At 45.9% G+C, this 143,225-nt stretch overlaps 1 protein-coding gene across 1 annotated transcript; it reads left to right on the forward strand.

Moving 5' to 3' along the window:
* Positions 1 to 268: 268 nt before the first annotated feature.
* On the forward strand, positions 269 to 101,735 carry SKI (SKI proto-oncogene). Its single transcript, XM_032131610.1, has 8 exons — positions 269 to 1,373; positions 1,481 to 2,402; positions 89,904 to 90,029; positions 90,499 to 90,614; positions 92,149 to 92,429; positions 92,827 to 93,128; positions 95,181 to 95,411; positions 97,429 to 101,735. Exons 2-8 carry the CDS (start codon positions 1,491 to 1,493, stop codon positions 97,615 to 97,617), a joined length of 2,157 nt encoding a protein of 718 aa, XP_031987501.1. The 5' UTR covers positions 269 to 1,373; positions 1,481 to 1,490; the 3' UTR covers positions 97,618 to 101,735.
* Positions 101,736 to 143,225: the final 41,490 nt, after the last annotated feature.

The raw sequence follows: 143,225 nt of genomic DNA on the forward strand, positions 1-143,225 counted from the left end.
GTTGACGCCGGGCAGGGCGCTGTGAGTGCTCACACACGCTCCGTGCCCGTGCGAGCGCGACCAGCGCCGCTCCGTGAGCCTGCTCCATTTCACCGCTGCCAGAAATCCAGCGGCGAGAGGGAAAAAGCCCTCGCCCTACCGCCCCTCCTTGGCGGCGCGGCGGTCCGTGAACCCAGCAGTTTATCCTCCCCCCCCGCTCCCTCCCTCCCTCGCCGGCGCTGCCGCCGGGGCCGCGCCGCGCGCCCGCCCGTGCAGCAGTTCGGCTCGGCTCGGCTCGGCTCGGTTCGGCTGAGCTCGGCACGGCTCGGTTTGGCTCGGCATCATCAGCACAGCTCGGCTCGGCTTGGTTCGACTCGGTTCGGTTCTGTTCGGCACAGCTCGGTTCGGCTCGGCACGGTTCTGTTCGGCTGGACACGGCACATCCCAGCTCGGTTCGGCTGGACTCAGCTGGGCTCGGATCAGCTCGGTTGTGCTCAGCTCGGCCGGGCTCGGCTCGGCTCGGCCGATCCCGGCACATCCCGGCCGGTCTGGGCGCAGCGCGAGGGGGGAGGCGGGCGCTGTTCCTGGAAGAGCCCGGCCCGGGGAGTTGGTCACATTCTTGGCCGGGATTCAATGACTGAGGCAGACACCAACAAACAGAGGGGGGGAGGCGGAGGGCGGGAGGCTGAGCCCGCCTGCATTAGCTCAGCTCTCAGGCACTCTCAGTCACTGCTGGAAAGAGGAGCTGGGAGGATGTGTGCGCTCTCACCGCGGCTCCCCACGGCACAACGAGAGCACCGGCAGAAATAAGGGAAGGAAGGCGAACCGAGAGCCGAGGAGCCCTCCCAGGCCGAGCAGAGGGACCACGAGGGGCAGCGGAGCCGCTCTTCGCCCGTGCGGAGCCCCCGCGCCGCTTCGGCAGTGCCGGAGATTTGGGCCTTTTCTCCTGCGTTGTTCCTTCCACAGACCGAGCGTTCTGCCTCCTCCTGCTTTTTACTTTCCTCCCCCGCGCCTTCCCTCGGTGGATATGGACAGAAGGGAGATCACTGCAGAGAAGCAGCAGCCGCCAGAACATATTTGAGCCCCGGGTGCTCGGAGCGTGGCACAGACTTTTTGTGTTTCTGTGGGTGGTGTGTGTGTGTGTGAGTGAGTGTGTGTTGGAGGTGTGGGAGGAGGGATTGGTTTGCCTGGGGGTTGGCTGAGGGGGTGAGTGCTCGGATGAAGACCTCTTTTTGCCGTGATTCTCTGCTCCATCGGGGCAGCTTGGAGACTTGGAGGGTTTGAAATTGTAACGCGAACCAAGAGAAAAGAAAGAAGAGAGAGACACGCATACAAAAGGATTTATTTCCTCTCCGTTAGTGGATTGCTGAGTGAAAAGGAGGAAAAACACAAGGGTGGGTTGTTTTATTTTGTTCATATTTTTCCTTAAAAAAATCCCTTAAGTGGATTTGCACCAGGGTGGAAGATAATTGGGGATTTTTGCTGTTTGTTTTGGGAATAGAAACTAAAAAATGGAGACTGTAAGTAGAAGCAGCTTCCAGCCTCATCCAGGACTGCAGAAGACCTTGGAACAGTTTCATCTGAGCTCTATGAGCTCCCTGGGTGGCCCTGCTGCTTTCTCAGCACGATGGGCACAGGAGATGTATAAGAAAGACAATGGCAAAGACCCAGCGGAACCTGTACTGCATCTGCCCCCGATCCAGCCTCCTCCGGTCATGCCTGGTCCCTTCTTCATGCCCTCGGACAGATCCACAGAGAGGTGCGAGACCATCCTGGAAGGGGAAACCATCTCCTGCTTCGTGGTGGGCGGAGAGAAGCGGCTTTGCTTGCCCCAGATCCTGAACTCGGTGCTCAGGGACTTCTCCCTGCAGCAGATTAATTCGGTGTGTGATGAGCTACATATTTACTGCTCCAGATGCACTGCTGACCAGCTGGAAATCCTCAAAGTCATGGGCATCCTGCCCTTCTCCGCTCCTTCCTGCGGGCTCATCACGAAAACTGATGCTGAGAGGCTTTGTAACGCTTTGCTTTATGGTGGCACCTATCCTCCCCACTGCAAGAAGGAATTCTCTAGCACAATTGAGCTGGAGCTCACGGAGAAGAGCTTCAAGGTGTATCATGAGTGCTTTGGGAAGTGTAAGGGACTCCTGGTGCCAGAGCTTTACAGTAACCCCAGCGCAGCCTGCATCCAGTGCTTGGACTGCAGGCTCATGTACCCACCTCACAAATTTGTGGTTCACTCTCACAAATCGCTGGAAAACAGGACTTGCCACTGGGGCTTTGACTCTGCAAACTGGAGATCCTATATCCTCCTCAGCCAGGATTATACTGGGAAAGAGGAGAAAGCTAGACTGGGCCAGCTCTTAGATGAAATGAAAGAAAAATTTGACTATAACAACAAATACAAGAGGAAAGCCCCCCGGGTAAGTGGCGCCTGTAATTTTAAAGGGGACGGGGGGGATTTCGGTAACATTTATCGATATACCCAAATTGTTGCCAGCTGCTTTTCCTTGGAGTCATTTAGCAATTTTAATCGTGTTCTCCATTCTCCCCGTGTGTGTGTTGCTGTGAAGCAGCAGCGCTTGTGATGGCACATTTATTTCTCTGGTTGTGTTCTGAGCACGGTGTTTGGAGTTTGTTTAAATTACGTATGTGTATTTGTATATTTTACTATACGTGGACCCTGGTCTTTGAAGCCCATCACCCTGCCCCAGACTTTATCTGGAAGTGCGTGAGTTCGGCTCTTAAGGGCTTCTTCACTCAGGGGTCAAGACAAGGGAGAAGCCAGAAAAAAGGAGCAGGTACTGATGGCTCCAGACACAAGTCCGTGCACTCTTCTGGTCGATTGAGTGTCGCCAGGGATGGAGGTGGGGGTTAATGCTCTAAATGGTTGTATGGAAATAAAATGTGCCTGTTAAGAAAAAAATCGTGCCGGTAGTGCAGGTTACTGGTTTTCAGATGAAGAGTGCGGAACGTGAATGGAGAAGTCCCTGCTTTTAGAGTATCCCTGTGGAGCCTGAATTTCCCCAGCAGACAGGCTTTTGTATATTGGATTATGTATACATCCAGCAAATGACTCTGTCTAGGGCCAGCTGCAGCAGCTCCTTAAGGTATTCCATGCCGTGCTGTGCTGAGCCAGACAGCTAAAGCACATTTTTTTTTTTAGGTGTCGCTTGTTTTTCTTTCAGTCTGAGCTGCCTTTAGATCCCAGAATCCCTGGTGTGTGGGTGGGAGGCTGCCTTGGCATCTGGCACCGGTCCTGCTCCATGGGCAGCAGTGCCACAAGGCCTTGAGGACTCCCAGACAGCGGGATGTCTGTCTGGCTCCTGGCGATGGTGCAACTGGCTGGGGATGAGCAATTCTGCTTCCTGCTCCTTCCCCCCGGTGCAAGGGGAAAGCAAACTCCTGCCTCCCGAGTTTTCCCCTGCAGGTTTGTTGCTTGGGCTCTGCCTCATTGTCAGAGATTTCCAAACTTTGGGTTTTTATGTCCGGAGTGGAAGGGCAGTACACAAGCCTGGAAAAGAGAAGCGATATTTAAAGCCCACGGTGAAAAATCTCAATTAACTTACCAAATACCTGTTTAAAGGGTCAGCCACGCACTCTGACTAAGGTAGAGCTTTTATTTCTAAAAAAGTGCAACAAAAATACCCAACCAAAACCCAGATTTTTTTTTAAAATATGCTGTGCAAACAGTACAGTAATTCCACAACCAGCCTAGGAGGCCTAGTGAGCCCATCTGACTGGGCTCCATGCTTCTGGATTAGGGAGCAGAGTCTCACTTTTCCAGTTCCAGTTTCTCTCCTGGCCCCCGGCTCAGTCCTTGTCTTCACCCCTCCTTTTCCTCCCCGGAGTGTCAGGACGCTGTGACAAAGCTGGGCTGTAATGAGGCACATTATCCCCGTGGTTGGAGGTGGATGTGTTTTTAATGGCTTGTCTATTCTCCGTCAGTCATGTGCTGAGATGGAATGGTGGGATAGATCTACATGGATGTGAGAGGAGAATATGGCTCTCAAACTGGAAACATTTTTCATGCTGGGAAAGGAATTTCCTAGGGCATGCTTCGTTTGGGAAGTAAAATTAAAAAACCTCCACATTCTTGTTGTAGAAAGGTCTTGTGCCCCTGACTTGGTCATTTCCAGAGTTTAATTAAAATGAATGTTAGTAGAGGAGTACTTTCCTTTTCTTGCAAGGCTTTTTCAGTGTTCTCTTCAGCTGCATCATTTATCCAACACCCCAGGCGAGGCTGCAGGACAAGAACAAGAAAAGGTTACTAAACCTTGGCTGTGCCTCAGTTTTTTTGGGGAACCTTTCATAGGTCCTAGTTCAGAATATGAGAAGCACTCTTCCCTCACCCTCCAAAATCTGCCTGGAGCACAGCACTTCTTGCAAGAGTGAGTTAAAGTTATCTAATAGTGAATGCCAAAAATTCTGTGAGGAAATGGTGGCCATCTATTTTTTGGAAAATTTTGCCAGAAATCCATCATGGTGAAATGCTAAGTCTCCTGCATAAATTCATTTGAAAGGTGGCAAGGGGTAAGGTGGGGAAGAATAGAGTGGTGTCTGCTCAGACGATGGGGTAGAGAAAACAGAATGTTTTATCTCATATTAAGTTTCAAGGCTTTTGAGCTGCCTTCAGGATGCTTCTATTGAACCAGTGCAGTCCTGAGGAGACCCTGACAGTGCTGGCAGTGTTTTGTACGCTTATCCTTCCTTTTCCTGAAGTCTTTTTCCATTGGGCTTAGCCAACGGATATCATATGCTAAGGTCATTTGTGTTGTAGCAGTGTGTGTGGATAATTATGGAGAGATTTAATCAGGCTCTAAGATTGGTAGGCTGTGGCCAGGGGCAAGTAACATTGGAGTAAAGTTTAGATGCCTAGTGAGGAAATGACAGGATGGTCCCATTCCATGTGTGTTAAATCCTGTGTGGGTTTTGTGTGTCTGTGGGGCTCTGGCTGTCTCCGGGGATGAAAGGGTGAAGCACATGTGTCTTTGTGGTGGGCTTCCTTTTTGATGTAGATCTCAGCTTTGCTTTGTTCTGTTTCATACAGAGGTGTTCCTGTGCGTGGCGTGCCATAAGCTGCTGTGTCAGATATTGGGTTTTCTGCTTTCAGGAGTGGCCTTATTTTTTCAGTTTCTCAATTTATTTATTTCTCTCTGTGTGTACACGCACTGTGTTGTGTGGTGTGTTTGCCCTGGGGTTCTGGTAGTATGTTGGTAGCATGGGATGCATATGACCAATTTTATGGCTGTTTAAGCAGCAGTGAGTGTTTTGACCTTTTCATGTGTCTCCATGAGGTTTCTGTGATGAGGTCTGGAGATTTCTGCCAGCACAGCTCTGCCTTTTAAGGGTCTGACTTAAATGGAGGAGCTGGGTTGGCACAAGCCCCTGATGCAGATTCAGCGTAGTGGCAGAACTGCCTTTTTTTCCTCTCTTTTTTTTTGTTTCCCTTTTCCTTTTTTTTCCTTGGCGTGGTTTTAAAGCTTTGCTACAAGGTGTAGCTTTTCCTAGATATTTCATTCCCAGTGCATATTTCTCTGTACATCAAGTATCTGTAGTGCATATCCATCCGTCTGTACCAGGAGATGGATGTGTAGCTGCAGAGGTCTCATCTCTCGGTCAGCGGTGTTGGTTGAACAAGACTCCTGTTGCCTGGTCTTGCAACTTGCAGAAGAATCCTTTGTCTAGACGTGTGTGAAGCCAGCAAAGGGTCTTAACCAAAAGCTGGAGGGAGTTGTGACAGCTGGAGCCCCCCCACTAGAGCAGGGACCATAAAGGCCTCAGTCACTATCCTTTACCCTCTTTTAAAATTTTCGTTTTTATATCCTCCTTGTTCATGCTTGGATGAGTAATTGATTGTCCATAAGGTCTTTTCACCTTCCTGCCACTTCCCAATGCTCTTTCTTTTCTTGAGCCCTATAACTTCTCCGTTTTACTTATTTTGTATCCTTCACTGGGTGTTCCACCTTCCCATGCAGGGTTTGTTGTGCTTTGCTTTCTCTCTGCACCAGCACGGCTTTTACTTGTGTGGGTGTCCTGTTTCCCTACCTGTCTCATTTCATCCACCATTACTGGCATGCAGCACAACCATTACATTCTGGGGTATTTCTAGAAATTAAAAATGTGAATAACCTGATGGGGTTGCAAAACAGGGTCCTAGATATCCACCATCAGTGCCAAAGCCTTTTTCTTGGGCTCAGCCTCTGGTGCCTGGTGCGTGTTCTCCTGTGGGACTGATGTGGCTTCAGTGTGTCTGTGGCGCTGCTCTCCTCTCCCGTGTGACAGACAGCTCCCTGCTTGCCTCACATCAGGATGCTCCACTCGCACAGAATTAATTCAGACGCAGCCCTGAAGGCTTTGTTGGTTGCTATTTCCAGAAGAGGAGGGTGGGTTTGACTGTGTCTGTTTCTAACCTTTTTTCTCCAATGCTGAACCGAGCAACATTTCACAGCGCTTTGAGATTCCCCACCTGTGTGCCAGACATCTGTGCCCTGAGCAGGACTGGCTGTGAGCAGGGCCCAGGAGAGCCAGAGCTGTCCTTGCACGCGTGTGAGCACACCCACACACCCAGTGCTGCCGTGTTCCCACGGTTCAAGTCCCAGCAGCACTTCTATGAAGTAGCTGGAAGCCAGAAGCAGCATTCTGGGTACTGACACACAAATGAGCACATGAGGCCTCCCACTTTATTTCACAATGCCTCCCAACCCAGTGCTGCCACAACATGCAGCTCGCTCAGCTGGAGGAAGGTTTAGCCAGGTCAAGTGTGCAGCCGAATCAAAGAACCTAAATTGCTGCGAGTGGAGCGGCGCGGCGCTGGCGCGGCTGGAGGGAGGACGTGGGCTTTTAGGTGCTGCCCAGTGGTTGCTGTGCTGTGCTTTATGGCCACCTGAAAGGCTGCAGGAGTAGGGCTGGAATGTGTGTCTTATCCTAAAGTCCTGCCTCCTGGCAGTAGTAACCTTTATGTGTTAATAGGGTATATCCTATGGTGGGTGTAGCAGAGAGGTTCTGAGTTTATTCCCTGGCAGTGGTGTTCAGACTGCAGGATGGATTTATTCTTGATGCAAACTGACACAAGAAATACTGTTGGAAAATTTTTGCCTGGGAACTGAGGGTTCAGTTGTTTTCCCATAGAATATTGAAGTCCTGTTTTCTACTTGATGTCCAAGAATTGTTTTAGAGATGCTCCAGTAAAAATTTAGAAGTCCCTAAAACAAAAACACTGACGTCTTGGGGCAGTAGCTTGGTTAAGAAGCCTTTTACAGCTTAAAAGTTGGACTTCAAAAGTGACACCAGCCTGAATGAAATCCCATGTACCTGGGGAGATTGTCAGTGTTTAAGCAAACATCAGCAGTTTTTCTCAACCGTGCAAACAGTTTTACAGATGTTGTAGATCGAGAACAAAGCAGCAGGTACGTGCATGTGTGTTGGACAAAGAGTGTGCTGTGAATGATCTAATGGTGTTGAGTCAACCATGGCTCTCTCTTGCTGCAGAAGAGTTCCTAAGTTCGTCAAGTCAGTTCTCTTGAATTAGGGAGGGAATTATATGCAATCTCTGCTTTTGAAAATCGCTGCCTAAAATATTTAAACCTCTGCCTCTCCCTCCATTGTCTGGGCTGTCTCGCTTGCCTCTCCATTTCTGTGGTTTCAGGATTGGGCGTGTGTTCTGCCCAAACAGTAGTGTGCTTTGAAGATGCGTGTAAACACCGCTTATTTTTTGGATGTGCTGGGAGCCCGACACCTGGTCCCTGGCAGGCTGAGAGCCCAGTTATCGCTGGCTGGGGCTGGCTGACCCGGGAGGGTGTGTTTGCACTTGCTGAGAGGCGCCTTTGGATCGGTGTTGTAAAAGCATCTGGAGGCGTCTGCGCCAGGCTGCTCCAAGCGTGTCCGGGCAGCGCAGCAGCCCTGGGCTGGAGCCTCTCGTTCCTTATCTGCACCCCCAGCACCAGCACTGCCAGAGCAGGGGGGCTCCAGAGCCACAGGCATTGGGTGTCTACAGAGATGCAGTGTCCAGTCTCACTGAAAACTCACCTTAGGTTCATCTGCCGGCAGAGTAATTTCACCGAAGCGAAGGGTTTGAATGTCCCCAGTGCCGTAAGGAGTGGGCTGGCTCTTACTGGGGATCACTGGTGATTGAACTCACATTGCTGACTCAGCTGGCCAGACTGCTTTGCCATCACATGAGGAGCTGTGTCTCCATGTGTGAAGTATTAAGACAGAGGTTTTTTTCCTAAAAAATATTTGGCTTGGTTTGGTTGTTTTGGTTTTATTTTAAAGCACACTTTGGACTTGACACTGTAATTCTTACTTAAGAGGGAACTGTCGTGGAAGAGTTACAGCAAAACCAATAGGAGGATCTTGGAAAAAATAAGACAAAAATGACTTATACTGGATTGTGGAGAATCTACTGATAGAATCCCATCAATTACTAGGCTGATCTATTTTAGCTGAGTGGCCGTAGAGCACTTAATTCAAATTAATCTTCACATACAGGAAGCATTACTTTAAAATGTAGGAATATAGCATGTTTTTGTTTGAAGTCTGTCAATTAAAGCATGTGTGCTAATGACACATTTTATTAGATAATATCTACTTTGCATATGTTTTGTGTATCTGGGTAATGTGTATTATGAATTAATAAATCAGCACCAGTTTTTTAATGCCATTCCACTCTCTGTCTCTAATACAGGCAGTGTATATTCTTGGAAAATAATTTCAAAGAAGCAGGTTTGCTCTGAAAAGATGTGCTCTGGTCCCTTCCCTCCTCCTTTACACCTTGTGCAGTCTTGTATGCCTTACATTTCATTGTCAGCATAGAGATTCAGACTCAAATCGTTACTGAAATCACCTGCTCCGTATCTTCTGGAGCACCAGAGGTTAATCCGAAGGTTTGGGGCTTTGGAGCCGGTTCTACAGCTCCCACTCAAGCAATCAGCCCACAGTAATTGGAACCAGTTCACCCACAAACCACAGCAGACTCTGTGTAATAGACTCCTTCCTGTGTGTTGACTGGCAGTAGTGGCAGAGACCAGGGACAGACTCTGAACCAGAATGTCCCAGTGCTGAGGCAGAGTGGCTTCACCAAGTTAATGGCCTTAGCTGGTATTTACAGGACTGTGCTGACTCTGAGACCCTGTAGTTCTGCTACTTGAAGTATTTTCATTTTGCTCATTAATGAGGATTTGGTTTAGTAGACATTTGGTGCTCTGATCCTGGTGGACCTCACTGAATGGGGCAACTGAGAGCTGGCTTCAGACTGAAGGGGTTTTGTCTGTTGGTCACTACATGCAAGATTTGGTTTTAAGGTTGTGGTAGAGATCTACCACAGAGATCTTCTCTTCCTGTATTGTCCTTTTTTGTTTGTTTTTTTAACAATGATGAAATATGTCTAAGGTTGGGATAAGGATCAGCCTTTTTTGCTGATGCAAATTCAAGGACCGTAAGCTTGGCCTCAGAGTTAAATCTGACGCAGTTCATGGGGTGTGCAGCTTTCCTTGGCGTTGGGGACTCCTGCTGGCTGATAGAGACTGGCCCCTCTGCACTGAGATGACGATTTTACTTTGACTTTTGGTTAGATGAGGTGACGAAAACACTGATACTAATTCGAGCTCTGATCCTGTCAGTGTGTGATGGACAGAGCTCTTCTGGGAGCCAATGGGAATTCCCATGTGTGGAGCTCTTATCATCGCCTCCATCTATGGTTTGGTTGCTATCATGTAAGATTGGGCTTCTCCAAGCAGTGGATGCATATTAACACAGCCTGATAAGCTGCAGAGACATATGTGCTGTGAAATGAGGCAGGTCCTGCCGTCCTAACTCAGGCAGTCTTGTTCTAACAGTCCTGTTTAAAGAGTCAGGGAAAATGTACCCGAGGCTGGAGATTCTATGGGTATGTAAAAATTGCAGCATCATTCTGTATGCTGGAGGTAAACAGCAAAGTAGCTAATCAATAACGTAGGCTCTGGCTTTGTTGTTTATTGATTTCTGTACAGTTACCTTTGCACATGCCTTGTAGAAAATGGGACTTTTATGTTTGGTTTTCTGTAGATTTTTTTTCTTTTTTCTTGAAGAAAAAATGGAAGCTGTTTGTGTTTTGGTATGAGAATCAGTGCCACTGGAAGCACAAGGACTGCTCAGGCTTTAAGGATTAAAAGACAGCAGCAATATCAACAAGATAAGGTAGAGCCTGGTGCTTGTCTTTTCCTGGGGAAGACTTCAGTGATGGATTTGGGGGCCGTGGTACCCTGTGCTTTGTTCCTCGCCCGCTGTTCACTCAGTGGTATCGTTTTATAGAATAAGGTCATTGACTTGGATTGCTTCTTGGTTTCTCAACTCTTTTCACCAGCCAGTTTGTGTAATGTCTGTCTGAAACATTGAGTAAGGGCATTGAAATAGCAGACAGGATATCAAGTGTTCGGAAGTCTGGGTTAAGTATAACAGACAGTTCTGGCTGGTGAAAGGGGAGCAGCCCCTGGAGCTCTCTCACAGCTCAGTCTCTGTGGAAACAGCAGACTCGGGGCTCTGCATCCCTGTTCCAGCTCTTCCCCTCTGTTCCCTCCACACCCATATAATTAATCGTGTGTGGGTGCACCTCTTTTCTAGATATGTCTTCCTTGTTTCTTAGTGGCACAGAATTGTATGTAATAATGTCTCTTTCTAAGGATTACATAAGTTGAAGATGATTTCTCCACTGGGAGAATTATGCAAGTTTAAACTGAAATGTATTTAGAAAGCTTTTATGTGTGTGTTTTCTGACTTGCAATGCAGAGGGTGATTTATTTGCATCCTTAATTGAACAACATCTGTTGGGGTTGGAAGAAAAACCATTTCATATCTTTTCACTGTCATATCCTGCATTTTTATTAAGTCCTCTACCCCCTCCACTTCCCACATTACCTGTGTTACAGGTGGTGATTTTTGTCCAGGTAGATCAGCCAGGCACTCATGTGGGACATCCTTCTGGGCTCTGCAGCACTGTTGATGCATATCTGCTGTAGTGTTTCCTTTCAGTTGTTGGATTTCAGGGAATCATGCAATCATTGAGGCTGGAAAAGACCTCTGGGGTCCTGGAGTCGAGCCACTGATCGCCACCTTGTCTAGAGACACTTGAGTGCTGTGTAAGAAGTCGTTGCCTTTATTACCATTAAAAAGTCTGAAATGCCTCTGTAATGCTGCTCTTGGTATTCTTTGTCCATTTATTAAGGAAGTTCCTGCTGCCCTTGAGCAAAATCAAAGTTTGTGTCCCAGGAGAAGAAAGCACTGCAGTCAAGAGTGTTTATTGAACTTGAAGAGGGTGAAACAACTTCTTGTTTCAGTGTGAATTTCTGTGGGAGGCTCTTTGTGTGACTGAGTCCTGGCACCTGTACCCATTCCAGAGGGTGCACAGGTCTGGAGAGCTGTTCCTGCAGTTCCACTGGCATTGGGAGAGTCATTCTCTTTCCATCCCTGTGGAATGCTGGAGTGCTGCACTCATGGTGCTGGGAGCTGCTGTTTCCAGGATCGAGCTCATAAAATTAGTTCTGCTGAGTAGTAAAAAACACAGGTTGCACAGGCATCCTGCTGCTTACTGAGACAGAGGTTGCAGTAGTACCAGTTAGAAGCAGTTAATTACTTTCAATAATTAAAAAACTAACTATTAAATTTTTCTAGGTTCGATATTTTTTCACCCTACAAATTCCTCAAGATTGTTCAGGTTTACCTATTCATAGCAGTAAAATAAGTTTTATAGCTTTTATAAAGAGTAATGGACTAAAAAAGGCAGAAAATGCACAATATTAAGGCTAAAGTATGGTTTGATTTTGGTAACCTTCATTGATGTAGTGGATTTCAGACTTACACTTCTGTTATTTTGAATTATATGTCAAACAGGCTTTTCTGAAGCACCATCATTCCACAGTTGGAAAACTTATCTGAGTTGAAAGGATAACAGTCATCCAAAAAAAAAAAATTGCCATTCTTAACTCCCCACTGGCAGTTCCAGTTTATTCAGTGAATTATCTCACCCATGCTGGTATAATTTAGAAATATTCCTTTGAAATAACTGTGTTTAGAGTGGTGCAGAGCTGCTGAGAGAAGTAAATCAGCCTCAGAGGAGCACAGACTGCAGCATCAGGTCCATCATTGATATTTCTTTGTTCCCATTCAGTCACTAATAAGAAACAGGGCATGCAATGAGTCCTTGCACTAATATAGCCAAAGATTTACTTTCATTTGGCTTTTTGCCCTTTTCTTACCACAACAGTGGAGTTTTTTGTAAAACCAGGGGAGCCAAATAACCTTTGGACCATATTTAGTGACAGACAGGGATAAAAGTGGAGTAAAGTGCTCTCTTTTCCTATCAGTGAGTATGCAGAACTACTGCTCAAAGGTCTTGGCCCTCACAGCCTGCAAATTAGATACTCCTTTTCTAAAACCTTAATTTCTAAAAACATTTCTGTGACAATCTTTTTTTATAATGGATTCATTGATCTTTCTTTTGCCCTGTTGATTCTAGAGCAAAGGTATTGTATTGAAGACTACTGAGTTCTGAAGGAAAAAATTGAATTATATTTTTATTATTATATGGTTTTATACTTTTATTATATAAAATTGTGAATACAAAATAAAAGTAAATCAGTAATTTTGAGGGGAAAAAGGAGTAGGAGTTGGCAGTGCCTTAACTACTCTTTGCTTGTATTTGTTGTATGACTTTCTTGATTATTTGTAGCATTAACTTACTCATGTGTCTTTTAAGTAAATTTGGTCTTTTTGCAGTTTTTTGGCAATTAACCTAGCTGTGATGAGGCTTGAAAGAATATCATCTGCACACCTGTTTAATGTTAAAGATGAGGCATTCAGTGCTTTGTGGCTTTAGCTTGAAATTCAAGTTGCTTTGAGTCATCCCTTTAGTCTTTTGTTTGGGTGGAAAAAAGGAGTGGCAGCAAAGGGCCTGCAGCTAAGAAATGAAAGAGTTGAATTAGGTTTTAGAAATGTTAGTCTTGGCATTTGGGCCATTTGCATTTGTAGAGATCGTCACGCTTCGCTTTAGTTGGGGTTGAGCAGTTTGGAGCTGGGGATGGAGAATGTTCCACGTCTCTGTCCCAGTCACTCCGCAGAGGTACTGGGACAGTGGGGAGGAGCTGGAGTGGGAGCTGTGGGCTCACTTTCCACCGCATTCCCTCATGGGGATTATTGCCTCACCTGTATTTCCATGCTGTGGTGCCCAACTGACTCGTTTTTTTCCTGACAGCAGCTTCTAATTCTGTGACCCAGAGGACTCTCCACTCTTTAAATCACAAACTGAGTCCATGGGACACAAACTGCTACCAAAGAATCGCAGTGTTCTCTTTGTTTCCCTTGTTTTGGGTTGTTTTGTGAAGCTTCATGAGTTCCTGCAGCTCCAGGAGAAGTGACAGTGGCACAAGCAGAGGGGACAGCGTGTGGGGCGGTTCCCAGTAGGAACATCTTCCCTGGAATCATGGCTGAGAATTGTGTGAGCAGCCCAAGCTTGTGTGACATCACTGCACTGCTCAGTCCTGCACTTCCATTGGTGTACCCATGGTGAGCTTTAACTCCTGCCGTTAGAGAAAAGAGAGAATATTCTAAATGTCCCTGTGCTCCACACCTTGAGGGTCTTTACCCAGTTCATTGGCCTGGGATGCAGCCAGGATAATCCATGTGGCATCAATGCTGTCAGGGAAACCCTGCCAGGGTTCGATGCAGGGAAAGGGAAGAAGTTGGAGCTTCCCTGCCCCAGACCCTGCCATGGAACCTGGACTGCCTCGCTCCAGCCTCTGTGGTTTGACTCCAGTGAGGTCACTGGACTTGGTCCAAATTTATTAAAATGTATCTCAAAGTGGAAATCACTCCCAAATGTGGCCAGGTTTTCCTCACTGGCAATAATCTGAGGGTCACATTCTGCTGAGATGTTACAAGTGAAAATTTTAGTAATTGATGGGATTTCAGTGGAGGTTTTCCTTTCAGATGTCTATTTCAACATTTGAATTCTGCTCTTACAAATTTACATGCAAATTTATAATTTAGGTTTCTAAAAATTTTATCAAATTTGTCCTTGTTAGCTGGACTAATTTATTGGTGCAGTTTTCTCGTATTATAACTTGATTTGATTTCAGTGGAGTCACACAAAACTCCATATATTCCTTTGTTTCTAAGAGGGATGCTCATTCATATGCTTGTAAAGGAGCAGCTGGATCCCATCTTAGCAGATGTGAAACCCTTACATTGAAATTGCTGTACTTCTTGTATGTGGGTTTTGTCCTTGAAAAAATCTCTTATTAATTAGATCCCCCTCACTTTTGAACTTTTTTGCTCCCTCAGCCAAAATCTTAATTCCCTGTGACATCAGAATTAACTGCTGTAGACAATTATGATGTCACAAAGTCTCAGGGAAGAGAAATATGGAGACACACAGATCCTGCTCAAACCAATTTCTTAACTAAGAAAAGGTTGCTTGGGTTTTGTTTTCATTTTAAAACCAAAACCAGTTTTTGCCTCAGATTATCATGTCAAAGTAACAGTTGAGTTGGTCCAAATTCACCCTCAGCCGTCGTGTAAAGGCTTCTCCAATCTGTGATTCCTCCTTGGGCAGGGGAGAGCTGCAGCTTTGGGCGGTGTCACCGTAGGGCCAAAAGTGAATTGCAGCCCTGGAAAATTTGGTAAAGACCAGCAGGGCAGAGCCATGTCCCGAAGGAGAAGTCTGCAGAAGTAAATTCGTAATTACCAGCTCCGTTGCTCCTCTTCCTGCTGGTTTGGACACACTTGGTAGCGCTTCTTTTCCTTCTTTTTTTTGGAGGGGGTGTGTGGTGGTGTTTTTGTTGTTAGGTTTGTTGGTTTGGGTTTTTTTCTCCAAGCTCCTTCTCTAGGCTCTGTGCCCGAGTGCATCTCGGGATTTCCCTTTTGCTGAATGAGCTGCTTGTTTGAGAGGGAGGAAGTAAGGTCCCTTCTGGATTAGGAGGGAATGGGGGTGGAGGGTGGGGAAATGTCCTGTTTCATATGCAAAGCACACTGAACTGAAAAAACCCCACATGAAAACCTTTTAACAAAACCATCCATGTCACAGACTGGCAGAGCAGCTGCTGGCTTTGTTAGGGAGAATATTAATGTTTCAAAGACTTACAGAACCTTTTAAAATGAGATAAAGAATTGATTTTATTTTTTTTTTTAAGATACAAGATGAGGTAAAAAAATATCTCCTTATCAATATCTGTGAATGGAATGTGCAAATCAACTGATGTGACACCAACTTCTACACCAAAGTGGTGAGATGTTGTTATGATCTACACTCTTCTTTTGGAGACTGGAATGCCAGAATGGCCCTGATTCTCCAGGTGCTCATGTGTACATTGGTGTAAGAACTCTCACTTGAAAAGCAGATTATTGAGAGGAACTCCTAGAACCGGTTTTTACCATGTGGAGAGGTTGTGTTCCTGACTCTGAGTCTTTACCCACTTTAAAAAAACCTCATCTGGCCTCCTTGGAGCAGAGCTTCTGCCAGGCTGGATTCATCCTGCACACCTTGGGTCATTTGGGATGGGAATGGCAGATAGTTGTGCATTTTCCTTGACTGTAGTTGATCTTAAGAGTCAAAGTGTTTCTTTGCTGCTACAGGTCTGGAGGCTTGCTCAAACCTTCCTTAAATGCACACTAAGTTTAGTGGTAGAGAGGGACAGACACTGATACTTTTTATCCTATGGTTATTGAAATGAAGGTATGGGAGTTTTCCAAGTAGAAATGGATTCTCTTGGTTGTAAACCCATTTTTTAGAGTAACTGGGAGCTGCATGGATGAGCAGACAGTGATCATGGGTTAAATAGTAGGGAAATAAAACAGATATAAAACATTTGCTGTAGTTCTGAATATTACTATTGGAGTAGTAACTGATTGCAGAGAGTTCTGTTCTAATGTTCCTCACAAAACCATGTTGAAAATCTCTGCTGAAAATTTCTATTTCATTCAGAAACTGGGCATTGTTTTTGTCTTATAACTTAGTTTATGTTACTGAGCTGCCTTCCTGTACAAGGAAGTGCTTGTGTAATGCCCAAGCCATTCCCATTCCTCACTGAATGATATGCAAATCTAGTCAATTAAGCAGGGGGGATTTAATTAGCAGTTTAAGTTCATGTGTGAAGTGTCTTGCCTTAATTACTTAACAGTTTTGTTGCAAATTTGCTAAGGTTTTTTTTTTTTTTCCCACAGAACTATCAAAACTGTGATTATATTTATTTATTTATTTTATTTTTTTGGTAACATTTTCCAATCCTGAGCACTGTCCAGTGCCTCTAACCTCTGTGTGCGTGTCCCCCTCTTTCTGCAGCTCTTTTCAAAACTGGAGGGACAAAGCAGAGCTATGGTTATTGTCTCAGAGCAGAACAACACATAGAGGAAAGAAAAGAAGGAACTTTGGAGTGAAAAGCCATTTATTTGTTGTTTTTTTGCAGCTAGGTGACACCATTATAGTATCAGTAGCAGCCTGAAGGAGCCCTCAGGACCATGTCAGGGGTGGATGCTGTGGCTTTCTGGCCCAAGGGTTTGATTGCAGCCTGATCCAGGCTGTGGGATGGAGCCATCCTGAACTCTGATCCCTTGAAGAGCCTTTCTTGATGGACTGAAGGTGTCCATCTGTTTGTCTCTCATGGCAATGTGCTAGTTGTGATCCTTTTCCTGCTCCCTGGCTCCAGTTTTGGATCTGTGATGTGCATGCATGGAGGAGAGGCTGGTGAGGAACAAGAACATTTTCACATCCAAGGGCACTGCACCAGATTTACAGGTGTGATCCAGTGATTTTTTTAAAGGGTCTGTTCTTTAGGATTGACACAACTTTTTGATTTCCCTTCACTACCTTGTGAAATTTTGTCTTCCACAAAGCACGAACTGCCTTTAACTTCTCTGGGTAGTTGATGCTGTAGTGGTGACATCCTGGGTTTAGAACTTTCAGACTTGAAAATGGGGTTTCTGCTACACGGGAGTTTGAGACACATGGGTAGGAAAGTACTGCATTAGTTCTAGTGACTAATTCTCACATCTGGGCATCTTGTAGAGAACAGATTTTAAATAATTCAATGCACAGATTGAATTGTCTGCAGTAGGAGCGTTGTTAGAATCACTTCAGTCAGCAGACTTCCAGTCTGTGCAAAAGGCTGGGGTGCTCATGTTACCTTCAGGTCCTTGGGTTAAAGGATCCTGTTTAAAGATTTACTGTAGCACCCTGTGATGGGAAATTCACCCTTTTAATAATTCTCTTTATGAAGACAGGACTCCTCATTTCATGTAACTGCTCTTTATAAATTGCTTTTGTGAAACAAAGTGATCAAAAAAAAGAATAAAACCACTACACTTCTTACAGGCAGAGACTGAAATCTTGAGTTATCTCCACCACCCAACCCCCAATATTAGTGGAAATGCCAAAGAATACTGTAATACAAAGCACTTCTCCCTCTCCATGGCACGCAGCACATTTCATATCAGCCTGTTGAGGTCTTACTTCCTAAGTGCGATGTAAGGGGCTCAAGAAAGCAAAAGTTACCAAAGAGCATGGAGTGACCTGACCTGTTTGGTTTCCAGAGGTGTAAACGATGTGATTCAGAGTTTTCAATTTGCTTTTAAATTTCATACCACTTCTAAAAATAGAATAATAAAAAATACCCACTTTTAATTGGATGTGTTCATTCCTTCATTTTTTTCTTGTGCTTTCCCAAGCTACGTTCTGGAGGCATTTTCTGCAAATTTATTATTATTACTAATCTTATTAAGATCCTGCATTGGTACCAGGATATTTTTAAAGAGAATTTCTTTCCAGTTCAGCCAGGGCAACCCCTTTTGTTGAACCTTCTTTTGGATAGTGTTCCCATGTGCTGCAAAGGCGCTGACACATGACCTCGTTACACATAGAAAATCCTAAATGTCCTGCCCCTTGCCAAACCTATCACAAAACTACTCATCACCCCCTTTTCAGGATCCCAGATGGTAAATAGCAGCAGGAGGTGAAAGGGGAGCTTTGTCTCCATTCTGAGGCCTGTTTTAAGTATTCTGTGTCTGTCTGTATCCCTCTGCTTTTCCCACTCTGCCCATAAATTAGCAAGCCAGCTTTTCTGACGAGGGAAGACAAAATGTCCATAAGCTGCAGTAACATCACCTACTCAACAGAATGTTTTTGAACAGTTCCATTTATTTGCTTGTCATCTCTCTTCGTTTTGCTAGAACCTCTGCCTGCCCTGCCCACTGCAGCACTGAGGGAAAGGCGGCTTTCCCCAAATACCAGGCTGCAGTTTATAATCTCTGTGCCACATTGGAGTTTACCTACAAACGAAAAACCCGAACCCAAAAAAGAAAAACCCTACAACGATCTGCTTGTCTGGTTCCAGTGTTTTTATAAAGCCAAAGTGACAGGAGGAGCAGCAGTTCCTGGTGGATGGGGAGTGCTGGGAGCAGCTGGGAGCTGAGTTAGGAGGGGATTTCTCAGGCAGGCAGTGAGGGGAGCAGGGATATGGGCAGGGGATTCAGCAGCAAATCTGGGACCGTTTTGAGGAGCTGTGGGGATGCACCAAGCAGGATATTGTCTCTGCACACTTCCCATGGAGTTCCCCTTGCTGGCAACAATTTCCTGTCGCTTAGTGCAGGAAAGATGTTGTTGACTTTTGTGCAGGGGGGAATTGTGTGGTGTGAGCTGTGCTGCCCTCTGGACCAGCCCTGGCAGGGTCTGTATGGAGGCAATAGCTGGGTACTCGCTGTGGGTTTGGGCTGGCAGGGGTGAAGGACGTGTGGAATTCACACATGAGCATCTCTAAAAGCCAGATGTCAAACTGACCTAAACATGCAAGAATAGGAGACTTGGTGGTTTCTGTGCCCTGCTCTGTGCAGGTTTCACACAGTGGCTCCAGTAACACTGATTTGTGCTGCCCGAGTACATGTCCTTGTTTGTTGGCACAGGTTGTTTGTTTTTCCTTAATTAAGATACTGCATTCTCCTTATTCTCCCTTATAATTCCCCAACCACCCTGCATTCATCCTGAACCTGGAATCTGGCAGCTTTGTCAGTCTGGGATTAGTCTTTCCTCTGACCTGGGCTGTAGCTGAAGTAATGACTTTCCAGTTTCAGCTGACTGGAAATCAGAGACTGGTGAACTGAAATACTGAAGGCTTAATGAATTCCCTGGATTCCCTGGTGGTTTTTTGGTACATCTTTATTTTAAACTGTTGAATATTAATAAGGAAAGGGGAGTGGGAGTGCAAGGCCTGTTTACTGTCTAGTACTTGAAAGGGATATTCTTTTTTATTTGTTTGTTTCATTTTATGTTGCAAATATTGTTGTAGAAATCCTGTATGTTTGCCAAGTTCCTACCTAGCCTTTGGATGCCAAGTTGTTGTCAGCTGGGAAGCTGCTAGGAGGGATTTAAAGCAATATTACCTCTTTTGCAAATGTGGCTCTCAAACCAAGAGTGAGTCCACCTTTGACCATTTTTTAATGAGCCTTCATTTGTAAGTTATGAGGACAACGATGAAGAAGAGAGAGAAGAGCTCATGTGTCATTTGCTCCTTTTTTCTGGGTGAGATTACTCTGCTTTTCACATTGTAAATTAATTAGCAAAGGTTTTTTCCTCCTCTGAGATCTTCTGTGTTTCTCCTGACCTGTAATTCTATGTATAGTCATCAAGTAAACTAGATCTGATGGGCTCAGTTCTGACATGTTGTGTTTTGACAGCACATTTTGTTCATACTGACTCAATACTTTTGAAGCTGTAGTTGCTTGGTCACTTTAATTTGACATATACTTAGTTGCTGCCAAAACTCCTTTTGGCTTCTGCCCTAACACCAGCCTACTGTTCCTGTCACCTTCTTTGACTGTCACTGGTGCTTTTATGGCTGCACAATGTGCAACAATTCACCAGGGAATCAATCTGCCTGAAAATTAGTTGTTATATAAGGGAGAGTCACAAAAATTAACTGAACAAATGTGCTGTTGAGTGCCCAGCAAAAGCACTTTGGGGTCGGCTGGTTTGTTTGCTGGGGTTGTGTGTTACTGTTTGAGATTGCCAAAGGTGTTAGAGTTTCACTTAAAAGTAGGGTGTGTTCATGTTGATGGTTTATCCTTTATCCTAAACCCAAAACCCATAAATAACAGACCAACAATGGTGGGTGTGTGGGTTAGAATCAAACAGTACTTCTCTAAGTACATCTGTAATTTGTTAAACTTTTGTGTAGTAGATATGGCTGCTAAAGCTTAGGTCAATGTCTTAAACACCTTATTACGCTGTTGCTCTAAACCAGGAGCTTCTGGGAATGCATTTTTCAATTTTTTTAGAAAGGCTTTTGATGGATGAAGCTGTAAAATGAATAGAAATAGTGTCTCCCTCTTCCTTTTTCCTCCTACTCAACGCTCACACACAGTCAGCCCTGGGGTCTTTTCTTTCTGTGTGGTTGGCAGAACAGAGGAAAAGAGAGAGAGCAGGAGACTGTCTGGGCCCCTGGTGCTGTCAGGAGAAGAATAGCCGTGCTGTTACCGCTAAATCCAAAGGGACAGCCTGGGAGATGTGTGCTGCAGCAGCCAGCGGGCTGAATTAGTGCCATTTAGGCACTGCTAAGAGGCTAATTGAGTCACTGGTACTTGCTGATTAAACCAGCAAATCCAATAATGTATGGATGTGCATGTTTGGGTTTGGTTCTGTGCTCCCTAGAAAATAAGCACGCTGGGTTTTCTGTAACCCCTTCCACTTTGGTCAGGTTACTCAGTAGCTTAAGGAATATCAAAATGTCAAAATGAATGTTTTGGGAAGAGCTGCCTGTATTTCTGTATTTGATTCTCCTCCTCCTTTTTGCAGTAGGATTGGATGAGAAAACATTTAAGCAGTTCCATTTCCAATGGCTGAACTCCACCAGTTTTAAAAACACTGCCTTAAGTGAGCCCTTGGTTTAATGTGGGATAATCTGAACTGGGAGGTGACAGAAGGTAAAGAACTGAAGCCATCTCTGGTGGGTGATACATCCGTGCCACGTGGGGATGACAAAGCCTGTGTTGGAATTTTGGTTGGCAGCTATCTCCAGCCACCCCACCTTCTCAGAGGTGTGTTAGTAATGCACAGGTGGTGCTGGCACTGTGTAATAATGAGGATTAGAATGTGGGTAAAGAGAATTCCTGTTTTCAGTGGGTTATAAGGGGAGTTCGTTGAGAGTCTGTAAAGCTGACCTAAACTTTAATACACGCTTGCCGTGTATTTTCTACTCCATTGTCACTCCTGAAATGTGCCCACAGGCAGGCCCTGCTTCACTTTTGCTCACAGTGGTTGTTACAATGATTGTGGCTTGATTGACTTCAGCAGAATTATTCCTAATTTGCAGCACTCTGACTGGAGAGCAGAATTAGATTCTTGTGTTTTTCTTTGAAGTATGCAGAGCTCTCAGGGAGGCTGTTGTGCTGAGGGCATATTGCTTTCAGTGATTCTTTTTAATTTCGTTTTTAACATTTAAGAAGAATAAGACGCCTCTCAATCTAAAGCAGAAGGACTTGTATGAAAAAATAGTGAGACTCAGAGGCGAATGGTGGGTTCAGAACCTTGTGAGTCACTGCGGGGAGATTGACAGTTTGGGAACATGAACGCGGAGGAGTGAGGATGGGATGCTCAGGGGCTGATGAGATAAGGGAGTCTATGGAGTGGTAGCACAGGGGTCAGCAGCAGCGTGCATCTCATTCCAGAGTTAAACTCAGGCATTGGGAAATGGCATTCCTTGATGGCAAACACAATCTGACAGTTCTCAGCTAGCTACAGTATTCACCTCCTCCTCCTCCCCCCAACTGCGGAGCAGTGGGTGCTTGGGAGATCGTGTCTGTTCTTGCCTTCAAAGCAGCAACAAGAAAATATTTAAAGCCACAAGCACACCTTGGAGGCTGAGCAGGGTAAGTCAGGTTAGCGAGACATTTCTGCACTTTAAAACCCGTGTCCCTGTTGAGGCAGCTCTGTCCTTGGGGCAGTCAGTCTGGTTTAGCTCCTGCTCGGGGATTACGACGCTTTACTTGATATGGAGCACTTCACTTCTGTCTTTCTTCTTTGTCTTTCTTTCTTCTTTCTGTGTATGTGAAAGAATTTCCCTCTGTTTGTGGGCAGGCCTGAACTGGATCAGCCCCTGGAATTAACTACATAGGAGTTCATTCATCCCTCCTCTGGAATGACTTGGTGTTTGCTAGGTATAACTTGTTCATGGGTGGTGGTATTGTTATTACCAAAGGTGCAGGGAGGTAATGCTGCCTCAGTGGGTAGGGCAGAAGATTGAGGCAAGAGCAGGTTTTTATAGTCCCAGCTCCTGACACCACTTAACTGGGTGACCTTGGGCAAATTACTTCCCTGGCAAGTCACCTCACTTCTCTGTGAACAGGACTAACAATATTTACCTCCCTGCCCAAGACGGCTCTTAAGAGGAATTTGGTGAAGCATTTTACATATAGACAGGAGTATGTTACTGCTGAGAGTTGTTGTTTCTTTATGAATATGTATGAAAGGTGCCAAGACGTTACCTCACCTTGGCCTTCACACGTTACTCATTACAGGCTTGTGGTTGCTCTGAATTTAGGCAGTGGCAGAGACAGGGAGTGTTGTCCTCAGAAGCTGGTGACGTACTCAGAAGAGAAAGTGCCAAACAATTTCTCCTCTAATTAGCACTGTGTTAAAAGAAAAATGTATTTATTGTGAACGTGCAGTCCTTCTGGTGACATTTTAGGGATGGGGCCTCGGAAGGCTCCTGTCAAACTAAGCCTGTATTGTTTTTCTGTAGACCTTTTTCTGAGATCCTACAGTGCAACTCATACTGCTGAGGGAGGAGAAATAATGGTGAAACACGTTGTGCTATAGTTTTATTTTTGATTCCTGACAACTGAGCTTTGACAGGGAAATCAAGAGCGCAGCCCCATGAGGAGGTTGCACAAGTGCCGTCTCCAGGGTGTCACTCCTCTGGTGGCAAGGAAAACTTCCTCTTTTAATCAATTCCTCAGTGCAGCTGCTCTGAAAGGGTGCTCAGAGCTGGGAGGGTTTCCAGTTTGTAACAGAGAGACGTGATCCTCATCTCATTGGATCTTTTAAGCAGGGTGGGGAAAGGGCAGGAGTGCTGTAAAGGAGATCATCATGGATCTGGGATGTGGAGGGGGAATGTTCTTAGGCAGAAGCTAAGGAACACAGCCTTGTGTAGTGGCACTGGTGCCCATACAGCCAAACCCTGCTTATTTTATCATAAATGTATGTTCCCAGCTGCCACACGAAGAATTTGTAAATTCATTTTTAAGATTTTATGGATGTTATTCTTGAGCTCTGCCAGTATTTAATTCCGTTTCTGTTGTGCTGTCTATGAAAAAAAAAAAGGAAGGAAAATTTTTGATGGAGTTGCCATAGGACTTTATGTTTTGGTTGCAGCTGTTGAAAGGCAGACAGACCTGAGTACCAAGTGCTTTGTAATAACATCCCAGCCCTGCAGTCCAGAGGTCTTCTCAGGTGATGTGACTCAGTGGTATAATGACAGCTCTCAGATAACATCTGTCCCTGCTCAGAGCCAGCAATCTTAGATTCAGTCTGCTGTGTTGGCAAGGCAGGTTTGGGTCAGAGAGAAACCTGTCAAAGCTCTGATCTGAATAGAGAACTGGGCTTCGTTCTCTTCTGACACCTTTGGGTTTGTGCTTTTTGGCCAGGGCGTTAAAACTCGTCTCTAAAAGCTCATGGTGTTCATTCCACGTGGTGGATATGAGGAATTAAAAAGTGGATATGTGACATGAAGAAACATAAAAGGCTATAGAGCGGGTTAAGCGTTGCTGTTGTTCTTATCAGTCTGTAAGAAGTTTCTGGAGTGCTACAGTTCGCTCTTCCACAAGTCTTGTCAAGCTGAATGGTTCAAGAGATGCAGTGAATTTTCACACATTTTAGGGGAGGTCTGTGATGAATTAATTGGGGTTTATTCACTAGTAAAACATTTGGTGGTCAGTTTTCTCCCCAGTCCTTACGTGAGTGGATTTCTGTGCTGGCTGAGAGCGGGGCACACACAGTTCCTCAGCTCCCCATCCTTTTTCTGGGACTCGTTCTTCCAACTGCTTTTCACCTTCAGTTCATCTGGGACTTCCTGGAGGAGCTCTTTACTCAAGGTGTTTTAGTGCAGACTGTGATAAAGGCTGATGGAGGAGGACAAATTGCTTGCTTTGGTCACAGAAATACTTTTGTTTCTAACTTACCACAGGATCTGTAAAGTAGAAGTGCTTCATATGATCAGACAATGTCCAGTCTTTGAATGAACCCCCTGACACCTTCCCAGCCAGCTCCTTGTGCACTTGGTGTCTGAGGTCTCTTATTTCCTTGTGCCATATTGGCCTTAGCTGAAATCTTTGAAAGAAACAATGGTATTTTTCCTGTATCCATGTGAATTCTGGGCAGATCTGTACCTTCATTTGCATACTTAGAGATTTCACGTGGGGTTTCTCAGTTTTGTGGGTGTTCACATTTGCAGATGCAGCTTCTGTAAGTGTGTGTGTGTTCTTATGAAATTCTGTATCGGTGTGGTTAAACTGAAAATGCTTTACCTGGTAAATCAATGAACATGTAAGGTCAACCGTTTGTTAAGGTTAAAAAATTCTTAATATAAATCATTATTTACAATTTCGGCCCCATATTCAGGTTATTGTTTGGAGAAAGAAAAGTTACTTTCAGTGGTGGAAGATGGAATGAAACTCAAACTTTTTGTTAATTTTTGGTTTTTGTTAATTGAGGACAGAACATAGCATTTCCAGATTGCAAGCAAGGTGCTACATACAAAAGTCTGGTTGATTTTCACTAGAGGCAGGAATTGCTTGCTGGATTCTGTCCATTTTAAGGTTTGGGAGGTTTTGTTGTTTGTCATGTCTCTGTGGGCTCTTCTACCCCTGACACAGCCTTGATCCTGGAAGGGCTGTGTGAGCACAGTGGGGTGACCTCTATTAAACAGCCAGGTGTTGTGGCTGGTGGGGACTGTTGGAAGGTTACAAAATTTGGTGTGACCCGTTCCTTTGTCCTCGCCTTCCTCCTGACCCTGACTTGCTAATAGTTTAAAAATCATAGGTTTGAAAAATTTTATTTTATTCATTTTAGAATTGCATTATCAGTAGGCATCAGGTAGAGGATTGGTGTAGATCAGAACTTTCCACAGTAGTAAAAAAGGTTCACATAAAGAAACACTTCATTTCGTGGTTTGAAACACAAGTGCACTGATTGATACTTCCTCCCTGTATTTGTGGCTGACTTCATCTTGTGACATTCGGGGAGATCTGTGTCACTTAGCACCTGATTCTGCTGTGCAAAGGTCAAGCAGCTTTCACAGAGGATCTTTTTGGGATGTATCAGGGATACTTTCCGATATGCTTACACTCATACACACTTAAACTCATGGCACCTGTGCATTCCCTTCTACTCAGCTGACAAAGGGAGTTGAGTGTAAGTGAGAAATAGTTTGTACACTTACTAGGAGTAGCATTGCCTGGAAAGCACCACTGGAACAGTGCAGATGCTTATGGGAAAGGTCTCCAGGTTTGAGGTTGGAATTCTTACCTTTGAAAGCAGGAGAGGAATTTGAATACGGGCAATTACTCTATATTAAATGTGCTCTCTTAAAGTGCTTGAAGATGTACTGACATGAATGGCTCTGTAAAAGGGTGAGTCTATGGCAATAAAAAAGGAATTTTGCAGATCTCCGTTCTGTGTGAGGGCTGATTCGACTGGAATGGATTTGTTTAGTTGAAGTGGTTCTTGTTTGAGAAAATTAGAAGGGCTTCATTCCTGTCATAACAGAATTGGGTCACTGTCTTTAACTGGGTCATAGGAGTTTACAGCAAGAGTTGCCTCTTACCATGTTTGATGAGGGTAAAGTATGAAGCAGCCCAGTCCTGTTAACTCTTAGAAGGTGGTGTGTTTTCTGCCTGAAGTAGTTGAGAGAAAACCGCATGCCCTCCGAAATGCCAGGTACTGCACTACCCATGTTTTTGGTAACTGAACAGGGAGCCAGGTTTTGGCTTCTGTTGTGGCCCGAGGCTCTCCTGTATCTCACCGAAGGAGAGGGAAAATGCAAATATGTAAGGAGCTGTGACCTGCGTGCTGTGGGCTCATCTATTCCAAAGAATCCTGCTCTAAAATTACTGCGTTAGTGAAGCACTGGGTGAGTGTGGGAAGGCTTTAGGAGTTACGGAGCAAACCCCCTCTCATTAGGGAGAGAGGGAGAGTCTCCCCATTTGTCTGCGTGCTGTGAAAAGAGGCAGTGTCTGAAAACCCAAACAAAACCCCTGGAGCACAACAACTGGCCCGGCTCCATGAGGCAGCCCTGCTCCCAGGCTGTCCCCGCTCCAGGAGGCAGCCCTGCTTCCAGCCTGTCCGGCAGTACCAGGGGCACGGGCTGGCAGGCAGAGCCTGCTCTTGTGTGTCCATAAAACCCTGGGATTTGTCTTGGAGCCGGGAGGCTCCTCGAGTTCAGCTCGGCTGGAACACAATGTTCAAGACAATACTGTGGGATCCAGCTGGAGCTTCAGCGTTAGTGCAGCGTCAGCCAGATGGAAATGAGGTGGAGAGGGCTGCGCAGCGGTGGGGGATGGGGAATCCCTTCCCTTTACAGGGAGGGGAAAACAACAGTAACTCTGAAATCCATATTCACATGTATCTGCAGAGTTCAATGCGAGCTCTGATGGGCATGTTGGCAGTCAGCTCGTGCCAGCGAGATGTCACTTGTGCTTTGTGTGGGATTGAGGAAACAGGGCAGAGACGGCGCAGGGAGAGCCTGTGCCACTGCACTGGGGCTGGATGGACACCACAGAACCAGAGCAGGATTTGCTCTTTGCCTGTGTGTTTCAGCAGCCCCCGTGAGTTTGTGTGTGCAGCTGCTGTTGACCTGCTTTTCAAAAAGTACCAGATGTACACATTCTAAAATTGCCAATATTGAAAGGTACAAGCAACTCTTTCAAAACTTTAGAATCATTCCTCGATGCACCATGCAGCCGGTAAGCGGTGATAGCCCAAATTTGTCCTTTCTGACACCTTTTATTTCTGCTGATGAAAATGGATGTGCTAATGGATAGCTGAGAACAGAGCAAGGTCCATCAAGTTTTTCCTCCTCGATTTACAGCATTGCTTTGTTCTTTGCAATGTCTATGATGGGGTAAGGCATCATCTGTTTGGATAAAATGATGGTGAAACGAAGCTCCCATCTCCTATTTGTGCATGTTGATGCAGTTGAAGTTTTAGATCTCTCTTTGCACTTGATGCCAAAATTTGATATGATGAAAGTAATTTCACGTTAGTAGTTGCTTTGAAGAAAAATCTGTTCTGTTTCATCTCTCACTTTGCCATACAAGATTGAAAATTGTGAACTCTAGTGAGCTTCTGGAAAATCTGTGTGCCTATGGAGAAACTGGGAGTGTTGAGTTCATGTTTTCATGGAGAACACAAGGTAACTTTTTGCTACTTCGTTTCTCAGTCACACAGCCTTGTGCTGCTCTCCTGAGAGAAAGCATAAAATTCAGCAACCCATTGTCCTTCATATCTTGGTTTAAATGAACCAAAATCCACGGAGTTCACCTGAGGATGGTTGAAGGAGCTTGGTAGGTGGTTTTCCACTGGAGCCATGGAAGTTCTTCACATTGTTTGTCTCTCCATTTTCTGTTCATTTCCCATTTGAACTGAGCAAAAGCAAAACTACCTGAATGCAGATTGAAAGAGCCAGTTCTGTTTTTACAGAAATAGGGTTTTAACAAGAAGGAATCTCTCCCTCTTCTGTTGGTTCATTTTGCTCTTTCCTCTTTAAGACTAGAGGTCAGCAGGTTCTAGTGAACTTGAAAAGATTGAGAGATACCTCATGGTCCATTCCTGTAAGCAGGCTTGGTTCAGCAATGATTCTTAGAACATCTCTGAAAATGCTGTGGGGCTCTAAACCACGTTTCAGGGCCCTTTTGAGTAACATCAGGCATTAATTTAACATCACAGAGCCTGGATGGCTGCAGTTGGATGGGCAGTGGGGCAGCCAGAACATCTCTGGGGAGAAAACATTTCCTTCATGTAATAAAGGAAACACTTCTAAAGTAAGAAGAAGAACAAGGAGAGGAAGCACAGAGGTGTTGCACTTACTGGCCTCAGTAGGCAAGAGGAGGTGCATTCTCTCTCCTGGAATATTCTGAGGTCATTCTCCAAGGGGCTGAAGACTGGCAGTATCAGAGTTGGCTGCAGTCGTGTGTTGGATGCTGAACTGTTAATTAAATTATCCACAGCACAGGTCCCTGGCTAAAGCCTTTAAAAGTGTTCAGCACTCTTTGATCTGTGCTCGAGTATCTTCTGGGAGCAGCTCGCAATTACAGTCAGAACCTGATGAGAACTGTGGAGGCTCTCGAGCAGGGCAGTGTTAGTGGCAGTAAAAAGCCAGCAAACTCAATGATTTACTGGTGGCAGGTCAGTGCTGCAAAAGCCCCTGCCCCTTCTTTAAAAGTCGCTTTTAAAGTTCTCCCAAACCTGCAGTTCCCAGGCTCCCATTCACGACTCAGAGAATGAATATGTCTCTCTCCTCCTCTCCTGCATGTTCCTGTGGTCCTGCGATCATAAGTTGTGTTGCTGTGTTCCATTTTCCCCTGCCTGTGGCTTCTGGGCTTTTGCGTGACTTCTTTAGAATTTCACAAGTACATCACAAGATGCTATTTTGAGTCTCTACAGGATAAAGAGTGTTTAAGATCTTCAGGATGCCCTTTGCCACTCCCCATTAAGACTGTGGAGATACTCAGAAAACAAAATGAATAAACCAAAACTCTTGGTAAATCTTGGTTCAGCCTGTTCACTTTTACTTGCATAGATGAGTTCAAAAGGTGTTACTTCTTTTTTTTTTTTTCCCCCTGGGTTTATTTTGATCCTGGCACACAGTTTTCCAAATGCCTGAGTCAGAGGCATATGCTTAATCAGCCACAGAACTGGAGCATGTCCCTCAGCCCCTCTGACACTTCTTACACACTGTCCTTGGGCAAAGGAGCTGGGCCCAGCATGAATAAACACACTGCAGGTATTAATGTTCTGTCTGGGGGCTTCTTATCCCTCAGCTGAGGGATCCTGGGATGTGTCTGAACATCCACCAGGCTGTATTTTGTTCAGGTGTAACTCCTCAGCTCTCTCATGCAGAAGAGGCTTCACTTCTCCATCAAACTTGTCCCTTCTTACATTTGTGGTGCCACCTACTCTTGGGGATAGGGTGCCCTATGGGTCGTGAGTGTTGCTGTTGAAGGACAGAGTCCCTGCCCTGCACAGAACGTTGGAGAAGCACCTGCCTGGAATCAGCTGAAGGAACCCGCTGGCCCCAGCGCTTCCTCCCTCCTGTGCCGCATTCCTGGCGGTTCCCACTCCGAGCTTATGTAACTGTCTGTGAGGCAGGAGAGGGGTCACTCCAGGTGGCTGTTTTGATCCGGTAGTGTCTCCTCTCCTCTCTAATGCTGTCTGGAAGGATTTGTTCGAGTCTTTTTTCAGCAGGAGAGGCCGGCCGTGCACTTTGGCACATGCACGCGGAGCTGCTGCGCTGGGATTTAAGGGCAAATGGAAGCCAGGGCTGTGACGGGAGGCGTGATTAGGAACACAATCCTTTCACAGCGCTTTGCTTTTGCATTTAAAGAGACCTGTGTGTGCTCAGCGTTCAGATGGCTGCCCCAGTGACATCCCAGCCTGTCGGGACCCAGTTACAGCAACACCCCCAGCAGCGCTTTGCCTTCCCTGCTTAGTTTGCTGGAGACTGTTGGAACATTTACATATGTTAAACAACCATTGTGTGACTCCATGACAAAGAGTTTTATTTTATCCGCTCCTTCGAGGAGTAAACTGAGATAGAGAGCACCCCGTGGCTTGTCTGTGGCCACACAAGAAGTTTTCTGGTGGACCTGCAATTAGAACCCTCCGGTCCAGGCTCTGCTGTGTCCTGATGACCTGATGAGCTTTTCCTCCTGGCACACAGCCTTCGCCTCCAGTGTGATGTTCTGACCTCCCTGGATAAAAGCTGGGTGCCACAATTCCAGCCGTGAGTGCCTGGAGGAAGCCGTGTGGTCCATGGGGAGGATGCCCTGCCAGCTCCCAGGGATCCCGTGCAGCCTGGGATTAACTGAGGGGACATTGGTAGCTGCCCGTATGGAGAAAATCCGTGTGCTACCTTTGGCCTGGTGAGCTCTTAGAAACACTTATTGTTGCCCTTTGTACACAGAAAAAAACTAAGCAGGATCCTGTTTGGTAACATGGTGCCTCTTTGAAGAAGTAGAAAATCCAGAAACCAACCTCAGTGCTGGAAAGATGAAAGTTTGGATGAATGTCAAAACGCCCTGAGCTGAATTCAAAGTAGAGTTTCTGACGAGTGTAAATAACAGGGGGGGATTGCACAGCACCAGATTGACACATCTCGGTGTCCTTCCCATACAGCGCTGCCTTGTAAAATGGAAATCGTGTTCAGCTCTGGTTTTCCCCTAAACTGTATTCCACTTTTTTGTGGGAGAAGTATCTGGATGGCATTGCGTGTTAGGAGAGCTTTCTGCAGAAACACGCTGTCCAAACCAGCATTTATATTAGTGAAAGCTGCTGCTGGGATGTTACTCTCCAGAGAAGATGCTGAAGGAGATACTTAACTATTTACCCAAACCTCTTAATGATAACAACAATTGACTGTAAATAAGCTCAGACTTTACATATCTTGCTTTATAGTGAGCCTTGAATTCGTGTTCCTTTCCTCTGGCTCAGTTGTACATAGTTGGACTGGCTCATGTCCCTTCTGGGTTGGGCTGGTTTTGGGATGATTTGTCCCTTTGCTAAAGAAAAATAAGGGTTACATGGGTAAATTCCTAATTTTTTTAAGACAGTGAGTCCAGCTGTATTCAGGCGCCACTATAAAAGGTATTCACATTCCACATTCCCCTTTCTCAAAATGTTTCCCAGGCCTGTGTTAATTAATGAAAAAACCCCACTTTTTTCCCCCGGTGTTAACTCATTTATAGGCGAAGTGCATGTTAAATTCAGTAAATAACTTCCTGCATTTTTGTAAGTATTTTAAGAGTATCAGACTCTCTGGCAGTGTTGGAAGGATTCATGTGGTCTGTGTTTAGTGTTGGGATGTGAGTTACATGCATGCAGTAAAGAAGAGGGGTAGATCAGCCCTTCTGCTGACCAGATGTTGCATGAAAAGAAAAACAGAATACAAAATCCTAAACCAAAAACGGCAGAAAAAAAGGTGTGCAAAGAATTTACTTCTCAGTTCGGTGTAGGTTTTACAACAAATACCAAGAGAACTCAGTATGGCCAAAATAATGTATCCTTTGTCATAGGAGTGAGTAAGGAAAACTCCATCATGGGAACAGAATTGGAAACCCTTCCATTTTTTCTGGAAGTGGGAAAGAGGAAGAGCCAACAAAGACGAAGCTGAATTTCCCAAAGAAATTCTCCCTTCCAGCACAATATGTACTTGTAAAATAAGAGATTAAGTGAATTCATCCCCAAGTGGGACAATTGGGAAACTGCGTTCATATTTTTTGGTTCTGTTCATTATGGAATATTGGACTACATTGACCATTATATTAATTTCTTTTTGGGCCTCATTAGTGAGTTATTTATAGTTTTAATTCTGTTGTATCAAACCTACAGAAACGTGTTTGAAGCTGTCTGATGTGACATATACCGTGCACCTCTGTGGGTTTGGTTTTGTTCTGTGATGGGATCTCATGGGTTACCCGAGGATCCCTGCAAGCATTTGGGCTTGTTATTTAGCAGGAGTCAGATCAGGACCACAGGGAAAAGAAAAATAATAAGCATTGCAAAGTCTTCTTGGTCTGTGTCTTTTTAGAAAATTCTATCAGAGCAGGATGAATCCATACAAGAAAAATAACGCTTAAGTAGTGATTGAGCCTGAACAATCCACATGTAAATGAGAAATTCTCCCTAAAACAACCCGAAGTCCTCATTTTGCATGTGTGACTGTGGCTTCCTCCCAGCGCTGGTGATTCTGTGCTGCTGTGGTGAGATCTTGTTCTGACCCACACTGACTAAAGACAACACCTAAGGGAGAAGAGGGAGCAATAAAATCCAACTGAAGTATGTGAGAGGAGAATCAATCCCCTAATTAAATCTAGGTGATAAAAATTAAGATACCTTCTGAGTTCCTGCCTGTGCATATTCTAGTAAAGTTCAGCAGAAGTTAAAGTTGCGTGTAATTGAGAAGCACGGAGTTGAGGCTTTCTCTGGGTTTGAAAGGCTGAATTCTTTTCTTTTTCACTTTCTTTCTTTCTCCCCCTTCTCTGCTCATTAAAAAGGTGCTATTTGTGGTCATTAGGAGGCACCCAGAGCAATTAGGTCCGAGTGACCTTCGTGATAGCTATTCAAGACAGAAGCTGAAGCAGGATTGTATTGTAAACAACCCCAGAAAGGGGGTCACACTAAACTTTATGGCTTGTTGGTATGTCGGGGGGAGATTAGAGGATGATGCAGTCACCATCCCTGTAAATCTTATTTATCACTGCTGTGGGGGAGGATGCCATATCTGAGGGGAATCCTAGGACAGTGAGGTTGTGAACTTTGGGGTTTTATCAGTTAAAATGGCAGAGGGAGTAATGGGAGGAGGAGGGAATGAAAACAGAGTAAAGCCAAGTGACTCAGCTCTGAGTGTGAACTGCTTGAGGACTGGAGTTAGAAGGGAAAAAATGCCTTATCAGCTGTGATGTGTGAGGGTGACCATTCTGCTCATCCACCTACCCCAGTGCCCTGACTTGGAAAGTGGACAGCAGGGGACAAATGAAGGAAAGAGATTGGGCAGAGCATGCAGAGATGCTTTCCCCAATATATACCCCAGCCAAAGGTGGCTTAAGGGCTTCCTGAGTTGGGAAGTTTGTATTTAAGAGCCTTAAGGGACTTCCCTCCCTTAAGTTTGTCAGCTCTCCATTTCACCAGTGTTGTCTCCAAAGAAGAGCTAAATCTGATTGAGTACTGGAAAAGTGAAGCTATAGCCAAGCAGTCCCTGCCATTTGAACTGCCTCGTCCTCAGCTGGGTGGGATCAGCAGGTGGGTGTGCACACTCCCAGCCTGGGAGAAGTGGGTCTTAAAACATATTTGCTTGTGTGGCCCTCCTGGCATTTGCAGTGGGACAGCAGAGTGCCCACCTGCTGCAGTGCAGATTAACTGGGGACAGGAGTGCCTTTAGCTTCATAATCCTGTGGGAAGAACCGGTGGTGTCCAGGCTTTTCTAGCAATAAAGATTTTTGCCCCTGAGTATATTGAAGGAGGTTGGTTTACACCAGCCCTTGAAGCAGAAGCAGCATGTGACACTGCTGAGGTGAGGAAATGGCCAGAGGAACATGGTTAGGGTGTATCAATAACCAGATTCGTTAAAATGGAGTCGTGGGTGGATCTGCTGCCTCCCCAGTAGAAATTCCTGCTTCTTTGGAAAATGAATCCATGAGATTTTTTTGGGTTTTGGTGAGAGGTTTTCTAATTTCTTTGGTGTCTGCTTGAGAGAGATGAAAAGGATCTCTGTAGTGCGTTCACAAGTTGGGTGATTCTGGTGATGGGGTAGAGCACGAGGAAAACAGGATTCAGGGAAAAGGATCTGGACAGTTAAAGCCAAACAGGACAGTTGCCTGCAATTGAAGTAGAAATGGGAACTGTGTTCCCTCCCTGCTCTGGGCTCTGTGGTGTTGCTCAGTCTTAGCCAAAGCAGGGGGTGATGGAAGTCCAGAGCGTGTCCACGTGGGGAAACTGAAGGTGATCGGAAGAAAAATAAGAGTTCAGTCTCGCACAGCAACTCCCTGCCTGGGATTCTGCGGTGTAATAAAAGTTGACTGTACTCCGTAGCTCTGCTGTGGAAGCTCCCTGGGCACTATGGCATAAAATGCCTTTTATTTGGAGTAGTGTATCCACACACAGGAGCTGTTCTGGAATAAGTATTGGGATTTTTTTTGTGTCCACAAGCCAGTATCCTTAAAATTGCAGTTTTGCTTTCCTTGTATGATTATGTTCACTCATTGCACAGCAATCAAGAGAAACAGTTGTGAAATGCTCATCCCTAAGACCATCTCTACCTGTTGTGTGCAGGGCAGTACCGAGGTTTAAATCCCATTCTCAGGGTAAGGAGCTCATCTGGTGTCCACCTCCTGGGCTTGCTGTGTACTTTCGGTGTAGTGTAATGTTTTACGAATGGCTGACCTGCTGCTGGTTCTAAATCTGGGTGTGAATTCCTTACACAGAATTGGAAACAATGTCGGTACAAATGGGATCGGCTTCTTTAAGGTTTGGAGGTCTCGGCATCCTCGGTGGTGGGATGGGTAGGGAAAGGCTCGGCCCCTTCCAGTTTTATGTGGGGTCAGGCAGTCACAGGGATGAAGAAGGCTCTCAGTAGAGTCCACCATCTGGCAATCATAAAACAAGTAATCAACATTTTTCTGAGGAGGATGGTGAGGAAACAAGCTGCAGACGATTGTCGTGAGATCCCGGCCCTGCACAGACACCTTTATGGCTCTTCTCTGTTCTGGTTGGGTGTCTGTGCTGCAGGTCAAAAGTTCAGCCTGTCCTCTCCCCCTTCTTTTCTCTTCCAAAGATGGGAATTAGGCAGCGGGCTGGAATGCCGAGAGACTGTAAAATGGCTTGTCCTCGAGCCCCTCCTACCCCTTTCTCCGTGGTCTCCGTGCTGGGAGGAGGTTGGGCAGCGCAGGCTCACAGTGCTGGGGAAGGCAGGAATTAAACACGGCCTCAACTTTGTTAGGGAATGCAGGAATTAAACACGGCCTCAACTTTGTCAGGGAACACAGGAATTAAACACAGGCTCAATTTTGCCAGGCTATGCTCAGATGGAGCGGGCAGGCAGCTCCCAAACAATGAGCTGGCAAGGGCAGGCTGGCTGGTTACTATTTTTTTTTTTTTTTTTTTTTTCTCCCTGAACACAATTAGTAGCTTATAAAAGTTGTTCTGCTGCAGCAGCAGACCTTGGAGGAAACCACGAACATGAAGGTTTTGGAGTCTGCTGTTCAGAACAAGACATGAAATCTTTTTGAAAGGGATGAGGTGTTGTCACTGGAGCAGTTCTGGGCAATGCTGACAAAAGAGCACATGACATTAAGGGGGCAAACATGTCAATGATTCAGCAGATCTGATATTTCTTTGAATTACACCAAAAGAAAGTAAAACTTGGAATAACTATATAAGGCTTTCTCTTCTGCTGACTTGCACGTTGTGTGCAGTCGCAGCTCCTCCCACTGAGCTCCTTACCCAATGCCGTGGCCATCCCTCCCTTCCAGGGTGAAAGTTCCAGCTGCCCAGATGTGACAGGAGTAACATCTGACAGATGCACTTTGTGCATTGCCCGAATGCCATGATGGTTTCATGCTGAAAACAAAGAGCAGGAGGCACTGCTGAGCAGGCAGCTCCATCCATGGCAGGGCAGGAGGGGGCTCAAGGTGTTCAAACAACTACAACACAAGTCAAAGAGCAGTGTCTGAAACCAGCAGCAAGAATGAAATACAAGGGAGGTTCAGCTGTGAACATGGAATGTTTTTAAAGTGATGGATGGTAAAAGAACTGATCTCTTTTTTCCTAAAGAGGAGAACCTGATTAAGTTCTGTTTCTGAATAATAAAGAGCATTTTAAACCAGCCATACCTGGTTAATATGAATCATTCTAGAGACTGTTTTTTCCTCCCACACAGCACAGAACCTCCAGATTAACAAATATGCTGGAATGCAGAAGGCACATCTGGTCTGCATTACTGTGGACCCGGCTGTAATCACATGAGAAAGCTACCTTGGGTTTTTATGTAGAAATGTTTGTATTATACAAACCCCTGTTGCCAAGCAATTTTTATTAAAACAGCCAGTTTATGCTCAATATAGTGTCCTGCTGAGGAGCTTGGAATGCCATGAAAATCTACACACAGCTTCACTCCCAGTGCTCGAGTTCCAGGGGCTGAGCATCACCAGAGGAGGAGGTGATAGCTGAGGTGCCTGAGCTTTGTCTGCACCAACAGTTTCCCTTTGGAATCTCCAGTTGTTGCTGCCATCCCGACAGCCTTGCCTTGTCACAGTCACAGTGGATTGCTAAGGAAGCTGGAATTGTAGCCACCATTTTGCCTGGTTCTAATGACATGGAAATTAAAATATCACTACCTAGGCTAAGCTAGTGCTCCAGATGGGCCTGGATTCCAAAAGTGGGGAATTAAACCAAAGCTCATTGTAGCCAAGGGGAGCATGGCCGGGTTAGTTTTGAGGGCCGGAGGGTTTCTAATGATGCATGGAAGATTAGAAATGCTTACTTTGAAATCCCAATTCTCAGGACATAATTTTAGAAGTTGCTTAGGATAATTCTCTTAGGGACTTAAAATGATTAAGATTTACCATGTGCTTTAAAGATGCTTCACATTAGAATACTGATCTGACCTGACTAGCAGTGCTTCCCAGAACTTGAGTCTAAAAGTGCAACTGTAAATCCAGAAGTTTGGCTGAGTGAAATTTAGGTAACTAAGTATCTGTGAAACTTCTCACACTCAAGGCATGTTCATCTAGACATACTGGGGAGGTGCCTAGGATTAGAAAGTTGGAAATAAATACTACAAAATTATTCTCCTTTTATCCTGCAAGAGTCAGAACAGTTTGTACTTGTGGTAGATTAGGAAAACTCCCCCAGCATTTTTCAAGATTTGACTCTCCTGAGTTAAGAATGTTGTTTTTTTGCCTTTCCAACTCAGAGTGTGCTTCAGAAATTGTTACACACAGTAAACCTGAACAAGTGATACTAAAGGTCATGAGACAGGAAGGGGAAGGAGGAGGTTTTTTTGGTTGTGTCAGTCACAACTGTCTGCAGGAAACCACAGAAACCTGCCCCAGTCTGGGGGACGTCCAGTCACAACACACGTCGTTGGCCAAGTGGTTCCTTCCTGTCCAACAATTCTGCATGTCCTCAAACAAGGAACTTTCTTCTCTTCCCCAGCCTGTCCAGGGGGAGAGCTGGGAGCTCTCACAGAGTGTGTGCAAATTTATATCCTGCCCTGGTATAGATTGTCTTGCTTTAGTTTATTTTAAAATGCTGTTGCTGGACAAGCAAGGACTGAGGATAGAGGGACTGCAGGTGCTGCATCCCCTTCCGGTGCCCTTTCCTGCATTCCACAGTAGGGACATGGCTCTTCCTGTCCAGACTGGCTGGAAATTGAATGTGCTCTTTCAAATAAATGTGACAATCCTCGATGGTTTTTGCCTCCACAAAGTGGTGAGGAGTTTGTTGAATTGGGCCCTAAGATTTTACACATCTGGGATCCACTACGTGCTGTGTCCACATGGAAAATCTGCATAATATTTAACCTAATGGGTGAATTTAAACTCCTGCAGCTAAGTCAGTGCAGCTGTACTTGGAATGTGTGCAAACAGATCTGATAAGAATAGTCTTTTTGTTTAGATTTGTCAGTTAGGAACATCTTTATTTTAAGTACAACACGAAAAAATACGAGCCTGTTGTTGTTGACACCAGTTTAGTTTGAAACGGGTGCGACTTTTCAGTGTAGGAATGATGTTGGTGTTCCTTTCCTCATGAACAGTTTAATTGCTCTCCTTTAAAGAGAAGTTTAAATCTCCAAGGGAGTGTGTGCCAGACTCCTGACACGCATGACAATTGAACTGTGTCTTTTCCTGCCTGCTATTTAACAACACTATTGGCATATAAAATCACTTAAATGGAATGACTTGGCCTAGCTGAAAGTGGTGTTAGGTGCAGAGATAAAACTAAGGTAATGAAGTTGCCTTGTTAGCATAAAACTGAATTTTGCCTTGATACTCTTATTACAGTGATGATTAAAAAAAACCCCAACCCACCATGCCTGTCCTGTAGCAGGACTTGTACAGCTTATTAAATCCATACACAGTCATGCAGTGAAGTGCCACTTTCCCTTATTTGTACTGAACATGCTCATTATATTTAATTTTTTAGTGCAGGAGCCCTGTTAGAGCTATAGATGTACCACCTTTTTTGAACACATTTTCTTGGCACAAATTGGTGTGTTTTGTTGGTCTGTCACATCAAGCAATATCCTTGTCAGTGCCAACTAATTGCTATCAATCAACTGCTGAGCATGAAAGGCTGGTCTGAACGTTTATTAAAGCACGTTAAAAAGCACAGGACACACGATTCCTCCTCAAATAGGAGGCTGGGAGGGTGGTTCTGTAGGAAATAGGCTGACACATCCCCGTTTTGTGTGGCGGGTGGGTAGATGAAGCAGGCGTGAGTGATTTATGTCAGGATTTAGTGCCTGTCACTTGAGAGCGGGTGTGAAAGTGGTCAGGAGGAAACCATTCCTCTCTGATTGCTGCAGGGACCATCAGGGACCATCTGCCTGCTCACACACGGCTGGCAGAGCTGCTGCTGGTGGGGTGGTGGTGTAGGGCAGCGAGGAGTGCAGGTGATGCTGCATGGAACAGGGCTGAAATAATCCACCAGCATCCAACTCGGGTAATTTAGGGCATAATTGACTCGAGTCTGAATTTCTCCCTCTTGTTAATTCATCTGTTTGCAGGCTGTTTATTTCAGTGTGTGCTGCCTCTTGGATTGTCTTGGCATCCAACCTGATGTTTAAATTGCATATAATTTATTAAGATAGCAGTAGTCTGTAACCTGGTTTTCCAGAGGAAAAAAACCAGGGAGGAATGGTTGCTTCTCCTGCCTCCCTTGTTCCTGGGTTCAGACCCAGGATCCCTCTGAAAGCTTTGCAAGCCCTGAGTGAGGAGCTGCCTCTGCAGCTCCCAGGTGTCCTTCCCATGGAACAGTTGTGTCCAGCACCTCCGTGTGGATCCAAGCCCAAAAGGTCAGAGCTCTCGTGTGTGCAAGTGTTTATTACCTTCCCTTGGGTTCTCAGGAGTCCCATTTCATGACCATCATCAGTCCTGGCCAGGGCACCAGGTGGGTCAGGGCTGTCACCTCTTTTTTTATGGCTCCTGATGTTTTTTTTAGGGGAAGCAGTCACTCCTCCTCTTTCTCGCCAGCTCGATTGAAAGTTCTAGAAATAACGTTGGCTATCAGTGTTTGAAACGTTTTTATTCTCTAGGAGAAGCTGAGTGTTCACCTTAATTTTAAAACAAGACATAAACTTCAAAACCTAAAGCAATTGCAAGACTTCACAGCTGTCTGGAATAACAGCCTGAGTGTAGGAAAACGGGCAGGGTTGGAAATAAGGAATAAACAGCTGTGCCTCGTTTTGGCCTCTCTTTCCTAACAGCAGGAACCCTTTTCCCAGTGAAGGACTTGTAGACTACAGTTTACTGGTGCCCAGTACACTCATAAACAATTTCAAGGGCCCTTAGGATTTTTTTTTCCCTTGAAAATGTGAAACATAATTCTGGAAAATGTGACTTGCTGTGACAGGAGGCACAAAAAACAATACACTTAAATTCTGAGGAGAAGTGAACAGGTTTGGGGAGAAGGAGGAAGAATCACACTCCCCCTCCCCCTTTTTTTAATCTGTGCTGGATGGTGGAGTTGGGTAAGTAATACCTATTTTGTGTCTTGTATTCATTTAAATTGTGGTGATGGGTTTGGAAGATTTTTCCCAGATAAATATCTTGCATTCTGACCAGAAGATGTGTTTTGTCTTTACTGTTCTATTCTGGCATTCTGTTACCTATCTTCTGTTGTTTCACAAGAGATTCCTTGTGCTTTGGGAACTTTTTATGTAGTAGTAGTTTAGTTCTCCCCCTCCCCTTATTTATTTAAAATAAGCAAACAAACAGAAAGTGGACAAATTATCATCAAACACTTGAACACCAGAGCAGTGTATTGCTCCTTCTTGTTAGAAGATATTTGTCTTACCATTCATATGCGTTGTCATTAAATTACATTTTAATTTCCTTGTGAATGGTATAGGAAAATATTTTCCAAATGGATTTCTCGAGAGCTTTGCTGATAACAGGCAGTAATGGGGCATTTTTCTGCAAAAGCACAGCAGAGCTGCTGTTCTGTATCACAGAATTTGAATGTATCTTTGGAGAAATATCCAAGAGCGCTGATTGCTTTGCCCAGGTGGACTGTTAGAGAAGTGCACGTTCCCCAACTGCAGATCAGCTTTCATCATTCACAGGGGTCTTTCCTAATCCATCACAGGCGCCTTCGAAGAAAACCCCAGAGAAGCCTGCAGGAGACCTGGGCTTTTGCTGGGGTAGCCTAAGTAACAGAACGTAGTCAAAATATAGAAAGAGGACTTTAAATTTCATATGCTGCTTTATAAATGGGCTAATGTTTCAGGATAATGTTGTTGTTTGGGTTTTTCTTCCTTTAAAATTAGGCAGTACAAGGCCCAAAAAGAAATATTTGCTCATCGAAAATGAGGGCTATGAACAGGTAAAAAAAATGAAGATGTGTTTAATTAAGATAAGGATCTTCACAGGAAAAGCAGAGGGATTATAATGCACTTAAGGTCTTAATTTTTGTGTTCTCATACTTCCAGGGAGGCCTCAGTTGTCTTGACTGGAAGTGTTGGGTTTCTTTTCCAGTGAAGCTGGGCTTTGCAGACGGTGTTGGATGAGAAGCTTTGCTGAGATGCTGTTTGGAAAGCAGTGCCAGGAGAGGAGAGGCACAGGCTGTGTTAGTCCAGGGTCTCTGTTGTGTATTTGGGTTTGCCTTTGGAACCCATTTCTTTCAGGCCTGTGGACTTCAGGCCATGGGACTTTGCTGGGGTTTGCCAGGTGAAGCTTTGTTTGCTGCAGGCTTAAATTGCATTTTTCAATACATTAATTCAGAAGTATTTCAAGTATGTGTTTTCCCCTTTCCCCCCCCAGTTAAAATAAGATCAACCTAAAGTCTGTCAGCTCTCGACCTCCCTCCTGAAGCCTGAGCTGGACCTGTCCTGGAACTTCCCAAATGCAGCTTGGTGGTGTTTCAGTGCAATGAGTTGTTCGCAATCAAAGTTCAGCATCTGGCTGCTACTGAACTTTTCCCTTTTTGTCACAAAATATTGAAAGTGAGGAAGTGAGTATTTGTTTTTGGTTGTCCAAACCAAAACCACCTCAAAAGGGTTCAGGTTCTGGGAAGCACTGAGGCTTGTGTTGGTTTGTAGGTTTGTCATAGAGTGTTCCACAAAGTGTTATTCAATCACTGCCTGTGTTTTTAGTCACAGTTTATTTGTATTATGGTAGAAATTGGAGATAGTAAAAACACAATAGATGTTCCCACCACTGGGAAGTTTAGTACATAAACCCAGAGAAAACTCACTGCATGCAGTGGGAGAGTGGAGGAAGAAAACCAAACCCCACAATGTGCAGTGGTAGATGTGTCCTAAAACCAACCCCAAATCCTTGCCAGATTCCATTGGCTTGGTTATCAGGCCAGAGCAATTTCTGAACTGCAAAAAGCAGGAGTGCCATTATGTCCCAGGGAATGTTGCAGGATCATTATTCACATCACACCAAATCTGCCTGTCACTGTTTGAATGTGGAATAGATCTGATTCCCAGCTGCACTTCCAGAGGGAATCTGAAAAAGGCAGGGTCACAGGGAGGTGTCCCTTTTGGCTGTAGAACTGGTTACAAGATTATTTGCTTTTTTTTTTGGTGTATCCAGCAACAAGAGCCTGGCCTGTATGTGTACACAACTTGAAAGCAGAATGATTTGCATTCGATGGCACAGACACAAAAACGGACATATGGATTGTTTTGAAGGAAGTGAAAGTTGTTTTGTTTCTGCAAACTGGAGCAGTTAAAAATACATTGTCAAAAAATTTCCAAACCCTCTTTCCCTTCAGGCAGTTCGGTGAGAGAGCTTGTTTAGGGGTTAATATTGCAGGCTTGAGTGACTTGAAGTTGTAAGAACCCTTGGAATGTGTAAAGAGGGGAAGGATTCTGCAGATAAGGCTGAACTCTGAACTCGGGGCACAATCCAGTTTACAGTTAATCTCCTCCCATAAAACCAGCATCAGCTGTCAGACTGAGCCAGGACACCGCTCCTCCTCTTCACCTTGTCCAAATAAAGAAAGTAGGCTATTGCACCTGAGAGGAGGGCAGGGAAGGTGGATTGTGTGATTGCTGAGCTTTGAAGCACACAGAGCAGTAGTAGAAAAAGAAGGAAAAGAGGAAGTGTTGTTCTGAGGTGGCTGGGTCTGTTCAGTCTCATGGAAACTGAGTCCTCTTGCAGGGGAGTTGTTTCTTGTGGGTTGGTTTGGGTTTTTTAAATGCTAAGCCCATTGCTCTGACACCCCGTGATCCCCCCAGCCCATTTCCATTCCTGGATGTCATTGGGAGCTCTCGGGGACTGCATTGTGCAGCTGTGGAAGCAACAAATTCGGAGTTACCTGTTTGTGTGCAAGCAGGGAAGAGGGGGAAAAGAGACACCCACTGCAGCTGTGCTGTCATTTCAAAATGATAAAAATCTGATGAAGATGTGACTCGAAGTCCAATATTTTATCAGTAGAAGCCTGTTATTTAGTTTGCATATTAATGTGCTTTATTTTTTTGGATTGTTATTCTGTCCTAAACTTCACCCCTCAGTGAAGTTCTGAAGAAGTTGCCCATGTTGGAAAACATGGGAGTGAGTAGGTTTGTGTGCGTCTTACTTTCTCAGACACAAAACTTTGATTCTGTAGCCACCAGTGTTGTTCATGTGTTTAATCTTACGTATTTTATGTGAGAGTAACCTCTTTGAGTTGATTCTAGAACACAGAAAAATAGTTTGTGATTATAAACAGAAGTCGGACGAGATTATTGTTGGCTCATACCTGCATCTTGATGATAATGGTCAGCTCGAGGCTATTTGAAATGTGGACTTAACAGTTGCTGAAAAATCTGCAAGGGAAAAAAAATACATCAACTTTAAATCCAGGAATTTGCATTCTTTGCCAAAAGCTGATTGTGAATTTCCATGGACTGCCCAAGTAATGACTGGGCAGCTGGTGACAATTAGATCTCTTTATCTTGATTTTAGCACCTGATGTGCGTTGACCTTCTCTCTTGCTCCTCCAGAAATGAAGGGATGAGAAATCATAATTTGTTCCCAAAATCTTAAACCAGTCCCACAGGCAGAACAAACTCATATTTGGTCATTCTACCTGGAGCAACAATTTGTGACCTTACTAAAATCAGGAGGTTGCTGTATCATTCTGACTCTCATTCCCTCAATATCTTTTCTTTTTACATCATTCCAGCTGATTTTCTGACCTAGGCCATCATTAATTTTCTTACAGAGTATATGGGGGTATTAAGAACTGGGCACAGGCGTGAAGGTCGGGCAGTTGGTTTCTATTTTGGACTGTTGCTGAGTGATGGACTCGAAATCCTTGTCTCTGTTAACCTGCCTGCAAAAATGGAGATAATGCTGCTTATAGACTTATATGAAGCACTTAGAGGGTTATCTTTTTTGATAGGCTGCTTGTTAGAGAAGGATAAAATGGCTTGAGAGCTTGTGCCAAAACTAGACTGCACTGAACATTTGGAGAAATAGATTTTAATTTAAATTTTCACTCTCACTGCTGGTGGAAGCCAGAAGGGAAGGAGCACTTCAAAAAGCAAGTCTCACTGGCTTTTTTTTTTTTTTTTTTTCCTTTTTGGACTCTTTTTGGAAGACAGGAGTGCAGCAGTTCCCACAGAAGAGGTGCAACCCATGTTTTTAATGACTGAGGCTGGGGGATCACTGATGAGGCTGAGTTCTTACTTAAACTAAGTTTCAAACCCAGCTACTTGTGCTGAAGAACAGAGTCCTGTGAGGTGCAGAAAATACCCTGTTCTGCCATTCCTTTTCAAATAGGGCCCTGCTAATATGAGCAGAGGCTCTTGCTTAGGAGATTCCCAAGGACACGGTTGGACTTTGAAATAGAGACAATACCAGAAAAAACACCCACAGGACTTGAAATGGTACCTTTAAAGTCTGTAGGGCAGGGATGGCAAAGCTTGCTGCTGTCAGCTGGAAAATTTTTGATTAAGAGATCATTATTAGGAATGCCAGCTTCTTTTCAGTGCCAGACTTGGTGGTGGTGTCAAGGACTCACTATTCCCACTACAAATACATATTTGAGAGAAGCCTCCTGTATCCCATTGGGATTGCAATTCCTGTATCCCACTGGGATTGCCGGTGGGGCCAGCGTGTTACAAGAGGCTGTTTGGCTCTTGCTGTGCCCTTTGGAGCTCCTGCAGCCACCCGGGCTTGGAGAGGGGCACAGGAGAGGTGAGGGAGTGTCTGCTTGGCTGGCCCTTATCACCTGCCACCACTTCTTCAAAGGTTGCTCAAGGTTTAAAGTTCTGGGTTTCAGTAATCGGCCCAGGAGGACCTTACAGAGGGAAACAAAGGCTGAATGCAGAGCTGTAAACGCCGTCACTAAGGAAGTGACTGGGTTTGTCTGAATTTACAACCTTCTGAGACAACCCAAAATGCTCTTCTTACATTCTGCCTTTGAAAGAAAAGTGTCCTCTTGGCTATATTTTTCAGCCCAATTTCTGCTCCTTCCCCCCCTTATTTTTTTAAGCCACCATTTTCTTCTATGCTTGTTCTCTAGGGTTTTTTTTTTTTTTGTCATTATATCATGTTTCTCAGTGGAGATGCTTTTTTTTCTTAAAAAAAAAAAAAAGAAAGAAAAGCAGCCTCTCATCAGAGGAATGTGCAAGCAGAGTACATTTAAGAGCCACATTCTGTGCTGCCATGGCAACCAGAGTTTTAAAAATGATACCGTCGGTGTTCCAAAATGATGCAACCTACAATGAACATCAGGAATAATTAAGAAAAGTCGTGTGTGCTCTATGCTCAGGAGAAGAAATGATGAGGGGACCGTTTCTCTATTGATTTTTTCCCCCTCCAAGTGACATGTGCTGCTGTTTGGGGTGGGTTTTTGCACTGGCAGTACTCTCACAGGTGTCAGTGGTGTGTTTGTGAGGGACCTCCTCGTTTTTTCCTGAGGGGTTTTCTAAGGTTTTCCCCTGCTGAATCTATTTATTTATTTATTTCAATAACTGCAGAGCTGGGATGTAGCTCTGGGATGAAGGTCCTGCCCCAATGTCCCATGTTTGCCTTCTTCCAGGGCCTTCCCACCCTTGCTGGTATCCACAGCCAGGAATTCTTGTCACAATGTACAGGCTGTGGCATAATATAAAGGCTCTGTGTTTATTATTGTCCCTTTTTAAGCTTCCTTTCCATCTTTCATTCTACTGCCAGTACTGGAGAGGGAGCAGTAAAACCTGGAAGTCCCAGGGGTGGATGCTGGTGCGTGGAGGAGTCAGGAGGGCTTGCAAATGGTGAAGGTCACAGGTTAAGACCCTTCACTGAGGAGCACAGAAGTCTGAACTTGTTAATGAAATGACTGGGATTTTTAGCTGGGTTGGGAGAGTGAGGAGATTGGAAAGGAATAGCAGCCCCAGCTTTTGGGAAGTCTCATGAAGCTTAATTGTGAATATTGCTGCTAATCCCATGAACTGGATACCTTCTCCTACCTCATTTTTTTTCCAAACCAAAAATTAGCTTTTTTCCAAAGAAACTGTTCAGTCTATTTAGGAGAATAAGACTGAATCCTGCTGTTTGCCAGACATCTTAAGTAGAAATTATATCTGCTAATTAAATTACTATGAACCAAATAGCCATGCAAGTTCCAAACAGGATTGCTACTCTGGGGGAATTTAGTGCCTTTGCAGTTGGAAGAGAAACATTCCTTTAGTGGACATGGAAGGTTGTGCTCTTTTGCTGGTTCCTCAGGTCTTCATTACCAGCCAAACGAAGTATTTCAGACATAGGTTTGTGCATGAAGGTAGTGTAAAACACCAAAATTACTTCCACTTCCTGAAAAGCTGTTAAGTTTGTCTTTCCTTTTCCTGCTCTGCATGTGTCTATTTTTTGTGCCCGAACACAGACAAGCCTTGAGAAACAGGTTCTGTATCCCTTCAAGGTTGTTTCATGAGGCTCCTAAACAACAACGATAATAAAAGAAAAAACCCTAACCAATACCCAGAGCAGCCAGAAGTGAATGGTCCAAGGCCAGCTCACTCCCATCTGTTCCAGAAGGGTGAGATTGCACATCCCAGCAGTGTAATTGCCACCCACAGCTGTACCTCCACACCCCCACGCTCCCTTCCCCCTCCTTCCAGCATCCCCACCCGGAAAGCGAGAAAGAAACAGTTCTGTGGTAACGTGGAGTTTCTTGTTGTTAATTGTTCTGGGTGAATCTGTAAAAGAACACGGAGTTCATGCCCCAACCACTTCCCTAGAGTCTGGTATTATAAGAATCTGATTTCTTTCCTCCTTTGCTGACGAGACAGATTGAAAGTGTATTTTACGGGCACACCCTTTCAGGTTTCTCTATCTCCTCGCTTGCATTAATTTTTAATCACTTCCTCCAGTTGACATGCAACAACGCCTCTGAGGACTGGCTGGATTTATTCTCAGGCAGGCACTGCTCAGCCTTTATCAAAAAATCTAAGGTGACATGACCTTAAAAACTTCAGAAAACTGATTCTGTTTTCAGATAGGCTGGTGTGCATTGGCTTCAGGGGAGCAACACGAGGCTCCAGGAGATGGGAATCACAAAAACACCCCTTGCATAGGAGAGCAAATTCAGGCTTCTGGGTTTCCTGGGCTATCACGTGTGCCTGTTAGCAGAGGATTCCTTGTGCAGTTATGGAATTATGGAAGTGCTGCCCAGTTTTCAGGCAAGAGAGAAAGGTCCTGCTGGTTCATTAACCCTCTTGTTCTGAAGTTTTACACTCAGCAAGGGAAGTAAATACTTGGGAGGATGCGAATGTCTGTGTATGAATATGTATTCAAAGGCTCTGTATGAAATACTCCACAGATGATTAAAGATGCAGTTTCATTTCCCAGGTGATGTGCCAAATTCATTCCAATTAACTAGAAAACCAACACGGGGGGAGGGGGTTTATATACTTAGTGTGAGTAACCTTTTCACATTTTGAAAAGTAGCCAGCACTGCGTCTGTGGGATCCCAACACTCTTTACTACTCAGTTCACAGGCACAATGGAGGCAGATTTTAGTGCTGGACCCTTGGTCTCTGTCTAGCAGCCTCTGCTGCTCGTTCATGGGCTGAGAATCTGGGTCGGAAACCCGAAAGTAGCTGCAGGGGAGTTCGGGGGGGAGCCCCTGGACACCTGCGCACACCGAAATCCTGAGAGCAGCAGCTCTGCCCATGCAGGTGCTCCTTTAAGCCACTGCTGGGGGTTGCCTGTCCTGGAGGCACGAGAGGAAGTCATGCGGTGCTGCTGAATGGATTTGCCTTGGACACAGTCCCAGCCAGGGAAATTGTGTGACAATTTTAGGGCAAAGGTTCCCCTTGGGTGACATTCGACAGTATTTCAAATATCCCATGTGTTTTCCCCGGCCCGGCCCTCCTCTGCCCCGAGACAAATCAGACCGCGGAGAATTAATGAGCTGCTGGCTGGGGATGCCCTGAGCGTCCCGGGGTGACAAAGGGTGACAAGGGGTGACAAAGGAGCGGCGGGTGCGGGCCGGGCTGGGCAGGCGCCTTTGCGGAGCCCGTGCGCTGTACCCGCACGGAGCAGAACGCCTGGGAAAGGACACGGCACATCCCCCCGGCGGGATGTCGTGCCGGAAAAGCAGCCAGGGCTGCAGAGGCCGGCAGGGAGCCCAGGCTCCCCCGGCTCCTCCAGGGATGCCTGCGGGATGCGTCAGCGGCGGCAGCCGGGGCGGGCGGGCGCGGGGCGGAACAGCCGCAGTCTGGGCTCCAGCCTCCTGGCTAGACTGGAGAAACTTCTAATTGAGTTCCTGAGCCTCCCCTCCCCTCCCCTCCCTGCAGCTCAGCTGAAAAACACCCTGGCTCCCAGCCATGCCCTTTCGCAGTGACCTTGCCTGCAAATAGCGCGCAGGAATTTTTACAGGCGCTGTGCACTTGGAAAAAGGGCTGGGGGGGGTGACAGCAGGGAGCTGGGGAGGGGGTGCTGGTCCCTCGGCTTTAAAAGCCAAATCCATCAGCTTCCCTTGTCAACCTCCTCCCCTTCCCTCCCCCCAAAAAAACCCACTGAGCCCATGAATTGCAAATTTCGATTCATTGTGCTTTCTCCTTTTTTACAATGCTATAGATTAATTTCTCTCTCTGATGGTATGACAAATTTTAAGACTCTAAAGATTGATGTAACTGATTGGTTTAAAGGGAATTGTTTTGTGTAGTGGCAGGATGATACACTGTGTGCTGAATTTCCTTGCACATAGAATTACTCTTTGACATGTATGTAAAAAAGACATACTTAAAATGTAGGGAGAGTGTGTGTGTATGGATGTATAAAAATGTTCCTACATCTAGTTATGCATGAACATAATGTAAAATGATCCTGGTAATGGCTGTCTCCTTAGTGTATATACATAAAAAGCAGCAGCAACCACTGGCTAAAAATAACCCCAAATTCTTCTCTCAGATTACATCAATTAAACTTAGAACATTTGATGCAAAAAGTTGGGCTGTTAAATTCTGGTTAAGAATTCCTGGTTCTGGGATACTGGGATGCAGGCTGTGGAAATCCCCGGGGCAGGGACACAGGAGCCACCCGTGGCTGTGCCTCTGCCCAGGCGTGTGACGGTTCCTCCACCTCCTGTCAGCAGCACTAAGTCAAATTACGAGCTTTTCTGGGAGGGACGAGTATGACCCGTGTCAGCAGAGGTGTCAGAAGGGATATTCCTGCTGGAGCTGCATCGTGCAGTCTCTTGGATCTGGGGATGTTCAGCACTTTGCAGGATCCTGCTGTTCACACGTTGCCACCTTGTTCTCAGTCCCCAATCGCCTCGTGTAACGTGTCGCTGGTATCACACTCTTCAGGCGTATGTTCGAACTTCGTGGTACAAAAGGGAAAATTGATAATCTAGAAGTGGCTTTAATTAAAACTTGTTTTTCTTGTTCCTTCTCCCGTGTTTGTCTGGGGCAGCCCCACTCCCTGTAGTCAGCAAGCTGCTTTTCCCTGCTCTCAGAAGTTCAACTGTTGCAATCAAAGGTAATTTTGTTTGTGCAAGATACTCATCTCCAAAGGAAGGGCCAAGAATAGGGGTGAAAGAGAGGACAGCAGGCTGATGACTTAAGTGTTCCTGTCAGGCCTTTCTGACAACCCCAATAATTCTTTAATGGCTTCCTAATAAAGGGTAACATCATTATGTCTGAGAGGTTTTTTGGATCGCTTTTCTACTCATTTGCTAAAGAGGATGAATAAGAAGTGGTCAAAACCAGCAGACCTCTGTTTGTGCCTCCACGCTGTGTTGAGAAGATACTTCAACAGTGTCCAAGTTCTTTTTAGCTTTTCTACAAAAAAAAGGAGTAATAGACTAAATTTCATTGCACATAAATTCAACTGCAAGATTCACCAGTACACATTATGCTCCTGGCACTTTTTGCATAAGCACCCCAGAGTCTCCCGAGGGTTCTGATACCTGAGGGATCCAAAAGGAAAAAAAAAAAAAAAGAGAAGGGTTCTTCTGTTGCAAGATAGAATTTGCTTAGTGTGACTTTCTCTGAGACATATGGTGCAGCAGCACCTGTTTTGTAAGTATGATCTCAGTGCAGAGAGAGCAGATCCTCGAGAATAGAGGAAATTTCTGCTCTCCTTCCCATAATTCCACCTGGCTGCCACCTGCTCCCACATTTAATTGGCCTTAGTCCCTTGGCTTCCCACTCCGACCGCAGGGTAGGCAGGAGGAAGCAGAGACAGACAGTGAGTGTGCAAAGTGTTGTGGGGAAACAAAAGGGACTTGGAAAGAGCAGCTCAGGGAGAAGCTGGGCTGCTTTGTGTGAGCCTCATCATCGCTGGGAACACAGCATGGCTTCTTGTCCACCTGGGCCAAATAACTTCAGCGCTTCTGCACCATCCTCTGCTCCTGGGTACTGGACTGGTGGTTCTGAAATTCCCATCTTTCCAGTTCTGTAGCACAAGATAGTGGTGATAACAGCTGGGAGTATCCAAGTGTAGCTGGCAGTGATGGAGCCACACACCAGGGATAAACATCCTGACAAAATTGAAGTGTTTATTTGCATGTGCATGTCACTGCTTGGTAAATCCCAACACATCTGGTTACCACCACTGAGATTTGCCAGTAAAAAGGAGGGTGTTTTGCCTCGTTTTTCCCAGAACAAAGTGAGCATGGCTGCTCATGGAGAGGAGCTTGGAGAAGCTGATACTTAACAGATTTCATTCCTCCTTGGCTGTGTTCACCACACCCCTACAGAGTTCAACCACCTTTTTTCACTTAGTATGACCACAGATATTTAACCACGGATTCTTAACTTGATCTAACCACACTGGTAGCCGTGGTGAAGACAAGCAGCTTCGGAAGGAAAAGGTGGTAGTGACACATGAACCTGTGGGGATCTGTCTGCGGAGCTGAGCGCTTGCTTGAAACACTTTTTGTCTCTCTACTTCTCTTTTACACGTGTGCCCTGGACAGCAGGCTGGAGTTAGAGGCTCAGAACACTTGAAGTAAGGGCTTTTTATGAGATAGGCCCTGAGTTACAGGCAGAGCTGGGATGGATCAAAGCAGTTCTTGGTAAAGCCAGGATTCCGATCAGTATTGTGCTGTAAAGTCAGCGAGCTTTCCCGTTCTGAGTGAGGCTTGCAGTTGCTTAGTGTCTTACAGCACATTCTGAAGTGTTCTCCATCCATTTTCTGCTGCTGAAAATACTCAGGTCTGAACTATTCTGAGTTCCTGAAGCCCAGAATTTCACTGACACGTGTTAGGAGATGCTTCTCAAATAGCTCCGGGAAGCCTTTTTCCATCCTAAGGTTTTGCTTTTGCTGTGCAGTGGAGCTTGGGATTTCATTTCAGCACCTGGCTGGGGGTTAGTGGATGGACACCTTCTCCCTCTCAGTGTGCAGGAAGAGGGAGGAGAAGGACATCCGGAGGAACAAAGTGGCTTAGGAGGTGTCCAGACTGTCTGCAAAGGGTGTGCTGGATAATCTGGGGCCACTCCTAGGCAGTGTGAGGTGGCTCTTGCTGATCTGCAGCATTAATTTAAGGTTCTTTCTATGTTAGTGCACTTTCACTTCCTTTTCTAGAAAAACAGCAAACTGTAGCTGAACGCTCCTGGTACTGCCCTGTAGGCCCCTTATGCAGCACTGGGGAGAGTCTGTGGAGGGAGGAGATAAGAAAACCACCTCACTTGAATGAGAACTAATTACTTTTGTCTTGGTTCTGGAACATTCCTAAGTGTAAGGCTGTAGTGGTTACTTTAATACATACAGCAACATATGAAATTGTCTTTTTTCTCTGGGAGCCTTTGAATTTTCTTTAACTTCTGCCTACACGAGAGGTCAGAAAGCGCAGGAAGCAGGGCTAACTGAACTTTCCACTACTTACATGAAGGAATAGGTGCACTGTTCTTCAAGTCCAGTGCCCACTTTTCAGTGCTTGGGTCACTGTTGGATTTAGCAGAGGAAGGAAGAGGCCAAGATGACCCTTGTTTAGCTCTCCCTCAGTGATCTGGCTTATAGCTTTTGCCTCTCACCCCTCAGTTCTTAATGGATTTTAAAACATTTTAAGGAGTTGGAAGATGATGGATGTGGGGGCTCACATGTCTGCACGTGTGGAGAAGTGGACATCCGCAGGCAGTGTCCATAGCAGACATTCCAAGGTGAGCTGTCTTTTTTGGTCAATTAGAACTTGAGACCAGCCTCAGGCCTGCTCTGTCTCGCAGTTCCTGGGTAGAGACATGACCTGGACGGGTGCAAATACACACAGAGGTGCATTGTTACACCTGTGCTGGGGCTGAAACAGAACTTGTACCCTTACACAAACCATTGGTATAAAATCTGTTCTTACAGGGCCTTTTTGTTTACTTTGAGGCTGCTTTATGCTGCTGTAAAGAGGGTTTAAGGCAGTTCAGAATGCGCTGCATGCAGTCTGTCACCAGCCTCCGAGCACGCAAATGGGAACATTCACAGCTGGTTCCCAGTGAAGCTGATTTCCCCAGGCCCACCTCTGCCCCTGTCACAGAGCACAGAGGTGAGAGTGAAATGCAGTAGCAGAGCAGCAGGAGCTGCCCCTCTAAATCATCTCTCAGTCAAGCAGCACCGAGCAGTGCCGGTGCCAAGTGCGCGTTATCGGCGCGGCTCTGGAGGGCAGATAAGGGAAGGTCAGTGCCCTCGGAGCGGTGTTTGCAGAGGTGTCTGCACAGTCAACACAGCATCTGCTCCTCTGCCTTCACTTCATATTTAAGGCCCAGGTAGAACATGTCTGACTCGGCACACAGGCAGCCAGGCAGTGTTCTGAGGATCTAAAGTTCCATGCGCTCCATGGAATATCGTAGTGAGGAGTCTCGCAGCCGCTCCAGTGGAAGCTGGGACTAAGGATATGTAAATTTAATTCCTTTGCCACATAAATCCTCTGTAAGTATGATCTAAATCGTGTTAATCCAGATCTGCAAAAAGGGGCCTTTCTTTTCCTTTTCTTTGGGTTTAAACTCTTTGGAATAGGAATTGCTTGTAAATGCGTGTGCTCGCAGCACTGTGCTCTTGTTAGAGGTCTGTAAAAACTTCTGCAGGGTCCCTCCTGAAAGAATGGGATCCATTGGAAGTTTTTAGAGAGAGAGCAAGGTCTTAGTGAACTGAGAATTCTTCCGTCTGCCAAGGAGGAAGCGAGGGCAGAGATAGCCTGGTGCTGTTTGATTGCAGAACAAAGAAGGAAATCATTAGGCCACACCCTTTCTGTGTTCCCTTCCCCTGCACGGATGTGAATTTCGGACTGAGACTTAAAGAATCCTAAAGGTAGGGGTGTACTTGTGCCGAGAAAAACCAGCCTGAGTGGTACAGAGTCCTCACGAGCTGCTGTGCACCCACCGAATCTGGGTTTGCTGCCAGCTGAAACAAGAAGTTACGTATGATTCTGTTTTTCTCCTTTCCATATTTCTTTTTTCCATTAGCTTTAGAGTCAGTTAATGTTTATACAGACTGAGTCACTCATCCCTACCCAGCCACCAAAGAATGCATTTAATTCACAGCTCAAGAAGCAAACTGAATGTTTAAATTGACTCAACCTTTGTGGAGGCTTTGATCCATTCTGGAGCAGAGTGACTAAGTGAAACCAGGGGAAGTCAGATTGCAGTACCCAGCTCACGACTGTTGCTGCGGGATCATTTTTACAAAGAACCCTGAATGTTACAGCACTTTGGGAGTGGCATCGGGGGTTCTGGGCTGGGACAATGGCTGCTTTCTGCAGGGCACCACAGTGCAAAATGACTGGGCAGCAGCCAGCGGCACAGACCTTTGGGGCTCTGCAGACTGCTTTTAGAAATGCCAGCCCCTTCCAGGGCTTGGATTTGGATACCTTGGAGGGATTTAATTTTCACAAAGTGCTGAATACACACGCTCTGAAAAACAGGGCACTGGAAGCCTGTCCTGAGCAAAGCCTTGCTTGGTGCCTTTTTCAGAGTGTGATGTTAAGTCAGTCAAAAGTGGCCAAAGACCAAAGCATTAAAAGAAGCCTTTTCTCTGTCGTCCCTGTCTCATCTGTCTGTCCTCAATCCCTCTCCCCCATTATTCCTTAAACTTCTGGAGCACTGCAGGATTTTAATGCAGCTGGATTTAAGGTGTACATAGCTAAGCTGTGTGTGGCTGGCTGTGGGAAGTATCCTGGATCTCTCCTCCAGGGACTCTGCAGTATCTGGAACGTGTCCTGTCCAGGCTGTAGTGCCATGGTCCTGTCTCTGACCACCATTCCATACTGAACCAAGGGCTCCAGAGCCTTGGAGAAAGGGGGTAAATTGTCTCTTTTGAGCTGTGCAATTCCTGTTGTACGTTTTCTGGGGAGCAGCCAGAAATCCCTGCACACTGCCTCTCTCTTCTCCCTCTTATGCACACTCTGTCTCTCTAGCTTTTCCCTTGCCTTTTGTGCCAAGAATGTGGTGGGGGAAGGGGAAACCGCACAGGAAATGCCTCTTCTTTTCTCTAACGACATTTCCAGCTGCATTTGGATGGGAGAATTCGAGGAGGGGGAAAGCATCAAATCAGTGGAAAGTTGTTCAGCTGCCAAGTCAAACTGGTACATTTTAGCTCTGGAGACAGTAGAGCCTTTTCTCCTGAAATTTGGCCCATTTTTAAAGTTCCGTTTTTGGAAAAGCAGGGGGAAAAGAAGTTAGTGACATCAGTGCTCCTGGTTTTTATTTATATGTGTATTTTTTTTCAGCAAAAATGAAGCTAAATTGTAGCTTTACTTTTAAAGGTTGAAAGTGCAATAGGAAGGGGTTTAGGAAAGCTTTGAGCAGGGTGATGCCTTTTTCTTTCACAGCAAGGAGTGCCTGCCTGCCTCTCCATCTTTTATCATCTTTTATCATCTTTTATCATCTTTTATCATCTTCTATCCATCCAGCCACCCACGTGCAGAGCCAGAACCTCCTGCTCTCATTCTTCTTGGTGTTGTTGTTCAGTAACTCTCCTGTCACACCTGGGGCATGGGCTGAAGCAACACCCTGCAATGCAGGATCAGCCCTTTTCCAGCAGCTGTGGATTGATCCCTGCAAGGGTGGCCTCGCAATTTATGAGGTGCCAAGGACGCAGAGGGGGTAGTTGCAAAGTGAAGATGTAGATAGGACAGGAGATGAAAGGTGTTCCAGGCAGACAACAGGATTTCTTCTCTTCATCTCTGTCCAACGAGGAGGAGGAGTTCTCCCTGAGTTGTCTGAAGTGTTGCAGGAGATGGGCTTTGCCTGTGACAGGCTAAATTTGGAGTTTATCTCTCTCCTTGGTTCAGTGCCCAGCATCCTGAGATGTTTTGTTCAACTCATGCTCAAACAGTATTCTTTTTTTGTGGCCCGTGAGAGTAAAACTTGTGGTGGACCAACAGAAGTGGCAGGCGAACACCGGGATCATTCCAGTGGTGCCTGTTACACTTTTAACAGCTCGAGTGCTGTGGATTTTGCAATTGTTTGCCATATAAGCTGTGTTTCTTTGAGTAAGGTGCAGTGAGACATCAAAGCTCTGCAGCAGTTTTACCTTGCGAAAAAAAAAATACAAAAGGAGGAGGAAAGAAAAGGGGAAAAAAAAGCAGCTTGTTATTAGCAGCCTGGTTGTCTGCATTTAGAAAACCTATTAAAAATGCATCATGCTGAGGAGACAGTCTGCACAGTGTGTAAAAAAGATGGGTTGCAATAATTCTGTCTCGGTGTTTTGAACCACAGCCTCAGACAACATACACAGGATGGGGAAGGGGGGTTGGGAATAGAATTCTAAGAAAAGTTGTTTATTGCAGTGCAGTCGTATCCTGGACTGGAACCAAATGTGTGACTGTGCCAGGGTCACAGAGGAGCTGCACCAGCAGAGAGGAAAAGGGGAGCAGGATGGTGGGGGGCAGGAGGAGAGCTCTCCCCTGAGCTGGGATGATACTCTGGGGAAGGTACAGGAGAGCTGGAGTTGAGCTCAGCTGGATTGATCCCAATGTCTCTTGAGCTGGGGTAAATCAAAGCTGGATTTCTGGAAGTCACATGGCAGTACATTGATGGGAATCTCCAATATGACTTAACTGAAACACAGGAGTTGTTTGATTCTTCTCTCTGTGTTTGTTCGGGTTAACAGGAGTGCACAGAGGGAGCAGAATGGAGGAAGCGGGGGAGAATGGAAAGTCCAGTCTGTGAACTCTCTGTGAGGGAGTGTGCTCTGCTCTGGATGCTGGTGAATGCCCTGGCACAGAGTTTCAGGTCACCACCAGCAGAGAAGGGGAATCACTCACCTGCATAGGCCTTGTCTTCATGCCCATGGGGGCTCTGGTGCTGCCAGGAGCGCGTTGTGTGTTCAGGGTGTGCCACGGGCCTGGCTGGGTCACAGGCACGGTGTGCAGCATCCCACACAACCCAGCTGCTGTCCCGGGGCTTTTCCCCCCAAATCTGCAGTTGCTGGTAAGTTTATTCTTTCTCTGGCAGCACAGATGAGCAGATGGGTCATGAAGCAATGCCAACTTCTCTGGAGATGCTCTGCAGCCTCCTGTCTCTGTGCTTAGAGAGAGGAGAGGAGGGAGGGGGAGTTGGAGCTTCCTCCTTTCCAGGGGTGAATCCCCATTTGCCCACAAAAGCCAGAGTCACCGAATTTGCCTGGCACAGACTGTTTTCACAGCCTTGAGGGTGATGTCCTTGCTGTGAGCAGTCTCTGCCCTTTTCCTTCTCCTCTCCAAAAATGCTGCGTTCCTTTATCTCTCCGCTCCCAAGCCTCTGTGGCCGTGTTGTCCCTTTCTGCTTTCCAAGTGCACAGGGGAGGCCAGTGAGTGCCCAGGGTGGGCTGGGCTGGTGTTTCCTGCAGATTGGGAGGGAAGGAGCAGCAAGGGAGCTTGGAGCCTGCCCCTGCTGATAGCAGGAATTGTTTTCACTTGGCTTTTCCATATTGTAGCAGTTTTTCTTCCCTAACATTGCAGAAGAATAACTGTAATGTAGCAGGGCTGGGAGTGCACTTTCTCTGGCCTCTTTGAAACCTTTTTATTCAAAATTCTTGTGTTGAAAGGCAACAGAAACATTGCAGAAAGCCCTACATACCATAATTTCTCCCATTTATTACTTTGTAACTCTCTCTTTGCTTCAGTTTTTTGTGCTAAGATCTTTCTTTATGAAAATGCACTAATGGAGCACATCATTGTCCAGCAAGGCGTTTTCTCCCAGCCTCTCCACTCAAAACTTCAGTTTAACATTGGAAACAGTCTCCTGCTCTTGCAAGCATAAATTCCTTTATTAAGGAATAAAAGAATTTATTTGTGCTTAGATAGGGGAGAACTGTCTAATGGCTACACATGGCCTTGGACACACAGCTGAGCTGTTCTGCTCCTGCTCAACAGGTTAGGGCACAGATCCGAATTGTAGAAGAATTGGGGTTTGTTCTTGTATTTGCTTTTCATGGCAAATTATTGTGTCCTCTTATGTCTGTTTCTCCAGCTGCAGAAAGTCACTTATAACCGTGTTTAATTTGTGTGCATTTTGGTGTCTGCACAGTCATACACGAGTGAGGTGTGTGGTGATATTGTCACCTGTTGTGACAAACTGCTGCTTCTTTAGTGCCATTCTGGGCACATTATTCCTTCTGCTGTGCTTGATTAATTATCTGTCATGGGCACTGTTTCATAATTTCATTATTTTATATATGCTGGAGGAGTTGGTGTGGAGGAGGGGGGCACAACGTTGTGTTGCTGTGCTGGACAGACCTCACTGGACAGATGGGACTGTGCCTTTTTCCTGAGCAGTTCAGAGCAATACCTTGAAGGATCAGATGTGCTTGGCAGCCTGTGGGTATCCTGGACATTTCTTTCCATGTCTCTGTGTTTCTCTTGAGTCTGCCCTGGGCCAGGCTGTGTTTGTGGAGCTGGAGCCTGGCTCAAACTCGCTGTTATGTCGGTTTCTATGGAGGAAAAAAAACCACATGGGTTGCCAGACCTGGAAGAGTATTAAAAAAAGGAGAAAAAGGAAGTGTAGGGAGGGTGGTGAGGGGACTGTGGGGTGGAGAAGAAATGTGATCCTCTTGTGCTCTGAAGGTGGAATCTTGATTTCACCCCTTTCTCCCCATTTTTGAATTCTGAGGGGTGGGTTTTGCCTTCCCAGGCGTGCAAAGTCATACTGAAATCTGTGTGTCTTTGACTGAGGGGTTTTTCCAGCAGGGAGGGATTGTGGCCCTGAACCCAGCTGGTGTGGGGAACACATTGGGGTTCACCAGCACGGAGGTGATTTCTGCCAGAGCCTCTGGGTGAGCTGCAGAATCGGCGCTTAATGGAGCGAGTGTTTCATGCACGTGCTTCCAAACCCTCCCTTGCCTCCCTCAGGTTTTTCAGTCAGTCTCGACAAGCTCTGTGCTCTGCTTTTCTAGGAGTAGTTTCAAACTGCTCCCCCTCTCTTCCCATCCACACTGTGGGTTACATTTCAGTAGGTGCATTTCAAGTGGCTCAGGAGCAACCTCTGGCATCAGATAAAAGCCCCTGCACTGTTCCTGTTAATGGCAGTGAGTGGGTTTTATCATCTCCTCTCCATCTGCCTGGTGCAGAAGACATCTCTTAAGATCCTGACTCTAGGGAGTTGTTGGAGGTTCCTGTAAAGCAGCGGGGCCTGACGTGTGCTGGGCGGGCTGCAGGGGAACCACAGCACATCAGCAAGAAATTACCTGCCCCCACATTCATCCCTGGCCTCCAGCCTCTTGACTCATGTCCATTTTTAAATACCTTCATAGCTGTGTTCTGGGATGATGCCTGAAATTGTTTTGGATGGGTTTGTAGCTTTGTGTTGCTCTATCCCTAAAGGAGAGACATTCCCCTCCCCCCCAACCTCATTTCACTCATCAAAACAGCCCTAAACAAGAGCTGGTGGTGTCTCTGCAGGGTCCCAAACCTCAGACTAGAAGGAAATTCTGGGGTATTCAGGTGTCATTGTAATAATTGAGACTTGGGCTGAGGTGGTTGAGATTTGGAAGCTTGTTTTGTGACCAGGCTTGAAGCTGGCTTCCAGGGAAGCTGGGAGCAATTTATGGTTTTGTGCACAAACCAGACAGAATTTCTGTGGGTTTTTTCCCCCTGAGTTTTGGTTTTATTGGCTTCAGAAATAGTCACAGGACATATACAGGCATCTATAGCTGAAGTGAAAAAACCCTCAGTGCAGTTTCTCACGGTAGAATATTCAGTTGTTCCTCATTATAGGGAATATTCCCTCCTTTAAGACCTAAAGGTACATCTCTCAGAAGTGCTGAGTCATAGAACTTTGGTATCTTTTCTTTAAAAGAAATCCCCAGCTCTCATTTGTGTGAACTTGTGCTGATAAAAGTATGTCACATTTGGGGCTCTTCTTGCTTCCACATTTTACATTCAAAATCAAGATAAATCAAGGAACAAACTCTGTACTCTGTGGACATAATTATTTGCACCTTAGGGCTCAGTATAATTGCTTTTACAGGTAGATCATATTCTCAGAAATATTCAAAAAACATGCTCTATTTGATATATTGCTTTTACAGGTAGAAGATTATTTTTTTAAAAAATAAAAGGAATCCATCAGAATCTTGCACATTAGTGACAGTCTTAAGATAAATGTATATTTGCTCCAAGCAGCCCAGTGTGTCTTTTCCTTTTCACCAAAGAGAGGTAATTTTATTTTCAAACAGTGTTTGCATCTGCTTGTTGAATGTTATTTTCATATGAATGTGGTTTTTGGTATTTTTACCTGGGGAAAAGATGGGTGAAAGTGCAGGAAAGGCACAGACACAGCCAGGGGATCCTCACCAGCCTGGCAGCAGGAGGGAGTTTTGTGCTGAGATAAAGGTGGATGAGCTCACATGGGATTGTGTTGGTGTTGTTTGAGGGGTCCACACATCTAATTTAGAATCTGGCTGTTCCCGTTGGGTGTCCCGGTGTCATGTAGGATGTCCTGACATTGCTGAACAGTGTCATTGTGAGCAGCATTGTAACTGCAGCCCAGAGGTCAGCCTTGAGAAGATCCTGGGAAATGTGCAGCTCCTCCATATAATAGCTGGTTTTAGAACAAAGCCTGGAACACTTAACCACATTTCCCCTTTTATTTTGACAGTTCAGGCACTGACCACAGGAAAGGCAGTTCCAACCATCTGAATTGCAGCCTGGGCTGGAGGAAGAGACATTTCTGTTGAAATCCTCCTCATTCCAGCAGCGTGGCCCTGGACTAGCAGGGGAAGGTGTGGTGGTCTCATTCCATCACCCGGTGAGGGATGGGGTGGGATGTTTGGAGCTGTGGTGTGGGACCCAAAAAGAGCTCAGAGGCTGTTCAATGCACCCTTGTGTGTGACCACAGTGAATATGATATTTGTAAAAACTCTGCTAATAACCAGCTAATAAGCTGGAAAAGTTTGATAAGGAAGGGAAAAGAAGCAGTGGGTCCAGGCTGCCACAGAAATATTGTGTGGGGTAGGGGGGCACAGCCCCTGAGGTTGCTGGAACTCCTCCACCCAAAAATCTCTGTGGTTCTGAGCATTCCCCTCGGCAAACATTGGCCTCAGCTGGCAGCTAAAGCAGGGCAAGAGTTTATTTTTATTTCTTGGAATTCGGTAGACCTGAAATCTCTGTTAAATGTTAACTTTCAAAAGGCACATGCATCAGCATTCTGAGCCACCGCTGGTAGGAAAAAAGAACAGATTATAGAGAACATAAATTAAGGCAGATTTTGGCCTTTCTCAGCCTGCTGTCTTCCCTCTCCTCTCCGTGCACGTCTGCATGACCTGAAGAACAACCTGCAGACAACTGTTCACCATCTAATAACTACTATGGTTTGCTTTTAATTTGATCACAGAAGAAACTGTGCTGGCAAGGATCTAATCCCATTCCCTCTCTTCTTTTTTTTCAGAATGTTTTCATTTAAGTGAGTATGGTGGTTGCCATAGGAAAAACCCAGCAGTTCAGAGTCAGTTGCTGGAGTGTTGACTCATAGATCGAGTGCTAAAGAGGTGTTTGAGTCTGTGGAACTGTTATCAGAAATGGCACAAAATGTCTCTCTTGACTCAGTTTGTAAACTGCATATGCATATATAACGAACAAAGAGACCTTGTTAAATAGACAGTTTTGACCTCAGAAAGGAAAAAAAAAACCTATCTGGAATTTTAGCTTAAGTTTAAGCAGTTTCTCATTCACATTAAGCTTCATTCTGTAAAGACCCCAGAGAAGAAATGTCTCTCTGTTGCATTAATTTGGTACTTTTAGGGATTTCATCTGGTCATTTTAAGTTTTTTTTCCCACTTTTTCTTCCCAACAGCGATTTGAAATTATTCCAGATTTATGTCAAACTAGATGACAATTGAAAGAATTGTAGATATATTGAATTTTCTCCCACTTCTGAGTATTTGTGGCTAAGGACAATAATCTGTGCAAGGAAACAGTCTGAATTATTCCCCCCTCCCCACCAAGTTTCAGGTTTGATTTTCTACGACAGTTGTGTAAATCTGGACTGACTCCAATTGACATCATCTTGGCATTCATTTGTTGACTTTTGTTTCTCTCTATGCTAATAGTAGTACGTCCCTCTCTGATCTCACGCTGTGATTACAGGCTCCATTTCACTGTAACACCAACACCAGATTCATTATTATTCCTGCTGTAGTAGAGGCTGGAAAGCAGAGTCATGACCTTCTGTGCTTCATGCTCTGTAAATGCATCGAGAGGGACTGACTTCCTTCTTGAAATCTAATTTAGCAGAAAATGAAGCAAATGAATGAGAGTGTTGAGAAGAGGACAAAGGTAATGAGTAGGTGTAGCGGAGTCGAGGTGGCTGTTGTGCAACCTGATTGTTTTATCATAATACTAAATATATGGATATAAATGTAATCCACACCAACTCCCTTCACCCAGCACAGCCTTTCAGTGTGCCTGAAATCAGAATAGGTATGAGAGCAGGGAAGTGTTCTAAATAGAGGAGTGTAGGGGTTTCAGGGGTAAGCTCAGGCAGGAGGATTCCATCCAGTGAACGCTTCCAGGGAAAGATGGCACGTGCCAGTCCCTCAGCTTCTGCAGAGGTCCTTCCTCAGGCTGGGAGACTGTGCCCCAAATGTTTTCCGTAACAGGTACTTTGTGAAATGAAGTTGTTCCTGTTTGGGAAAGAAGTGAGGGAGAATCAGAGTTTTTGGCGTTTGGCTTTTTTGCTGCCGTTTGTTTTAAGGATGAATTCCAAAGCACCTCAGCTATGTAGTAAAAATAATAATATCTACTTTGCCCTCTCCCAGTTCCCATGTGAGCTGTGCACTCCTTCGTTCCAGCTGTTCTCATCGAACTGGGGCACAAACATTTGCTTCTCCCAAAGCTTGTTTACCCTAAAGGCATTTGCTACCTTACTGTAATTCCGAAGGGCGATGGGAAACCATTGACAGAATCTAACTGGTCCCAGCTGTGTGGGGTGAGCACGAGCTCTGGGGCTCTGCTGGGATGTTTATAGTGCATCCTGGAATCTCAAGTGAGGCTCCTCTGGCTCCAAGTATCCTTTTAATTTACACAGATGTTTCTTCATCATCTATTCTTTTCGGGCTGTTGGAATGATCAACAATTTAGTCTAATTGTGCCGGCTGTTTGGGTTGTGGGGCTGTTTATTTTGTCTGTGTGTCTGGAATAGTCACTCTTTCAAGGACTCTGCTCCCCAGACCGCACATGATTTAGAGAGGAATGGGTTGTGTTGGCTAAAACCTTGGAGATGATGTGCCCAAGCCTTGTTCCAGGCTCGGTTCTGTTCCTGGCCCTGCTCCATGGCAAATTGCTTCACTCATCTTCGTGCTGCAGGTGGGAAGGGGCAGCGATGGTCATGATTCCCTGGCTTGGGATCAAGGGATAGGAAAGGGCTGTTATGCTGCTCACAGAGAATCATTTCCCTTTTCTGGAGATGCCTGTAGTCAATCCCTACACTACTGTGTCTTATTTTAGCATCTAGAATTATCTGTGTGGCCTTAGAACAGCGCTGGCAAGGATTGTGTCAAAGCATCCAGCACCAGTACCCCCAGTCTGTGTGTCAGCCTGGGCTCCATGGCCATTCCAGTTCAGTAGCTGCAATTTCTCAGTCGAGTTTGTGTTGCCTGATAAATAAAAGAGGTGGTTTGTCTTTTAAAAAAATAAACTTTATATTATTGGTTGTGTGGTTTTTTTGTAATTAAGGTATTGGTTGTAAGTAGATGTTTATGACAGGTCCCAAGGCAGGGTGGTTGTTCTTGGGGAATTCATCCCAGCACACCTCAGTGACTGGAGTAAGTGCAGGAGATGCTGTGATCCCTGATAAAAATGGATGTTCCTGTAACCGAGGGAGGTGAAGAGAAACTAGAAAAGCAATAGAGTAATTGTTCCCTTTTTAACAAATCTGATGGATCTTTAATAGCTGTAGTCAAACAACCTTTCTTCACCTCCTGTGATCATGATAGATAATCAATTGTCTAGGACCACTGATGTGTAATAAAACACCAGTTAGTGCAAGAAAACCCAATGTGTGGAGAAAGAAAGAGCCTTTAATGATTATAGGACTATTATTTAATCCCAGGATGTTCCTTGGAGACTTCTTGAGTTTATAGAGGTGTCCTGGCCTACAATACATTAGGTTTGCAATTAATAGCTGGTTTTCACTGATGAAAAGTATTTATAAAGTGACTCAAGTATTGCTTTTTAACACAAGCAGTAAATTTAGATGTGCGTGGCATCAGGTGGTGTTCTTGCCATGGAGTTGTTGGTGTCTGGAGTGTGCACTCAGTTACACTGGGGGAGGTGAGCAAAATGTACTTTCTCTTTTTTAGTCTTGCACTTCTCCCTTAGACACTGTGACTTTATTCAGAAAAAGTGTTAGTTTTCCTTATTAGCAAGAATAATAATTTGAAAGCTTGCAGACCACCTGATGGAGGCCGTTTATTAAGTAACATTTGAAATACATAAAGTTGATGGGTTGGTTTGTCACTTACTGCATTTTTCCACAGCCAGCTGTGGGACCTGGGGAGGTTTTGGGCAGACTGGGAATGTGTGTGTGTGTGTGTGTCTGTGCTTTCCACCCCACAGCTGGTCAGTGCTCGCATGTTTTCCAAGTTATTTTCAGTGTGAATGCATTACCTTGGTTTGTGTTTTAGTCCTGACCAGCACTTAGATGGAATTTTCCTGGTGATACTGTGGTCGTGATTGATGGTTCTGCAGGTGTCAGTCAGCTCTGGTGGCTGGAGCACAAGGGGAGTTGTATATTCCATATTTACTGCTGGGACTTGGGGGGCTCGGAGCCAAGGTAAGCAGGGAACATCAAGAGTGACCAGAAATGAGACCTGGTCTTTTCAGGACTAAGCATTAGAGCCAAATATTGGGCCACTGATGATGGGAGTGTGTGTTCATGTTTCTGGGCAATAGTAGCCAATAATCACAGTGTGAGCAAGGCTTTTGTGGCATTCCAGTGACACAGCCCCCAGAACTATCAGTTGTGGATTTTGGGAACTGACAGCTGCTGTCATGAACTGTTCCATGAATTGATCTGGTTTTTAGGTAAAACTCCATTTGAACAAAAGCATGAAACCATTTTGAAGACAAACTGTTAAAATGGGATTGCCCCTTCACTGGTGCATTTTGTTCTTTCCTGGCGGTGAAGTGGACAAGACAACTCTTCACTGGAGTGTCAGAGCTGCCTTCTCAAAGTTCCTCTGGTTGGGTTAATGACCCATCTTAATGACCATGGTGACATTGCTGGGTGTTTCTTAATCTCTTCTTGCACGGATGGATCAAAACTCCTGTAGCTGGGGCACATTCCTTCGTTTCAGGGGCCGTTTACAGCAAACAGGTCCTGTGGAGAAAGAAAGAAATAAAGAAAGGGATGCTGAAATTGGGGCTTTTGTCTCATATTGCAGGTAACTTATATTTACAAATTGTGGTTTGGTCAGGAAGTCACCACAGGGACTTCCCAAGGGATGCACATGCTCCCAAACTGATGGGATGGGATTTCTCCCTGTCACATTGGTCAGTAACTTGCAGGGCAGGCAAGGCTTGGGATGCATTTTGATGTCTTAACTGTGGGGGCTGGATTCTACGTCTGAAATATTTCATTCCCTATTCTGCTTTATTTAGCTTTTCTCCTAAAACTGTGAGCAGTAGCATGTCCTACCCTTTCCAAAAGTTCCTTGATTTCCCTTCCCTTTTCTTGTTGCTTTACCTGATGTTTTCTTCCTTCAATTCATCATTCTATGCCAAACCAAGAAAGAATCTTTTGCATGGAGAGAGGGGAGAAAGAAATTAGAGGAAATAAAAGGTTTTATTTTGCATGGAAACTTGGCAGAGTTTGGTGCCAGCTCCCAGACACAACCAGTACTGGGCCTACCTTGCAGAGGGGGTGATGTAAAGAAATCACCTCTTGCTGGACATCCTAGAACTTGTTTTCTTCTTGTGACTCCTCCTTTATCACCTTCAAAATGGTGTGCTTTGCAGCAGATTACTTTTCCTGACATTCCTCTCCCAAGTCTTTAAGGCTAATAGCCAGTGGAAAGAGCTCTTTCCTGTTGCTCTTTTTCCTGCGTGTGCAAATAGTGACGGTGCTTTGCAATTCTATCGGTGGATCTGGAGACGCTTGGCAAAGATGTGGTAATTACAGGCTCCCGGTGGGTGCTTTTCAATGGGTCGTTGCTGCAGTGAGCAGAGAAATTCATGACTCGATTTAAGCCCTGTCCCCCTGTGCTGGGACCCTCAGTGCAAGAGAGACATTGAGGAGCTGGGGAAGGGTTTGGAGCCCCAGGAGTGGCTGAGGGAGCTGGGAAAGGGGCTCAGCCTGGGGAAAAGGAGGCTCAGGGGGGACCTTGTGGCTCTGCACAACTCCCTGACAGGAGGGGCAGTGAGGGGGGCTCGGGCTCTGCTCCCAGGGAACAGGGACAGGAGTCAACCTGTGCCAGGCTGGACATCAGCAGGAATTTCTTCATGGAAAGGGTGGTCAGGCCTTGGAAGGAGCTGCCCAGGGAAGTTGGGAGACCTCATCCCTGGAGGTGTCCAAGGAAGGCCTGGATATGGCACTGAGTGCTCTGGACTGGTGACAAGGTGGAGAGTGGGCACAGCTTGGACTCTGATCCTGGAGGTCTTTTCCAACCTAAATGATTCCATGATTCATCGTCCAGACTTCACCTAGGACTGGGCAGTACCCAGAATTTGCCCTCTTGCTGTTTTAAGTAGCTGCTGATGTCAGAAATGTCACTCCTGTCACAGCTGAATGTGGTACATCTGTATGGAGTCTGCAGCCTGTCAGTATTAGCATTCCATGGAAATGTGGCCAGCTGTCCTGAGGCACTATCAGCTCAGGAGGAACGGTGTTTTAATATGCATAATGTTACTTTTCTGATTCTTAAGGTGCTGTAGTAGAAAATCAACACCCCGGGGGTTTAGATCTTTCTGGTTTTCTCTGTTGGTCTCCCAGAACTCTGAACTGGCTGGGGTTAAAAATGTTTTGCAGGCCCCTTATGTGTTTAATTTCATCAAAGGTGGGAAAATGTCCAGCCAGTGATGGATGGGTTTTTGGAACTTGTTCAGACCTTTTACTTCGCTGGGATGGAGAGGGTTCTTACACTGGAATTGGATCCAGCCTTCCCTGTGCTGCAAGGCTTCCCACTGACTTTTTGCTCTTAAATTTATAAAGAGAAGAGAGGGGAAAAGCAGCAAAAAGAGCAGACCTGAAGTATTTCAGTTGATTCTGTGTTGAGGGTGAAATTTAAAATTTCAGAACAGACAGGTCTGCACTTCCTGCTTCCTTTTTTCCCCTTGTCTTGTTGCCCTACATGGGCTCCTGTGTTTTCTGAGATTTTCATCTGGAGCCAAAATCCAGCTGATCAGGTGAGTTAAATATGAGCAGTCAGTGTTAGAGGATGGTTCCTTCTGTGGAGTTTTCAGTGAAAGTTAGAAAACTTCCCAAGTTCGGGATTTTTGAGGACCCTGGTAAGTGTTAAATGCTGAGCCTGAATTGGGGCCTCATTCCAGGAAAAGGAGATGTGAGCATCCCTGAGGGAGCTTGGGACAGGTGTGTCCCAAAAGGAGCAGGTTTTGAACAGCGCAGCAGAAATGATGTCGAAACCCCTCCTGATCTCTGTGCAGAAAGGGGTTTGGAAAACTGACTTAGAAGGCAGGCCTGGTGCATCCTTAATGCTGGAGCAGCTTTCAAGCAGCTCTGTAATTTGGAATGTGAGTGACGTCAGTTCTTCTGGCCATCTGGTTAGAAAATCTAGTTGTAACTGAAAATATCCAGCCCTTTTTTCTCCATTGCTAGGTGGTGACTACACACTTATGTAATTTAACAGCTCAAATTCTTTTCCATTCTGGTGATCTCTTCAAGAAGCCGTAACGGGGAGGATGCTGCGGAAAGGGGATCAGTGATTCCTCAGCTGAAGGGTCACTGCTCCGGGGGGAAGCACAGGGCTGGGGGTTAGAAAATGGGATCCTGTTTGTTCTGGGGCTGTTTGCTAGGTGACCTTGGACAAGAACGTTCTCTTTTTTCCCTACCTCAGTTTCCCCCACTTATTAAATAGTGATAATGACACTTCCTATCTCCCAGGCATTGTTAGGATCTAATGAGTCATGCTATGGAACACTTAGCAAGGCACAAGGTATTGTTATAATTACTGCCTGTGCTCTTCTGCTCAGTCCCTGCCTTTTCCCCCCCTTCTTTCCTGCTCGGCAGATCCAAACATCCCATTTTAATGCTGTTCTTTAAATACCTGTCGAGCTGCACCGTTCCTTCTGCACGGGTTGTAGACTGGGTTATAAAATTGTATTGATGGAAGACATGCATGAAAATGCACCCTGTGATAGTGCCTGAAAAATAAAGGGAGCAGAGCTGTCGGCCATTTCCTAAACCCTTTCTAATGGCAAAAACTTGTAAGAGCCCAAGAACAAGTTGTAAACCTAAAAACTGTATGCATTGCCATACAAACTTAATGTTCATATAAAACATTTTTTTTTAATTATTTACTCATTCCTAGTAAATCAATTTTCCAAGCAGAGTAATGACAACGCCCTGTGATTCATTTTTGTTTAGCATTTCCTCTAATTCTTGGTGAAAAAGTTAAATCTTTTGGTGTTATTGATCTTTAATGCCAGCAGAGTCCTGGAGCAAGGATCCCTTTAGTTCCCTCCCCTTCACCAGTGACCATGAAAGGAGAGCTGATACCCCTGGGGAGAAGAATGACAGAGAATTTGCCAGGGATGAACTGAAGTTTTAGGATCTAGGGGGGAAAAAAAAGACTTTTTGCATATTCCTTATAGCTGCTCAGGTCATTCATGTTAAAATTAAACTTGGAACAGGAGGAACTACTCCAGTTTATTATTCCAAAGGAATAATATGAAGGGGAAAAACTAATGATAAATAAAATAGAAACCAACTTGCTCAGTGGAGGTAAGAACTGATGAGAGTGTTCTGCCCCCTCCCCTTTTTTTAAAGCAAACACATTACTGCAGGTAAAATGGGGTTTGAATTTGCCTTACAGCAGCTACTTTGATAAAAGACTTTTAACTCCTGTAAATACATAAATAGTGGTGAAGGGGAAGCTGAATCACTGAATGCAGAGCTACCCTGGCCTTACAGGAATATATGTCTGGGCTGTATATTTGCTCCCTGACATATTTGCTTATGTGCCACCACTCCTGTGCTCTTAGGAAATAAATTAAGAAATAAATCAGTTGTCAGTGAATAAATAACAGTGAAAAAAAACCTCCCAGCCTTAAGGAAGGTTGTGATAGGCAGGAAATGCTCTCATTTGTATAATATCAGAACCAGCCACTATAAAATAATTTATTTTTTTTTCCCTGAAAGCTTTTCCACCTGTCATGCATAGCTGAAAACTTTAAATGACCGTTCAGCTGGCTCCAGCACCCGCTCTGGGAAACAGTAAATCTTTGTGTTGCATCTCCTGTTACAATGCACCATTTTGGTACAAAAATTCTGACTTGGAGCTCTAGAGCTTACATTTATTTTCCTAAAGCACTAGAAAGAACGATTTCATATCAGGGGGGAAAAAAAAAAAAAAAAAAAAGGAGTGGCAATTACTCAGTCGTTAGGTTTAATTGTTCCGAATCCTTCCAGTGCTCCATGAGAAAATGTACTGAGGAGATGTGCAATATAGTGGGAAATGTGATGGAAAGGTATAATTTGACCACCTACCAGTAGCAGCTGAAAAGCAATTCCAAGGGCTGCATGTCTATCAGGATTAATCACCGGCTCATTATTGAAAATCCCTTCGTGTTCGCTCCTGAATCCTCCTTCAGGACGGGCTCCAGCTCAGCTCTTCCCCTCGCTGGAGGGAGGCTGGAGTTCCAGCCCAGCTCTGTGCTGGGAGGTGCACAGGAGCACCTTTGGTTTGGTGCAGTTTTGGAGCTTTTTGCTGTGGCAATTGCCTTGGTGGAAGGGCTGGGAGGGCAGGGCAGCCCCCCCGGAGCAGCAGCATCTCGAGACAGTTTATGGCCCCCCTGTCTGGTCATTTACCTCCAGCTGAACTCTGCCGGTGGACGTGGCCAAGTATTTCATTTGGACAAGAAAAAAAGAGCATTATTGAAAGGGACTGACCTTTCCGTCACCCTGTTCTGTCGTCATGGTGCTTTTATAGCATTTCTCTTGACCAACCCCTTCCCTTTTCTCAACCACAGTAATTCCCCTCCTCCTCTCCCGTCCATCCTCCCTGGAGACCTGGTGGTTTCTCTCTGTTTCCACAGACACCTGCCCTGCTGCCCTCATCCCTGAAAGTCCTGGGGGCTTCTGGCAGAAGCTGAAATCATCAGCTTTAGTCCGTCAGCAAAGCTGGGAGATGCTGGGTTTCCCTCTGTGCTGGTTTAGGAGAGAGCCCAGGACACAGGAGCCTTGGGAATGGATTTCCTCTTCTGCTCTGGGAAGAGGAGCTGAGGGATTTCACGGCACTTGTGCTCCTGGGGCATTTGTTTTCTAGAGAGAGTGGCTGTTCCTTTGTGGAGCAGGGACTTCAGTGCCTTTCCTCTGATGTGAAATCCATTTGGAAGTGGGAAATAATCTCGTGGAGCCCAGCAGTTGTGAGAACTGGGCTGTGGCTGTGCTGAGGCCCAGGGCTGTGACACTGAAGGGGTAATTTGGGCAGAGCAGATCCGTGCTGGACACGTGGGTGAGCGATGGAGAGAGAACCTGTGGCCATGGGAAATGCGTGTCATTTTCAGTGAAAAGTCCAGCCCGAAAATGGGATTACTGATTTTCCCTGAGCATGTAGGAAACACCTACATTTGTGTCGGTGCAGTGGTAACAGTGAAAATGGCAATTTATTATATTTCATTTTTATTTTCTCTGCAGAAATTCCTGGCCAATCTAGAATTTTTTTAAAATAACAGATTTACAAAATATCAGGGAAGGTGGGGTGTTTCCATGAATTTGTGTCCAAACTGCTCAAAGCCATTTTCAGGGGAGACTGAGATGCTTTTGGGGGTGATAATTTACACTAAAGAGTTTTGATTGCCACTGGATTCCTGGGATAATTTGATATTCTGCGTGGAAAAATTCTACCTGTCCTGCTTCAGTGTATTTTGCACAATTGGGACCTTTTTTTCTGACTGTAGTCACCTGGACTGTACCTACTGTACAGTTTCACATGGACCCTACAGGAATCTGTGCAAAATTCCAGGTGATCCCTTGTCTTGCTGCAGTTATTACTGGACACTTGGTGTTTACTGAGGGTATAACCTGAGTGGTCTTTGGGATACAACTCCCTTGCACTGATTCTTGAACCTCACATGATTTTAGGGTGGAATCCAAACTTGACATATCCCACAAGATTGAAGTCAAGCACAGCCTCAGAGAGGTGGATGTTTAAATACTGATCACATATTTCTGCTTCAAAACTTGGCAGAAAACCCGTGGTAAAGTAAAATTTCAATGAAAGCATCACACTTGCGCATTCCTTAATCAAAGATTCATCTCTGTGTGCTTGGACAGGTAAAAACCTGGATTTTGCTCCAATTTCTGATGGATGTTTTAATTCAGTAATATTCAGCTGACAATGTACTTGGGCTGGGATAAACTGACTGTTCTGTACAGGGTCTCTTTGGCCAGTTGAAACATTTTTATTGAAAACCAAGTGTGATGCTGAAATCTTGAGGAGGGGTTAATGTAGTTCAGCCCCTCAGGTGAGACCTTGCCAGGTCAGACAGCCGAGGCCTCGCCTGGATTTTGTTCTTGCTACTTTTGTTTTGCACCTCTGCAAATTTTAATCTTTGTAGTGATCGCTCTGCCTGAGCATGAGGCTTGAGGGAGGAGCCAGGAGAAGGAAGAGAGAAGACAGAGTGCTGCTGGGTTGTTCCACCCGCCGTGTCGGTGGCTTATTGATGGAGCACGGGCCATGTGCCAGGATTCCCTGGCCTCTCCCAGATCTGGGGGGGACGGAGCAGGGGGGCCCTGGCACGGTGTGGGGGAGAGCCAGACAGAAACATTGATCGTCCCTTTAATGTGATCTGACATCAGAGAGAGTGGAAACAGAGGACACAGAGGAAAATCTGCAACCTCAACACTCCATTAGGAGACTTTATGGGATGGATTGGTGGCCTTGCTCTCTCGGAGATGAGTGTGTGGGATCCTTTCTAGGGAAAAACAAGGAGTGTGTGTAGTTCAGTTGCTCAGTGTCCCACTAGGGCTGTGTGTACATTAGTCAGACCCTTGATGATTCCTGCAGAATTGTAATCTCCTCTTAATAATGCTGTCAATAAACCCATTCAGAAAGGGTAAAATCACAGTAAAATGATTCAGGCGTGTGTGGTTGGAGTGGTGAAAACCTTCCAAACAGTGTAACCTGTGTATGGTGGCTCAGCCACCTTTACACAAGGATGACTTGCTTTATTCTTAATCTTCATTTTGGGCACAGTTTCAGGTATTTGCAAGTAAAACATCTTTGCCCACAGGAAGGAGTTGCCTTTCACTCCCTCTTTCCTGCCTCGGGGCTTTCTGTATATGGCGACAAATGTACCTTGGTTTCCTTGTGGTTCTGAACCAGATCACTTTTGTTCTACTGAAAAATGTAATCATTAAAAGAGAGCCATTCATTAAAATAATCCTTTAGACTTGTTGTTTCGTGTGGAGGAGAAAACACCACAAAAATAAATCTGACTTATGCGTGAGGCATAAAAGTGTTGTCTAAGATGTTAACAAATCTCAGTCAGCTGACGTGAGGGAGCTGGGAGAAAAGATGCTTAAATATTGCCCCTTTAGAGAGGGACCGGTCTTGTACAGGGGCTTTGAACAAGTTTTTGAGGATATTTAGACATTTATTTCTCTCTGCGGAGTCTTGTCAATGAACCTGGATAAACCCAGGACTAAGTTACTGGCTGGCTCCAGCGTAGGTGTCTAAGTCAGTGCTAACTGGTGGATTATCTGTAGTTTTTAAAGCATCTCCTTCAGGGTGAATTGCAGTCCAAAAGTGCCTTTCTGTTGCCTGCAAGGGAATCTGGACAACTGCCTCAAATACAGGCAACTCCATGCAAACATCTGTAAGCAGATGATAGCTATGGTAAGCCCAGTTTTAAATAACCGTATTCCACATATCAGTGCTTGGGCATGGGCACATGGACTTGGTGTTGGAGAACACAATGAGCAGGAGTTCACAGGGATGTGTGAGATGTGCCAGGAAAAGGAGCAAAATAAGAGCAACTCCTGTGGAGTGTCCAGTTTTGGAGAACTTTATCATAGACTAACTTAGATCTCCTTTTCCATTGAGCTCCATGCTTTTGTTCAGAAAGATGAACTGAGCCCTTGTGAGTTGTTGGGGGTTTCCACAACTACGTCCTGCAACAGTTTTCTGCAGCTATTGACAAGCTGCAGTAAAAGGTTTGAAAACTGAGTGTTCAACGTGCATGAGACAAAACTCATGAGCTGCATCTTGAATTGTTTCCCAGCTGGAATTAACAGCTTTTAACCCTATTAAAGAATTAGGAAAAGGAGGTTCTTTGAGGTTTGTTGGCTATGAAGACATCAGTCTTGTTTCTGTAGTGCCTTCTGCTGGAAAATACCAAACTCCTTCAGAAATTGTGATACTGTTCACATTTTTTAATGTTTACGTTTGATTTACCTAAAGCCATTCAGATAACGTCAGTGGCAGAGCCAGGAATAAAATCCAGTGCCGCTGACCTTCAGGCCTGTGTAACGCTCAGTCCTGCCCTAAAGCTGATGGACAAATCATTCTCCAAATGTCACAAGGGGGAGAAGGGGGGTGTGCTTTTCTTTTATTTTATTTTAATTTTTTTTCTGGGAAAACAAGGAAGAGTTATTGGAAATATCCATGAGAAGGGTATGTGCCCTTCATGTGGGCTACAGTGAGATGAATTAGGTAGAACCAGTGAGTTTTGCACAAAGCCCAAGTCTGTGACCCTGGATTTAAAACATAGGTGCCTGCTTTAATTCAGTAGATCTTAGATTTGGGCTGTTGGCATTTATTTGTTCAATGTCCTCACTCCCAGGAGTGCTTGAGGACGACTTCATCTCCCCTTGTTTTGGGTTTAGACTGATACACAAGCTAAAGAAATTGGCTCCACGAAGAGTGAAGTTGAGGTTTGGGGATTTTGGTGGGATTTTTGTCCAGCTTTAATTCTATTTAAAAAGGGGAAGAAAGTGCAAACTGCTGCTTTCCCACCCATCTGAATCTGCCTCGACTTGCATTCCACGTGGGTCCTGCTGGCTCTACAATGTCTGCTGCTGACAGCACATGATTTTAGTATCTAATTCTATTAGTCATGACCCAAATCAGCTCTAAAATGGTTAAACACATAGAAGAGGAGTAGGAGTAGAGTGTCAAGAATAGCTTGGAAGAAGATGTTATCCCACATACCAAGGAGCTGGTATCTCAAAGGTGTCACAGTGATGGAAGTGCGGAGAGGGCTGAGCTGCCAAGTCGGTGTAACAAATAAATATTGACTCCCAATGGAACGTGCACTTCTGCAGTAATTCAGAATATCCCATGGCACTCCTGGGGCAGAGCTTCCACGGAGTTCAGGGGAAGCTGTTCTTGTGCTGCACCTTTGGGAACCATTCCCATCCAACCTGCCGGGGCTCAGGGAACAGGAGCAGGAGCCAGAACCCAGCAGCTTCATCCTCAGCTGCCGAGTGAGTCACTTGGCCTCTTTTTGTTGTGCAGGAGGAAGCTGGGATGGGGCTCATGGATCTGATGGCACAGCTCGTTGGCTCTTCATGCAGGTCATGATGTAAAATTAGGCCTCATTTCTGAGACCAATTGTCAATAAAAAAGGCATTTTTTGCCTTAATGTTTGGGTTGCTCTGGTTTACTCTGTGTAGAGCTGTGGAAATGCTGCTCCATTTACATTTTTTATAATCCTATTTCTCACCACTCCCAACATGCTATCGTGCTGTCTTTGGATGGATGAAAGGAACCACAGACCTACAAAGCAGCAAGTGGAAAACTGTAGGAAAGAATGTCAGGAGCACTGACAGGGTCTGAGGGAGCTGTGCTGGAAGTTTACAGTGGATGTGTTGGAGCGAAGGGAGTGTCAACAAACCCACCTTCCAGGGTGTCTTGGTGGTGTTAATGCATTCACATCAACTGCAGCCCTTAATTCATTTGCATTTCTTCATTTCTTGGTACTTGCCAGGAGCTTCGCACCCTATCGAGAGGAAAGGTGACCCAGAAGCAGCAAAAATCCAAGATTCTTTAAAAGCATGCATTTGCCAGAGATAGATATTGCTTCTCCTTAGGTTTTAAAGGGGGAGAGCTCATTTAGAGCTCTCCCTTTAAGGCTTGTGGTTATAGCCCATGTTTTAATCGCTACTTTGATCTGATTAAATCCTCAGCCACAGAGAAATCAGCTTAGAGAAACATGTCTCCTGTTGAACCTGAGAGCAGCAGCAGTTCAGAAAACCAAGCCAAGCCAAATACCATGAGAAAAAAAATGGAAGCTTCAGGTCTCAGCAAGAGTCTGTGACGTGGTGAATCACTGGCACTGCTTTCCAGCAGGGTGCTCGAGCCTGCTCCTGGGGATCTCCAGACTCCCCTGTGGCTTCGTGTCCTGTGCAAACACACCAGACCTGTCCCAGAAGTGAAACCTGGGTTTGGTTGGGTTTTCATTCTTGTGCCTTCTGCCTCTTAGCAGTGTCGGGATCAGGTGTGTGTAGGATGGAGGACAGGGAGGAGTTATTGTGCTTTGCCTGGGAGTTGGGGATCAAATGAGTTTTAATCTTCTTCTTTCAATCTGTCTGTCACCTTATTACACTCAATCTCCTTTCAAGATGTTATTCAGATCCATATGTGGGTCTCTTTACGGAGATTATAACTGAAGAAGTATCCCATTAAACAATTCCGGTGGCACCCTACAACAGTCCTTAACCTCTGGATCAATATTAAAGTTGCATGGAGAAAAAGGGGGGGGAAAACACCACTTAAAACAAGAAATGTGTTTTCTCTGATCTCACAGTGCAGCTTTCAGCAGGCTCTGTGTTCATCCCTACTGGTACAGGCAAGGAATGTCTGTCACTGACTGCTAATCTTAAATTAAACTTTTTACGTTTCACCTGATCTTGTGAGCCAGCTGGACTACAACTGTTTCATCCTAGAGTGAAAATTAAGACCTGTTTCTCTCCAAACTCACACCAAGTAGGACTCAGGATATGGGAGTCTTGGTTAGAAAACTTCTGCAAGAAAAGTCAGTGTCTTCTGGCTGTGCCTTCATCTGAAATTCCAAGGAAGCAGTGAAGTCCTTGTTTACACTCTCACTTCAGCTCTACTAAGCCTGACCAGTTAGACTCTACCACCGTGTAAGAATTGCCATTTTAAAGCTCTTCTGCAATGGAATCAGGTTTGCAGCATTCCTGGGGCACAGCAGCCGTGGCTGGATGAGGGTTCAGTGCCTTGCCCAAGGTCATGCAAGGCTGCAGTGAGAGGCAGGACAAGAATCGTGTTTTATTTACCATGGTGGCCAGAATCTTGGCAAGCCAGTTTTTGGCCATTTTTGTTCACTAAACTTTGTGAACTGTTAACAGACCCTGTTTTAGCCCTCTGGATGCTACAAGCTCTCTTATACTCTGTACAAGCACCAGTGTCTCCACTCCCCTTTCTCCCTGTTGTAAAGCTGCTCAGTGGTGACTGGAGCTCAGGAAAAGCTGGGATTCTGACAGGTTTGTCACAGTGTCCTGCAGCATGGCATTAACCTTGTCCTGGGAGAGAATTTCAGCTGAGGAGAGGGATCAGAGAAAATAAGTTTCATGGGACTGATTCTGTTTTGAGCTTTTTTTCTACCCCTTGCTGAAGCTTAAAGCCTCCACCTGCCTCCTTGGTCAGCTGAAGGTATTGCAGAGGTGCTTGGGAGCCAGGCACACAAATGGGGGGATGGAGGTGTCACTTTTCCTTTTAAATTGTGGAGCTGCAGGGGAGAAAAGGCCTGTCCAGACCCAACCCCTGAGCTGCCCCGAGTGTAGCCAGCTATTCTGGGAAGGCAGCAGCTAACAAAAGCCATGAGAAAGGCAAGAAGACAGAGGGCCCCAACCTATTGTTTCCCCTCTTCATTCCAAATAATCGTGACTCCCGTGACCTCCTGGCTCATTCCCTGCAATGAGGATCTGGGGACAGCTGCTGCCCTGGACAGCTGAGCCCGGTGTTATCCCGCAGCTCCTTCCTCCCACTCCAGCAGAGCAGCAGTGGCAATGATCACCTTCTCTCCCACAACATTAATCTGTACTCATTAATGAAGGTTTGGGATTCTGGTTGGTATTTCAAATGCTGCTTCTCTCCCTTCTCCTGAGATTTGCTGCTTTATCCCCATTCCCTGTTCCATTTGCAGCTGTTACAGTGCAGCTCTGCCTGTTTCTTAGGGAATTTCGCTGAACTTGGCCTTGTTGAGCAGGATTGCGATTTTGTCAGAGACAGTTCAGCAGAGGTGGGGAATTTGCAGCCTGGTTCAGTTCTTTTCCCTCCTAAGCAGAAGTTTTCCTATCCTGGTTGGAGGAACCTGCCCGAATTTCTTGGACAATAATTCTCAAGCCATGTGTATGGAACAGCTTTGATGGTTGCAAGGGATTTTTGCCTTCACATATTTGAGGCCTTTTCAGCTTTTGGCTGTTGCACCACTTAAATTAGGTTTATATCCACCTAAAGGTGATAGGTTTTCTTTCCATTGGTGGCTGCTGGCAAAATTTTTCTTGAGGTGAGCTTTGATTTTCTCAGCCTCAGTTGTGTTTAGGTGAAATGTCAACTTCCCTCTGCTTCAGGCTAAATGTACACCACAGCCACTGTGTTTAAACCAGCAGGTTGTTGTGTTTTTCCTTGGGGAGACAAAAATCGACCCTGGCTGGAGTCATCCCTCCATCAAACCCATCTTGTCCCCTTCTCCTTGATTTCTGTGGTTCATCACCTCCTCCAGCCTCTTCTTGCCATGCATGGAGAGAGAAGGGATTTTCAGCCAGAGAGTGACACCTTGTCCCACTGGGATAGGGACCAGTGTGATCCTTCACTGCTCTCTTCAGTGCAGGCCTTGGGCTTCACCTGGCTTAGGTATATTCTGTTAAACCTTCAAGTTAACCTGCCTCAGTTTTTTTTAGTACTCAATCTCAGAAAAATGGGGCAGAGAGATCTGTAATGTGAGGTAGGTATAGACTGAGGGGTTGGGATTGTTGGTAAAACAGGCAGTAAATTAAATACAAAGCTTTAGTTGGAACACATCACTCCTGATGTCACCATGTAACAGTAACATCTGAGCCCTGACTTTGTCCAGGCTCTCCTTTTCTGTTGGGTTGCACAAGTGAACAAGGGGATCAGTCTAATTTCAGATTTTTCTTTCGTGCTTGACTTGTGCACTTTTTTCCTTTGGTGTTTCAGTGCAACGAGACACATCAGTGAAGGGTGATTTGTAACTATGTGAAATCCTTGCAGCAGTTTATTCTCAGAGTTTTGTGCTTCTTTAGACATCCTTTAAAGCAAGTAAAGCTGTGGCAGTGTAAGAATGGTTAAATTATCCTTATGGGGAACTCCAAAGATCAAAGCAAACCTTGGGATTACCCTTCTCCCAGGACTGCATTGTTGTTGGATTCTTCACTGGGATGTGACTGATTGTGCTGGCATGATGAGTGACACTGGCATGGATGCTTTGCTTGGGTTTCAGCTGGTCCTTTTGGGAAGATGTCAGGCCATTTTTCCACACAGTCGTCTTCCTGGTGTTCATCCCTGTTTCTCTGTAGCAAGTGCAGGCACCTGGCTGAGCGCCCTGGTCTGGAATATGTGGTGCACACCCAGATTGAGTGGCCCAGGAATACCCAATGTCCTGCAGAGAGCAGCAGCACAGGACCTTGTGCCAAATCTGTCCTCTGGAAAATGACTGGGAGTTCTCTTCTTCCTCCCAGGAGCATAGGAGTTTGTGTCTGACTGCAGATATCTGACATTTCTGTTGCCACCCCACAGATCTGAGCCCTTCATCCATGTTAACCACAGTTTCCTACAAACTCAGCCTATGGTTATTAAAGTCCCTTCTGTGCATGATCCACCCTCACTTCAGCTCCTGGCATTAGAGATTTCCTGTCCCTATTCTAGGTGGATACACACCACCTCCTTCCCTGATTTGTTATTTATTTATCATTCCTTGTGTGCTGGATGTATGAAAACAGCGCTGAAATGCAGAGCCTGAGAACCTTTTGTGTCACTGAGCAGTGACGTTCCTGCAGCTCCCACTAATGTGACAGCATTTGCTCTCGTGGAGTCAGGGTCTGAGTCAGGCTTCTCTTTGATCCAAGACTTTTAGGTCAGCCTTTTACTGGCAATTTATATCACTACTATGGCCAAAACATCACAGTTCTACTCTGCCCAGGGTATGGAACACCACAAACCTCTGCTTTCTGTAAGGTCTGGCTTCATTTGGTCTCAGCTTCTCATGATGGTTTTAACCTCCTGTACTTCTCAAAGCCTTGTGTGTGTCAGTCCCTGCATTAGAGGCTGCCACAGAAAAGTTCAACCCAAGTGGGTTTGAGGCTTCCAAGTATCAGACAAAAGAAGAAAATTAAATGTGACACCTGGAATCCTGGAGTTCAGCTCTATGTTGGTCCCCATGCTGGGTTTGGTGCAGTGTCAGTGTTGTGACAGCAGAACTCCACAAACAGAAGGACAGCAAGAAAGGCAGCCTCAGTCTGACACCTTGGGAATCTTGCTTACTTTGCAGTTTGGAAGTTGGTTGTGTTGACAATAATAAGAAAAAAAATCCGTCCCATGGTTCAAGCAAAGCAAAGTGGGGGAAGGGACATTGGCATTTAGAGCTCCAAACTTTCCCTCAACTCCTTTCTTTGTGTTTCTGATCTCAGGCTGCAGTCCAGACTCCGTGGTGGTTTGTAATTAAACCCAAGGCTTGAAGGTTCTGTGGAGTTCTCGTTGCCTACCAGGTCAAACTGAATCTGGTTTCTATCATGGAATATTTCAGTTCAGTTACCCCTTGAGGAAGTCTGGGAACAGACAGGCCATTCATATTAAACAGATGACCCAGGCTTAAAAAAACGCTTTTTGTCTGTTAAGCTTATGGCTAAGATATTATGAAAACGGCTTAATAATGTGCCCTAACATTTATACCACACTATTTTCTTACTTTAATTTTCCAGGCAATTAAAAATAATTGAAAGTTACTGCCAAACCCCCTGAAGATATACTTTTTCTTTCAAATAAGCTTATTTTCATACTTGTGAGGTCACCAGATATTTATTTGACCATCTTTATAGGGGTCAGGCCCGTTACACACACAGAATGGGGGTGTGGAATAGAACTTGCATTGTAACAGCAAAGTGAGAAGTGAGAGCCAAGCCCAGCACACGTCGTGAGGGGCCGTGTTTATTGCTGGGGCACCACAAACAGGACTTGTACATCGACCAACCCAGGCCTAAATTCTGCAGTTCAGCACTAAAAATCCCTGTTTAAAGCCTGTTAATTCTGAATAGAGGCAAACAGAACTTTGAATGCTTGGTGAGGATGAGTTAGGGTCAAGCCTAACAGGGGGGCTTCTCAGTAGAAGGGTCTGGTTTGGGGTGGCAGTGGAGCCTTTTTGGGGGCTCTGGGCATTCTGAACCCCCACATGGTCACTGTGGCCATGAGAGGGGATGCAGTGGGGAGGGAAAGCGGGAGTTTTATTGGTGGATGTGGAGTGTGCACAGTCAAACCTCCCTGATCTGCTCTCCTATTAATAGAGTTGTAGCAGACACAACCCATGGTTGCACAGTCACGCTGCTCTCAGTGTTGCTCAGCCAGTTCTCCCCTAAAGGCTTAAAATCTATCATGTTATACAAGAACTGAAAGCCTTCTTGGAGTGTCCCAGATTTCCCCCTCCTGTCCATCCTATTCCCCTTCCATTTTTCCCTTCAAATTATCTTTTGCTGCCTCATCTGATATTACACAAAGTAGCTTTTTTGAAATGTTGTGCCTTTCTCTCTCTGTATTCACATACATGGGGCATTTCCTCTTAGATCTCTTACCTGTAGTCAAAAGGTGAGTTTATGTTGGGAAAAAGGAGAGAAATGGGTGGGCTTTTTGTCAAAATTCTGTCTGTTGGATGAGACAATTTGCTAAAGGCTTCTTCCTCTGTGATGGTGTTCACGATGAACATCCCAGTGGAGGGGATGATATTTTCACAGAATATCCTGAGCTGGAAGGAACCCACAAAGATCATCCAAGTCCAACTGCTGGCCATGCACAGGACACCCCAACAATCCCACCGTGTGATTTTGCTCAGTTACTTCAATTTTTTGGTAACTGTTGGAAGTGTTTCTCTTTTCTCAAGGTGACCAGGCCTTCTGAAGGACAAAAATCCTTTTCTGAGTGCATCACCCCTGCATGTTGTGGCTAAAACTAATTCTGTTTAAACAAATCACTCACTGGAACATGGAAGGTTCCTCCAGAGCAAACCCTTCCTGACACAGCAGAGCTGCTTGGCTTTGGCACAAAGAGCAAACTCAAGGGCCCTCTCCTCTCCTTCATTCATCCTCCTCCTCCTCCTCCTTCCTCCACTCTTAAACCACCCTTAACCCCCCCCTTAACTCGATGTCTGGTGGAAAGAGCATGTGATGCTTATTTCTAAAGGCAGCAAAATAAGCTTTGGTAGTCTAAGACTGTAATTGGTTGTCTGCCTTTATCCTGGGAGCTCTGGGGACGGTTCAGGAGTAATAATTGTTACTTAAAGTGGATGAGCTTCTTGTGGCTTTCTTAGAACTGCAGAGCACCGTGGTTGTCGGGTGCTTAGGGAAGCATCTGCCTGTCTGCAGCTTTCAAAACGTTTTGTAAGCAAAGAATTTAGGTTTTTTCCTCTCTCCTGTGTATGGAGAAGTTACTCCTCAGTGTGTTCTTACAGCACTTGACGGAAAACTGAGTTCCTTGGAAGAATATTAAAATTGCTCAGTAACTTAAAGCCATTGGCTAAAATATCTGGAACTATATGGTTGCTCCTCCTTCAGTCATCTTCTGATACAAAGACTCAAGGTGTGAGTTTTTAGATATCTGAGGACTTGCTCTGGTTTTTTTTTCCCACTGGAACTGGGGGTTTTCCATGGCACTGCCTTGTAACCTTAATAGGATTTGTAACTATTAATCCATGGTCACTCTATTGACTTTCACTGATATTTATGTAAAGCAGTCTTGGGTTTAAAAACTGCACTGGGTGCTGAGTGGAGCAGAAAATCCAGACTCTGTGGTGATGTTACAGTGACTTTGTGAAGGTATTGGAGGTAAATGCAGTTGTTTCCCTACAGCTCATTGTACTTGGGCTCCAAAGCAGAGCCTGTCCAGGTCCTGTCATTCCACACACACTGCATCCTCCAGAATACTCTGAAGCATTTCCTGTGGTCATCTCCAGTAAATGAAATTCAGTGAAAAATAAATGTAGGGCAGTGCTGCCTTTCTGCAGCCTGAGGATCCCAATTGTTTCGTACAGTTTTTATTCTGTATGACCAAAAAAGGACCCTGCAGGCGGCTGGATGAGCTGATCAACTGCATTTCCCCGGAGTGGGAGGGTGAGGATGCAGAGCAGGAGCCCTGTAAATAATCCAGGTGAGTGTGAGGCACAGTGCAGACGATGGGGGCTGTGCTTGCTGTGCTCCGCTGCCTCTTCAGCCTTTGAAGTAATTCCCAGGGATGTCCTCAGGCTCTTGTCCCAGCTTAGGCTGACAAAAGGCTCTGTCCCTGCCCTCACCAGCAGTGTCACACGCTCACACACATGTGCCAGGCCAGGAGAGCCAGCCTGGCAGAAAGACTAGATTAGGTGCTGGGAGGACGAGTGGGGCGAGGGCTGACTGTATTGATTCTTCAGCTGAACTGGGGGAATTGTTAAATCAAGGCTGGTTACTGACTTGGCTGTTCTCTGCACTGTTTGCTTTTCCTCACAAAATTAAAAAGGTTGGGTGCTGGCAGCTCTTCAGTTGAGGCAGGGGCAGATTTCTGTGCCCCAGGGAGTTCTGCAGAGGAGCTGGGGGAGACCCAGATCAGGGCACTCTGGGGCTTGGCAGCTCCATGCCCAGGTACTGCAGAGGGGTTTGACAACAGAGCATCAAAAGCCCATCAGTTTTATCAGTTTTAGAGCTCCCTCTCTCCTTTCTTGGCTTCCTAAACTGTGCTGGAGTTAGTGGAAGTCACAAGGGGAATATTGTCCTTTTATATAACATTGGAGACTAAACTGAGGTTCTTGGCTGGCAGAGTGGACATGTCTCCACAATCCAGAACAGACTCCTGGGAGAGTTTGGAGCTGGAACTCGAGTGCAGTTACGGCAAGGGAGCCTGGTTGCATTGCAGAGAAAATGTGAGGAGAAAATTTTGTTCCCAAACATCTTTTTAATTACCAGAACTGTGACCCCACAAACAGCGACTGGGCAAAGCAAGTCTGTCCACAGGGGAAATTCTGCTCTTCCTTGACGAACCTGATGGCATCACTGCCCTCCCCTTGGTTCTTTCTCAGTGCCAGCAGTGCTCCCTGTGTTCCTGGGACACCCATGCCTGTGTGTGCAGCACAGATCCCTGTCCATGTTTCCCTCCCTTGGTCCTGACAGGGCATCCCAGAGTTCCCAGGCAGCTGCTGCCAATAAAAACAGCCAGAGGAAAAGGGGCCATTCTCTCTGCTGAGCCCCTCTGACCTGGTTTGTGCTGGGCTCCAGCATGGGCTCTGCTCAGCCAGGGGGAAGGGTGAGTTGAGCTGTTTTGTTTTGGTTTAAACTACAGGGCAGGGAATTCTTTTCAAGCTGTAACTTTTCGTTTTCACTGGAAGGGCAAAACAGACTCTTAGCCAGTGGAAAAGAGGCTTCCAGTTGCATCAGCCAAGAGGCAAAAGGCAAGCACGTCATGTAACAAATGATCAGCTCTTGCAGAGGCTTCTTTATCAGAAGAATCACGGGTGCTTCACTTGAGGGGTTTAACACTGAGGTTGAGGTAGCCACAGTCACACATGGCTTTTCCTTTTTTCTGGCTTATTTCAGTGTTCCCAACTGGGCAGAGGGTATCACCCCACGATGGGTTTGTGCTCTGCCCATGGCAGAGGGATTTCTGGGGGAATCAGAATCACTCTAAATGGGAAATACTGATTTTGTGAGCAACTACTAAAGATTCATAGAATTTTGAGAACAAGAGAATGGCTGTTAAGAAGTCATCATTTGTAGAAGACTTGGAGAGTTGTATGGATTTATAGATCCATATCTATATCAAAGAGTAATTTTACGTGATGGATGTACCAGGAGAACAGTGAATTAAAAGAATAATTGTAAAGATCAGCAATTAAACAGCCAGGTGAGCTGCCTGAGCATTTTTTATCAATGCAGGTTTCCAGGTAGAATCTTCATCATGGAACTTGGGAAAAAGTTCCTAAGTTGCAGTGAAGTCCCCAGTGGCCCAGCAGCTTTAGCAGTGTGTGGGAAATAGAAAAGATTTGCCTTTCCTCCCTGCATTTCAGACTGGAGTTTGTGGATCTGGGGTGTGCCTGGGAGGTGCTTGCTGGGTTTGCTGTAGCACAGCCTGCTAGAAATGCCTTGTGTTTGCTCCCAAGGATAAGTGCAATCAGCAGATGTCATCTGGCCTAATTTTTGTGCTAAAGGAATAAACGGAAAGAAAAGTTGAGACAGGAGAGAAAACGGGTTTTTTTCTTTCTTTTATGCTAGCCAAGAAGCTTTGAAAATGGATGATGAGTTGTGCCAGGGGCTATGTAGAGTGTTCTAGAAAATAATTTAAATTTGCCTTTACAAAATGAATTCATCAAAGGGTACTTGTAGGACTTTGCTTTAAACTGTGATAGTGCCTGAAATAAAATAGCCCAGTCCCTTTTCACTTTTGCTGTTGGAAATTCTGGATGTGTTTCCATAGAAATTAAAGATTTTTGCACAGGTGTGAGAAAAACTCAGTTCCCAGCTTTCTCAGATGAACCTCCCATGCTGCCAAATGACCAAACCATCTCCTCTTTACATCCAGTTCTCAGATGAACTTCCCATGCTGCCACATGACCAAACCATCTCCTCTTTACATCCAGTTCTCAGATGAACTTCCCATGCTGCCACATGACCAAACCATCTCCTCTTTACATCCAGTTCTTCCAGACCAGCTGGGAAGGTGCATTTGCATTGAAAAATCAGATTTTTGCACTGCCAGGAGCCCCCTCTGAGGAAGAGACAAAGCCCCCGAGGCTCATCCGTGGGCAGGGAGAGCAGGTCACTCCAGGAGGGATTTTTCCCCAGCTCCTTCTCTGCCTGTGCCTGGCAATTGCTCCACGCTGTGGTTGGTGGAGATTCCCCCCAGGTCGCACTTGGGGGACACACTGGCAGCCAGCATGTGCTGTGAAGGCAGGAATAGAAAGCAAATACTTCCCGTAATCACACGTCCCAAAATGACAGGGGAAAATGAGTACTTGTGCTTCCACCAGAGCAGCGAGAAATGGGAAGATGGAAAGTCTGGATTCCTGCCCAATGAAACCAAAATTGTAAAAAAAAAAAAAAAATAGGAAAAAAAAAAAGAAAAATAAAACAAATGCTCCATATACTCCCTGGAACTGACACTGCAGTGTGGTCGGTTTTTTCTCTTTTAAATATCTACAGGAGACAAGCAGTAAATCTTCTTACAGCTCCGTGGCACAGCTTTATTTTTAGCTTTTTTTATTATGGAGACAACCCTCCCCAGCTTTCAATCTGTACCTGAATATATTTATTCCTCTAATCCACGTGAAAGTGCAGTCCTTACAAAGACCTCTAATACCTTATTAATCACTTCTGGACCACGTCACAAAGAGGCTTTAGGAAGAAATGTTCTGGCCATGGGCAACGTGCTCCTGGAGGCTTAAAGGATGTGGATAAAGGGCTCTTTTCCCACGTGGAAGAAGCCTCCACTGGGCAATTTTTAATTTGATTTTAACTGGGAATCTGAAAGAAATCTGAAGACAGAGCCCTCTCCCTTCTCGTGTGGTTCAGCCTGTTCTTAGAGAGACTCAGGCCTGTGATTCATGAAAGCAGCACATGGAGAATTCCAAGTTCAGTTCCCAGGTGTGGGAATTGTGGTCTCAGTAACCTCCAGAAGTGGATTTGAATCCTTGTCACTGGTCAAGGTACATTCCTTCTGAAATGCCATTTTACACAGCTGGGGAACTTCATACATCCCTGTGCCAGCAGGAGCCCAAAAATGGGTGCTCCTAGAGGAGGAGTGGCCCCAGAGGGTCAGGACTTCACTGGGCTTAAAATAAAACCTTGCATCCATCTCTCTTCCAAGTAAAAGCAGCAGATAAATGTCATGGCACCCTTTAAAAATGGGTCAGTGGTGTTACCCATTTTCTCTCTGCTGCTCAGCTGGGTGTGACTGGTCTGTGGTCACACAAGTGAACCAGGAAAGCCACCTAGAATAGACCCTGGAAGTTCTCTCTCTCAGTTCCACTTGTATTTCTCAACGTGCCCTTCGTGGAGCAGGAACAGGGCTCAGACACTGATTGCTCAACCGTGGTTTATTTTCTGGAGTTCAGAGTACCATGAAATACAGAGATTGGCAGCTCCTTCGGGGGCACAGGGTGCTCCCTGTTGGCTCTTATCTCCTCTGCTGTGGTTTTTCCTGTGCTGTCTGGCACGTCTGGGCCCCAGCAGAGCCTCCCTGGGTTTCTCTGGGTTTGCATCAGCCCAGCTCTGGTGGTTGCTGCCCTGCTGAGAAAGTGGCTGAGTTTTTGCACCCAGACGGGGAATCCGATGGGACAGGAAGCTCCACCCGTTCTCAGGGTGTAACTGAGCTCCCCGGGTGAGAATGAGCAGCGGCCTGAGCAGGATGAGAGGATGCTGTAGATTTGCAGCCCAGTTTTTATTTTCTCTGCTTAGCCCTGCTTTTCCAGCTGCGGGTTTTCCAGTGGAATCGTTTCTGATTTACACCTGCCTTAAGGATGCAAAATGGAATTCTTCAGCCTCGCAGTATTTTCCCTATTAATTTTTCAAGAGGTTGGAATACAGATTTCTCTGTGTTGGGATAGTTCAGTAGCTTTGGGGACAGTAAATCTTTAATTTCTAAAGATGCCACACGATGTGCCAGGATTCTGCTGGTCTGGGGCCCACATTTCCCACCCCTCTTCTAAAGGAGGGGTCGAGGCCAAGGGATGGATTCCCCAGTGAAAGCAGCACAGAAGTGCAGTTACCCCTGGCCTGGGAAAGGTGACCAGCACAGATAAATGTGTGCCACTGCCCTGTTTTACCAGATCTGTGTCTTCAATCAGGTTTTGGGATTTCTTGCCTAACTCAGACCCAGTTGCAGGGAGATTTTATCAGCAGAGGGTAAATCAGGATTTGGAGCGTGGGCTGATTTTTGAAGGTACATTTCTAAGCTAAAAATTCCACAGGTATGGAGGCCTCATAAATCTTTTCCACTTGTTGATGTTTTCATTCTGAACAAGGCAAAAGCAGCCCAGTTTTCAGTACCACATGTTGTGGGTTTGGGGTAGAGGAGCAAAGGATGAGGGGAGAGGAAAAACCTTTTCTCAAGTGCCCGGCATTGGGATACAGCAGGGGACAAAAAGTGAATTATTCTGGAAATGTGTTTTGGTAGATACTCAGGCACCAAGAATCCTCATACCTGTGAGCACTCCCACATCTTAAAAGAAAAGAATTCTTTTTTTGGCTTATTTTCCATTGCTGCTGTAGCAAAAAGTGTCGTTGAGGTGCCTGACCTGGAACTGCTGGTTCTGTTCCTGGTACCGAGCTCTGGGGCAGGTTTGTCTTCCTCAGAAGGAGAGGGTCAAAAATTTTTTCCACTGGTCTCATGGTTTGTTACTGTAATACTTAATTGAAGTAGAAAATTTGATCTGACATGTCAAATGTGGCCCTGGTTGGCTGCAGGCCAAGCTGAGCCACCTAATTTCGGTTTGCCTTAAAATGGCTGGCAAAGTTCACAGCCCAAATTTTCCTGTGGAATGTACCTCTGAAATCTTTTTTTAGTGACTTTATAAACCTTCCTGTATCTTTTTTCCCCTAAAATTTGCTTGCTTCAGAAACCAACAGTCCCAGAGCTTAAGTAAATGTTTCACGTAAGCATTTCTGGGCCCGCTTTGAATCCTGAAGTTTCTTCCATCTGTGGGTTGGAGAAAATGTCTATTAACGAGTGGCTGTGCCCAGCACAAAGCCCATTTGACAGCAGATGATTAAGTTGCCTCCAATGGAAATAAAAATGAATAGGAAATAAGGAAATATTTATTTCAGTCTTCTTGAGTTTTTGTTCAAATGTTTCATAAATCACTTATGAAGATGGCAAAAAAGTTACATCGGGTTTTCAGTGTTTCTTTTGCAACTTGGTGTGTTTCACTGTTTGGCAAAGAGGAAAAAATGAAATCAAATCATCCCCATTTGAAGCAGTACCGAGGTTTGCTGGCTGCTGTGGCTGGGCTGGAAGTGTCGGAGTGGGGTATCTCGGTGCCTGGAATCTGTCCTGGAGTGGGATGTAACGGCTGAGTCACATGGAGAGAAGATTTGGTGTTCAGTGTCTGTCTTCTTCCACATCTGAGTCTCTTCCTGTAGTAGAAACTACTGGAATTGTTGCATTTTTACATTGTTAAAGTGAAACCTAAATCCAAGGTGGGTTTTTTACAAAGAGGCAATTCCTGCCTCAACCAGCAGATGATCCATATAAACCAACCAAATGGGATAGGGATGGAGAGATTGGAGGAGTCATCACAGCAGTTCCCAAACCACGTTGGCAGCAGCCCCTTCTTGAGTCGAGTGCTGCTCCACGTCGGGCAGCTCTGGGTTGTCAGGAGTGTCCAGGGGTGGGGGGATGACTTCAGGTTGGAAAAACCTGCAGGCTCTGCCCAGCAGCTCCTTCTCTGTGTCCTTTCCATCCCTTTGGGGGAGCACAGCCCTGTTTTCCCCTGTGTTTTCCTCCTTTGCTGCTTTTTTCCAGCTGCAGCCCACGTTTCCAGATCATCACGGGCTCCTGGACAGGGAAGTGAAGGAGCATTCCCCAGGTTTTGGGCTCAGACCCTCCTGGTCCTTGGGATCAGCCTTGACTTGAAGGCGAAAGAAGGGGGACAGTGGAGAAAGCTGGAGATGATTCCTTAGAGAAGCAAACGAGATCATTCTGTTGGAACATCTCCCCCCGGCCTTTCTGGGCTGAGCCTCCTCCCCATTTCCAGAGCTGGCTGTGCTCGGGGTGCCGGCGGTGCCGGTCCCGCTCCGGTCCCATTCCCGGGCCCGTCCCATTCCTGCCTGGACAGAATGTTCAGGACGGACGGACGGGGGGAGGGACGGGTTCCATGCTGAGTCTTGCCACCTGTTGCCTGTTTCATTCCAAGCCCCCCTTCCTCCCCACCCTGCAGCTCCCCTCCCTACACAGCTCCCCATCCCCAGTGGATAGGGCTGGGATCAGGAGCCACTTGCCAAATGCCTTTCTGATGCTGTCACTAATTCTGCACAGGCAGCATCTCTGAGAGCAAACCCAAATCTTTTCCAGTTCATTGTCCTGTGTTTTGTACAGAAAGGGCTCAGGAATGCCTTTTCCTAGTTGGGCACAAGGGGAGGGCCTGTGCCACGGGGGGGAAGGAGGCAGCCCCGGGGAAGCCTGAAGCTGTGCCCAAAGAATCCGCTGCAAATCCCATGGAGCTGGAATTTGGCACTGGCACGGGCTAATTTTGTCCTGGGGGTTGCACACACACACACACACACACACACACCCCCTCCCATGTCATCCTCCTTCATCTGCTGCGTATGGAAAGCTGCCCCGAGCTCCGTGGTGCCAGGGAATGTTGTGCTGAGCCCTGCAGGCTTGGCTTGGTGACGGTGCTGGGCACACTGGGCTGTCGAGGGCAGCGAGGGGGTGCTGCCAGATGGGCTGGCATGGGCTGGAGAATCATCTGCCCTGCTCCCAGGGGAGCAGCAGGCTCTGCTGGGACATGAGGCTGTCATTTCCTCCTAAGCGAGGTGCTAATGGGGTGCAGTTAGAGAGCTCTCAGGTAGGGAGTCCGGAGGAGGGCATTTGGACAATTCCGCGGGTTCTTTTCAGGTAAATCATTTAAATCACAGTGCTCAGGGTTCAATAATCACCTGGAGAAGCAGCCTCTGAGTTCCCAACTGAAGATGCCTTGAGGGGACTGATTTTCAGGACACAGGACATTGGCAAGTAAGATCCTTTCTGTCACTGGGAAGGACACCTGGGCTGGAGCAGTTCAGGCTCCCAGGATGTTGCCATCCACAGGTTCTCCAGACACACCTGGATCAACACTTGTTTGCCCACAAAAATCACAGTGAGGTGTGAGGATGAAACAAGTGAATGCAAATATGAGCAATTATTAATTACTGCAGTGTGGTTCTGCCACCTTTCTGGGAACCAGGCAGAGTGGGAATGGGGAAAGGTGGAGAGTTAACTGCAAAAAGACAGAAAAAGGAATAGAAACGGGGGTGGGATGTTTCTTTTATTGTTTCTGGTCATGATGCAGCACAAGGTCCAGAACCCTCTCCCTCCCTGCTGTTAGAGGTGTTTGTACTGGCAGGGCTTCAAGCTGGTATCCCCAGTGCACCAGTTAAACCAGTAGTTACCAATTTTTTTGCAAGCCACGCTGGGACTATAGGAATTTTATTCCTTCACAGTGTTGAAGGAAAGGGATTTTGCTTGCCAAAGGGCTTTCTTATGCTTGAGGATGATTTATGGGCCAAGCTGAGCCACTTGTGGAAAAGGCAAAGCAGCTCTTGGCAGCACCCCCAGAATCCACTGCAGCTGTGGGGTAGTGAAGTCATCGGCATAACAACCACTGCAAACAGAATAACAAAGTCTGTTCTGTTCTCGTTTAAAATAATCTTTCCAGTTCAGCAACCACATTAAACTTACCTTTCTGCATACAAAAATCATAAAAGGCCGATAGTTCTCTGCAGCTTGGAGCGAGTGTCTCACTTTGTTCACTGCCCATCTCTCCTGCGCCATCCACACTTGACCCGAGTGTCTCCCATGAAGGAGTGAAGTGTGTTATGTCACAGCCTGTGTCTGCCCCTTGTTTGCACTCCTTTGTTTGGCTTTACGTTTGAAAAAAGCGGAAAAACACCCGGTTTCTTCCTTTTAAATAACAAAATTTGCTTTTGCCTTGTAACTTGTTTCTAAGCTGATTGCAAAATGAGGAATTCTGACTTTTGACTTTTTCCTGCCTGTTTTTGTTTCAGGTCTCATCAGATCCTCCTGCTTCCAAAAAGCCCAAAATAGATGACTCTGCTTCCCAATCTCCAGCTTCTACTGAGAAGGAAAAACAGTCCAGTTGGTTACGGTCCTTATCCAGTTCATCTAATAAGGTGATTGTTGAATCTTTTGTAATCAAGAGAGATCAAATTGGCACAAAGCATCACTCCACTGAAACCAGAGGAGAAAGTGAGGGAAAGAACATGCCCAGGGTTTCTAAAGTAGTAACATTTCTATAATATTCCTGGTCAGCATTGAGCTACACAGTCCCCCCAGATTCCTTGCCACCCTCCAGTGCTCATTGCCCTGAATTGTGACAGGGAAGTAAGGAATTCCCTCGTGCCTTTGAGGTACAGGAATCCTGCAAGGCTCAGGAGCTGTTTGTGATCCCTACAAACTACACTGAACTTGTTGAGTGCAGTTCCCCTCCGCCAGTGGAACCCCTGAGCGAGGAGGTCACGGCCAGTGTGGAGCAGTTGTGGGGATAACTGAGGGTGCCCTGGGAAGCCCGAGTTCCCCTCCGTGGTGATTTTATGGTTTCAAAGGTTGTTGGGAGTCACTCATTTCCTGCCCTGTCCCCAGAGCATCGGCTGTGTCCATTCCCGGCAGCGCCTCTCCGCTTTCCGGCCCTGGTCCCCCGCCGTGTCCGCCAGTGAGAAGGAGCTCTCCAGCCACCTGCCCGCCCTGATCCGGGACAGGTAAGGACACAGGGACAGGGGGCTTGGGAATGGCAGGTGGCTCTGGGTTTGTCCCCGTGCTCAGTCAGAGCCTTTGCAGCTGCAGGGATTTAATTTGCAGAAAGGAAACACAAAAAAGTGTTGATGGTTTGTGAAGTGTGGGGTTTTAGGTGACACCTGCCATGAAAGTGCCAGGTGGAGGCTGCTGGGAAGGGGCGGTCACTTGGGGGCACAGTCATTGAAGTTCTTGGGCTTTGCTGCTTTAAAGGAAGACGGAGTCCCTGTCCTGGGGCGGTGGTCAGGGAACTCCAGCCACTCCCAGGCCCCTGTCCGTGGTACCTGCAGCAGCTCCTGGGGCTGGGCAGTGTTCCCAGCACAGCTCCATCCTCCCCCATCCCCGCAGTGCCAGGGAGGCCGAAGACTTCCCCAAAGCCTCTGTGGGCCCTGGCCCTGGGGGGCCCTGGCTCCTGAGCCTGTCAGACCCGTCCAGACACCGAGGCCACGCTCTGCTCTTGGAGAGGAACAGCACTGAGTGAGTCACCCACAGCAGGTGGGACTGTGGTGTCACACTGAGAACAGAAAGTGTGGGGGCAATTCGACATCCCTGTGCCAGACTGGAACTGTGCAGTCTGAAAAACCTCCAAGCCAGATTTCTGCCTGAGGGTGATGATTTCTTTGGAAAGTTTGACTTAAGTGACCAGGTGTTTTTAGGGAGTATTATGGAGAACATACTGTGCTGCCCTAATGAACAAGTTTCTTAGAAACTGCGGGGATTGATTAAAAAAAAGAAAAATAGAAGGAAAAAAGCCTACCAGCATATCCTAATTTTTAAACTAGGTGGAGAGAGAAGTGGTGTAAGAATGTGCCCTCTTATCTCTGTGAGAAATTTGGCTGATTTCAGTATTGGATAAAACCCACCTTCAGCAGCTCCAGGAGAAATTTTAACTGATACCACATCATGTTGTAGGTGCTGATTTGAAGTTGCAAAGTCTTTGCTCTGCTTTTTGCAAAATTCCATGTGTTTGATGTTATGGTATTGCTGCCCTTTAACACCAAGGTTTAACCAAAGGTTTGTTGGGTGTTGTACCTTTGGTTTTACACACAGACGCTCAGGTGTGTGTCAGAATCACAGAGGCACAAGAAGATGCTTTTCCACTCCATGGTTTTCCTTGAGGAAGTGCTGTTTTGAGATGACAGAACATTTGTGGATAGACACAAGTCCAGCTGCGCAGCTGCATAAAACAGCAGTGCCATGAAGAGCAGGAGGAAACAGCTTTAGGACTTCTAGGCTCTGGGAGATCTCATCTCTTTGGTGCTCTTAGGATATGTGGCACTTGGGATGGGATCCCTTCTCAGGGACAGCCATCATCCCCGGGTTTAATGAGGGCAAACCACTAAAAGGTACCATGGGCAGGTTGTCAGCTGGTGTAAATCAGTGGGATTCACTGCCATTCCCACGTGTGTTTGCAGCTGCAGTGTAACTCTGGATTGGGAAGCTCTCCAAAGGCAGGAATATGACCATTTTCTCCTTCCTTTTGCCTCCCCTCCGAACCAGCTTTTACTCCTACAAGAGCTTTGAGAGCGCCGTGGCCCCCAACGTGGCCCTGGCCCCTCCAGCCCAACAGAAGATCGTGAGCAACCCTCCCTGTGCCACCGTGGTGTCCCGGAGCAGCGAGTCCCTGGGCTCTGCCCAGCCGAGGAAGAGGAAACATGGCACGGAGCACACGGCTGTCCCCGAGGCTGCGGCCACCGCGGCCACCGCGGCCACCGCGGCCACCGCCCCCGAGGAGGACAAGGAGTCGGAAGCAGAGATTGAAGTAGAAACCAGGGAAGAATGTAAGTGACACTTGTGGCTGCCTTTGTTTCGGTTTAGGTGGGCTGGGTTTTCTGCAGGAGTTCCTGTGCAGCTTCCATGGGATCGAAATGGAATTCTGGAAGCCCAGTGCCTCAATGGTACCTTTGTGACATGAGTTGCACAGTCACAATTCAAACTAATTGCAAGTCAGTCCCTTAAGTCAAGGTTGCATTTTCATCATATTTCAAGTATCAAAGTATAAAATGAGTAGTTTTTTAATTTTCTTTCCTTTTTTAAATTGATTATCAAGTGTCTCTGTACAGAAGGGCCTCAGCACATTTTGACCTATGTAAATATATAAAATACATATGCGTTGTATATAATTATGTACTAATTTTTGACATTTTCAAATTAATTTTTAATGTTTCTGTTTTCCAGTCACCTCCTCCTTATCCTCGCTCTCCTCCCCATCCTTCACCTCCTCCAGCTCTGCCAAGGACATGAGCTCCCCTGGGATGCAGCCCCCAGCCCCTGTGAACAGCTCCTACGAGGTGGCCGCACACCCTGACTCCCACAGCAGCGGGCTGGAGGCTGAGCTGGAGCACCTCAGACAGGCCCTGGACAGTGGCCTGGACACAAAAGAAGCCAAAGAGAAGTTCCTGCACGAGGTGGTGAAGATGAGGGTGAAGCAGGAGGAGAAGCTGAACGCGGCCCTGCAGGCCAAGCGCAGCCTGCACCAGGTAAGGCTGCCCTGCCCTGCCCTGCCAGGTACAGCCCAGCAGGGAGCTCTGAAAAAGGAATTGCCTCATTTTTCCCAAACAGCAACAGCCTTTGCTGGGGCTCTGTTTGTAAATCCAGCCGGGAAACCAAAGCGCAGGAACCAGTCCTACATTTTAAGCTTGCCACCTGTTTTTCCTTGGGTTATAAATCCATGGTTACCAAAATCAACATCTTTTCATTACTGAAAAAATCTTCTCGTCCAGCAGAGTTTATTTTGTTTTCATTTCACTGAACAGGAAACATTTCTGGAGGCTTTAGCTGGAGCTTTAAAAGCTTTGTGAGGGAGGGTGTTCCTGGGACATGGCCACAGCTGAAGTAAGGGCTTTGTCAGGCATCCCACTGGCCTGCTGAGCTTCAGTCAGGGAGGCAGCTCCTTACTTCTGGACTTCCTGGATCCATCAGTTGTATCAGTGGTCAGACAGGGCTGCAGATCAGGACTGAGCACAGTGATGGGTGAACTGGCTTTTGTTTGAGCTGGGGTAAAAAAAGTGCAGAGAAATAGAAGATGGAGCCAACGTAGAAGATTTGTGTGTTGTCTTTGAATGTTTTGTGTGGAGCTGTTCCCAAGCTGGGGCTGGAATCCATGGGATGGAGTAAACAAGGGCCTAGTTTGATCGAGTATGGGACACACAAAACCAGCATTGGTTCTCCTTGTTTTTAGTTACCCTGAGCAAATTGCTGAATTCCTTTGTATTGCAGTAAATCTGTGTTTTATTTTATGTATTTAAAGTAAACATTTATGAGTAATACCTAAATAGTGTGTACTTAAGGCAGGAATTACATGAAGCAGTTGAGTGTTAAATCAAGCCCTGTGTCGGAGGCAGAGGGACTCTGGTGTCCAACCATTGTTTTCCATGTGGGAAGGTGTGGATTCCCAGTTCCACACACAGAAAGCGTGTGCGTGTGTGTGTGTGTGTGTGTGTGTACTTCAGAGGCTGTGTTTGTACTTCCAGGGGCTGTGTTTGTACTTCCAGAGGCTCTCTGTACTTCCAGGGGCTGTGTGTGTATTTCCAGAGGCATGGCCAAGCTAACAATGGCCTGGCTGGGAAGTGAGATTGTCAAGAGAGTGAATTTCCCATGACCCTGCAGTGTTACTTCACAGCAACCGGGGCTGGAGGGTTTGACTCGGACAGGGAGGAAATGCTGCTTCTGGGGCAAAAAATAGATCTTTAGTTTCTAATTTAACCATTTAGGAAATGTGAGCCACATCTCTGTGCTTGCTGTGAACGTGTATTTGAACAACTTAAGAGTTTCTTCCTTTGTACTTTGAGGTTCCTTATCATTATCACCTCAGTTAATGGCTCCCTCGTGGATTTGAGATTCCAAGGCAGCAGCTCCCAGCCTGGACAGGGGGAGTGGCAGCTCCCAGAGCAAAGTGTGGTTTCAATTCACCTTCAGGTTTTAGCCTGGAGTTTTCCAGCTTTTGTGACAGAGCAGCCCATGGGCTGGTTGTCAGGCGTCTTGGGGCTCACCCCAGTCACCTACAGCACCCCAGAGCCAGGAAAAAAACAGCTTGTGCTTTGTCCTTCCATTAAGTGGATTTTTTGGGGCTTGATAAAATGGAACTGATTTCTGCAGGAAGTAGAGAACTGTCCTGTCGAGCTTTGCCGTACACAAAGGACACTCAAACTGCACTTTCCACGTTGTGCATCTTCAGAGCCTTCAGCTCCAGCCCAGGCACTGCAGTCGAGTGGTTTGGAACGTGGAGCTGGTGCTGGAGCTCTCTCCAACTGCAGTTCATCTTTATTCAGGCCCAGATGGTCGCAGCTATTCTGCTTGACAAAGCAAAATGGGGCTGTAGCACCGAGCTTTTTGTTATGCTGGGCTTCAGGGTAGCTGGAGTGCAGGAACTCCACAGGATTTAAAGGCGAAGGGCTTGTACAAAGTTCAGAGTGGGGTTTAGCCATGGGCTGCCTTGGTCACAACCAGCAGGAGGTGGGAATGTGGTTTGGATGGCTTCCCTTGCAGCTCTGCTTCCTTGCACTCACTCCTTACCTGCTTCTGTGTCCCAGGAGCTGGAGTTCTTGAGAGTGGCCAAGAAAGAGAAGCTGAGGGAAGCAACAGAAGCCAAGCGCAACCTGCGGAAAGAGATCGAGCGTCTGCGAGCCGAGAACGAGAAGAAGATGAAGGAAGCCAACGAGTCCCGGATCCGGCTGAAGAGGGAGCTGGAGCAGGCCCGGCAGATCCGCGTGTGTGACAAGGGCTGCGAGGCCGGCAGGCTCCGGGCCAAGTACTCAGCACAGGTGAGACCCAGCAGGGGCTGGAACAGCTCCCTCCCCCTGCCTCTGCATCCCCTGCCAGGCACTGCTCCCAGCCCTGCTCCTGAGCTGGAAGCCTGGCTGGGAGAGGCATCAACAGAGGGCAGGGGCCAGCCAGGGCTCCAAAAAATGGGGCCTGAATTTAAACGCATTCCGTGCACCTGCCACAGAGGTGTGCGGGGCCTCCTGTGTTAAAGGGAGCCCTCAAACACAGCCCTCAAAAGCTACTGTTTAACATACTTCAGTATGTGTATATTTATATGTACTTCAAATACTTCACATAGTTTAACACAGCCCTGAAAAGGTCCTGGCAGAGGGAATTCCAGGAGTTGTGAGACATAGGTGCTCCTGGAGGTGTTGCCAGGCCTGAAGTGGGAGCTGCAGGTCCCTGGCGTGGTGGCTTTAAGGGTGCAGGGGAAGAGCAGAAGCAAAGCTCACACTCTCCAGGGCTCTGATAAGAGGAAGGGGAGTGGCCGCCTGTGCCCGCTGAGACACGTCTGGCCAGGAGCAGGAAATGATGTGGGGCTTCCTCCCAGCATCACAGGATGTCTCACTGATAAGGGGTGATAAGGGGTGTCCAGACTAAACAGAGCCGCCCTGGGGCTGCTGTGCTGGGCGTTCCCTCTGGGCCCTGGGGAGCAGCACCAGGGCAGGTGAACAGGGGCAGGGCTGGGCTGGGGGGCTCAGGTGTGTCCTGGGGGTCACTGGGGATTTTCAATCTCCTAATGCATTCCCTCCTTGGGAAGGAACAGATGAGGTTTCCTAAGCTTAAAGGCTAAAAATCACCTCAAAAAGAACTCAAGTAGCCAATTACTCCTCTTCTCTGAGGCCAGGCCTGGCAGGTTGGCAGTGTCCCCTGCAGCAGCCGCCTGTCACAGCCACTCCTGAGTTCCCCAGAGCTGTCCTTGAGCAAAGGGCACGTGGCAGCTCCTGTTTTGGGGCTGGCTCAGCTGGTAACACAAAGCTCCTGTGAGAACTCACTCCCAAGGCTGAATTTTTTAGGATGTCATTATAACTTTAAGTTCTTAACTTGTGAGAAATTTTAAGATAAAGCTTTATACATCCTTGTAGCTACAGCTGAGGTGCAACAGGAAGTTGGTCACACATTATTTTTGAGGAAACCACGGTTCTCTAGACAGGCTCAGTCTGACAGAAATAGCATCAGGCCAGGAGGGAGAAGACAACAGAGTCAGGGTGGAAATGTCTCTGTGTAGGCTTAAAGTATTAATGCTTAATACTCATTGAGTAGCTGTGGTTTATGCCTTCTTTTTTCTTACCCTGAAATCTAAACATGGATGGGGGAGGTATACCTGCATTTTAGCCCAAACCATTGGAGGTTTCCTTTCCTTGTTGAATGGCCATCTCACTGCCGAAATCTCCTTTTTCCAAGGGTGCTGTTCTCTGGTACTTGCACCCTCCAGTCCTGGGAGTTTTCTCTGCCTTTGTTGTCAGAAAGTACCAAACAGAGAGATCAGGGAGGCCAAGGGCAGCTGCAGGTCCTGCTGTGAGCAAAGTGGGGACACTGCAGGGCTTTAATCCATAGCTGGGACAGGCCTGGCCCATCTGCAGCTGAGGCCCTTTCTGGTCCCTTCCATTAAAAATCATTGTGAAAGAGCTGAAAGTGAATCCCCTGTGCCAACACCTGGGGTTTGCTTTGCTGAGCTGCTGCCACTGCCTGAAGAAATAACAGCCATGCTTGAAGAAGTGACCAGAGTTCTGTGGCACTAAGGAATTCTTGAACTATTTCTTAACTCTTCTGGTTTTCACCTTCCTTTCTGGAGCTGGAGTCACTGGCCATATTTAGGTTTCAAAGATAAGCAGGCACTGTACTGCAGTAGTGTATGGAAAAAAGGAACAGGGAATTCCTTCCTTGCCTCAATCTTGATAATCCCATGCCTGGGTACACATTTTATTGCTTCCCTGACTCTGTGCAAGGTCTGTGGAGAGGCACAGGCTCCATCCTACCCCATGCCCTACACCCATGTCTGTCCTGTCCCCACAGATCGAGGACCTGCAGGTGAAGCTGCAGCACGCGGAGGCCGACCGGGAGCAGCTCCGCGCCGATCTCCTGCACGAGCGGGAGGCCCGGGAGCACCTGGAGAAGGTGGTCAAGGAACTTCAGGAACAACTGTGGCCTAAAGCCAGCAGCCAGCCCAGCAGTGAGAGCACCTCGAGCCCCATGGAGAACTGACCCTTTGTCCTCCAGCACAGGGAGGGAGAGAGTGGGACTGGGAGTGCACGTGTGAGTAGTGGTGTCCTGGCACACACTTTAGGAATATGGATTCTCAGTAGTTGGAAGGCAAATGTTGTTACTCTCTAGAACAGAAGCACTGAATTCCGCCTCTTTTTTTTCCCAATCCATATAGCACAACATCTTACTGTGCCTAGAAAACACAAAGTGTTTGTAAACAAAATACTTTTAAGTCCACAGCAAATTTTCTACTGGCAAACTCCAAGCAAAGCAGCGTGGTCCAGCTAAACCCGGAGTCCAAGGCGAGCACGGCAGTGGCTTTGTGTTCTCCTGCCTGTTGGAACATTTTGGAATTTAAAAACAAACCAACTTTTCTTATAAGCTATTTAAAATAATTCATTACACAGACTTGGTATTAAAAAAAAAAAATTAACAAGATTTTTATAATGAACCTTTAAAAGCAAAACAAAAAAAAAGACAAAAAACAAACCTTCGATGCACAATTTTTAATGACTTTATAGGCTTTGGGATTCTTTGTGCAGAAGCCCCTCTGTGGTGATGATGCCATGTCAGGAGCAGTTTTCCAGCCATCTCGGAAGCCATTGCGGTTCCATCCCGTCACGTGGGTGTAGGAGAAGTTCAGAGTGCTTTTCCAAGTTGATTTTTTTTTCCTTAGAATGAATTATGTCCATTTCCCGCCCTGGACACAGGAAGAAGGGAAGCTGCAGGAGTGTGCAGGGGGTGAGGGGAGCAGAAGGGGTTGGATTGAGAGCCCCAGCCCGGCCCCACAGACCCCCCTGTGTTCAGAGACTTCACCCAGGAGCACTTCAACCTTGGGAAAAGAAAGAGAAAAAAGGAAGAAAGGAAGGAAATGGATGATGAGTTGGTAGAGGAACAAAGCAGAGACATCTGTCATTCTGAAATCTTCAGCTTTCAGTTTTCTGGAAAACTCATCTTGTTGCACCATCTTACCATGAATTCAGTATTTCCCTGCTTCCATTCTGAACTGTCAGTCAGGATTTCTGTGCCCAAGGAGAGTCCAACGTCGCAGTGTCGGATACTACAGAACAGAAAACCAACCTTTTTGCTGCTGTGAATAAGCCTACATCTTTTTTTAAAAAACTTTTTTGTTTTTAAAAAGAGAAATTACTTTAATTTTGGGATCCAAGCCGCAGCCCCGGGATACAATGCAGCAAACCATCACTGCCTTGGGGGTAGTGCTGAGGCTTTTTATATGTTGTTGTTTTTTTTTTTAAACCTGCACTTTGTCAGAATCTTACTCTGCATTTTATTCCCTATTTCTAAAATGTACATGTCGAGCATTTGAGATTGTGCCCTAAGAGCTGTGCAAACCATGAACCCAGTCTGCCACCACTGACACCTCCCATCAGCATCCATGTAAGCAAAGGAGGATGCAGCAGGCCCAGAATCCCCAGAGCAGGAATTCCCCCTGTGCTGCTGGTTCAGTTAGAACCTGGTTTCGTGGCTGTGTATCTGACCCGAGCTGGGGAGCAGCAGAGATGCTCCCAAAAGTGCTTAACAAATAAAGCTGGTGCTTTACTGATCATGAGAAAAGTTGATTTTCACCCATAAACACTCACCTCTGACACACTCAAGCAAGTGAAAATGTGATCTGGGGCTGCAGATGTGCCTTCCAGCTCATTTTTCCTCTCAGCATCTTCTCTAGGCAATGCTGACACTTTTTTTACCTTAAAAGAATAAAAAAAAAAAAAAAAAAAAAAGGGGAAAAAAAAGAGAACCCCCTATGCATCATCATACCCAGAAGTTATTCTAAAAGAAGAAACATATTTCCAGTAATCTTTATTTGCTTTTGGACATTGATGCAAACTATGTAAGCTTCAAAATTATTTCCCAGTAGACAGAAAGCGGCTTCCAATCCTAAAATTATGGTATTTACTTACCATACATTAGAGAGATTTTTTTTTTTTTTTTTTAAACAAGAGCTGTTTGCTTGAAACCATTATAATAACCATGATAATAACTGTGAGCATTAACAGAGAAGTTCATATATATGTTTTAGGTACAAAAAAGAAGAAATATGAAAGGAGTGGAATTACTGGGACAATGTAAAACTGTTGGGAGCAAGAAACAGTCACACCAAGTCAATGACCTGAACCTGTCTGTGGATACAGGGGTTGGCCCTTGTGTGTTTGGGATGCTGGAGGCTGGCTCTAGGTGCAGATCTCCTTCTAAAGTGCAATGCAAAAGGAATTTTGATTATGCTTGAGCAGGTTGTTGTTTTGTTTTTTTTTTAATGTGGGGTTTTATTTTCTTTGTATGTTTTTTTCTGCGATTATTAAATCATATGCATGGATTAAACTCTGCCATATAGTCATTAATGGGCATTATTACTGTCTTATGTAAAGGGGTTCTTTTGTTATGCAGTATGCAGAAAAATGTTCTCAGCCTTATGATTTCCAGATCTGTATTATCCACTTATTTCTTCAAGGGAAACTAAACAACTGTAGCTGTAGCTGATCACTTTTGTGCATTTCAAGTCTCTCATGCTCTGCTTTACTGCCGTGTTGGGAACCACACAGAGAACAGACCCCACTCCTGTGGCGGCTCATGGAAGCCTGGCTTTGGAAATTTTGCTTGTTTGGGTTTTTCCCCCTGATCTTTGATAGCTTCTCTCCCTTTATACCCAAGAAAAAATGGCAACATGTCCAAGTCCAGCTGGTTTTTCCCAGGAAAAGCCACTCACCTGAGCACACCATGAATTTTCCTTTTTGTGTTCAGGGAAATGCAGTCACTCACTGGGCATGAGGCTCCCCCGCTCCTGAAGGAGGGAAATCTGCAGGATTTTCAAAGGAAAAAACCAGAACAGTAAATAGTCAATCACCACCAAGCAGCCTCACCTGTGCTGCACAGGTAAAGGGTCACAGGGGCAGCAAAGAATCTCCAAACCAGAATTACAGCTGGGGCTTTCCTCTCTGCCCCACATCACAGTCACTCCATGCAGGGCAATACCTGCAGGTGAACTTGCCCCAAGACTGCCTAGAATTTGGTCCTTGGGAGTGAAAGGCCATTTCTCTCAATTAAGGTTTAAAAGCTCTAAGATAAATAAGGTGCAAGAAGAGCAGGAACAAACATTCTCCAGCAGCAGCCACTGCCCAGGAGGGGCGCACAGGAGTCTGGCTTAAACTACTGGGCATTTCCTAACCATGTTTAACAATCAGATTGTTCTTTCTGCAGAATAGATCAGTTATTTCTGCAGAGTGTATAATTTAGTTCTAATTCAGAGTAATTAGAAGTGTGTCTGTCCCAGCCCCAGAGGCCGATTCTCACCAGGGTGGGTCTGCAGAGCAGCCCCCCTGTGTGAAGGTGCTCAAGGCCAGGGAGCTCTGGGGTCATTCCTGTGTCTGCAACACCTCAGTAAAGCTGTGTGAGCCTGGTCCCATGGAATTCCTTCCTTCAGCCCCCACTCCCTGCTGCATTCCCAGGGAGAGGGGCTGCCCCTCCATCTCCCCCATCCTCTGTGCTTTAGTTTCCTTTAAGAAGTTCCAAGGGAGAAGAGGTGTTTCATACAGGCTGTTGACTCTCCCTGTACCTACAAATATATTACTACTTGTATATTCAGTTTAATTACTCCTTGTTTCTATTACTGAACGAAGACTTAACGAAGGGAAAAAAAAAAACAACAGCAATAACATTCATATCTATGGAGCAGCTAACTCTATATATAATATTCTGCTTTTCAAACAGAACTAGCCAATGTAAAAAAACATTAAAAGTAAATTCAACATGTAAATACTTTTTTTCATTTTACACTGTTGTATTATAAGTGTATATGGTGTTTACTTTTTCAAAACTCTTTCTTACCTGGTAGTTGTCTTGTTTTATGAGTTGTGTTTTTAACTGAGAAGAACCTTTGCTGTCTGTTAGGAAAAAACAAAACAAAATCTTTTTGCAAGTTTTCAATGTGGGTTATAACCTTTCTCCATCATTTGCATTTTATTTGTCCTTATTTTCACTGTAAAGTATTTTATTACCAAAAGGTTGATTTTTGTTCCATTCTGCCCTCTCAGCAGTCCATGTGTTTTAGAGAGAAGTTTTTTGTTGGCTTGGTTGTTGTTTTGTTTTTTTGGTTTTGTTTTGTTTTTTTAAATCGAAAGAACTCACAGAAATGACATTTTTTCAATTGAAGAAAAATAAATCTTTACATTTATAATAGCCAATAGCATTTCAGCACATTTTTGTTATCCTGGTCTCTCCTATGCTGCTGCTAATGACAATATTATGACTTACTCTACTATTCTAGAACTATTTTTATGTAAGTAATGTATGCTTTCTTGTTTATAAATGCCTGATTTAAAAAAAAATAAGAAAAAAGCTTGGCATATTTATCTATTTCGCTGTGTACCTTGATAGTCCTTTTCCACCCCCTTTTCCACATCCCCTCCCCCCGATGCAGATAATATTGTAAAATAAAGGACTTTATGAGATTATGTATGAAAATAGCTATGCTTATATACCACAGTGACTGAATGTACAGTGTATAGACGCATTACCGAAAATAAAATTGTTTGTCCAGAAAAAAATAAAGAGCTCTGGGATGTTTTTGGAGTTCTCTGTGCTTTGCTGAGGTGCTGCTCCCCCTTTGATGTGCCAAGGCCACAATCCCACAGCACCTGGTTCGTGTCTTCCTGGCCAGCCCAGGAAAATGACCCTCCCCAAGGCATCATTTAACACTAAACCTCTGCAGGGCTGCACAGGACACTGCTGGAAGGAGACTGGAATTTAATTGGGGTCACTGCATTCCCCTGCATGGGGAAGCTCCAACACACAAGTGAAATTTCTTTGGAATAGTGAGAATTGTAAGCATAGAGAAGTTTGTTCTAGGTCAAAGAAAAAGAAACACAAGAGGGGAAAATGCAAAAACCAGGAGATGGAAACATATGTCAGAATAATTCTCTCATGGTTTTCTGAGAAGTGGCTGCAGAATTTCCACAGCTCTGGGACATTTCTGAAATGCCCTTGTAAAGCAGTGGAAAAGCTGGAGAATGAGCAGAGCTTAAAAAAATAAATCTCTTCTTCTTATTTGTGACTCACTCAGCTTTCCAATGGACGGGTTTGTGTCCTAAATGCAGCTCCACATCCTTGGGGAGGGATCTTGTGCCCCATATCTCACCCACATCTGTGTCCTTCCACCTGCGTAGCCTTACTGTGACTCTGGGTCCTGAAATTAAAAGTTCAAATACCTTTCCTCCTGCTGATCCTTCTCGGAGAGACTTGCCATGGTATTCTTATTACAAACTAAATATCAAAGCAGATTTGGATTGATAAGGCTTAGTAGCAGAGGCCAAAAGAAATGATATATTCTGTCTCCAAGGACCTCTGAGTGCAGAAACACAGATTGGTAAAGCCCAGTCAAGCTGTCTTGTGTTTATGGCTAAGGGGTAATTAACTGGGTTTGAAAATTCTGGTTCTGCTGACAGAATAACTTTAATTTACTAGGAATGAGAAACATTGAGACCTGAACCTGCTCAGTAACAAAGTGAGCTGAAATGACCCAAACTCAAAGTAGCTGAAATAAATATAATAATCAGAAATAAAAATCCAATTTCCTGAGGCCTGGAGTAAAAACTTTCCATGTCTTATTCAACAGCTTGTGTTACCCAGCCATCAGGAAACACCACTAAAAACCCAAACACGGGATGTACGTGGCAAATCCAAACCTTGTGTGGGGCACAGATGAAAGAAACAGCCACAAAATCCCCCAAACCGGGTTAAACAGAGCACCTCAGTGGCTCCCACTGTCCTGTGAACAGCCCCTCCAATCCCAACCTGGCAGATGGAGCACAGGGAAACTCAACACCCATGGAGCAGGGAGAGGCCGGAGGGATTTTGGGGAGAAATTAAGAGAGTCCTTGTTAGTGCCCAAGAGATCCAAACCAAAGCTTTTAGGTGCTCCCCACCTTCATTTGCTGAAAAGACATTAAAGAAACACATCCTGCAGGGAAGGGATACAACGTGTGGAAAATGACAGGAATCTGGGAAGCAGCAGAAGCCCAGGAATGCCAGTTAATGGAGATCTGAGCTCCAAGGCACTGTCAGGAGGAAGAGCACAGCTCTAATAAAACCCAGCTGTGTGACGTACACACCACTGGAATTTTTATGAGATGGCTTATGTGCACTTTAAGTATTACCTGACTGCAATGCAAATTCCCACACACTTTTATTTGGGAGAAAAGAAAAGTTTCCACAGCTCTCTGGGCTGGACTGATTGAGCTGAATTGCTCGGCACAGCATCTGTGGGGTTTCTGGCTCATTGTTTTGGATTTACTTTTGTATTTGTTTTCTGTTGAGTCAGCTCCTCAAGCTGGAACCCTGAGAATTTCACCCTTCTAGCACCACCCCAGAGCCACCCTGGCCCAGCCATCCCAGTCCTCTGGTCCTTCCACCACTCACCCCCAGTGAATGCTCTTCCACCTCCCATACTTACAGACTGTTGAGGAAAACTCCAACGAATAAGAGGAAACCTGCACGGGTCAAAAGAAAATGAGGTTTCACTGCTTCAAAGGTCAGATTTGCTCCAAAAACTCATTTCTGTAAATGCCATAAGGACCATGAGCTTGAGTGACCATGATCTTGGGAAGAAAGTTTACAAAGAGCCCTTTATAAACCCTGTTTATAACACAGTGTTTTTGGGTTTCTCCATGTGCTCGGTTCCAGACCTGGAACAGAAATTCCTTTATTGTCTGGTTGTCAGAAAAGATCATTAAACCCTTCCCTTTATGTGGCCAAGGATCAAAGCAGGTACCACCCAGTGCATGAAGAGAGCTCTTGGCCACACAGCCCACGGGTGAAACCACTTCAGCCAGCACAGATGGATTCCCTTTGCAGCATCCCAAGTGACAGCGCTCTGCTGTGGCCCCTCTGCAGTTACATTCCTACTGCTCATGGTCCCAGCAGGAAGCACCCACCAAACATCTCCTTTGCAGTGCCAACTGCAGGCCCAGCAGGGCAAAGTGTCCCTTCCCAGGCTGCTGAGCATTCCCAAATCCAGCTCCTGGACTTCCAGCACTGCTTTGCAGGGTAAGTGACCAGTCAGACACAGAGAAGTCAAATTTCCTTCAGTTACCTTTCCAGCCCACAAGGTGAGTGGAGCAGCAGATGAAGGCCATGTTCCATTTCCTGGCATGTTAAACTCCCCCACAAACCCTCTGCCCCAAATTCCAGCCCCCCTGCCTGGCAGCAGCTCCCAGCTCAGGATTACACTGCAGTGCCAAGGGATTCAACACACACAGCATTTTTAAGCAATAGAGGTTTCCTAGTCCTGGCTCTGCAGCCTGCAATTACTGCATCTTTGCTGATGTCAGCCCTGCTGCTTTCCCTACAACGCTCCGCATGGAAAAACTGGGATGGGACTTTGGCTACACCAAAAAAAGAACACGGGGTTGTACATCAGGACTGCAAACAGACACGAGGCTCCCACCTGGACCTGCTGCTGTGGGGTTGGAGGTTCTGCATGGGAAGTTCTGAACTCCTTGTGCCCACCTGAGCCCTGCTGGTGTCAGTGGATGCCCAGGAAGTTGCCAGGGAGCAGCAGCCCAGGGCAGCTGCCACCATCCCTGCCCAGCTCTGAGCACACCACATGCAGCTCCCGTGCAGGGATCCCGTGCTGCTTAATTCAATTTGGCAGATAACACTGGGGAAAGGCATTGATTTCCTCCCCTCACTCCCTCCTTCCCTTCCATCAATTTTCCCAGATAAGCAGCCTGTGGCTCAGGTCCTGCTGGTGACGGATGCCTTGTAATTGCTCTGAATGGATTATCCCCAGACATGGAGCAGGCATTTACAGTGCACAGCTGTAATCAGAAACACTTGCACCCAGGAGAGGGGCTCCGAGGAACAGACAGCTGGCTCTGGCCTCTGCCTTTTCTCTCTGCTCTTATATTAAGCCTAACTTTATGTATTTATATTTTTAATACAGTAATATCCAGGACATCCACTGAAATCAGGGTCCAGATGGGCTCAGTGCCATCCCAACCCTTAGAACTGATCTCAGCTTCTGAGCACAAACAGTACAACTCCAGCTACAAAGGGATTGTCCACCCTACTCACATCTTTCTAAAGATCTTGCAAATTATTATTTGGCTAAGTAAGAATCCACCCACTTCAATGGGTAACATCACCCTAAACTTGGGAAATCCATGCAGACATATTCTGTCCTGGAAATTACTGGCTAAAAGGCATTAGATGAGCCAGTTCTCACCTCAGTTTATTGCTGCTTTTCTCCCTCTGCCTGGACTAATTGTCAGCAGTTTGTTTACCAACATCCCAGTGACTTTCTAATTTGTATGTCTGGGGGGAAAAACCCCTGAGTAACTACATGTGAGACAGACTGTTACATAGGAACAAAACACAGCAATGTCATCCACTGTATTTTAATTTTGTGCAATTATCCACAGCGGCCCAATACCAAGGGGCAGCAGATCCATGACCAGGATGCTTAAACTGAAAATCTGATCAACATCAAAGTGTTTTGCCCTGCAAATTTCATTAGAGGTAACTCAAGGAATGAAGGAAAACAGCAGACCAGGACTCAGCAGAGCAAAGCTGATCCTGTTCCACATTCCCTGTCACTGGAAGGCCTCGTTCGCTGGAGTTTCCTCCTCCAGCACTGGTTTTTCTCTAGGATCCCTGCATTAAACAACAGAGCATGGATTGTGCTGGAGGAACCAGGACTCAGGTGCTCTCACCCCCTTTGGTTTGGGGCTTGTGCCACCCTGGTTTTCATTCTCTTCTCCTGCAGCACCAGTTTGGTTACCCTGTGCAGGACACGGGTAATGGCACCTCCACAGGAAAGGTTTTGTTTTCAGTATGAACAGTATTCCTCCAACCTTTAATTCTAACCAAAACCTAATCCTACTCTGAAACAAAGTCCATCTAACCCCACGTTCCAGCTCCCTCTGCTATCTGTGAAAGCAACAGGAATTCTTTCCTGGAGCAAATAACACGTTGCTGCTGGTTTGGTGCTGGAATTGGGAATCCTTCCCTGCACACCCCACCCCTCCCTGGCCAGCACAGCCCTGCAGGGCCTCGCCTGAAGTGGTGCCCATTTCCCAGAACTCCAGGGAGTGACACCTTAGAATGTTGCACACTGGTTTATTAAACGTGCAGAAATCAACTGCTCGAAAAAGCAGCTTTGTTAAAAAATCATACAGCACAAACCCCTTTCCCACTTTTGCCCCCCAGAAGCAGCCTGCAGGCAGGGGCAGAGGGGACAGTGGGTTTGGGACCACACGTGCACACCCTGGCTCGTGCAGCTGGGAGATAATGGGCTTTGCAGGTCACTGGCTCTTGAGCACTGTTATCTCTCTGTAACATACACCTTGTTGTGTCTTACTGCTTAATTACAGCTGATACACAGGCCATAATATTGCTTATCATTAGCCAGAGGATGACAATTACCATTTAAGATTAAACAGCTTGCTTTCTTCAGCCAAGTCTCCATGTGACACTTCCTTGCCCAAGAAAAGATTTGCACATGCAGAACAAATCCCCAGACCAACTGGGGATGTGCCCCTCACAAGGAGGTGGAATTTTGGAAGCACACGTTGCAGATGAACACCACCAACAGTCACTGCAGGGCCTGGTTCAGCAGAACCCTGAACTTCATGTGAAAACAGTGTTTCACAGAATTTCTAAAGTCTCTTGGCTTTATCAAGGCTCTTGTTTCTGAAAAGGACACAGCGAACAGAGAGTTGGAAGCAGTTGGAAAGCCTGGACTATTAAAAGATCAGCAAAACTGCTGAGGCTGCACAAGCGGAGCTGTCGTTAAGTAGCTTCGCCCTTTCCACAAAACACAGATGTGTTCCTGTGCACAAACATGTAATTGTGTTACTGTGCACAGACAACATGAAAACTGCTGGGAAATATTCTGCACTAAAACCGACCAAGGCCTGAGGGGAGATTTCACTACTGATCACCTACAAAAAAAGCATAAAGACTGAGTGAGAACCACGTTCCTGCACCTCTGCTGAGCATTTCTGAGATTGCCTCAGAGCAAAGCCTTTGCCTCCAGAACATAAATGTGATAACATACAGTCGTGGTGACTCGTAGAGTCACAGGTCAAGGGTTTAAATCTCGTGTCCTGTATTTTGTCAACTCCCATTTATCCCATCCAGCACAGCACAAGGGTACCGCACATAAATCTTCCAAAAATGTGCTCTGATCTTTCACCTACAGTAGATTAAAAATAGCCTGGAGCAAGAGCTTTTAGCATTTTGTCATAGCAATTTCACCTTCAAATAAGACGGATCGCCAGCTCCACGGGGAAGGAATGAACTCACCCCGAGATCAGAGCATGGAAAAGGCTGAGTTCCACCTCCAAGAAGCAGGAGTTGTGCCCTGGGTGGAAATCCCTGCTGAGCTCCCCCCGCTGAGCCCTGTTGCAGCACAGAACAATCCAGGGAGGCTTTTCTTTCCTCCCTGCACACTTTTCATTTAAGCCTCATAACAGTTTGGGGAGCTCAGGCAAAAGTCTCAGGTCCTGGTTTGGATTTTGCAGTCCTCCAGCATGACTTTGGGCACAATGCCCATTTCAGGTTTTATTTTCAAAAAGTATTGTTTGAAGACACGTGCTAATTTTGGCTATCCAATATAATTATTAGAGCTCCAGCCACTCAAATTTTCTGAAAACCTAAGGGCCAGAAAGTGAGCACCCACAACAAAACATCTTCCCCTCATAATCCTGCTGTTATTATTCTGTTTTTAAGCCTTGTTGTTTCTTAGGGTCTTGTGGTGATCTTGCAGCATTGAGATGCACATCACTGTTACCAAGGCACAGAACATCTTTTCACTACCTGCACAAAGCAAATCTTGACAACAACCTCTCCTGATCCGTTAATATCTGCTGGACATTAATGGTTCCCTTTCAAAACTTCAAGACCTAACTGCCTGAAAGTGAATCCACCTTTCTGTTCTTACCAGTTGGTCTGATAAAAGGTCCAGCCTATTGCTGCAACTGGGCTTTACTTGTATCTTTAGCTCCCCACAGCCACAGTTGCCAAAGTGGAATAGAGGTGCAAAGAATTTATTCAGGAAACTAAAGCTTCCAAAGCTGCAGCTGCTTCCATATGAATTGAGTGATCCATGGCTTCCCAGCAGCTCTCAGAGACTGGAACATCTGTTTACCAGACACCTTTATGACATTCTACCTCAGTGTGCTGAGGTCTCAAGAGTCATCACATTAAATCTTGCAGAGGTGCTAAATAAACTGCATCCCAAAAAAACCCAAAACCCACAGTCTTGCTCATAACCCAGAAAATCCTGAGAAACTGAGAATTTGTACTCTCTGCCACAATTCAGGGCCCAACTTTCAGGTTTTCCAGAGAGGTTGCCCTTTTATTTCAGGCTGATTGCAGATCCCATTGTCTCAGAACATAAGTAGACATAATATCATATATTATAAATATATATACATAGAGAAACAGCAAACCAGTCTGGGAAGTCCCCAAAGCAGCACCTGTAACAGAGATGTGCAACTCTCACTCGTACAAGTTATCAATGAGCACTTTCAGCATCATATGAGATAAACTGGAGCACCACCTGTGAGTCAGAACTGGGTAAAGGCTACAGAATTTACCCAGTATTTCCCACTGGTTCCACTTTTCCAAAACACATTCTCATTTTGATCAGGTTTTACCTTTGCACCAGGGAAAGAGTCTCTGCTTTGCTCTCCACTGTCACAGCAGGAACAACCTCCCACAACGGAGACTTCCACACTTTTCTAATGGGATGCTCATCAAGAAAAGAGCCGTCACCTCGCTTCCTCTCAAGCCCACAGTGCAGCTCTTGGATTAGAGCAGAAAGCATGGGGAAAAGTATATTTAGGGCTTCGACTAGATGATCTTTAAAGCTCCTTTCCAACACAAACCATTCTGTGATTCTATGACACTTCGGGTATTTGTGTTTATGTTTTTCCTCAGGTTTTTTTAACAGGCCTCAGGGAACCATTTGTGGGGCCAAAGTAATGTGGATTCACATGATCCCATCACATGTTCCTGTTGGTTTTGATGTCAGGATCAAGAGAAGAGATCCTGTGTTATTTTTATGCTTCTGTTACATTGATGTTATTTTAGCCTCATTAATGGACCTGTGGAAGAGGAAGGGCCCATGAAAAACACACATAAATGCCAGGACATTGGGTTAATTCAGATTTAACTGAACATTGAAGTATCCTCAGAGCTCCCTTTGGGGAGTGGGGCAGGGGGGCACAGGCTCTTCAGTGACAACAGTGCAGATTCCATCTATTGGACACTGCAGCGTTCTCTGGCTACAGAAACTCTGCAATGCAAGAAACTCTGACACACAGAAATCTGCAATTTCACGTTCTGCAGCAGTGAGAGAAGAGAGAAAACAAAGGTACAGCTGCTAAACTTCCCACCAGAAGCCAATCCAAACGGAGGGAACAGGGGGAGTCAAGCCAGGGCCAACAGCATCATTAAAGGGAAGACGAGAAAATAAAGAAAAACATGTTTATCACAGTTATACTGAAAGATATTTGTGGTTTTTATCACTGATCTTTTGGTGTCCTGTTGATTATTTACATTTGAAGGATCGAGGTGAGTATGAGATTCAGCTGCAGCCCCATGTGATTTGTGACACCATAGATAAGGAAGGGCCTGACTCTTCCAACCCCAGTCAGGGATGGAAATGAACATCTCCCGGAGCCATCCAGTCCCTTTCAGCACTGAAACAGGCAGCATTTCCCATTTTCTTCCAGCTGCCAGTCATCATAATACCTTCTCATCTGTATCCTCAGGATAAATCCTTATGCATTAGAGCCCAAAGGACCCTGACAATTCCAGCTAATGCACCCTCAAAGGGGGACTTTCTCCTTCCTCTGCAGGGTCTCACACCCTTCCCGTGGCAGGAGGAACCTGGCGCTCAGGAACTGAGGCCCAACACTGCCCTCTCTGCCCCTGCCCTTGGTCTCACACCACACTAATTTTCCATTTATAAGCAGTTTATATGGAGGCAATAAACTATTCTCAGGTGTTATAAACATTTTACAGGCTGGGGCACTGCACACGCTGGGGTGAACAATTATTTACTAAAGCAGCCACTAATCATTTACAAAATGGGTATGAACTGAGGCTGGGTGTAATCCCCTGCTCTGTGCAGTGCCTCTTATCTTGGCTGCCCCACTGGGACTGGCCAAGGATCCCCACAGTTCAAAGATTAACCACACACCTCAGGGGAGGAGCAGCCAAGCTTCCCAACAAGGAGCTGTGACAGGCTCACACCTACCACAGGTTGGAGTAACAAAAGTACAATAAATACAGGAAAGTGCACTAAACCTCCTTATCAAATGACCCAAATTTCTCAGTCCTGATTTTTCATTATCTACAGTTTTACCACCTGTTTGTAGGGATATAAAGAATTGTGCCAAAGTTCCTGCATGTGGTGCTGCAATCTTTAAACCCACCTTTAAATTTTAGGTATCCTGATACGATGGGTGCTTTTCTTGACCACCTGGGAGTGTTTCCTGTCCACTCTGGAAGGATACAAAGGAATAGCTTTATTTCTTTTGCATTTTTAGTGGGATGAGTCAGAGAGTCGTCAGCTCAAACTGCTGAACATACTGGTATTTTCAGACACCTCAAATGCTTCTATGACACAGAAACATTATGAAATATAAAACATTTCTTTACTGTCAAACCAACACTGCCTTGTCCTGCCAACAACCTGCCCGCTGATTGTGTTTTCTGTGGATTTTTTTTCCTCAGCATGAATTCAAATCCTGTGCACTTCTGCCATATTTCAATTATCCATTACATAAGTGATCTTCTTGCATTAAATCTGATTTAGGATGAGTTCACAATACAGGGTATCTGCACACAGCACTCCCTTCAGCAAACCAGCTTCCTCTGGCAGTATTTTTCATGCTTCAAAACTACCTGTGAACCCCCAGAACTAAGAGTTCCTCTTCCAGCACCTCTTTCCGCAACAGGTGTGTGCTTTCCACGTGGAATTACGCAGCAGAACCTATTTCCCTCTTGATCATTACATCCTGCTCCTGCACAGAAGCTGACTTAGATGATAAATCAGCCACCCCCAAGCTCTAATCTGAGGAAATGTTTAAGCAGATCCCTGACAAAGCCAAAGGGAACTGCACAGCCACTAAATGGGGCTATTCACTTGCTCAAGCACGTGCTTGAGCACTTTCCTGAATGGAGGCTGTGTGAAGCCAAGGGCAGCCCGGTGCACAGTGTAACCCTGGAGATACAAGAAGTGTCCAGGCTGTGTTTGTGAGCCTGATAAGCTCTAATCTGATAAAGACTTCACCAACCCAGCTGCGTCAGAGCCATGCTGGAGCAAGTGGATATTACAAGGGTGCTGCTTATCTGGCTGAGAACAAATGGAAACTCATTCAAAGAGCTCAGTGCCTCAGAGATAAAGCTGGGGAGGCCTTGTAGGGCAGGCACGAGGAGATGAGGTTATCACAGAGACAGACAGGCCTGAAAAACCCCACCTCTTCATTACAGTGGCAATTAAAAGATAAAAGTCATAGACCTTCAAAAGCTGTAGAGGTGTCTCATTCCAATTTAAATCAGTGGATGTAAAGCACTTACGAGCTTTGAAAATCTCGATCCTAATGGCACTGATTTTAAAGGGCAATCAAATTTATATTACACTTTTTAAAAAGACCTGCCTGTCCCCATTCATTTTTCATGAGTCGTTAGAACAAACGAATCTACAAATTTAGGTTAAAAAGGGAAGAAACCATAAGGGAAGCATGTTCTGTATTTCATACTGTCCCCTGTGATGGAATATCAGTTCCAAGCAGGATCCCAGCACCAGAAATGAGCCCTTCAGTTTGGTGCAGGACAACAATGAAGACATTTTTGTATGATGAACATCTGTGTACCTCTCCAGTTGACTCTGCGACAGCTACAGGGACACAATGCCTTCAAAAATAATGCTCAATGACTCCCTAAATTAAGCCACTGATGACTAGCACTGAAATTTCAAACAAAAGTATTTCTCCTCTCAAGATATGCCAGAGCTAAAGGAAGTTTAAAATAACTAAATAACTCTTTTTTTCTTCCTATTTCTTGAAAACCACTCTGTAACAAGTCCAAACCCTACGGCATGGGCTGTTTTCTCACCCAGTGAAACAGAACACCGGCCAGTTTCATTTCCCCAGCACTGAAATGCTTAAATTCCCTGCTTTACTGAAGAATTGCAGCTCTGAGCTCCACTCCGTGCACTGTTTCAGTTCTCAGGAGGTTTGTTTCCCACAGCTGCTCTTCAGCCAAGCTGTGAATGAACCTGAAAATTCATTTGAAAACCCCTCTATGGTTTCTCATGCTTTCACAATTACAGTATAGCTTTTTCCTCAACATTTACACCACCCCCTGCAGGGAATTCACCCAGCACAGGGCTAAAATTTACCAGGAAGGCTTGTAAACCCTGATAAGCATTTCATCTCAAACAAGGCAAAAACTTAGTTTCAAGTGAGTCTGGGAAATTTTCTTTTGCAGACTCCGTGATTGTGTTATGGAAGTTTGGACTTTCAGAGCTCTGTGATCCGGCTCTGGAGCCCTCCGAGGCGACTGGGAGGACTCTCGTTAATGTGAGCGTTCAAAGTGCTCCTGTCTGTCACTTGGGCTGTGACTCAGTAGGAAAGTACGAGAGCTGCGGTTGGGGACAGCCCTCCCTGTGCTGATCAGAGGCTGAGGTAGAGCCTGGGGGACTTTGTGGGAAACGGCACAGGAGTCACTGCCCGGGGCTGGACTTTCTCCCGTTCCAGCAGACGAGAACAGGGTGTGCAGGCTCAGGGTGTGCAGCATGAGGCTGTGCAGGGATCAGGGTGATAGGTCAGAACCAACTCTTCACCAATTTCATTTGCATTAGTGATCACTGAGGTCACAGTTCGCACATCAGAGTGACAGTCACCATGGGAACCACTAAAAACATCTGCTTGATGTTTGAAAGAGCTGGGGAGCTGCTTGCATTGGACAGGAAAGTCTCCTGCCAGAGAGCAGCACCCAGCGCTGGAGCATTGATCTCCTTCATGGCTCAATCGCCCCCCCACTTCCCAGCCCCGTTCCTGGCACATCCCGGGCTCCAAACACACCGGGTGCTCCAGGCTCCTCGGGGCACTGCCACTGCTTTGGTCCTGGGGTAAGATTCTGCCACAACCTAACACAGAGTCAGCCCCCAAATTCACAACCTGGAACCCCAAGAGAAGCTCTCGTTTTTAATTCATACTGATAAATCCAAAACATTTCAAATTCTTCAGAATGTGTATACAAAATATTGATGGTCATCACCTTATTATAATATGCTATATATAAATTTATCTTATCTCTAAATCTAGCTACTTAAAATCAAGGTAATAATTAAACAAAACCCTGCAAAATGAAAATCCACAGTATGGGTTAGTTTCTAATGAGCCCATACAGAAAAAGATGCCTCCATTCTATACATGAGCCCATATCTATTTTGTTTTTACAACTTACAAATGCCTGGATTTTATATTGGCTACTACCCCGCTTTTCCTAGACCTTTAAATAAACAAAGAGGTGAACCTAGGACACTTCTTCTGTGGATTAGCTCTCAAAACTGTGGTGTTTTGGGGACAGGAACTTCCTACAACGTACGAGCACAACTCTAGAGTAGTAAATCTTTGATCTTTCCTTACAGCCAGCACATCACAAAACAATTAATATTGTTCACAAGTGTCTTACATATTCAAAATGTGCTCCTGCATAAAGTTCATGCCCGTGAACCCCATTTTAAATCAGTACTTGTGACTGATCAAAGGAAATCACTGACACAGAGTCAGCTACAATGACACTCGCTGAAGCATTATTTAAATAAACACCATGTAAACAAGCTCCTGAGACACGTTCACGTTCTCTGAGAAGCAAAGGTGACATGAAAGGCAAAAGGGGGGAGGGGTTTAGGCAGATTTTCACTTCGTGTAAGAGACAGTGGTACGTTTACCAGTACAGTAAATGTGCACAGGAATGTGCCCAAACATCGAGGGCAGCTGACACAGAACAGCTCACGCCAGGACTGGAGACCTCTCAGCTCTCTGAATCCAGGTGACTGCATAAAAACCACTTCTTGGGAATGGTCTCCAACTTCAAACCCTACCTGGGAACAGTTGAGACAAATACCAGCCTGCACAGGCCAAAATTCTGCCAAGCGACATTCCGACACTTCAGTAGTACAGTATCATGTTCCACACTTGAGGAACATTCCTGGGAACATTCCCAGGCATCCTTGATTTTACTAGCATGGACACAGCCTAAGATTTCCAGATGCTCACTAGAATAAAGTTTTGTACTTGGACACTGTCATCTGAACAGAGAACCCAGGCAAACAAACAAAAAACCCGGGCTTTATTATGGCAGATTGAGGATTAGGGTTAACAACATCTCCTAGGAGGGATTCCAGGTCCAGTTTGGAAGCAGCACCACGGAGCTCTTGCCAGCGAGCCATGCGCTCATCAGACCTTCACTCTACTCCCTCACTCCTCTCCTGCTCTGGAACAAACAGTCACTGCAGGTCTGGCAGATGCCACTCAAACCCCACTGGCTGATCTTCACTTTGGAATTAAAAAGGGGTCTTCAAGCAGAAATTCACCCCAGCTGTGACGTGAAATCACAAGTGTGAAAGCCCACACAAAACACAGGTTCCTGCCCACGAGCCTGAGGTTTCCATTCTCACCTCCTTCACCCTCCAAGTCCCCTTTGATGAGTACAACAGTGTCACCTTAACCCACAGAGACATGGCTGTGTGCTGTGTGCCAGCTGCCATGCAGATGCAGCTTCAGGCTGGGACAAAAAGTTCCAGGAAAACAGAGAAATACTCCAGGATGTTCAGAAAGGAAAACGGTGGGAAAAATCACTGGAAAGGGAAGAGAAAACAAAGAGCATTTCTTTGTTCCCAGGTAATCTAGGAGTATGCCCACATTTGGGTGCAGTACTGACCTTTTCCCCATTTCATAAAATGAAAATAGAGCTGGAAAAGGCACAGAAAATGGAGGGAAGGATTATAATAATTAGACTGGGGAACACATTTTCTATAGAAATATTTTTAAATGGCTTAAAAATTTTGAAAATTACTTGAAACAAAACCCAAAATTTTCATTAGCTTCCTTTGATTTCTAATTCCTGATGTTATTGGATCACATTTTCATGAGGTTTTTTCCCTCTAACTTCAAAAGCCACAGAAACCCAGCTTTTTAAACACAAAACCAACATTCCTATGGCATGAATCTAGAGGTGGGCTTGACAAAAACTCCCAAGTATCACAATGTTAAAAACCAAAGAATTGGCAAAATACCTCAAATTTGAGGAGGTGAAGAAAAATGAGTGGCACTAGATGGACTTGAACAGCTGTCCATATTTCAGCCCAAGATTTTAAAATTTCTGTCAAAATATTGCTGTGAAAAACCAACATTCTCCATGGAAAGCAGCTATTTTCAGTGAAAATGCTATTTTATCAAAACTCTATTTTCCATTAAACACAGTTTTGACAGAAATTTTTCAACTATCCTTATTCAGTGTTATGCTCTGTAGTTGGAAATGTTAGCAGTTTTTAGGCTGTCTCTACAACTGCAAAGACTTATAGGGACTTGGCAAAGATGGAAAATACAAAAAAAATCCGATTTAAGACTCATCTCTGTCCTTCCATATTACACACATCCCTGGAAATTATTTTACAGAGGCTTAATAGAATACACGACAGTGACACGGCACAGCAATGCTACTTCAAAGCTATTAATATTTTCCTGATTTTTGTTCCCCCTTAAAAATTATTGGCAAAGCATCTCTCCTCTTTTAGCCCTGGATAATTCCTTTTTGGCTTAACAAACTACAGGGGCATTTTTTCCCTAGGCAGGTGCTGGTACCATTGGTCAGTGTGTTGATTTTGGGATTCTGTAGGTGGAGCTGCTCCTTCCTATCCTTTGGAATTTGTGGACTGTGCAGACTTCCCCGCTGGAATTACATGGGGCTCCCAGGCTGGCTGCTGCTGTATCACATTACAGCCCAGTCTGAATTAAAACTGGGGGGAAACAGGGAATCAGAGGGTGCAAAACAGGTATTTGGATAATCAGAAATCCACTACTGGAGAGGAGGAAGCAGCCCAGAGAACGTTTGAGTACTGTGTGATAAGTAGCACTTTCTTTAAGCCTTCCAAATTGTATTTACAAGGGTTTGGGGCTCTGCAGCCTCCCCACTGTGTGCTGAACTTTGGCTAAACCAGCAAATCCTCGGGAACAGGATCCCACCGGTGATGAGGGGAAGGAGAAGCCATGACCTTCACACAACCCAGTCCTGGCCTTTGCCTGAGCCTGCAAAGGGACAAGGAACTGCAGAGTCTGGAGCACTGTTACACTACCCCACCCTTCCTGCTGCTGGGGGGATGCCTGTCCCACAGGAATAGTGTGTTGGGATATCAGCTGGTGGGAAATCAGAGTGTTTCCATTTAAATCTGGGGCCACATTCAGAGCTGCCATGAACCAGGGAAACACTGGGGTCACACAACGTTACTGAAAACAGGACCTGGATTTTGTTGCCACTGTTAAAAGATGTTTCTCTTGCCCCTCCTTCCTCTTCATCTTGCTCAGAATTCACAGATTCACAATCATCAGCAAAGGTCCCTGAGCTTGCAGTCAAGGCTGTGGGATGAGAGGCAGTCTGTAAGAGCTTTTTAACCCACAATTACTCACACAGCCCATTTGCACACGCCAGCCAAAGTCAAGCATAACCCAGGCGCAGAACACCTCGGACTTAAGGGAATGAAAGAGCAAAAAAGAAAACCAAGCCTGAAGCAGATCCAAGAGAAGGAATCTTCCATACAACATCCCCACCTGACTGACTAGAGAATGATGCAGGGAAACAACAGGCTGTTTCCAAATCAGAGATGTGTACACATGTACACTCAGAGTTTCTGCTAATTGTCTCTGTGGAACCCCTAAATATCCACAATATCATTATAAATCCTTCCTTCCTGCAAGCCAGCATTCCCCAGCCCGTTCCATCTCTCACTTCCCCCACAAAAATGACAGACTGACTCTAAGCTCCCACCTGCATAAATCTCCTACAGACAACCACAAATATTTTAGCTATGCTGATTTATGGAAGCACAAGCAAGACTAAACCAGGAGATCTATCCTCCATGCACGGTGACTGATGGCTCGCTGCAAATCTTTCCATTTAAAGCACTGTCACTTTTGCAGTTCCACAGAGAGAAAAAGAAAAGAGGAATAAAATAACCTGCAGTAATGCAACTTACGGCAGCTCCTGGGGGAAAAAACCTCAAACATTTGTGCAACCTGATTTCTTCCAAGTTTTCCTGCATAAGATCTTTGCTACTAATTGAAGAAATTCTATTTGAGAGAGGATGTGAGAACAGCTGCAAGACCCCTCAAGTCCTCCTTCTCTCTTCTTTCCCCATCCCATTTTCTGACTTTAACTGACCACAGCAGTCCCAATTTGCAGCCAGTGGGAAGCTGGCTTTGAGGCTGATGCTTTAGTATCCTTGGATTGAAGGAATGAACGAAGATGGAGATTCCCTACTCAGATTTAACTCTATCAGTAAACAAAACCAGGCTGCAGTTCCTGATTCCAGAGCCATTAAGAGGAAACGGTGGAAGAAGCTTTGGAGGCCACTAGGCCCAGGCAACTCCCCCTGATCCTGGAGAACACCCACCAAAGATGGGATCAGTCTGACAAGAACAAGACCAGCATGGCTTAGTTTGCTCACGGGAGATAAACAAAACGAGACAAACTGTGCCCAACAAGAGCCCTGTCAGCATCTGCCTCCGCGTCTCTACACTGGGTAACAGCCCCACAGAGGCAAGAGATTGCAGAGGACACTGAGCCCATTTAGTTGTTTTAAGATTTGTGTTTTGCACAACGACATCAACAGGGACCAATAATGCTGTTGTGGCAACACTTTACTGCTCCTCTGCTGAGCAGTTTCAAGAGCTGGGCTGGGACCTGAAGTCACAGAGCAAATCAAGAGGTTTCTGCATCCCAGCTCCACTGACACCACACTCTCAGCACTGTTCCCTGCCCTGCACTTCCCTTGCACTGGGCTGAGAGGTCCCAGTGTCACCTGTTGTCACAAGCAGGCTGGTCCCTGGAGCAGCTGGGCTCTTGCTGCTCTGCTCTCTCTGAGTGGCACATGGAGCCCTATGGCAGCACCGTGTAGCAAATGCCTTTGGGGCAGCTCTGAAATTTGACTCACCCTCCAAACCTTGCTGGGCACAGGGCAGCTGCGTTTTCACATCCCAGCTCCAAGACAGAAAGAGGGATAGTTGGTTAAAGAGAGCAGCAACAGGTATTTTATGTTTTCGGAATGCAGAGCAGGACAGGCATAGATGAACTGCAGTGGGTGTTTCAGGGCATGTTGCATTGCCTACATGGTTATTATACAGAAGCCTGGGCTCAGTTTCCTCTCTAGGGTCTCTAAATAATCACTTCCTTTCTCTAGGCCTTAACTTCCTCAGTTAGTAAAACAGGGAAAGTTAAATCCACTCTCCTTAGAAATGCATTTAATGACAAACTTTTGTGCAATACCTAATTGTGCAATATCATTAATAAAGGAGAGGACCAGCTGCCAGGTACCTTGGGACATTCTTTTCCATATCAGTGACAAAGTTATACAAGTTTTTCTTTAAGTTTCTCATCTAATACTCACTAGTGAAACTTGAGAATACCTGTACTAACAGGAAATTTTGCCTCTTCTTGCTGTGATTAAAAAAAAAATGAAACAAAACAGTGGTAACATTCTGTACTTTTTTTTTTTACCAGCCTGTAAATCCAACTCAAAGATGGGAAAAGAAAATCCCGATTTGAGAAGCAAATTAAAAAACCCCAGAACTCAGTGACAGACACTCCAGTAAGGCCCAGGTGACTCTCCTGGATCTGAGGGTTCCCCTGAAGCTGTGCACACTGAGACAGCACTAAGTAAAACCTGAATGTGGTTATGCAACTTGCAGCACCTTCAAACAGACAATACAACAGAAAACCAAAGAAAAGCCAGAGAACAGGGATGAAAAGAACCATTTGTAAACAACTGGATAGCAACCACTCCTTTAAAAGCCTGTCTTTGCAGATTATCCTCTTCAAGCTGCAGAAGGAGGCCAGGGAGAGCCTTTGTGATGCGGGCCCAGCACACACTCCCCGTGCTCTGTGCACCTGAGCCCCAGTGCTCACACAGGGTACAGGAGGAGAGCTCTACTCCGCATCCTGAGGCAGGAATGGTGGAATAAATGAGGGGTCCACGGAGTCTTCACAGTTCACAGGCTTGACCTACTTCAAAGGAGGACCAGGGAGGGCAGTGGCAGGTTCATGCTGTGAAGAAATTGTTGCTGCTCCAACCCACCATGCCAGATTGCAGGATGCTGCTGTGAGGTCACCTGAACAGATTCACTACAGAATTCAAAGCCCCAGAGTGACCTATTTTACGTCTGATAGTGAAATAAGATGCTGGGAATCATTTCCAGAGAAGTACCTGGTCACTGACTGCAGTGAAATGTCAGTGTAGTCAGCACAGCCCTCTCTGGTACTGCCTGACCTCTCAAATAAAAAAATACAACCACTCTCACTTTTAACCCATTATTTGTTTACTTTACTTTTACATTTTGAGAGCCCTAAAAAGCACATGCAGTCAAAGACAAACCACACAAATGTGATGGAGTCACTTTCTAATCTCAGACTTCTGTAAGTCAAAAGTAACTTCTTAATGAGAACAATTTAAACCAGGGGGTTATACAGTTGAATAACTGATGAATGGCCATCTGAAAGAATTAAGAGACAGGAATTTAAAACCTGAAGCACTAATTTTTGTGCCACTCCTGTTCTTTCTGACTACCAACCCCTGCACAAAAAAGGTAGTACGTATTCACAGTTCATTAACAAACATTACGACAAATTTCCCAAATGAGCTCAACTCCCAGTTTAGGTACTTAAATGATGGCTGAATTTCCAAAAACACATGGGACAAGGTCAAGGCTAAAATGGTGTTTTGCTTTCTTTTGGTCCATAGAAAATGGAGTTTTGGCAAAATCCAAAGGTTTCACTTCAACAGAAAAGGGGAACTCGTTTGCCACAAACCAGGAAATCGGCACTTTCCAACTCTTTCTGCAACTCCAAGGAATTGTTTTTCATAAAAAATTCCCAGCAGAAGCCAACAGCCTCAAAGAACAAAAATGGGCCCCAGGAAAGGAACTGCTTGTCCCTCTACCCTGACATTCCCCAACAAAACAGACTTTCCCCTGCCCCGCTCCGACAGCGGAGAGCTTCGGAACACAAAACACGGAGCCCACGGATCACAGAATCACCACCTCAGTTCTCCTTGTTTCCTCCCAAAGCTGCATGACCTCACTGCTAAGGCATTGATCCTGGATCTGTGCAGGGAATAGGTGGGAAGTGGCTGGATCCTGGCTGAGTCGTTAGCTCATTGTGCTCATGCTTCCCGGTGCCCTTCTCACAGCATCCAGTATTTTTGGTTTTGCCTTTAAAACCCGCGCAGGGAATGAAGAGGCTGGGAATATTTTTTTGTGCAGAGGAGAGAAAAATGCATTTCAAACTGAGCAAGAAAGCTGCCTCTCCAAACACCGAGAGCGAAGGCTCAGGAAACCAAGTGCATGCAGGATTTTGCATATATAAAAACATTCTCACAAAATGAGGGAATCTGTAACTTTGCAGCCTGGATTTTTCCCTCTGCACAGGGACCAAAGACACTGCTGATGTGCTCCAGGTGCCTGGCACGCCAAGAGGGATGGATTTGTTGAGTATGAGCTGAGGATGCCTCTGCCTGCTCCTCTCGCCGCAGGTTGCAGGATTGATGTTATAACAGGAAGACTTCAAAACTGCAAAGAACATTCCTTTAAACACAAGGGTCAGATGGTTCTGATCAAAAGAAAATAAATCCAAAAAGCAAACAAATGCATTCAGGAGGACAAGTTTCACCATGAAAGACAAGAGGGTCTTTTTTCTTTGCCTGCTATCGCCGTTATCATCCCTAAAATAATGGTTTGGGAAGCAGGTTTCAATATATGCTGAACAAATATTTGTGGCCAGCCTGGAAGGAAGGGTGAACTATTCTGGATGTTATAACCAATGAAATTATTTAATAACATCAGCTAGTACAGCTTGCTTATAACTTTCATAAGCTTTCACACTGTATTTTACTTACTTGAGAATTCTTGACAGCTGTTAAGATGCTTTCCAGGCACCCAATTAGGGCAGAGAAATGGTACAATTCCAATAATTATTTTCAGAATTTGTCAGAAAATTAGAGTAAATGATCGTGACTTTTTTTTTCCTCTTTCCAAGAAAAAGGAATGATAGCTGACATGAAAATGTTTCTGGAGGAGAAAATACTAAGGAAGTATTTGCACGTGGCAAACAGGCTGGAATCTGGGTAAGAACAAATCCACGCCGGTTCACAGGGCTGAGGAAATCACTTCTCCAGACAGTCACAGACAGTCAGGAAGGGCTGTAGCAGGTTTTATTTTTGGCTTGGTTAAATGCGATATATAAGATTATCAGATACACTGCAGGGAGATAAACCAGCATAGAGCAGAGGCAAGATCTGGTCTATTTAATGAAACACCTTCTGGTAACAATTCAGCTACATGAAAGAGGTCTGAATCCTGCAAACCTCACCAGGCTGAGCAGAGGGTCTGACAGCAAAGCGGTGTTTGTGTTTATTGAGGAGTTCATCTGAGTACAAACCTCTTCCCACCTCTGGATGAGCAGGAGCACACACTACAGCAAAACCTGGACACATCAGGGCCCAGCTCTGTCCTGCTCCTCAGGCTGTTTGTGACTTGGCTCAAACCTGACTGTCCCCCAGACCTGCTCAGCACAACCAATACCTGGCACCAGGCACACGGCCTGGGCTTAAAAACCTACCAAAAATAGATAGCTTGAACAAAATGGGATGTGTCCAGCCTTATACATAAATTTGGAAGTATCCACGCTCCACCCAAGGTAATGCTGTGTTATCTGCATTTCTGTTATTCATTTGGCTTCAGGATTTTTTTCAGGACAAGAACTTTACACAAAGTGGAAAAGAAAGCTCCTGAGCTCAGTTTATGGCTGACACCAGCTGCTTCTTGCAAAATCTGTCAGGTCACCCCACTTTCTGCATATAAAGTAGGTTTAAACAATAGTTTAAGATGCATTGGGTGAGCAAGATGAGCACACAGAGGTGAGCTGAAGTGTGCAAAGTGCTTCAAAATCCCTGAGCTGCAGACACCAAAGTAAATAATCATCATGTTAGAACAAGCACAGTGTTCAGAAAGCTTTATTCCATTATAACTGGGGAATTCACACGTCCAAAGGACACACTGTCCCTTTTCTTGAACCAGATAATTTGCTACTACTGCAATCACAAAGCCTGACATGGTGCTTACATCCCAGGTCCTGGTGCGTGTGTTGTGGTCACCAGGACAAAAGCAGGGTTTCTGTGCAGGGCAGGCCAAGTGCAGAGAGCTGTGAGTGCCTGGAATGGTGAGGGAACTGGGGCTGGGAAATGGGAATGCATCACTCCCCTGTGCAGGAAAAAGAGCTGTTGCAGCAGGGCAGGAGAGCCCAGCAAAATCTCCCTGTAATCTCAGTGCCCCTGCACAGATCCTCATCCTACTAAAGCTCATGGAACTGGATGGTGGCAACAGCTCCTGTGCTCCTCCAGTGGGACACGAAACAAAAGGTTGGAGCAAAATGATCCTGGATGGAAGTTCTTGGTACTGTTTGTGTGGTGAGGTCAACCACTCTGACATCACAGCTGCTCTGTGCGGCCAAGAGAGTGACTGTCACAGTGAAAGGGGAAAAGGGGCATTCTGAAGGAAGACTGAAGAGATCTGAAGCCCAGATAGACATTTTCAAAGCTGGGCAGAGTGGCAGATGCCTGTCCGGTAATTCCTCCTGCCTTCGTCTTCTGAGCTGTGCAGTGGCTGTGACTAATATCAGTCCTCCCACTTCTCCAGCCTAGTCATTTCAGCTGATATTTTAGAGTGTACCACACTGTGCTGACATGCCTCCACCCTCTGCGAGCTTTCCTGTTCTAGAGAGAGACACAGAGAGAATGACTCATGCAGCTCTCCTACTATTTGAGCCTTTTAAGCAAATTCAAAGGAAAGTTTTAAAGGTGCTCTCTTGATTTGGGAATGCCTGGGTGGGGTTTTCTTTTTCTGCGCACGCTTGTTTTGTCAAATTACATGTAATTTTCCAACCTCTATGATGCTGAGACGTTTTAATAATTCATGAACCTTCCTGACATCGTCAAATTGCAATTTGGAAATGTCAGAGGTACCCACTAGTATAGGCATTTGTGAATGCTACAGGAGAGGAAATGGAAAAGAAGAAGGATGGTAGAATTAGGTTGCTAAATGCCATGTCTGGTTTGTGCTCTGTTTGACAGCCATAATTAAGAGCTGAGGTGGTAGAAAGAGGAAACTGAAAAACCTGAAAGGAAATGGTATAAAAAAACCTGATACTGATGCTAATTGGTAACTTTGGAACATTCTGAGGAAAAAGAAATACTGGAGACTGTTATTTAACAGAATATTTATGCCATTTTTAAATGCAAAGTATTTTATCACCAAACCTGGGGGCTTTGGGGTGACCTAATTGTGGTCTTCCATTACCTGAAGGAGCCTGGAAGAAAGGTAAAGAGGGACTACTTACAAGACCCTGGAGTAACAGGACAAGGGGGAATGGCTTCACACTGAGAGAGAGGAGGTTTAGATTGGATACTAGGAAGAAATTCCTGGCTGTGAGGGTGGGGAGGCCCTGGCACAGGTTGCCCAGAGAAGCTGTGGTTGCTCCATCCCTGGAAGTGTCCAAGGCCAGTCTGGATGGGGCTTGGAGCAACCTGGAATATTGGAAGGTGTCCCTGCCCATGGCAGGAGGTGGAACAGGTTGAGCTTGAAGGTCCCTTCCAACCCAAACCAGCCTGGGATTACAAAACCAAAGGTACAACAACAACTATTCCTGTCTGGAATACAAGCAAAGAAACAATAAAACCATCAGGAACTCAGAACTTGAAAGTACCTCTGTGGGTTTGACCAAACTTGAGATGTTTTGAAGGATCAGGCTGTACTGCAAATCTTCATGAGGACACTGCAAATTCTGCTTGCAGCTTCACCCAAACACAGCGAATGATGACAGCAATGGGATCATACAAAAAAGACGTGGATCACTACAAGGCAAATCCTCATCCATGGCAGGTGCGTGCAGCCAGGACCTGTTATGGTCCTGTCACCATGAGGGACACTTTGTTTCTCTGTCATGTAAAAGTGTAACACTATTAAACCAGTGAGGGACACTCCGCACTCTCTCTGGGGAGTCTGTTCCAGTGCTGGTAAAGAAGTTCTGCCTCACGTCCAGGTGGAACTTGCTGTGCATCAGTTCCTGCCCGTTCCTCTGGTGCCATTGCTGGGCCCCGGAGCAGAGCCTGGCCCTGCCCTGAGCCCCCCCTGAAGCCAGGGACACCCAGGGCTGAGGGCCCCTCTCAGCTAGGGCTCCTCTCGAGGCTCCCTCAGCCTTTCCTGGGCACGGAGATGCTCCAGGCTCTTCCTCAGCTCCGCAGCCTCTGCTGGTCCCGCTCCAGGAGCTCCCTGTCCCTGCTGTGCTGAGGAACCCAGAGCTGGACAACACCCCAGATGTGCCTGACAGGGCTGAGCACAGGGCCGGGATCGCTCCCTGTCCCGCCGGGAATGCCGTGTCTCAGAGGGCTGAGCACAGGGCCGGGATCGCTCCCTGTCCCGCCGGGAATGCCGTGTCTCAGAGGGCTGAGCACAGGGCCGGGATCGCTCCCTGTCCCGCCGGGAATGCCGTGTCTCAGAGGGCTGAGCACAGGGCCGCGATCGCTCCCTGTCCCGCCGGGAATGCCGTGTCTCAGAGGGCTGAGCACAGGGCCGGGATCGCTCCCTGTCCCGCCGGGAATGCCGTGTCTCAGAGGGCTGAGCACAGGGCCGCGACCGCTCCCTGTCCCGCCGGGAATTCCCGTCCCGATGTCCCCCGGCCCCGCTGAGCTGAGGGGGCCCACACGCGCCGGCGCCCCCTGGCGGCCGCAGCCCGCCCCGTCCCCCCTGCCGCCGTCGGGGCTCCCGGGGCGCCGCGGCCGCAGACGGGGCGGGAGCGCCGGGAAACGGCCCGGGAACGGCCCGAGGGACGGGAACGGCCCGGGAGCACCCTGGAAGGGGAGGCGGAACGGCCCGGGAGCGCCCCGGCGCCGGGGCCGAGCAGCAGCTGCCGCCTCCAGCGGGGCCGCCCGGGAAGAGCCGCCGTCGGGAGCTCTCCATCCCTCCGGCCCGCAGCTGCCGGGGCGGATCCCCCGGTGATTTCTGACAGCCGTCGGGTCCAACCCGCGGATTTTGCCTCATTCAAGCTCCCCGGGCCTGCACCGCGCCCCTGCCCGCTGCGAACCGAGCGGGTGCGGGAAAGATGGGTCGGTGTGTCCAGGGTAGGACAAAAACCCTGAGCAAAACTGAGCACAGAAGTGGGGATGGGATTAAGGCTCTTCTGAAGACGTGCAACAAACTTCCCGCAAACCTCTTCACAGTTATCGCGGGTGAAACACTGGGAAAGCCTTTCCAATTCATCCACCGCCGCAGTCCCTTTGACGGGGTAAATTTTGCCATCCCACAGCCAGGCTAAGCCGTGAACACGCACGTCCTCCCAGGTCCGTGTCGGCAGCGCCCAGGAGCAGCGTCTGTCCCAGTGGGACTCCGAGCCGACATATGTCAGTGACTCACCCAGGCGCCTGCCGGATCATTAGACCATGAATACTTCGCAAAAAGACAAAAAAAAAAAGAAAAAAAAAAAAAGGCAGCCCAATAGCAGCTTCTGAAAAAAAAAAAAAGGGACAGCAACAACAGCATCAACACTCCCAGCCAGCTCAACCCCCCTCACAGCTGGACTGTTTGTCTGACCTGGGAGGCAGCATTTTATCACTTAGAGATTGCAAGTTCGATTGCAAAGCCTAGGCTGATGGCTGGCTGGATAATTTGTCTCTCAGCTCCGAGAGAAATGATGGAAGTCAGTTTGACAGCTGCGAGGCTCCCTAAGGATTCCAGACCCAAAGTGCACGGAGCAGTGACAGACACGCCGATGCGCTGAATATCAATGAAGCTCTGCCTGGGAATAATGCTGAGGCAATACAAATTGCACATGTTCAGCTGGAAGGTTATCACTATCATTAGAGTTATTAATTATTGTTATTATTATTTCTATTATTAAGACGTAACAGAAGCCAAAAACTCCTTATGGTCTCATAGAAAGCAGATGAGTTTCCAGCTCTGACCGACATGCTGCTCTGCAGGTCATGCAGCCACATTGATGGAATCATGGAATCATTGAGGTTGGAAAAGACCTCCAAGGCCATTGAGTCCAACCTTTGACCGATCCCCACCTTGTCCCCAGCCCAGAGCCCTGAGTGCCACCTCCTGAGGCCTTCCCTGGACACCTCCAGGGATGGGGACTCCAAACCTCCCTGGGCAGCCCCTGCCAAGGCCTGAGCACCCTTTCCATGGAGAAATTGCTCCTGATGTCCAACCTGAACCTCCCCTGGCACAGCCTGAGGCCATTTCCCTTTTTCCTGTCCTTTCTCCCCTGGGAGCAGAGCCTGACCCCCCACCTGCCTTACACCCTGCTGTCAGGGAGTTGTGGAGTGCAAGGAAGTGGAGCTACAGAGGGTTAAGAAGATCCTGCACCAGAAGCAGCCACAGAGCTTTCCACCAGTTGGAGAAGCAACAGTCCTTGGTCTGGGGTCAGGGAAGAAATGGACTCATTTGGGCCCAACTTTCCTGGGAGTGGAAACTCCATGGCCTTCTCTTCTCATGGTGCAGGGAGCTGCCCTGTGGGTCTGGGAATGATCAGGCAGGATGCACAGCCAAAGTGAGAACCAAAGGGCGAGGTTCTGGTGCGTTTTTAAACCAACAACACGAACCCACTGAGCTGGGAACTGCAGAACTTGACCATCAATACCTATCAGACTGCACTTTATAAGTTTAAAATAATAACTCAAGCTCCTATCGTTCGGTTTCTGGGATGGGTGGCAATAAAACCGAACATCCTTTGCTGTCACTTGCAAACACAGGTGTTCTCATGTGAAAGCCAACTTCGACTCTTTGCTTATTCCAACTTCTCAGGCTCCCTTGGCAAGCCCTGGGCAGTTGGCTTAAAGATCTTTAAATCTGAAGTCAAATGCAGCATTAAAATAAAAGGGGGAAACAAAAAGAACCCCCACCTCTAAGCAAAATGGCTTTTGTGCTCATATTCAAAACCATCCTTTTTTTTTTTGCCACTAGAGGAAGAGGGGTCAATTAAAGCAATATACTATAACCTGCTTACATAGCAAATTTATTCCTGAAAAACAGATTTGCAAGGGAAACTCAGCTCAGTGGCAACACCATCAATTCAGTCTGAAGCAGCACGATTGTTTGGCTAAAACTATGGCAACTGCACAGACACTAACATGCAATCCTGCTTTATTAAATCAAACCTCCAGTGAATCTGTTATCACCATAGTAACACGTAGTTATTACATGGAAACATGTGGAACTACAGTTGGATATTAGCATCTGGTTAGCATCTGCACAGTCTCTTATTCACATTACTAAAATTATAATCCAGGCAGTGAAAAACCTAAGTAAAACTATAGCTTTAAAGCCAAGTCCTGGTCTCAGGTGCATTATATTTAATGTACAGGTCCATGGTACATACCCTATATCTGGGTTTATAATTAGGGGCTTGGGGTGGTATTTAGAGGTTAGTTTATGTATCTCCTAGGATGTAAATGCACAGAGTGCTGGTTGTAATAACATCCATGCAAAAAATTGCAAAACCATACGATAATTGCAACTGACCTTCCCCCGAGCGCTCTCCCAAGCAGGTTTGCAAGGCCTGCTTGGAGCATTCCTGAGCTCTGAGTACTTCCAAGCAGAGCTTGTTTGAGTCTTATTTATTTTAAGCCACCTGCCACAACATTTTTCCTGTCTTCTTCCTCCCACATAAAGTGTGACACTTTGTATTCAGGCCAGTGCCATTTTGTGAATAAAGCTCAGAATTCTGCAGGCTGAGAGAAGGGGTAGGTTTAAGGCCCAAAGATCTACACACGGTCGGGATGAGAAGTGACTGAGGTTTATCACTAGAAAGGGAAATTCCTGGGCTAAAAAAAATAGGAATAAAAAAGGAAAACTAGTGGTTTTCTTCTGGGCTAATAGTAGATTGTGATAAACTTTTTTCCTCCTCTGCCACTGAAGCCCACATACTTCAACTTTCAGTAACCAAGTTTCTAGATTTATAGAGAGAAGGTGGAAACTAGTAAATATTCTCTGTTATTTAAACATAATTTCTCTTTCTTTTTTTTTCAGGATGTAGCACATAGAAAACATAAGATGAAACAAAGCACTGCACACTTCAAAATATGCCTCTCCTTGCCTGAGCAAAGTTTGTCATGCCAAAGGAAGGAACAGTTTCAAGCACACTTAAATTTTAAGGGAGTCAGTAAATTGAGACATGCATATTCATGATGAGCATTTAACTGCTACCACGGAAAGTTTGAGGGAGGTTTTGGGTGGCAAAAAGACAGAAGAACACTTGAATCCATGAAATACTGAGCTTCCTGATCTTTCCAGGTGTCCACTTATCGACACAGCCTGCAAAAAACCTGCACAGCCCAAAGTGCTGTGGCAGCCCTAGAGAACTCAGAGAGGCCTTGTAGGTTCCCAGATGACCAACCCAGAGAACCTCTTCAAGGGCATTTCCTCCTCTTTCCTCCACAACCCAGGTGGAGCAGCTCCCTCATTCATTAATTAGTGCCAATGGAGTAGAGACTCTCCCCAGCTGGGTGAGGGGAAACCAGCCAGGCTTGGTGGAAACCATATGGGGGAAGTCTAAATGGCAGCACTACCAGAGCAGGCGAATGATGCTGGCACAATTAGGGGATGAGATTAACATTACTGGTGTTTTACAAAAACTTACTTTCTTCAGTCCACAATAAAAAGCACTATTTTGGCTCAAAGTACTGCCAGAAGCTGGAACTCAGAGCAACAGGCCCTCCAAGAGCCAGGTGCAGGCAGAGAGCTGCACCCATTGCACCCTGCAACTGCATTTTGGTTAAATAAAAGTGCCAGTACACAATTAAACAGTAGCACAACACACACCACCACTAAGGGCAGACAGCAGGAACAACAATGACTGAGACAGGGATTAAATTAAAATCTGCAGCTTTTTTTATGCTTTTAGTCACGTGTCAGGTTCATAGATGCTTTTTGTCTTTTAACGTAAGTTCTGTAACTCCCTCCTAACTCCCACATAAAGCAACAGGCTACAGACAGTTAAAGACATGATCCTTCTCTGGATAAGAAGCAGCTTTAACAACCCCAAAGTTGCGCCAGGGAGAAGCAACTAAGAACAGTTGCACCAGTCAGAGCAGGTGAGACCCTGTGTGTAACTCAGGAGTCCTTGTGAAACTCAAGCCCCACTGAGCCAAGGCACACAAACTCTGCAGGGAGAACACAGGTAGCCCCCAGGGCTGCTCCTGCCTCCGTGGCAAAGCTCAGGTGCTGTGTGTTCCCTGGCTTTCCTCAGCACAGCTCTCACCCAAGACCATTTTAAAGTTACTTCTTGCTTGCTCTTTTTGGTTTTTTCCCCCTTTTTAAAGAGCAAAAGAAGCCCAACAAGGACCCACACTGAGCAACCCCAGGCCCAAAAATAAAAACATACTTGGTACATACCCCCACTAAAGCCAAAAGCAGCACCACAGCAGGACTGATCCTCCTCTGGCTCTGATCTTTGGTGCTCCCTTTGCCACTATTCAGTTCACCTTCCAGGAGAACCTGCTGCTTCCAAATGGCAATTTTGTAAGCACCTGTGAGAGAACTTAATTGGAACTAATTATCTGTTGGTTGTCTGGGACCTGAGGAGTCACAGCAATTACTTCAGTCAAGAAACAACCTGGGGGAGGGCATTGCTTCTCTTCAGAAAAATGAACTCAGCTACTCCCTGAAGGAAAGTTCTTAAAGAGATGGAACCTGTCAAATGCAAGTTAAATACAAGTCAGTGAAACCACAGCAACCAATGATTTATTATTGCCATTAATAAACACATCCCTAACAGAAATCCGTATATACGCTCATCAAAAATAGGTTTATTCCTGCCAGTTTTGTTGTGATTACAGAATTGTTATCAAGGCCAACACTGCCATGAAGATACATAAACAAAGAGAAGAAGATGATGAGCAACCTGGCATATTTGGGCAATGGTCTAATTGGGACTTATTTATCTCCATAGAGAAGAAAGTAAAAGGCAGAAGTGAGCAGTAAAGGGAAGGAAGCTTAGCAGAAAAGACTTGAGTTGGAAGAAACAGTTGTGAGCTTAAAGCAGAAAGAATTCAATGAAAACTGCAGAAAATTCTCTGGTGATTTATAACTGTAGAGTTCTCATTCTATGAAATAATGATAACTGAAATTAAGTCCTCTTTCAACACTACAGGACGTTTCCTTTGTGATGGAGATGAATCCCATAAGAGCCCCAGTGAAATATTACAGTGTTGGCCGAGAGAGAGCAACAGCAACTCTGCAATATCTGTTTGCCTGTGTAGCACAGGTGCATTTTAACCAAGTCTCCCAGGAGATTTGCCTAAGGCCAGACTGTTGCTGTAGAAAATGACTAGAAAAGAAATATGTTTAAGTCAAAGCAAAGGTAAATTTGGCTGGACTGCTGCCTAATGGGAGGAAGAAGGAATAACACAACTCTTTAAAAGCAGCTCTCCAGTGGTTAGATTTCCCTGCAGCACATGTGCTTGGGAAGAGACAAGCCAGGTATTTACTTTCAATTTTGTTGAAATGCAAAAACAAAAAGGAGATGGCCCTCCTGGAAGCATAAATAACAAATTCAGGACAAAGAAAGAAAGTTTACAGAGTACCCATTTTTAGGAGCAGCCAAGGTGGAGGCTGTAAATGATATCAAGAAGCATTAATACAGTATTTACACATTCTTAAACCAGTTTAGCTCTTGACTTCAGCATCTATGGAATCAAGCAGAAGGTGACCAAAGAAGGAGACAATGATGGTATTCAGTGACGGAAAAGAAATGCCAGTGAAAGGATTAAAACTGTAGTTACATTTTTAGGGCAGGACTCATTTTGGTGGAGAGTGCCTGTGTCAGTGTTGGTTATGGCTGGATGACAATAGGCAAGATTCTCTTCAGGTGCAAAATATTATTAAATTTTCTCAGAAATCAGCAGGATCTCCTTGACAGCAACTCTGGGCAGTTCATGAGCTCTTACTCCCAGCACGTGATGTGAAGAAAGCAGAGGGTCTCACCTTCCCCCTTCCCTTCCTGGGGGAAGTCATTCTCCACCAGCCAACACTTCAGAAAACCTGGATTTTGCAGGTAGCTGGGAGAATCCTGCTGGATAAGACCCTACATGCTTGAAATCAAAAAGCACGGCTGTGTTTCATGGTCGGCTGCATCCGTAAAATTTTTTATCATGTCTCTGTCTGTTGGGTAATCTCCATTAAACTCGATAAAAACTTTTGATAAAATCCACACAGAGAGCAAAGAACAATGAGGAGGAGGAGAAGAGGCCAATTTTAACAGCTTCTATATGACTTTCCATAAAATCCATGGTTTTCCTTTCTGCATAATTTACACAAAGACCTTGAAGATGATAAATCAGGGGAGAGGGAATAAAAGTTTATTTGCATAAAATGGAAACAGAAGAAATAGAACTACACAGAATACATTATATTCTACTCCGAGGAAAGTCACAGACCTGTTTCTATAAGCTTGGGAAGGAAGCCAAAAAGCCTGGAAATATACAGAAAGCTTTAAACAATTGATCTTACTGGGAGGTTACACTGGTACCTTTTATCCTCCTGGTATCCAGATGTTTCAGAAAATACCCAGAAGTGAAACACTTGTAGCTTTCTACGGAATAAATTGGAGAATCATGCCCTTCTCCCCTTCCCGGGGCTCTCCCTGGCCTCCAGTGTGGCTTTCCTGGGCACCGCAGGCACCCTGCCCCAGGGGCTGTCTCTGCCCTTCCCAAAGATGGGTGGAGCTGGGAGTTGAAAGGAGCATCCCGAGGGAGAACTGGGAGTTCTGGGGGGCACAGGATGTGGCAGGGGCTGCTGGGCACTGCTGGGGGTTCAGAGATGGGGAAAGAGAACATTTGCCAATCTGCCCCGTTATTTCTGTGATATTCCCTTGATGCACCTTTTAATTCAGAGCTGCTGGAAATGGCTGGACTTGAGTGAGGGCTGAGCTCGTGCCTTTACAGAGTTCAACCCCGGGCTTCAATTCCACGCGCGACATCCTTGCTCCCGCTTTGCCCTGGGAGGTGCATCTGCAGTGCCCCCAGTGCTGCAGCCCCCACTCCGGAGGGCTTCACACAACACCCCAAGATATCATTGAACTACAACTGCTGGGAGGTCAGAGGGAGTCTCCCCTATTAACCACAGCCTGATGTGCCTTCCCGAGACAGATTTCAAGGAAGAAAAATCCTCTGACAACCCCCACCCCCTGCCAACATGAAAACTGGAGCATGCCTCTTTAAAACTAGCCTATTTAGGCCACAGATGCTAAATGAATTCAGCAGACAGACGGAGTAATGGAATGTCAGTGTTCCAGTCTGCTGCCTTGAAGCAATAGGGGTTTTTTATTATTAATTTCTCCTCTCATTTTCCAGTGCTGCCTCTGGGCTCCATGCTTTAGATGCAGTATTGTCAGTCTCGCTAACCCAATTTGGATATAATTAAATTTTAAAATATTAAAGCGATTATAAATACTTCCCACCCCGCTTCCCCCGCCCCATTCCCTTTTATGCTGTCCCTCTAAAACTGCTGAATTTTGCTTCAGGACTTAAAATGTGGTACTGCAGAATCTGATTTGTTACTGCAGTTTCCTTTGCAAAGGCTGGAGAATATCTGAAGGGAAAAAGCTCAGAGGTAATTCCAGTAAAAGGTGCCCAGGAGCTTTGTGAGATAAAGAGCTTTCTGCCACCCTGACATCTTGGAACTTGATCTCGCTCCCACTTAAATTAATGTTAAGGCTCTCAAATTCTTAGAAGGGAAGGATTTTTGAGTCACTATGAGTCCTCATAATGACGCAAACAAGGATGGAGTTTATCACAGAATCATTGAGGTTGGGATCTCTTGGTCCAACGCCCTGCTTAGGCAGGGTCAGGACTTTGCTGAGTGCCGTGTCCAGTTGGATTTTGGACATATCCAAGGATGGAGACTCCACAGTCTGCCTGAGAAACCTATTCCAATGTTTGACCAGCCTGCAGTAAAAAGCTGAATTTAACTAGGTGTGGTGAACTTTGGCATTTGGTGACGATGCCAACATTTTCAAGTTGGCTTAGCACCTACACCATGAATCCAAGCCTCTACTTTCTTTTTAACATCTGTGAGAAGCATCCAAGTTTTCCAAAGTTCAAAACCAAGGATCTCTCATTGAGAAATACATGTGATATGCCCTCATTATACCCTCGTTTCCCTGTTTCTCTCCTGCTAATGGATGAAGGTTGGAGCTTCTGGCTGCTGAATATCTGGACACTTACAGAGGATTATTGATTTTTATGACTAGGAAGAACAGTGTCTCTTTTGAAGCCCATCTCAGATATTAACATCAGGTATTTTCTTCTTTTTATATGCCCCAGAAATAGATTATAAAGGTTTGTATTTATTAGTCCTGAAATGGCAGCTGAATTATTCTGGTAAGATGCCTCCAGGCCTGACTGTTTGGATCTTTAAAAGGCAATTCTCCAGCTTTAGCAAGACAAAGTCCCACCAGGAGTCTCAGAGTAGATGAAGGTTTCCTAACTCTCAGCCCTGTCCTTTTGTGGGTCCAACATGCTGCTGTTATTTTAAAGCTCCATCTGGAACAGAGCCTACAAAAGAAAAGATGAGGCCATTACCAACTCATCTCTGCCATCTTTGTCCCACATTTCCATCTTGAAAGGATTCTGTTTAGCTTCAGATCTTTCGGGGTCACCAGTGCTTTGTTTCAACAACTGTACTCCAGACCTCAGGGAGACTCAACCAGTCATTTTTGTTTATGGCTTCTATTTCCTGTATATTCTTCCCACTGATTGTGTTTCCCAGTTCACTCCACGTCTCAGATGGAAAATCAAAAGTTGGGGGAAACAAAGGGAATCCAGTGTGCCACACGTATCAGAGCTTAACCAGAGCACGAGAATGGCTGTTGAGGAACTTGGACTTGCTTTTGCCTGGGAAGGAGTCAGCAGAATCCAATCAAACCCAGGCTTGCCTTATGATTTAGATGCAAATTCCTGATGCCATTGAGAAAAAAAACCCAAGCAGCAAACAAACAAGGTCCCTGGACAACTTCAAAGACTCTGGGGACACATTAAAGAGGGCAGATTTGTGGGTTTTCATATCCAGAAAATGAAGTTATAGAACGTGGAAATAGTTCTATATTGAACATGGACAGGGCATAGTGACTTGGGTGCTTCAGTCAAGAGATCAGTCAAAATGTCCCTGGGAAATGGTACATGGAAAGATGTGTACAGGATAATTTTATCTGACCCCGAGTTACAGTGAATTACGGCTTGTAGTTTATACTGGAGCAAGACTTATTTGACTTTTTTCCTCTGTTTTACAACATTGAGGGAAGCAGTTTGTTTTGGGCACCAGAACTCAGAAGAAGCTAGTTCTGATCCTTATTCAAGTAAAATCAGAAGGTGCTATTGGACAAGTAACATTTTCCTGCACTGCTGGGAAAGCCAGACAGTGGTTTCCACCCCATAATAGCTGGAAATGTCAATCCAGCTTTTCTGAAGATGGTGCCTCTCTAAGCCCGTTTATCAAATCCCTGGTGCTTTGTGAGGGGACACAGAGATACTTTCCTTAGAATTCTTGAATTTCTCAGTTCCCAGAGAATCAGTGACTGTATGAACCACTCACTATACTGAATATTTAGGTCAGACAAACACATGCAAAGTAGCAACATGGTCTGGAAAACTGGGGCCATTCTACCAATTTCCCTGTGGCAGGAAGACTACTCCTCATTCTCGTGGGATTATACAGTTGTAAAAGCATGAGTGAGTCTGCCTTGAACACAGGAACTCCCAGCTCCCAGTCCCTGGTTGGGCGGGTGAAAGGGACCCAGTTTTTCTGCATCAGGCAGAGAAGGGATCCATAACACACTGAGCTATACTTGGGCTGAAGAAAAAAGCTCTTAAAAGATAGCAAGTGATGCCATACGTTTTCATTATGGAGCATGCTATGCAAAGATCTGGGTAGTCAGCTCCCACCAACCATCTGGAGAGAGAAGTCACTCAAATCGAAGTGCTGAACCTGCTGTGGTAGACAATCGGTGCCAGTGAACCACTCACTACTCTCCCCCTGTCTGTTTTCCTGCCTTTTGCTGCAATAGAGCCTTAAAATAAAATAATCTGGCTACCACTTTCCAAACACCCGCTTCCAAACACCCCAGCTCCCATCTGCAGAGTGCACTTCATTCATTGGGCAAAGTGGGCCACTTCCACAGAAAAAGCTCTGCTGAAGCTCTGACCAAAAGGGAAATGCACAGAAGGGAAATAACACATGAAAAAATTGCCTCTTCTTTACTGAGCTCCCCACGGCCCTGTGTTAAACCCTAATTTCTGTTTTATGTCTCCCTGATTCCTCCCCAGTGCTTAATGTCTCTTTTGACTCCTCTTAAAGGCTTCCTGGGGCTGAGATCTTGGGAACCCACCAAGCTCACTGGGTTTGCCTTATGAAAAGTGACTTTAAGTGCCAGGGAGGGTTTAGCAGCTTTGAAATGAAAGGAACTTTCAGCCACGTTGCCATGAATTGCTTTGTTGCCTGTAGTCAGCAAGAATCAGTTTGAAGACTTCTGGAGCCTGAGGGTATCAATTGCTTTGTTTTTTGCCTCTATCAAATCTATCCTCCAGTGACTTGTGTTACACTGCAGGCTGCTCTGGGACGCTCAGCAGATGCTAAATAGGGCACAAGAGACATATCAAGCCCCTTGGCATGTATATATTTTTAAATCAAATAGGCAGACATGGGCAAAAGAATCTGTGATGGTGAATCAAATGTTCCTGGCTTGCTCTGCTGTACACAGTCATCCCTCCTCCCTGTAGGACCAGACAGCAACTGAGTGACTAAAGTCTAAATAGCTTGGGATCAAGTGCTCTAAGCCTTATTCATGCAAGCACCAGTTCCAGTGGGCTCCCTGGGACAGCTGGTGTTATAGCAGGTCATTTCATGGTTGAAGACATATGAAGAATATTTGTGGGTGGGAATAATCTAATGAGAACAGAATACAGATTATCTCAATTACAGAAACAATTGGGTGCACATCAGCTGTGAAGAAAAGACAAGTAGGATATGGAGTGTTCTTTCCACAATGGCAGCTCCTAAACAGAAGAAGGAATACTGAGCATTTTAATAACACTGGGATGCCCCTGCAGACAAATCATCTGCCTAGAACTCCTCTGAAGTCTGAACAGCTTTAGGAAAAAGCTATGCTGAAAGACCAGTTCTTAGCAAATAAATTCCTGCTTGGAACAACTTCATGACAGTTGTTCCTTGTTCAGTTCCATCACATCCTCATCGCAGGGCAGCGAGCAGCCCGTGGTAAATCACTGCCTGACAGCAGCCAGGAGCCAGCCCCTGCAGTGTCTGCCTGGCTCCACGGCTCAGGAACATGTGCAGCTCCTATTAATAAAGCAGTGTGTACTGGTGGAACGATGCCAAATTGTTCCCATCTCCGTGCTTCCTAATTTCTCCTGTAGCCCTCGCCCTCCAAACAGGAACAAAGATCTCCCCTGTCTGGCATTGTTGGATGTGGAAAGGGGCTGTTAATTACTCAGCACGTCCCTCTGATGAAGGCAGCATGTTGGGAAGCCTCTTGCATGACCACTAACCCAGCCCTTCCTCTTCCTCCCTCTCCCTCTTCCCCCAGGCGCACACAGGATATTCCTGCAGGCAGTGTCTCCGGCACTGGGAACAGCCTTGGCTCTGGTATGCACCAAGAATGAGCCAAGGTGACAGCCACAGGTGCTGGTTTCCTGCAGACAGGTCTGGGGCAGCAGTTTCCCTTGGCCCCGGGAGCACAGGGCCAGATGGATGCTCAGGAAAAGGAGTTGCAGTTCCTCACGGGGATCTGTGCTGCTGTCACGTACCCAGTTCTGAATGCTGGACCTTGACTCTTTAGAACATGGAAAGTTTAAGTGGAAAGAGACACTCCGAAAAGTTTACAGGAAATGGGAGCATGGGGATGTTTAGTGATTAGGGAGGAATGAGCTGGGAAAGTCCAGAAACTGCAAGTCATGGACAATTAAAACCCGATTTAGGCTTCTCTCACTGTTTGCTCAGGCAAATGTCCCAGGGAGTCAAGGCAATTCTGCCTTAGTAAAGAAGAAAAAACTGTACTTTTGACAAATGGTGACATTACCCTTTTGCAGGGACTTTTCCTAGAGGAGAAAAACTAGCATAACAGTCAAATCAGGGCTTGCAGTTAATCTCGTTCTAGTAGCAGCCTTGGTGGCTCTGGCTTCCCACTCGCAGCAGACAGACATGAGGATTCAATCCCAGTCACCTTCAGAGCCTTGGGGGCCACCCCTGGCGGTTCTGTGAGCAAAAAATGCACGGTGCAGCCGGTGTTCCAGTCTCATTTCCCCTCCTTCGCTCTCAGAAGCATCAAGTGCACTTGTGCTCTGAGGTCTGTGCTATATAAATATCCCCAGGAAATAAATAAATGCCAGTGCACTCGTGCATTTCCCTCAGATACTCTTCTCCCCAGCTGCTGTGCTGACAGTACTTACTAGGAATCAGGCATCTCATTCTGGCTTGCTCTTCTGCTGGAGAGAGATGGGAACAAGATGCTCCTGAGGCAGGGAAGGGGAGGGTACAATTCAGTTACCAGAATATTGGTTTGTTTATTTATAGCGGCACACACACACAGACCTATGCAGGAAACTAATTTCTCACCCTGCAACTGAAGGGGAGAGCTGAAAACTGAAATCTTGTGCAGGGGAAGAACTGGAGGAGAGTAGTGGGGAGAGTTTAGGACCAGGGTTTTAATTAGCATCTAAATGGGTGCGGAGACTGAATACCTGTTGTGAGGGGTAAAATAGAAGGGCTTTGCCTTAGTGATAAATTTCCAGCAGTTCTGGCCACAGGCCATCTGGCAGGGACTGGCTTGGGTCCCCCAGGACATTGCAGATGACAGAGTGTCCCCAGGACAGGTGCCTGCAGAAACGGGAGCCAAGGCATTGGGGAGCTGAAGGATTGTAAGTGCTGAGCTCAGAGGCTGCTCTGCTTCCCAAAGCCAGGCTTAGAGACACCTTTAGTCCCCAACCACCCCGAGCCAACAGAATGCACAAGAGAAAAGAGGCAAACAAAAAGGAGGATTTGAGAGGGAAGCTGAGAAGCCGTGTGGTCCTGGCTGGACACCCAGGGAAGCCTGGTTCCATCTCCCTGGGGGCAGAGGTTGGAACATCTGTGTCTTCTCTACCCTCTGTCTCATCCTGTACATTTATTTCAGCTGCAAATCTGGTTGTTTTAGCACCTAGCAGCACAGTAGTCTTGATCTTTTTTGGATCCTTAGTTTATATTTTAGTATTGCTAACAATTATGTGAAACCTATAGAATGGAATTGACTCAATTATTTCGATCTATCATCCGTGCATTCATGTCTGTCACGTGTGATCCGCTGTGACACTGACTGTCATACCCAGAACTGTCCAGAGCTAAATACACAACATCTGCTTGGCTGTGTTAACCTGCCGAGTGGCCAAGTTCTTGGGGCCTGACCCAGAGCTCTACAAATGCCATTAAAATCATAATTAGTTATATAGGTATTTTTGAACCTCACCAGAAGACATAAATCAGGCTTCTATTCCATACTTTATGTCTTAGATAAACTGTGTCACCTCTGGATGCCCTGGTGACCTACCTAGAGAATAAGAATGCTCACCTACCCTTGTGGAGATTATGAATTAAATATTAAAATACAGTGGGTTCTTCTGAGTCCTTTGGAGCAGAGACACCGAGAACAGAAACGTCAGGATCACCAATCCAAGAGGAACTGTGTTCCTGTGCCAGAGCAGCCACTGCTGCTCGGTGCAGCACGAAGCCTTTTACCCTGGAAGCTCAGGGGAGCCTGTGGAGAGCTGAGCGTGCTGCAGGCCGGGAGCCCTGGCTGTGCCTGGCTTTGTGTCCACAGGTGGGGCTGAGCCAAGGAAAAGCCCAGCCAATGTGCCTGTCCTGGCACTGCCTCTCTGTGTCAGTCACAAGTGACCTTGCAGTGCATATTGTCTGCTGGAACACCGGCATTCTGGCTCTGTCCCTCCAGACCCTGGCTGGGCACTCGTGTGGTCACATCTCACCGAGGTCTCCCATCAGTTTGGGGATTAAATGTTTGAGGATTCCAAGGCTCTCTCCTGTAGAGAGCGCAGGGTGCGGGCTCGGGGAGGAGAGCTGGGCTTTGGGGCTGGTTCTCCAAAGGGAGACAGACCCTCCTCCACTGAGCTCTCCATTCCTTATTGTCGGGTCAGCTGGTTCAATCCCTGATAACAGCAGACACACTGTTAATTTCTGTGGCAATCTGGATCCTGCTGTTCACATCCAGTTCACTTGCCATGCTGATCCCTCCCCATGGCCTCGGACTAGGCCGAAATGCCATTTTAGCTGGGATGTATTCAATGAATCCGAGTGGACGGAGCCTGTCCTGTAAAACAGCCCCCCATTGTCCATCATTCTCATTCACAGCTGGGGTCTGCAGTACCTTCTATCCCCTGCACACCACCCTGCCTCGTGGCAGAACTTACCCAGACAGTTATTCATGGCAAATTAGTGCTGCATTCCATATTTTTTTTCTGTTTTGTCCATGAGACCCACCCAGAATTGTAATGAAGGGGTGCAGAGACATCAGATTATGGACACAGGAGATTCTTGTACTTGCTCAGGACTTGATGGAACAAGCCCACACCTCCTGCATCGACCTTGTGCTGTCCCTTCCACTCATAATCGCTCACGAAGCATTCAGATAGAGCACCAGGACCTCTTTGGATTTCTTTTCATATGTTGTCTTAAATGAATGAAAAATGTGGTATAAAATGCTTGGGAAGATCCTCTGTGATGTGGTACAAATCCACATGATTTCCTTGACCCGATATTAGGATTTTCACCAGACAATCCCACTCCAGCACCAGAACTGCAGCACAAGATTCTCTTCCCTTTTTTCCATGATCCTTCCCCCCCAAACCCAGCCCTGTCCTTCTCCCTTAAGAACTGACCCCGGCTCAAGGACTGAGTGCTGTAATGAGCAAAGCCCTGGGCTGCTGACCTCTCCCTGAGCCTGAGCCTGGCTTTGCGCAGGGATCTGTGTGTTTTGTCTGGTGCTAATGAGCCGGCCTGTGTTATCTCTAATGTCATTTTAAAATTAAATTAACCCCAGACTGTGGGGGTGTGTTTGCATGGCGAGGGTGATACGCTGGGAAGGAGGATGCCTTGGGCGCACACACGGAACCTGCAAAGCTTCTCCGGCGGCTTTGGCTGCTGTGCTGGCTGGCACCACCCCAGGGGAGAGTGTGCCCATGCATCACAAATTTGCTTTTTGGTTCCCGTTCCACCCACCCCTGAGCTGAGCTCTCTGCCAACTCAGCTTCTGTATAAATCAAAGGGAAATATTCTACCCCTCCTGTTTTTTTCTTTTCCTGAACAGATTGGATGTCATTATGTGCAGCTGAGCTCGCTGAGGCTGGCGGGGGAGGAGGGACGGGAGGAGGGATGGAGAGAAGAGACGGTTTTAGACAAAATGCTCACAGTCCATCAGAGGGGGAAAACAGCCTCCAGCTACAAGTAACCAGCACTTCACACACACACTGATTTACTGGGGAAACCCAGAGAGCTTTAATATTTAAAAATAAAATAGGGAGTGAGGAAAAAAAAAGGACTAGAAGAGAAGGATGTTATCCCTGTCGATGGAGTGATGAGCCAGACATCACAGGGCTGGGATGGAGGAGCTGGATGGCACAACACCTTCTCCAGTGGGCATTTATAGCTCCTGGAATCCTGCAGACATCAGTCCACACACAGACTGCAGTGAATAGTCCTGACCACCCTGAAGAGAGGTTTCTAGCTCATCTTTCAGGGAGGGAAAAGCTCCCTCCTCCTCCTGCCAGCCAAGTTGTTCACTGTGCAGTGCAGTTTCCCATCAGTACTGGGGGGATCACTGGGTGAGAAAGAGGGAAAAGAAAGGGAAAGGGAGAGGGGTAGGGGAGGAAGAGAGAAGGAAAGAGGAAAAAGAGGGAAGGGGCAGGAAAAGGAGCAGGGGAAAAACGAAGAGTAAGCGAGGGAGAGAGAGGGAGAGAAAGAGCAGGGAAAGGGAGGGAAGGGAGGGGAAAAAGAGGAAGAGAGAGAGAGACAGACAGAAAGGAAAGGAGGAGTGTGAGCCAAACGCATGGCATTCAAAAGAAGCAGCTTTCAAAAGCTTTGGCTGGGATGCAGATTTGCAGAATCTCTGGACCCATAATTCCCTGGCACACAAAGCTTGCTGGAGGCATCAATGTGCCCAAAAGGGGCTTGCAGAATAAACAGCAGATAAAAAAAACTAGCACCCACAACAAGCCTATGAATTAAAAATGAAGGCAAGGGGAACAGCTGTACTTCCAAGCTGCAGGTGACCTCATTGTGGAAGCTGCGCCTCAGCGAGGCACGTCCATGTCCAGTGGTTCTGAAATAATAGGTATGGACAATAATAGCTGGGAGGCAGAATGCATTCCCTGTCTGTATTAAAGAGTAGGTAATTGCCCATCTTTCCTGCCAGCTATATTTTGATCCAGAACTAAATTACTCTGAGCATTCTTATAAACTTTTATGTTACAGCATCTCCTAAAGCCTCTGTTGACACTACCAGGCCCTCACTTCTCCTTCTCCCTGATGTCTGCAATAAAAATTACACATGAACTGGAGGATCTAAACCAAAACATTTAAACTTTTCACTTAAAGGGCTCTGAGACATTTTACAAGTTGCTGAGCCCACCCTGGGAGACAGAAGGGGAAATGATATGGGAACTGCCACTTCTCCAGAGGTGTAGGTAACAGAAAGTTGTAGTAAATTCTAGTATTTGAAAACATAGGAAATGATTCCTCAATGAACTAACACGGATCAGGGATAGCAGCCTGCACCCTTGTGAGGTGGCTGCACTGCATGGAACTGTTGTGGAGATAGAGTGATGGATGGTGGAAGGGAAGCAGACCTGTGGCAGTAAACTTCCAACTGTTCATCCCAGCTGGGTTTTGGAGTGCCTCAAAATGCACCGGTGTTCAATAATCACCATCTTCCCAAACACATCCCATGCCATGACCAGCTCTGCAATGAAATAAAGCAGGTTTTTAGGAAGCTAGTTCCTTCACGATGCAGAGCAATGGAGGATCAAAGTCTGCTCGATTTTTAGAGAGGAAAACGACAAAGAATAAAAACCCCACATGGGAATATGAAACAAAAGCAGTCATTAAACATCGCTTCTGAATTGGCGGTTTTTTGTTAGAGAGAGATAATTCCAGAGCTATTTGAAATAAATCAATTCCAACTGCAGTTGGTGT

Source organism: Corvus moneduloides, chromosome 22 (assembly GCF_009650955.1).
Source record: "Corvus moneduloides isolate bCorMon1 chromosome 22, bCorMon1.pri, whole genome shotgun sequence".
Classification (NCBI taxonomy): domain Eukaryota; kingdom Metazoa; phylum Chordata; class Aves; order Passeriformes; family Corvidae; genus Corvus; species Corvus moneduloides.

What these genes read in the sequence shown, in the direction of transcription:
- SKI (XM_032131610.1), top strand. Translation starts at nt 1,491, where the DNA reads ATGGAGACTGTAAGTAGAAGCAGCTTCCAGCCTCATCCAGGACTGCAG. An exon ending in ACAAGAGGAAAGCCCCCCGG is followed by an intron (nt 2,403 to 89,903) that starts GTAAGTGGCGCC and finishes TTTTTGTTTCAG; the next exon opens with GTCTCATCAGATCCTCCTGC. An exon ending in TATCCAGTTCATCTAATAAG is followed by an intron (nt 90,030 to 90,498) that starts GTGATTGTTGAA and finishes CCCTGTCCCCAG; the next exon opens with AGCATCGGCTGTGTCCATTC.